General features: G+C 37.2%; 17 protein-coding genes, 1 long non-coding RNA gene and 1 pseudogene across 19 annotated transcripts; 10 read left to right on the forward strand and 9 right to left on the reverse strand.

Moving 5' to 3' along the window:
* Positions 1–2,880: 2,880 nt before the first annotated feature.
* LOC120635089 (zinc finger protein 888-like) lies at positions 2,881–9,565 on the forward strand. Its single transcript, XM_039906002.1, has 4 exons — positions 2,881–3,903; positions 4,804–4,937; positions 6,377–6,488; positions 8,698–9,565. The coding sequence occupies exons 1-4, from the start codon at positions 3,031–3,033 to the stop codon at positions 8,869–8,871; spliced, it is 1,293 nt and encodes a 430-aa protein (XP_039761936.1). The 5' UTR covers positions 2,881–3,030; the 3' UTR covers positions 8,872–9,565.
* A 1,484-nt stretch (positions 9,566–11,049) lies between these two features.
* On the reverse strand, positions 11,050–12,600 carry LOC120635015. Its single transcript, XM_039905923.1, has one exon. The coding sequence runs from the start codon at positions 12,598–12,600 to the stop codon at positions 11,050–11,052; it is 1,551 nt and encodes a 516-aa protein (XP_039761857.1).
* Positions 12,601–35,037: 22,437 nt separating this feature from the next.
* LOC120635017 lies at positions 35,038–35,567 on the forward strand. Its single transcript, XM_039905924.1, has one exon. It carries the CDS (start codon positions 35,040–35,042, stop codon positions 35,565–35,567), a length of 528 nt encoding a protein of 175 aa, XP_039761858.1. The 5' UTR covers positions 35,038–35,039.
* Positions 35,564–37,781, forward strand: LOC120635105 (protein ALP1-like). Its single transcript, XM_039906025.1, has 2 exons — positions 35,564–35,955; positions 36,830–37,781. The coding sequence occupies exons 1-2, from the start codon at positions 35,672–35,674 to the stop codon at positions 37,734–37,736; spliced, it is 1,191 nt and encodes a 396-aa protein (XP_039761959.1). The 5' UTR covers positions 35,564–35,671; the 3' UTR covers positions 37,737–37,781.
* Positions 36,013–38,239, reverse strand: LOC120635106. Its single transcript, XM_039906026.1, has 2 exons — positions 37,783–38,239; positions 36,013–36,742 (listed from the first exon to the last, which is right to left on the reverse strand). The coding sequence occupies exons 1-2, from the start codon at positions 37,958–37,960 to the stop codon at positions 36,045–36,047; spliced, it is 876 nt and encodes a 291-aa protein (XP_039761960.1). The 5' UTR covers positions 37,961–38,239; the 3' UTR covers positions 36,013–36,044.
* A 480-nt stretch (positions 38,240–38,719) lies between these two features.
* LOC120635104 (protein ANTAGONIST OF LIKE HETEROCHROMATIN PROTEIN 1-like) lies at positions 38,720–41,272 on the forward strand. Of its 2 annotated transcripts, XM_039906024.1 has the most exons (3): positions 38,720–39,057; positions 40,050–40,206; positions 40,335–41,272. In XM_039906024.1, the coding sequence occupies exons 1-3, from the start codon at positions 38,747–38,749 to the stop codon at positions 40,383–40,385; spliced, it is 519 nt and encodes a 172-aa protein (XP_039761958.1). In that variant the 5' UTR covers positions 38,720–38,746; the 3' UTR covers positions 40,386–41,272. The 2 variants fall into 2 exon arrangements, with proteins under 2 accessions (XP_039761958.1, XP_039761956.1); XM_039906022.1 differs by having other exon boundaries at positions 40,050–41,272.
* LOC120635107 lies at positions 39,056–41,337 on the reverse strand. The gene is made up of 2 exons (XM_039906027.1): positions 41,170–41,337; positions 39,056–39,968 (listed from the first exon to the last, which is right to left on the reverse strand). The coding sequence occupies exons 1-2, from the start codon at positions 41,300–41,302 to the stop codon at positions 39,322–39,324; spliced, it is 780 nt and encodes a 259-aa protein (XP_039761961.1). The 5' UTR covers positions 41,303–41,337; the 3' UTR covers positions 39,056–39,321.
* Positions 41,338–42,368: 1,031 nt separating this feature from the next.
* LOC120635099 (protein ALP1-like) lies at positions 42,369–45,015 on the forward strand. The gene is made up of 2 exons (XM_039906016.1): positions 42,369–42,919; positions 43,829–45,015. The coding sequence occupies exons 1-2, from the start codon at positions 42,615–42,617 to the stop codon at positions 44,700–44,702; spliced, it is 1,179 nt and encodes a 392-aa protein (XP_039761950.1). The 5' UTR covers positions 42,369–42,614; the 3' UTR covers positions 44,703–45,015.
* LOC120635100 lies at positions 42,919–45,465 on the reverse strand. The gene is made up of 2 exons (XM_039906017.1): positions 45,065–45,465; positions 42,919–43,652 (listed from the first exon to the last, which is right to left on the reverse strand). Exons 1-2 carry the CDS (start codon positions 45,231–45,233, stop codon positions 42,982–42,984), a joined length of 840 nt encoding a protein of 279 aa, XP_039761951.1. The 5' UTR covers positions 45,234–45,465; the 3' UTR covers positions 42,919–42,981.
* LOC120635098 lies at positions 45,466–49,077 on the forward strand. Its single transcript, XM_039906015.1, has 2 exons — positions 45,466–45,928; positions 47,622–49,077. Exons 1-2 carry the CDS (start codon positions 45,636–45,638, stop codon positions 48,538–48,540), a joined length of 1,212 nt encoding a protein of 403 aa, XP_039761949.1. The 5' UTR covers positions 45,466–45,635; the 3' UTR covers positions 48,541–49,077.
* LOC120635101 lies at positions 45,800–50,068 on the reverse strand. Its single transcript, XM_039906018.1, has 2 exons — positions 49,643–50,068; positions 45,800–47,585 (listed from the first exon to the last, which is right to left on the reverse strand). Exons 1-2 carry the CDS (start codon positions 49,818–49,820, stop codon positions 46,990–46,992), a joined length of 774 nt encoding a protein of 257 aa, XP_039761952.1. The 5' UTR covers positions 49,821–50,068; the 3' UTR covers positions 45,800–46,989.
* A 6,159-nt stretch (positions 50,069–56,227) lies between these two features.
* LOC120635018 lies at positions 56,228–58,077 on the forward strand. Its single transcript, XM_039905925.1, has 2 exons — positions 56,228–56,719; positions 57,253–58,077. Exons 1-2 carry the CDS (start codon positions 56,228–56,230, stop codon positions 58,075–58,077), a joined length of 1,317 nt encoding a protein of 438 aa, XP_039761859.1.
* Positions 58,078–63,009: 4,932 nt separating this feature from the next.
* On the reverse strand, positions 63,010–64,672 carry LOC120635425. The gene is made up of 2 exons (XM_039906449.1): positions 64,488–64,672; positions 63,010–64,381 (listed from the first exon to the last, which is right to left on the reverse strand). The coding sequence occupies exons 1-2, from the start codon at positions 64,524–64,526 to the stop codon at positions 63,044–63,046; spliced, it is 1,377 nt and encodes a 458-aa protein (XP_039762383.1). The 5' UTR covers positions 64,527–64,672; the 3' UTR covers positions 63,010–63,043.
* Positions 64,673–66,514: 1,842 nt separating this feature from the next.
* Positions 66,515–70,147, reverse strand: LOC120635019. The gene is made up of 3 exons (XM_039905928.1): positions 69,792–70,147; positions 67,551–68,140; positions 66,515–66,733 (listed from the first exon to the last, which is right to left on the reverse strand). Exons 1-3 carry the CDS (start codon positions 70,057–70,059, stop codon positions 66,515–66,517), a joined length of 1,077 nt encoding a protein of 358 aa, XP_039761862.1. The 5' UTR covers positions 70,060–70,147.
* LOC120635401 lies at positions 68,558–69,516 on the forward strand. The gene is made up of 2 exons (XR_005659280.1): positions 68,558–68,738; positions 69,003–69,516. It is a non-coding gene; the product is annotated as an uncharacterized LOC120635401 (long non-coding RNA).
* Positions 70,148–86,697: 16,550 nt separating the features above from the next.
* Positions 86,698–88,818, forward strand: LOC120635020. Its single transcript, XM_039905929.1, has one exon. It carries the CDS (start codon positions 86,698–86,700, stop codon positions 88,816–88,818), a length of 2,121 nt encoding a protein of 706 aa, XP_039761863.1.
* An 11,897-nt stretch (positions 88,819–100,715) lies between these two features.
* LOC120635021 lies at positions 100,716–103,424 on the reverse strand (annotated as a pseudogene).
* A 988-nt stretch (positions 103,425–104,412) lies between these two features.
* On the forward strand, positions 104,413–106,472 carry LOC120635434 (osteocalcin 2-like). The gene is made up of 5 exons (XM_039906460.1): positions 104,413–104,479; positions 104,742–104,842; positions 104,924–105,039; positions 105,144–105,290; positions 105,384–106,472. The coding sequence occupies exons 2-5, from the start codon at positions 104,755–104,757 to the stop codon at positions 105,885–105,887; spliced, it is 855 nt and encodes a 284-aa protein (XP_039762394.1). The 5' UTR covers positions 104,413–104,479; positions 104,742–104,754; the 3' UTR covers positions 105,888–106,472.
* Positions 106,473–110,009: 3,537 nt separating this feature from the next.
* On the reverse strand, positions 110,010–112,188 carry LOC120635435. Its single transcript, XM_039906461.1, has 3 exons — positions 111,832–112,188; positions 111,319–111,631; positions 110,010–110,473 (listed from the first exon to the last, which is right to left on the reverse strand). Exons 1-3 carry the CDS (start codon positions 111,975–111,977, stop codon positions 110,129–110,131), a joined length of 804 nt encoding a protein of 267 aa, XP_039762395.1. The 5' UTR covers positions 111,978–112,188; the 3' UTR covers positions 110,010–110,128.
* Positions 112,189–121,896: the final 9,708 nt, after the last annotated feature.

Below are 121,896 nucleotides of genomic sequence, written 5' to 3' on the forward strand. Positions count from 1 at the left end.
CGTGGCTTGTTACATCACTACCAATAAAAATATACCGCCAAGCGTTTTAGCGTTCCGGTACGTTGTGGAAACCGATTACCGTACCATAGAGTTTCATTATACCCCTCTACAGGTTAGCCCGCTACAGTCTTGGACTGCATCATCACTTGCTACCAGGTGAGACTGCAGTCAAGGGCTGATTGGCAAGTGTCGCGCATGCGCGATTTTTTAAGAAGTTTTACATCCGTCATACGTATTTTTTAATTAAAGCAAAATTTTAATATCGTATTAAAATTTCGTTTGTCATTGTTTGTTATAATTTTTAGCTTAATTTAAAACAAGTAGAATCGCTTTTTGTCGAAATTGGAACAATTGTGTCGTAAAGGTAACTATTATTTTTACTTTGATTGCGGTTTAGTAAGCATTCGAATAAATTGTTATAAGTTGTTAATTTCATTTTATTTTTAGTGCTATGGCACAGTAACTATGGGATTATTTCGCTTTTAGGCAAAAAAATGAAGATTATCGGTGATCACAATAATTCATGGTTCAAACTGAATGTGGATTTTCTCCATGGCTCACATTTTCCATACTATAGCAAATAGATAGTTACACTGTACTGTACCTATAGTTTTTTTTTATTATTATATACAAACTTCTTGCTTTAGTAAGACGGTATCATAAGTAAATTGTGTTTTATATTAAGACAAGGTCAAACCTCTGAATAAAAATTAAAAAAAAAAGTTTTAGTTTTAAGTTTTAAGTGTTAGTTTTACGTTATAAAAAAAAGAAAACTCTATTCTTAAAATAAACTTGCGTTTTAATAAATTACGGGTATGTCTGCCTGCATTTATGTACCTACCTAATATAATTTGTATTTTTTTTTTATCTCTTCTAAGTAGCGCTGTTGGAGCTTCCCGAAAGGAGGGGGTAACCGAGGTCGATCCTCGGCACCCACCTCAGGCGGCCGATTGGCGCAGTGGGTATTGGCTCTGCTCTCTGAGTCAAAGGCCGTGGGTTCGATTCCCACAACTGGAAAATGTTTGTGTGATAAACATGAATGCTTTTTACTGTCGAAAAATCCTGATAATAATAATCGTTAAGATAAACCATTTCTTATACATTTTAAATCAACATCGCCTGAGGTTGCTCTGAGGTAGAAGCAAAACGTGCGAGAGAGTACATTGCCGAAGATCTGTTTGGTGTGGAAGATTGAAGATATTATAAATTACACCATACAGATTCTCCTCCTTTTTGCAGAGTATAGCACATTAAGCTTAATTTTCCTAATAAATTAAGATGAAAAAATATCATTTCGTTTTTTTGTTACTCATAAATTATTAATATTCAAAGAATTTTTAAAGGGGCGAAATTTCCAGTCTCGGTATTTAAGTAACATTAAATCAATCGTCATATCTGCCTACAATGAGAAGGTGTTAAAACCGTCCACCACGCTGGCCCATTGCGGATAGGTGGACTCCACCAACCTTTGTGAACATTATGGAGAACTCTCGGGACAGCAGGTTTCCTCACGATGTTTTCCATCACAATAAAGCAAGTGATATTTTAATTACTTAAAAAGCACGCAACGTAAGCACCCCTAAAGTGCAGTCGAGCTCCTACTCACTATATTATCACCGCCTCATCAAGTTGGAGGGAAGCTAGTTGCCAATGTCCAAGCTGGTTTGATTGGGGGCCTCAATAAGATGAGACTCTTAAGAGTTAACTTCTCAATGCTCAGTCCACTCGCAGTGACGCGTTCCATTATTAAATTTTAACATTTGAAAATATTACAGTATCATCAGAATACTTGGAACAATAAAGTCCCGAGAAAAAAATTACTATTTTTTAATAAGATAAAAGATGGTTAAATATAAAAAAAAATTCAAAGTACTATTTTTAAGAAAGTCGACATAAAAGTTGAAACAATTGATTTAAAAATATTTTGCTTTGGTAGCTCTTCCTATACATCCCAACTTAACAAGATTATTTGATAAAAATTACTTTATAATTATAAAGTAAAATAAGTTATAATTTTTTTTAATGCACCAAACATGAATAGTTTTTGATTTTTTGATAAGCTTTAGCACTAGCATATACATACATATACTCTTTGACTAGCATAAATCAATCGTTCCTAATTTGTTGTTTGTTAACCCAGTCAATAAACATATTATAAATCTGACATCATTCAGTTTTTATTCGAAATTAATTTAATTAAGCAGATTAGTTTTAATTAGGCAGATTGTACCCAATTGCATTGCTTACAGTTTGCTACTGTACAATAGATGGCGCTCTGTATAATGTTTTTATTGTATTAGTATGAGGCGCGATTTGTTGTTGATTGATGCCTGGTGGGAGGCTTTGGCCGTGGCTAGTTACCAACCTACCGATAAAGACGTGCCGCTAAGCGATTTAGTTTTCCTGTGCGATGTCGCGTAGAAACCGATAAGGGAATAGTATGACTACCATACTCCCTAACAGGTTAGCCCGCTACCATCTTAGCCTGCATTATCACTTACCACCAGGTGAGATTGCAGTCAAGGGCTAACTTGTAGTGGAATAAAAAAAATTAAGTGTCTAGGGCTCGTCTGGGGTTTTAGCGTCTTTGGTTGCCAGTGCTTAAAAGCAAGAACCTAGTGTAAAGCACACTTATTACATAAGAAAATAGTTGCCAGTTAATGCTCTGTGGTTGTCAGTGCCGTAGATAGTGAATTACAAATGTAGACAGTGTCGCCTACAAAGTAATTACTTGATACTTCATAGGTGCTCTTGGCTGTACGGTAATATACCATTGCCTTTTCTATACGGAAGTCGGGAATAATAAAGAAAAAAAAAATGAGGCTGTATGGTCAATGATCTTTGCCTGTCCTGAAGAGGACGAATTAAAAAACAACAACAAAAGAATAAAAATAATAGGTTCCCTGCCCGCGGATTACGTTGAAAAATCATTTAAAGAACTACCGTGTACCGAATTCATTTCCAAGAAAAGACAAGATCTAAAGTGGTGATTTATCTACTACTGAACATTTTTTATACTTGTAAGTAGCCATGTCTTTAGATTTACTGCTATTAAATTTGGAGTCTGATTTGTACACTTACGATTATTTTCAACAAAATGATGTATGCCGGTTTTGTTGGAGAAGGCAAGCTCTTTCTCAATTAATTGAAATATCAACGGACAGAACAACTGAAAATTATATAATGGACAAAATAACTGAATGTTTAGATATCGATATTTCGAGATGTGCATGTCCGAAAATGATTTGCACAGAATGCTTCGGGCAAATTAACAGTTTTCACAATTTCAAGAAGTTTTGTCAAGAATCGGATAGGAGATTGCGTAAACTAGTCAGCAATCACGAATTATTGATCGCGAACGGCGCCGATACGGTCAAAATCGAAAACCATGCCGTTAAGAAGGACGGTCATTTTGATGATTTTCTCGACCGCCTGAAGGCTTCCGACAGTGAATCCGAGCTCGCAATAATTCTGAATGAAAAGAAAGTGTGGAAACGCAAACCTAAACGTACAGCGACTTATTGCAATATATGTAGGATAGATTTTGAAAAGGCTGAAAAATTCAACACTCACAACTCCAAATACCATGGTATTGAAAAAGGTGGTGGATTTAAATGCTTCGGCTGCGAGAGACTGTTCAAAAACCGCAAGTCACGGCTAGGCCACGAGATCAAGTTCTGCAAAAGTCTTAAAGACGGTTACAAATGCAGTGTGTGCGATAGATACTTGCCGAGGCGGGGAATGTATGAATCACATATGAGAGATCACAAGAGAAATGTGAAAGTGCACCTTCCGGAAGAGTTATTTAAGTGTCTGAAGTGTGATTTGTCATATAGAACAAAGCAATTATTAGATGAGCACATGTTTCAACATAAGAGCGATATGAAGAAGTATGTCTGCGAGGTAAGACAACTGTATGGCTTAAGTATATGATATTTTTTATTTAATTATTTTTCAACGTACAACTAGTATTACAGGAATTTTACATATATTGAAAATTAAGCTTAATTTGCCATACTCCGCGAACAGCAGTAGAATCTGTATGGTGTTATTTATAATTTCTTCAATCCTTATACTCAACGCCAATAGCATAACAATTATTCATTGTAGCACTGTGGAGTAATTATAGGAGCACTAACATCTGCTAGAAAAAATTGTATTATAATAAATTTGGAAAAAGAAAAGAGAGGTATAGCCCTTGTTTAAAATATGCCCTCCCTGTCGCACTGGTTTTATCCTAGGTCCCAAGTTCACTCCTCAACAGGAGCAATTTAGGTAATTACAATGTCACTTTACTCTGCACTGGTCACTGACGAAGATGTGATTTAGTATTAGAAACCCATTAAGGAAATGGATTTAATATAAGAGCAATTTTAAAAGCCGGCAACGCGTCAGTGGCTCCTCTGGTGCTGCAGATGTTTATGGGCGGCGGTGATCACTTACCATCAGGTGACCCACTTGGTCGTTTGACCGCTAATAATATAAAAAAATAAAAGCACCAATGATGTGCAAAGCAATGTGTCATCTCTTGTTTGAAACGTGTCTCATGGATCTTTGAAAAAGTAGATCGAAACTGCAACTTTTCCTACTAGATGACGCTACAGTCGCTATAAGACTGATGTGAAAGGCATATACTAATTTCGGCATCGACGGTAGGAGAGCCGTAGCTTAATTGGTGAAAGCGCTCAGGTCGCGATTGCCAGAGAGTCGCAGGTTCAAATCCTGTCGGGTTCCGAAAATTTTTATATGCATTTTAAATTTATAAAATTCATTGATAATGATATATATATATATACTTGACAGAGTTGCGGCCGCGTTTTCACCAGGAATGACTATCTACTCAAACACAAGCTCACGCACACTGGAGAGAAACTGCATCAATGTCCGCACTGTAGCTTCCGAGCCACGCAACGCTCTTCTCTCACTGTGCATATTAGGTAAAGTATATGTTTTTGTTTGATTTTGACGTGACAACGTCTTATAATTCGATGGAGCCGGCTGCACGCACGAAAAAACATGACGTATGCGGCGTTACCTCGCTCTGAGGCGTTCCATTCAGGCTTGAAGTGCAAGCGAGAGCGCGGGACGAGCGACAAAGAGGCACAGTCGGCCTCCGCGTTCGACCGCGTTCCGCTGTCTCGTCTCGTCTCTGTCTGTTCGTGAGCGATGCGTCCGCGTGGACAGCTTCTATACAGTAATACATTTAAATGTTTTCGGCAAGGATGAAGTGCAGTGAAAAGTGAATGTGGTGTCAATTGTTTATAGCAACGATAATATCTATCAAACAAATAAAATTAAAATTTTCTTTTTAAAAATGCAACCATTCCATCAGTATTTACTTACGACGTTGTCACGTTCAACTATCGTCAGTAAGCCGACTTTACAGACAACCAATTTTTTTTTTAATTTTTATTAGTGTTTTTAGTTTTTTTTTTTTTAATAATTTTTTATTAGTGTTTTTACCTACACTCGGAGGAATTATCAATTTTATAAATATAAAATGCATATAAGAAATTTCGGAACAGACAGGATTTGTACCTGCGACTCTCTGGCAATCGCGACCTGAGCGCTTTCTCCAATTAAGCTACGGCTCTCCTACCGTCGATGCCGAAATTAGTATATGCCTTTCGCATCAGTCTATAAGAATGAATAAAAAAAAAAAAAAAAAATACGTTTATGTTATTTACAATCTAGATGGTAAAAGAGGTATTTTTTTTGCAATCTCACCTGATGATAAGTGATTATGGAGGGTAGAGGTAAGGAGAGTCATCTTATATGGGCGAAAAGTTGAAAAACTGTCCAGTTGTTGCGCTAAATAACAGTTCAAAAATCCTCCACAATGGTGCTGGTGGATGCACAGGGTATGGTATGAATGTAGCAATCGTAGATGAATTGAATTATGCCGAGTTAAAAAATTTAATGTCATTATCGACTAAATTAGTTAATTATTGAGAATTTCAACAACTTACGTTGTACAAAATATTGTGGTAAATATAACCTTACAGATTTATTATAACCAAACGTGCGTTTAGAGTGATTCAAGCCTACTCTAACAATATTTATATTTGGCGCTTCTTTTAAGAGTTACCCTGATGCAAATGTGGCGCCATCCTAATTTAATACATTTTGACGACACTTTTTCATATACACAGATGACTCTCCTTTCCTCTACCCTCCATATAAGTGATGCAGTCTAAGATGGCGGCGGGCTAACCTGTTGGGGAGTAGGGCTGTCATATCCCAAATCGGTTTCTACGCGACATCGCACCGGAACACTAAATCGCTTAGCGGTCAAGCATCAAAAGTGCTATGTATGTGCCTATTTGAATAAAGAAATAAATTTGACTTTGACTTTGACTCTAATTGTTGTTCGCAGAAGACATACCGGTGAGCGTCCGTACCAATGCTGCATTTGCCCGCAGAGATGCATATCCAGCTCAAACCTGCGAGCTCACCAGCAGAGACACTTGGGAATTAAAACGCATGAGGTGAGCTTTAAACTAACTCAACACCGCATTTAGAATCCTTCATAATCACAATAATTTATTGAAAAATACACATCAATAAGGTTTTACATGTTGGTTTAAGGTGATACAATTATACAATTAATCGGTGTATAAAGATGGTCTAATCTTTATAAATTACACTCACGAAAATCACTTTATAACATGTATTAAAACGTAACGGACAAGTTATATATACTTAGCGAGCACACTTATGTCTCTTAAAAAGTTCAAAGTTTGTATTAAACGTAAGCTTAGAAAAGTCCTATTATAGTATAAAGGACTACGTAATCGATAAAAAAGCTTGGGTGTAAATTATTGCTCTAACCAGGTTGCTCTTCTAATAATTTAAAATGACATTGTGAGATGGTGATAACAAAAAAAAAAAAAAAACACCCGGCTAAGTTTGTTGTGGGCTTCTTCTTAGACCGGGACGCGTTTGGAACCCTCGTAGCTTTAGTTTTAAGTTTACGAATGTGGTTATCGCCATCATCTCACTACCGTGTAATTCTTATGTACGTACGCATCAAAAGTGCCACCTATGGGCCTACTTGAATAAAGATATTTTTGACTTTGACTTAATAGTCAACCTATCGAATCAATCTAATTGTCAATATCAGATTGATTTTCCGAGCGCGTTTTATAAATGAGTAAGAATCTCCTATTTACGTTATCCATTTAAAAAAATTGTTTTATTTGGCTTCAAATTACCTATAGATGACGGTGTATTTCCAGAGATACTCAAAAAGACTATTATTATTCCCATACACAAATCTGGAGACAAAAATGCGGTTTCGAACTGTAGACCAATTTCCCTTCTATCTGTTCTTGCAAAAATATTAGAAAATTAATGTCAGGCTAAAGAAATTCTTAAGAGTCAAATGCCAGTAATTTGGCATGCAATGTTACAAAATAGATATAACCGCCCAACTAATTGATGTCAAAAGAATATAATAATAGCACTTAGATTAATAAATTGTCACATTAATTATATGATTAAAATCTTATTTTAAAATATAACATTTGAACTATTAGGCACATTGGTTGTGGCGTCCAAAATTCAGTGATAACAAAAAATAACTCGAAGACCTACTAATATCCTATGATAATAATAATAATAATTGTTTTTCTAAATCTTCTATCTAAATTTTTAATAGTGTTTTTTTTAAGCATTGTTTAGTTTAGAATTAAAAAAAAAATTAAAGGCTAGGCTTAAAAATAATAATAAATACTTCTACAATACACACATCGCCATCTAGCCCCAAAGTAAGCGAAGCTTGTGTTATGGGTACTAAGATAGCTGATAAATATTTTTATGAACATAATACCCATAAATACTTGTAGTATACAGATAAACATCCAGACGTTCCAGTTGTGAGAATCGAACCCACGGCCTTGCAGAAAGCAGGGTCGCTGTCCACTGCGCCAACCGGCTGTCAAATATAATATTATAAATGTGAAAGTGAATGTTTTTTACTCAATAACGCAAAAACGGCTGAACAGATTTGAATGAAATTCAGCGTGCATTTAGCCTTTGACATAGAAAAGAACACAGGCTAACTTTTATCCCGATTCCTTAAGTAGTTCCCACATGTACTTTCTATACCGATCTCTGAAATAGTTTCCGTGGTGGGATTAAAAATGGTTAACGAGCGAAGGTTTAGACCCAATTCTTAAGTCCACGCAGAGGAAGTCGCGGGCAGAAGCTAGTACTTCATATTTTACAACTTTTTGTGAGAGAACTTTTGGAGCCTTTTGTCACAGAATTCGTCCAGGGAAGTACTAATGCCATGCACATGTGTCTTCCGATCTGAAGGGTGTGGTTGCCAGTGTAAATACAGGCACATTATGCCTAAACCCGCTCAGGTTTGGACACAGTGTGGCACTCTGCAGGTCATGTTATTTGATTTCTAACTTAACATCAAGTGCCATCTGCTTGATCCGTCAACTAATATTACGTCGTGTACACGGTTTCTTTATGTTCTTAATTCTGTGGATCTGGGGATTGCGAATAGTAGAAGCATACGAGACATCCAGATGGTTACCATGAAATTTGTTGGTAACCATCGCGAGGTGCGGTTAAAGAACTGGGAAGGAGGTATTTGAACAACTCTTCAGAACACTCTCCATTATAAAGTCTTATGATTTTATTTTTCTTTAATATACATGTATTAGTATTTATTTTGTCTTACAGTGTAAAATCTGCAACAAGAAGTTCGGTTATAAGGTAAGTCTGCAAGAACACATGGCGACACATGCGCCGGCGCAAGCGCACGCCTGCGAACAATGCGCTGCCTCTTACTCACGCCTGCGGGCACTGAAAAGGCATATGGCTGCTAAACACACCGAGAAGATGCCACCAGAATGAAATATGTTGAAGGAATACACATCTCCAATACTCATGTACTTTGTTTTGTGCTTAAGACGCTTATATAGCTTCATATCACACTCAATTAGATGTGACCAGAATGAAAGATGCAGAAGGAATACAAAATTCAACTTACGCCTTAGAGCAATGAGTTGTCGCATAAATTCATCAACAAGAACTGCAGAGTGATATAACTGCAAAACAGAAGATCAACTCGTACCTACTCATTTGTCACCTCTTGCTCACGAGTGGCATTATCTGCCAAAGTCCTTTCAAATGTTCTTATAAGCTATATCATTTCTTGTTTATTATATTAATTTTGGAGTGAAAAAAAAGCGGTAAAATCTACATAACATATTTAGTTATCAATCACTATAATAAACCATATATGAGACCAGTTGAACTTTGGCATTTTTCGGTATCCTATTATTATTTTATTATAGGTTTATTGCTTCTTTTACTTTTCTTTAGTTCTTTGTGTGAAATTTAACATACAGCAGGGCTAGGCATGGGCAGGAGACATTTCCTCCACGGGGAATGGATAAAATGTGTATTCCCTCCCGAAATTATATCCACCCTCCGAGCATGGGCACACGCGTGAACATACGAGGGGAGGTCCAAAAGTTCGTGGAATGGAAGGGTTTGAAATAAAATGAAGCAACAAAACTATTTTTCCTTTTCAATATAATCACCCTGAAGTTGAATACATTTATTAGATCTATGAATTAATTTTTCTAAACAGTCGTAAAAATATTTTTTATCTTTTGCCGCAAAATGAGCCAAAATTGCCTCCTTTACTTCATTGTCGTCGGAAAATTTCCTTCCCCTCAGGTCTTTTTTTAAATTAGGGAACAAATAAAAATCACTTGGGGCCAGATCTGGACTGTAGGGTGGGTGGACTAGCGATTCGAAGCCATGTTTGTGCAGAGCAGCCATTGCAACTCTGCTCTTGTGAACCGGTGCGTTGTCTTGCAAAAGCAACACACCTTTGGTCAGTTTTCCTTGACGTTTTTCCTTGATGGACTCCCTTAATTTTTCTAGAATCGTTGCGTAGTATTCTCCTGCTATGGTACTTCCCTTTTCTTTATAATCAATCAGTATTATCCCTTCACAATCCCAAAAAACAGTTGCCATAAACTTTCCAGCCGACTCCGACACTTTGAACTTCTTTGGCGGTGGTGTCCCCTTTTTGTGTCATTACATGGACTCTTGTTTTGACTCAGGCTCCAAGTGACGAACCCATGTTTCATCTCCGGTAACAATTCGCTCCAAAATCTGTGCAGGCTCGTCTCCACATAACTCCAAAAATTGTTTTGAAGCATCGATGCGTTGCTGTTTCTGATTGCTCGCAAAATGGTGTTATCTGATACCAACTAATGCAGATATCTGTTTTTTCTTGAAACGGGTATCTTCCAGTACAATTTTTTCCAGTTTTCCGATAATGTTTGATGTGGTGGCCTCAACTGGCCTTCCTGAGCGAGGGTCGTCTTCAATCGACTCCCGACCATGTTTAAAAAGACCATGCCACTTGTAAATCATTGATTTACTAGGGCACTGGTCCCCATAAACGGTTCCCATTTCATTCAAAATGGTTTGAGCGGTCTTTCATTGCTTGGTAAGGATTTTTATTACAGCACGGTGTTCAATTTTCTCCATAGTTTTAGTGTTCTTCCGGATCGACTTGTTTATCAGGCGAGTATTCGTAAACGAATGACGCAATTCTCTGTAATCTTCCTCGGAGTCTCGGGGGTAACCGCTCAGGGCAATGGGCCTTTTCGGTGGTACAGTACGCGCGGCGAGAGTTTGGCTTTGACCTTCGGGTGGAGGGGATTACTGCGCATGGGTACTGTCACGCACACAATACTTTTCCTTTTTTATGTACCAGGTTGGATATTTGAGTGGGTCAAAATTCATGTACAGTGGTAATAATGCTAGAAAATAATACGAAATAGATAAACTTCTTCATTTATTAAAACTATTGATAGTTATTTTACTTATATAAAATGTTTATTTCCTTTTAAAGTTTACAGAGACAGCGATGAAAATTCAAAATAATTGTTTTTTAATAAAATTACTTATTCCAAGATACATGTAAAATTGGTACATACAAACAAAAGAAAACTTAAAATAATTATTAAATACAAAAGTTAACATTAAAAAAAAGTCTTAGCAGCAGTGCTATTCAGATTCTGAATCAGTTAAAGGTTTAACGCCTTCTATGAAATCACCGCATGGTCCAGTGGTGCTGCCGCGACACGAAATTGTGCAACGTCTTTTGCTTGTTGAGGGTCCGGGTTCAGGGCTTCCTCGGTTGCAGTTGTCATCATCTTCATAACCATCATCAGAATCATCGTCTTCGGAACTATCATCGACGCGAATTATAAATTGCTCGGTAAGTAAATCAACTACATGGTCACTCTTGACGTACTCTTCTTCTATATCTTTTACCTTTTTACATATTTTTCCCCATTCCTGGGCACCCATTAAGGATACTTTTTCTTTGATAAGTTTGGTACATTCTTGTAAATTCCATTTAACATTTTTGCTAGCTACATATTGTTTAATAGTAGCCCATGCCATTTCTATGGGGTTGAGGTCTGGATGGTAAGGCGGTAATCTCAATATGCTAAGGTTTGCTTCTGCTAAAATTTGATCTATTGAAAAAGTTTTAAATCTTTCTTTATTAGCTTTTATCAAGTTGTACAATTGTGGCTTGAGCATTGTTGAATCATATTGTATGCCTTTATCAGTTAGCCAATTCTGCATATCGGCTTTTTTGGTATTGGAGGACGGTGCTAAATCCCATTGTTTATTGTGGTATGAAGGGTTGTCGACCACCACTACAGAATTGGGTGGTAGGTTGGGAATTAATTGTGTCCTAAGCCATTTTTCATAATTCTCGTAATTCATGTTGTCGTGATAGTCCCCTGTTTTGGTGCCGGCTTTAAAAGTTAATAAAGCATTTGGTATAAACCCAGCTTCAGATCCTGCGTGGACTATCACGACTCGTTGTCCTTTAGAAATGGGTTTTTTTAGTCCTTCCGTAGGGCCATCGCTCCAGGCTTTGGTTGTTGAGTGCGATGAATCTACGTAGGATTCATCTGTGTAAACAATGGGTCTTCCTTCTTGTCGATATTTTCTTATTTTACTTAAATATTCAATGCGTTGTAATCGGATATTCGATGTTTCTATTAGTAATTTACGGTTGTTTTCTGTTTTTTTCCAGCGAAATCCTAACTCCTTTACAATTACACGAAGACTTGTTTCTGACCCTTTAAAGTTTATATCTTCCTCAAGTTTCTTTTTTAGTTTCCCAATGGTGGGAAGTTCATTATTCGTCTTGTGAAAATTGTGTATACATCTTTTTATAATACCTTGGTCAAAATTATCAATATTCGTAATTGGTTTAGCTCTGGGACGTTTTTTTCCAGGTGTTCTGAAAGTAATTAGCAAATCGGAACTCTTGGCTTGATTTGCGATATTTTCTACAGTTCCAGTTCCAATTGAAGTCTTAGTGGCCTCCGATGTCCGTTTTTGAATTTTAGCTAATTTACTGACTACACAATTTAATTTAGAAACAGTTTCCGTTTTCATTACCTGTATAGTTTGGTTATTCTCCGACTGACTGAGTAAAGAAGCAACTTCCTCAATCTGACTTCGAATTTGCTTCAATGAATCGACACATTCGTCAGCTTCTTTCTTTAAAAAGCAATTCACGTCATATATCATTTTCCGTGCTTGCCTTTTTAAAACAATGTTTTTTTTACGCATTTTCAAATCACTTTTTAATATTTAACAAAAAAAACTTAACTGACAAACTTAAACAAACAAACTCAACAAATAATAACAATCGACAACAATAAACAATTAACGAAAATAGCAATTCACTTGTGAACGTGATTGTACAACAGGTATATATACCGCGTACACATTGTGTGCGCGGTACGTCGTATCGATGCGAGAGGCAGGGAACGACTGGAGCGCCAATCAGAGCACCGCGTGCGCCTACACACCCGCCCCACACCCCGCTAATTGCCCGTTGATACCCAATTTCTGATGTCTGCGCAATAACGGTCAAAGCCAAACTCTCGCCGCGCGTACTGTATGCACCGCCGTCTGCAACTACAACCGTGGGACCGTCGGGTCCGTGTAGTCAAGTCCGGGGAAAAGTCACGGCAGCGCGATCAAGCCTGCGTTATGACGCGGCGATCAGCGGTGCTGCGGCGACTTGGTATGTCCTTGGTGGGGCTTACGCCCGCCGCTCAGCGAGGTCGAGCTTGCCAATGTGAGTTGGCAAGCGCCCGTCAGCCAGCGGCGAGGAAGCGTTTGGAATTCCAGGTGGTCACGTGGCTCTGATGGGGCGCTCCGTAGACAGCGCGTCTTCATCCGCCACTCGAAGACGCCTGTCTTGCAAAGAGGTGCCCACAGTCTTGACTATTCGACAGGGAATAGTCGACGTGGGCAGCTCATACATGGGGCCGGTATACCAGACGCGATCGGGAAACTCGGCACGGGAACCGAACTGTTCGTCGCGTGGCTGAACGTGGAGCGTGGTGTCCACTCGACGCTGGAAGAGCAGATTCTGTATGGGACGGGCTTTTTGTTTAGAAAGCCCGTCGGCGTTCCAGTAGGCGATGAGGAGCTCAGCCATTGCAGAGCTCCATGATGCATCCCAGGATGAGCGGGACTGGGTCGCGCTGCTCCTGGATTGCCATCAGCACCTCGTTTTGGGGTCCCGATGATTCTGGTTAGTCTGGGGTCCAAATTTTCTTCGTCCCCCTTTCGGGGGCAGCGACCACGGTGGGCTTGGGCGGTTCGTTACACGGCAGCACGGAAGGCGGTGCCGTCTTAGAGGAAGACGTAGGCGGCACTGTCGCAGACGACGTGGGCGGCATGTTCTTCTTACGGGCTTGGGCACGCTTGCCCCGTTTACGTCGGCGCTTGCTGCCCAGAGGACGGCCCGGCTGGTTGGCGGCGGCCGTCAGCGAGCCGGGTGCGTCGGCTTCGCCATGAAGTGTGGCGGCGGTGGTGGCGCGCATCGCTTTGGCGGTACGCGCTATTTTGCCTGCTCGGCGATTTCGGTTCCTAAATAAATTTTTCGATTCCTGTTTTGTTTTAGTTGTCTAAGTTTTTAATGGTATTTGTATATATTATTGGGTTGTTCGGAAAGTCATTTCGTTTTTTTTGGGGAACATGAAAGACAGTTTTCGTATAATGAATAAATATTTTATTAAATTATATTATATTGGCCATTCTGGTCCAACACCTTTTGCCATCTTTCTGGCAGTAACATAATTCCCCTCTCATAAAAGTTTTTGTCCTTGCTGGCAAAAAACTCGTCCAGGTGGTTTTTGACATCTTCATTTGAGGTAAAGGTTTTGCCATCCAAAAAATTTTGCAGGGACCGGAACAAATAGTAGTCGGAAGGCGCCAGATCTGCAGAATATGGTGGATGTTGCAGTACGTCCCATTCAAGCTGTAAAAGTTTTTGGCGAGTGACCAAACTTGTGTGAGGTCTCGCATTATCCTGGTGGAACACTACACCCTTCCTGTTGATTAATTCGGGCCTCTTCTCTTTAAGTGAATCATTCAATTTGTCCAGCTGATGACAATAGACTTCTGAATTAATCGTTGTATTGTCCGGCAAAAGCTCAAAAAAAACGATTCCTTTGACATCCCACCAAACGGAGAGCATCACCTTTTTTTTGTGAATGTTGGCTTTTGACACGCTTTGAGCCGGTTCATCTTTTCTGCTCCATGACCTCTTGCGTTTAACATTGTTGTATACAACCCATTTTTCGTCCCCAGTAATAATCCGCTTCAAAAATGGATCATTTTCTAGACGTTTGAGGAGCGAATCACACGCGTCAACACGACGACACAAATTTCGCTCGGTAAGGACATGGGGCACCCACACATCGAGCTTCGAGGTTAAGTCCATGCCTTTCAAATGGCCATAAACAGTTGAATTCGACAAATTTAACCTCTCACCGATCTCTCGTGTGGTGATTCGCCGATCAACTAATGCCTTTATCGCATCTTTGTCAGCTTCGACCGGCCTTCCAGACCGTGGTGCATCTTCGACATCAAAATTGCCGGATCGAAATTTTGCAAACCAGTTCTGGCACTGGCGTACTGTTAACACGCCTTCTCCATACACATCCGTCAATTTTTTTCTCGCTTGGACAGCATTTTTACCTTTTCTGAAGTTAAAAAGTAAAATATGACAAAATGCTGCTTATTGCTCTCCATATTTAAAAGGGCACCAACCAACTTCTTCACACACAAGCCTTGCAATATCAGCTCTCAAGACATATAATGGTTATGGGGCTTAAGTGTGAAGTTAGTTTCGAAAAAACGTAATTAAGTCCTCTGGCGGGAAAAAACGAAATGACTTTCCGAACAACCTAATATTTATCATGGATTTTTCAAAGTGGTATAAAACGTACCTATCTTTCGAGAAAATAAAATGAGTGCTAAAAGGTAAGTCTTCTACTATAAAATGTTTGGAAGCGTACCTAATGAATGTTTTACAGTGAAAGTAAACATAGTCGATAACCACCTAGTTCTAATCTTTTTGTTTACATATCAAATTATTGATCTTGTACTATTTTATTCTGATCAAGAAGTAATAAGATACAATTGGAAATGTTGGTCGATTTCATGTCATCTCATTGTCTTGACCTGTCCCCTGCTGACAACTACTGACCGCTAATAGCCTAAAAGATGTGAGAACCTAGACAAAAAGAGATTAGCCATGCTTTTTTTAAACCTACGTTCATAACAAGGTGATTTTAGGTACTTAATAACAAGTTACTTTTATGTACACTGGTAGTCCATCGACAGCATAAAGTGGTTTAAGTGCCCCATTAAGCACCTCGCACAAGTACAGCACACAATTTTTTTTCCATACGAAAAAAGTGTTTTAACTCTGCATCGGTAAATTCGAACGGTTTGGTAGCGTCACGTATAGATCGCCGATGTAATTTTCGTTTAGATTTCTCCATTTCAGCTGAATAATAGGAGCCCCAGAAAGCACGAGACATGTTTTTGTTCGACTTTCGACGACGTCTAAAGACTGGGATAAAATTGTCTCTTTAAAATGTCAAAAAAGGATAGTTTTTCAACTTTCCTTTCTCCCCATGGTATGGCCGGGGGAAATATGTCCACAAGTAATGACAAACGAGGATAAACTTCTCCTCTCCCCTGTGGCAGGTGGAAAGTTAATTATATCCAGTGACAGTGGATATAATCGGGGGAATTAATAGCCGTGCAGGAACACTTAACAAATCGTGCATAAAAACTTGAGTTGTTTTTCTTTGTAATACACAAGCAGCATTTGTGTGGAGTGTCTGTCATCTATCAAGTGTATGGGTAAAGGTAGGATCACCCGGTATGGCGGCGTAGTCCGTGTAGGGTAATAAACATGCAACTTACTGATCGAATCCTTATAATCAGGGAACAATCCTTATTTACAATGTTTAGAAGGTGCAATGAAGTGTGAAGGCATAAGTACAGGCACAGAATGAGTGTGTGTGTCAGAGTCTTAGAGTGTATCGGAAAACCAGAAATAAGTAAAGCAGTAAAACTTAAGAATAGCGGTTCGCCATGCATTTAGTTCGTCACTGGTTTGACCTTGTGGACGGCAGAAGGCGCTGCGCGGGCGCATCGCTACTAGCTTCAAGCTAATGCGCTAGTGCGGGGACGAGGACGTCATTTTTTTTGAACAGCTTTATCACTACCCTTGTGAACATACTTACAAATGTATTTGATAGACTTCACCGAACTGCATAGTTCAACGTTTATGTGCGCTTTGTAGGTTTTGCACAGCAGTGGCGAATATGGAACTACCCAGCGATTATCAATATCTACTCTCACACCATTTGGCGGACGCAATTCATATGATTGGCCACCATTGTCTACGTCTCTACGTCGATAAGATGGATAACCGTCCATATTGGTGATAGTACCTATCAGTTTCACATGGTTTTGGAAAACGTTTTGTACATTTTCCATTATACTTACATGGCGACATCATGTTTAGAGTGCCACATGGACCATGGATCATATTTGTAGTAACAATGTTAAACAATTCTGGATCAACATTCGGATCTGGAATTTCCGCTGAAATAATTTTGTCAATTTCTTCTGCGCGTATTTTATCCACCAGGCACCAACCAAATTAAAATATGCGCATTAGGTAAACCTCGTTTTTGCCATTAGCCGCGTCCAGACCGGCTGAGCGCGGCTCGCGAGTCGCGCTCAGACTTCCTGCTCGCGAGCCGTGGCACCCGAGCTAATTTGTGAAAAGTTCCGAGCCGGGCTCGCAAGCGAAGGTGAGCCGGTTTGAGCATTCAGTTTCTCTCCGTATAACGATGGAAAACCACGTATTATTAGCTGCTACGGCGCTTATGTTGTCTGGATATATCATAAAAAAAAGAAAACAGAAACGAAAACTCTGGATTAAAAAATTGTACCAAAACCGAAACCAATACGGTAACAGTTTGTTAAAGGAACTAACAATCGACCATTCAGTCTCAAATTTTACACGCATGTCTGCGGGAGACATTGAATATTTGTGCTCCTTAGTGGCTGTGAAAATACAAAAATGTGACTCTAACTACAGAGAAGCAATAACTGTATCCGAAAGAGTGCTGCTAACATTGAGATATTTGTCAACAGGAGACTCCTATAGCAGTCTTCAATATCTTTTTAGAGTATCGAAACAATCTATATCAACTATAGTTCCAGAAACTTGTGATGCAATTATAGACGCCCTCAGTGATTACGTTAAGGTAAATAAAAATCATGGTAATTAAGCAATCAAATTATTTATTTATCTGCCTCATATTTAAATAACGGAGCTGTCACCAAAATTAAAGTCTGATGTTTCTGTAGTAGTAGCAGGAGTATTTGGTGGGTGGCGAATACTGTCTTCTTTATCCATTTTTGATTCACTGGCTCGCGAGTGTCGTTACGTCCGTCCACACCGGGCGAGCAGCTCAGACTGAGCCGCCTTTGAGCATCGGCAAAAACCGACAACGCATGGCTCGGGGCCGAGTGGCGCTCGGCCGAGCCAACGTGGACCCGAGGAAGCCCGAGCGCCGTCCACACCGGCCGAACTATTGGCTCGCGAGCGGGACTCGCGAGCCGCGCTCAGCCGGTCTGGACGCGGCTATTGAGATTGTGCTAGGAGAGCATTGTGCTTCTAAACTATCGGCCAAGCACTCGGCCTTATTGATATCGTCAAAGGCGGGCGGTTGGTCGGGTCTGAGTAACGGTGGGGTTGCTGCGACTCTATTACTCTTTGAGAGAGAACGGGCCAGCTTGTAGTACTCTACATGCGATGGCCTGAGCTCTCCCAAAAAGCGGTCCCATTTATCGCGTAGTAACTTGAGGTTCTTCAAAAGTTCCCTTTGGGCATTCCAGAGAAGTCTCCGGTTACGTCTGTTTGGACATTTGTTATGGGCTCTTTGAAGGCGGTTCTTATTGGTGATCAACTGTCTAGCTTCGTCCGGGAGAGGCCTACGGATGGGTCCGATCGGCATTACCCGGGAGGAGATGCTGACAGAGTGACCGATGTGGTTAACCAGGTGCTGTGAGGCAGCACGGGCGTCTTCTAATGAATCTTCAGTGATTCGAGAGAGATGCTCCGATTCTTTCGACTTTAGATGCTCTGCGAGCGTCTTGTAGTCGATGATCGTTCGGGACGGAGGCGCCTCTGTAGGCAGGGGACCTAGCTGGAGCTGAACGGGACGGTGGTCTGAACATAGTTCGGATAACACTTCCAAAGAGTATACTTCCAGAGCGATATTCTTGAGAAGTGCTATGTCTAGTATGTCCGGTCGGTCGTTTGGTCTGTCGCTGTTAGGGAAGCGGGTCGGACTGTCTGGGGCGACTATAACGAAATTGAATTCGGGTCGCATGAACAGTCTGTCGAGTTTGATACCTCGATTGTTGTTTACACTACTGTTCCAGTTAGTGTGTTTGGCATTGAAGTCTCCGGCCAAGATGACAGAGAGTCCTAGGGAGAGGAGTGCGCTAAGATCGCTCTCTAAGAGTAACTTTGTCGGGGGGAGATACACTGATGCTAGTATGATCGGCGGATGGCCGGTCATACCCACCTGACATACTGAGACTTCCATGTTGGTAAGTCTGGGAGGATCGAGGGGAGAGCAGTGAAGAACCCTTCTGTAGTAAATGGCAGTACCACCGAGCCTATTGGTGGTTCTGTCATTTCGGACTAGGTTATAATTAGCGATTCGCGGATCGTTATTGCACGGTTTTAAAAAGGTCTCTTGCACTAAGAGGATATCGGGTTGGTGTCTAACTATAAAATCGCGGACTAGCGCCATTTGATCGATAAGGCCGTTTGCGTTAAAGAAAGTAACGGCCAGGGACCGTTAGTTGTACTAGGCATTGTTGATAATTTCTTGGACTCGTCTTATGGTGCTAAGTAAGCCTTGATATTTTTCATAGGCTCCTAATAGGTTTATCTTAGCCTCCGCATAGAAGGCTTTGATTAGTTCACCGTCGATTGAGTTGACGATGAACTGGGTTCCCTGCATTGCCGAGGCTCCGACAGGGAGAGAGTTCTGGGGACCGGCGGCGGACTTGACCGCCGACGTCTGGGAGAGCAGTGAGGCTGCAGACGGGGGGGCTGACGAGGCCCCGGATGCCTGGGTGGCGGTGGTGAGGGGAGCGTTGTTCGCTCCATAAAGTGGCCTGTTTCATGCACTGGTAGCTGGTACCGGTGCCGGAACGAAGACCTGTTCGGACTGACACGTGGTGCCGAGGCCGAGGTGCCTTCGGGCAGCCGCGATAATTCGCGGGGTGCCCTTGGGTCCTGCAGAGTACGCAGCTAGGGGGCTCTTCGACGGTCCTATCCCGCCGGGAGCAGTCGGAGGTGCCGTGGTCGTCCAGGCACTTTACACAGCGGGGGCGGGCGAAGCAGTTCCTTGCGGAATGCGCGTAGAGCTGGCAACGATGGCATTGGCCGATCTTGCCGCGGTTGTTTGGCCGTTCGACATTAATGCCGGATAGCCTGCAGAGGGTAGACAAGTTGTAAACTTGTTTACCTTCCGGTGACAGTTCTATTATGGCTAGAACCATGTCGTATGGAGCCCTGTTGCGGGCGTTGTACAGCCTGTGTACTACTAAGACGGGGATTTTCTGGGACAGAAGGTCCTCTTTGGTATGTTCCGTGTTAATCTCCTTGGGACTCCCGCGGATGATTACACGAAGAAGTCTCTCCTCTTGGAGAGGGTAGGTGTGATTGCTCTCTGAGGAGAGTGGTTAACTTCCGATGGTCGTCGGAGGACGGGCATTGCACCTTGATGCCAATGGCCGTGGAGCGGGCGGAGGAGAAACTAATTTCTCGCTCAGCGAGTTTTGGGAGGAGGTTAATCCACGCGAGTTTCTCTCTTATAAAAAGAGGTGGGACTTTTTCCCTAGCGGGTTCCTCCATGGGGGAGTCTTCGGACTCCTCCTCGGGGGTTGCCTGGAAGTTCGCATCCGGGTTGCGCGCGCGTTTAATCGGGACGGGATCGAAGGTGACCTTCTTCGCGGGGTTTCCTTTAGATTTGGAAGGTTTTAGTTTCCTCTTCTTATGGGAGACGGTGGTGAAGCCATCGTCTACCTCAGAAGAGGCTGGGGAGGTCGAATCAAAGGTTAGTTGTTGTGTTGGAGTTTCCTTTACATGCATTGATTGCCCTGAAGGGGCTGGGGCCGCGGTTATTACGGGTCGGGCTAGTCGGGGGTCCCGGGGGGACGCCTGCGAGCTAATCAGACTGGACGTCTGATCGAGGGGGTTAGGGGCGTTCTGGAAACCACGCATATAGTCTGCGTGGTTCCTCTCGAGGTCGGCTAGTAGGGCTGCCAGGTTCAAGTTGAGGATCTTTGCGGGATCCACAACTGCCCCGGGCAGTAAATAAGGTGGCCTCCCCGCCATTGCAGGGAGGTGAGTGCCTATGGTGTGGCCCTAGGGGCCCTCACCCTTCGGAGGTGAGGGTTGAGTACCTAAAGACTTACTACCTGCACTGCACTGCACTGACACAAACACAACCGTAAATGGACCAACAAAACGCCACCAAAAACACTGCACTGAAGTGAGAGTCTCAAGCCGCATGTGTGTTGAACAAGTTGATTGGAACATCGACTGCGTACTCAAAAGTACGCGAGTTCAGGCAACCGTCTGCAACGGATGCCAGAAGCGAAGTACGCAACACTTGGACACGCCTTTAGACTTGCATGCCGCTTGTTTTTCCGCTTGCACCCCTCCCCGCGATCCGTATAGTTTCGCTGTTATGCCGACTGTCACTACCGTACCCTGGCACAACCGTACCCAGGTTACCCTAAATTAAATTTTCATATATGCACTGACTATGCACCGTCATTATTTTAACTTCTTTAAATTTATCCCTTAATGACTCTCTTGAGCCCATTTTATATATCGCACGAACAGGCCTTTTCTGCTGATATAGATTCTATTTTCAAGACGAAAATAGAATCTATATCAGCAGCATGGCCCCATAATAAAATGCCATAGGACATAATGCTGTGAAAATAACTAAAATACCTTGGGTATTTTAGTTATTTCCTATCAGTTTCTATGTTTGTCATATGACGAATCTTTTTTACCGCGTATGCTGCAGAACTAAGTCTGTTCGCTAAATTTTTTATATGTGGGCCCCATTGAAGCTTAGCATCTAAAGTTATTCCTAAAAAGATTGTCGTATCCACCAAATCCAACTCCTCATTATTAATTTGTACAATGGTTTTTACTTGTTAACATTCGGTAGTGTGAATTTAATACTCTTCGTTTTTTTTCCGTTAAGAGCTAAGTTATTAGCCTCAAACCATTGTACTACTTTAGTGAGACATATGTTTACATCGTCAAGATTTTTTTCACGACGTTTAATTTTAAACATCAATGATGTATCATCAGCAAACAATACTATCCCGTGATTTTTTTAAGCTAGGTAAGGAAGGTAAATGAGGAATAGAAAAGGTCCTAATATAGATCCCTGGGGGACACCAATTTTCACAAATGACCCGTTAGACCGCTTTCCGTTCATGTCAACTTTTTGAATTCTATCATTAAGATAGGAAATCATTAAATCTAGAGCTATGCCCCGAATTCCATAGTGGTGTAGTTTTCTGATTAATGTTTCATGTTGTACACAATCGAAAGCCTTGGACAAGTCACAGAAGACGCCAAGTGCGTCCCGTGACTTCTCCCAGGCTTCAAATATATTTTTTACTAACTCAACACCAGCATCGGTTGTTGAGCGACCCCGTGTAAAACCAAATTGCTGCCCGTGCAATAAATCGTTCTTATTAAAATAGTGAAGTAATTGATTTAATATAAGTTTTTCAAAGATTTTACTGAGAGTAGGTAGTACAGATATTTGTCTAAAGTTAGAGGGGTCGGTTGTACTACCCGATTTGAACAACGGAACTAGTTTACTATGTTTCAGGAAACACACCACAGTCTATACAATTATTAAATATGAATGATAGGTCAGGTGCAATTATATCAATCATAGACTTTACAACGTTAACGGAAATGCCCCACAAGTCATTTGTTTTCTAATTATTTAATAATTTAAATGCCTTAATAACGTCTGAGCTGCTAACGTGTCTGAACTTAAAAGTATCGTTACATTCAGGCACATTCAACAAAGAGAGAGCGGTGTCCGGTGATGATTTCAATGAATTTGTTGTGGAGACAGGAATGTTGGTGAAGAACGTTTCAAAATCAGTTGCAACCTCGAAAGCTGACGTTATTGATTTGTTATCTACATCAAGTTTGATGTCATTGGTTCGAGGTGTTACTCTTCCTGTCTCCTGATTAATTATATTCCAAGTTGTTAACATAACATTACTGCTATCTTTTATTTTATTCTATATATATTGATTTAGCCAAAATGCATTCACGTTTAAATTTTTTGGAAAATAATAGCTAAGTTTTTTTGAACTCATCACTGGTATTATATTCTCGTATCGCGTACAGATTATATAACCTTTGTCTACTTTTATGCAATTCAGTCGTAGCCCACTCACTGAAGACTAGTGTATCAGCAATCATGACAGACTTACTAGTGAAAATGGAATTAAATATTGTAATAAATTTACTGAAGAAAGTAGTAAACATTGCGTTAGGGCCAATTGTAGATGATAAAAAAGGAAGGTCCTTAAGGGCCGGCGCTCATATGGCGGAGCGCAGCGCAGCGCATGCCCGCGAATTTTTCTAAACGAGTGACACATTACGCGAATTTCTACCAGAGAATGCGCGCGGATGCGCGAGTATCCGCGCGGATGCACGAGTATGCGCATACTCGACTCACCGTCGTCATACGTATTGCAATTTTTCGAGAGTGTAAACGTGTACATCCGTGAATAAAATGATGGATTGGGACGTGCTTTTGATTAAATTACTTGCAGAAGAAGAAGAAGAGGAATTTATAAAGAGAAGAATAATTGTAGAGAGAAGAAAAAGAAGATTTTGGGTAAATAAAATTTGGCAGTCAAGATGTGTAGATGGTGAATTTCATAAATTGTGTATTCATTTGAAACGCGTAAAATTTTATGACTATTACAAAATGGATTATCAAAAATTTAAAAAATTAGTCGATGTTTTACGCCCGCATGTCGGAAAAAGAAAATCTAAATTTCGTTCTACCATTTCGATTGAAGAGAGACTTAAGTGCCCTGTAAACGATCAAATTTGCTTGACAAATTTGTTTGTCAAACGTCACGTTTTCATCAAACAATAGCTTAAACGATCAAACCAAATATCAAACAAATTTGTTAACTTTCTAGTAGATTCGGGTTTCTCCTTTCGTGACGTGACGTCGCCGTGCCGAGCGCTTACAATGAGTAATTCAGATGACGCATTTTTGGCACTGACTCTAGCACTGTGTATCAAGACAAAAAAAAGAAGACGATGGAGTCGAGAATGGTTGAAATTAAGAGATAAATATACCCACGAGAATTTGCTACGGGAAATATTGCGCACAGAACCTGAAGACTACGCAAACTTCCTGCGCATGGACCATAAAACTTTTGATGATTTACTGACTATACTCCGTCCTCGTATTGAAAAAAAAGACACAGTTATGCGCAAATTCTATACCAGCTTCTCAAAGGTTATCAATAACTTTGAGGTACCTGGCTAGCGGCGCCGATTTCGAAGACTTAAAATTTCAAGCCTGCGTTGCACCTCGAACATTGAGCAACATTATCATTGAAACTTGTGAAGCAATAAATGAAACACTATGCAACAATATTCAGGTAAGGTTTTATTTAAATCATACTAATTAAAATGAATAAAAATGTGTCAAGTATTTTGCTGCTGTCTCAGCTTCAGTTTCGTTTGTTTGCGAGTCTGGAATATGAATTAACACAGGCTGCTCCGTATTCGACAAGGTTTGAGCTTGATTTTGAGTATGAGAGATTGGAGATTGAATGTACGAAACGGGAGATGGAGATTGCGGAACAGTAGATTGAGTGCGAGAGATAGAAGATTGAATGTATGGAACGGGAGATGGAGATTGCGGAACAGTAGATTGAGTGTGAGAGATAGAAGATTGAATGTATGGAACGGGAGATGGAGATTGCGGAACAGTAGATTGAGTGTGAGAGATAGAAGATTGAATGTATGGAACGGGAGATGGAGATTGCGGAACAGTAGATTGAGTGTGAGAGATAGAAGATTGAATGTATGGAACGGGAGATGGAGATTGCGGAACAGTAGATTGAGTGTGAGAGGTAGGAGATTGAATGTACAGAACAGAAGATGGAGATGAGGGAATGGAATATTGATTGCTCGGATTAATTATTACTGAATGTCTACGAAGATTTCCTTCTTCACCTTCAAAGAGTATTTCGTTGATGAACTTTTCTGCCAGTCGTCTTTGTTCTGCAGACATCCTCTCCAGTTTAAAGGCCCAGTTTCTGGCCATTGCTTGATATTCATTTTCAGGTTTTTTGAAATGATCCCTGGCTAATGTCAATAAGTCACGCTGCAAGTCCTCACTTTTCTTCCTTTTTGATTGTCCTGGATTTGTAGATGCCAAAGGTTGCGAAGGTGTTGAGTTTAAAGATTGTGATGATGATGATTCCTGGAAATAAAAACAACATTATAATAAACATTTTTCTATTTCAGGTACCCAGAACAAAAGAAAATTGGAAGATATTGGCGCGACGATTTGGAAATGCATGGAATTTTGATAATTGCATTGGAGCTGTAGATGGAAAACATATCACTTTGCAAAAACCTGAGCATTCTGGTTCCTACTATTATAACTATAAAGGAACATACAGCATAGTACTTATGGGTATAGCCAATGCAAATTATGAATTCATTATGGTTGATGTCGGTACAAATGGCAGAGTGTCAGATGGAGGGGTAATTAAAAATACAAAATTTTGGCATTGCTTTGAGAATAATCAATTACAGATTCCAGAGCCAGAAGAATTGCCAAACACTAATAAAAAAATGCCTTTTGTGTTTGTAGGCGATGAAGCTTTCCAACTACTTCCAAACTTTATGAAACCTTACAATAAACAAGTGTTAAATGATAACAGAAGGATCTTCAATTATAGATTATCTCGTGCTCGACGAATAATTGAAAATGTATTTGGCATTCTTGCAAGTCGTTTTAAGATTTTCCAAAAACCTATTAAATTATCTCCAAGAAAAGCAAAAATAGTAGTAATGGCGTGTTGCCATCTACACAATTTACTTATAAAACAAAAAAATTACGTTCGACATGGAGAAATAGATGTGGAAGATTTTGTTACGGGGGCTGTTATTCCAGGTACTTGGAGAAATGAGTCAATGTTGTTAGGTGTTGAGCATACTCGAGCTGGAAATAGTGCTACTCTAGCAAAACAAGTAAGAGATGACTTTTGTGAATATTTTAATACAACGGGCGCTGTTCCATGGCAAAACAAATGTTTAGAGTAATTTTTTATGTTATACACACGGCTACACATCAAGCTATACTAAACCAGTTTTACCTGACCTCGCATTGTATATGCTTTTCGTACAATAAGAAGTCAGCTTATACTGGTTAAGTATAGCTTGATGTGTAACCGTGTGTACGTGTAAAAAATACAATACAATAAACAGTATTTACCAGTATTTACCTCTTGTTCTATTATTGTGCTAATTCCTGATTCTCCCTCCATTTGATCTTGCAGAAATTCTAAATCTTTGTAGTACCATAATGATGGTACATACAGATCATCTGTACCAGAACCAGAAAGCATAGACTTTTTGACTTTGTTGTTTTCGCGCTTGAAACTCGTACGTAGAATATTAATTTTATTTCTTCACGTCTTCCTCCGTAATGTTCCGGCGACACTGCTTCAGTACATTTGTCATTTTTTTTATTGCTGTGCTTCTCTTGTTCTTGTCCATATAATCTTTTGATTTTATTTTCCATAAAATCGGCATATCACGATAAACAGATATGAAATGCAACGTAAATTCTTTGTTCGTAATATTGCCACTCAAATCGTCATTGAGCGTAGCGTCCTCCATGATGTCAATACAACGAGTGGGACTGGGATCTTGTTTGACAAACACCGCCGTTCACGTTCAAACCTGTTTGTCAAACTCGACATCAATCCAGATTTTCATCAAACACGACAAACACGTAGATTGTTTGACAAACGCCTCAAACACAGCAGTACACTATCAAATAATTTGACAAACAATTTGATCGTTAACAGGGCACTTAACTGTATGTCTAAGGTAAGTGAAATAAAATATAATCAATTAATTAATCACTCATTTTAATTTTTATTTGGTTTAGTTGGTAACAAAAGAATGGACAGTATCTAATTCTGCGGCTCTAATCATAATTTTCAGAAGTATTCTGTGTCTGGATTTGATTGACATCATTTACTTGTGTTACATTGGATGGATTGTATGTAGGTGTAGATGTTGTAATTCTCGATGGTACATAAGTTGCAGAAGTTGCTGTTGTATTATAATTTTGGATGGATGGATATGTGTTCTGAGTTGGAGTCGATATTTTAATCCTCGATGGTACATAAGTTGCTGTTGTATTATAATTTTGGATGGATGGATATGTGTTCTGGGTTAGTTGTGTATAAGTTTCAGGCGAATCGAAGTGACTGTTGCTAACATAGGAATTATCTTCCAACAATGCTTTTTGGTATTGCTCTTCTGCATCATTTATAATTTTAAAAACATCCCGCTTTATTTTCGTTTGCAAGTATGGGGGCAAGGTTTTAACAGTAGTAGCCATTGACATAAAGAAACTTTGTACATGATCTTTTTGTTCCTGTTCCTTATTGTTTAGAATAGAAACCTTTCTATTAATTCCGCTGATTTTGAAACTGGCTCAAGAGGTGGTCTTGAATGGTTTGATAATTCTGATAGTGGCCGAGGTGACAAAATATCTGCAGTTTGATGTGATTGCGTTGTTTCATCTGTAGATGAATCTAAATTAGAAACTTGTTGTCTCTCTTCAATAAAAGATCGTAAGAATTGTAATTCTTTCTCATATCTTATAGGGCGGCGCTTACCACCAGCAGAACCACTAGAATCTGTTCGGGCTTTTACTGCTTTTCTATAATTATCCCGTATTTTTTTCCATTTTTTCTGACACTCTTCAACTGAAAAAATTAAATAAGTTTGTAGAATATTAATTCATTATTTATTTTATTTATAATACCTATGTACTTTCCAGATTCTTAACAACAGGTACCAGTTTCAAAGCTCTGTCTTTCAATTACCGCATGGGATATAGTACTATACGATCAATCGTTCATGAAACGTGTGCAGCTATCTGGAAAATACTCAGACCTGCCTAAACCTACGGAGGTGTTATGGAAAGCTGTTGAGGAAGATTTTAAAAATATTTGGAACTTCCCAAATTGCATTGGCGCTATCGACGGCAAGCTCATTCGAATAAGGGCACCTATAAAAAGCGGAAGTCAGTATTTTAATTATAAAAAATTTTTCAGTACAGTGCTTCTAGCCGTTGTAGATGCAAAGTATAGATTTGTAATTGTTGATATTGGTGCGTATGGGCGCAACAGTGATGGTGGTATAATGTCTCATTCTAAATTGGGTCAAAAAATGCAAGGAAACAGGCTAAATATACCACGAAATAAAACTTTGCCTGGAACAAACCAAGTTTTACCGCACGTATTTGTAGCAGACGAAGCCTTTGCCTTGACGGAGAACATAATGTGCCCATATCCCGGAAACCAAATTGAAGGAGACCGGAAGAAAAAAATATTTAACTATAGATTAAGTCGAGCTCGACGTATGGTAGAAAGTGCTTTTGGAATTTTAAGGCAGAAATTTGAAATTTTCGATAGAAGTCTAAGAATACAGCCTAAATATTTAGATAACATAATACTAGCTTGTACATGTTTGCACAATTATATAATAGACGGCGAAAATTTAAGATACGAGGATGTGATAATTAACTCATCAAACAGCACAATTTTTGAAAATATCAACGATATATCTCATGACGAAGATAGTGCTTTCTCATGTTGTGAGACTACACGAGAAAAATTTAAGGATTATTTTTCAGAGGAAGGGTGTGTTAACTGGCAAAATGATATCATAGATCGATGTTAATACTCGTTTAAATGTAATAGTAGTTTAAAAATAGTAAAACATGCAATTTTAAATTTTTTTAATGATGTTTTTACCTACCTGTTTTCCCTGTTTCGGCAGAAATTTTTTCCCACGCATTTCTTTTCATAAGCTTATCACTGTAATTGTGTGACTCGACATTATACAAACAACCATAAGCTTGAATTAGTAAAATCAATTTTTCGTCGTCCATATTTTTTATCACTGCAACGCATTCACTAAAAAAAGTACTGTACGACACGAGTGTTGACAACAAAATGGCGGCTTTCGCCCGTCACCGTGCGTCGGCGTCATCGGTCGCTTCGGCGAGCTGGGCGACCGGAAGAGGATGCGCGCGTAGTAGCGCGCATACTCGGGCAGTCGCGTTCCTGCGCGCTTCCTTTCGCATGTAGTCGCTTCGATGCTCTTCAGGAATAATTTTTTGTGTTAATTGATTTTAGATATTATTTCAATGAGGACAATGTCGATAATATTTTGACAGTGAAAAATGCTCTGCGCTTCGCTCCGCCATATGAGCGCCGACCCTAACAAGGCCTATTCTCATTTTCTCCAGTCGGTCCGATGTCACAGGCACAAAAGTTATTTTATGTTTAGACAATGTTTTTTCCCCAATTTTTGAACTGGATTAATTGACCACAGTGATCAGAATCTAATTGACTAATTATATTTTTAGTGATTGGTTTTATATTTGTGAAGATATTGTCTAAACATGTGGCGCTAGTGGCAGTTATTCTTGTAGGCTCCATAAACATATGTGATAAGTTGTAGGTCTTAAATAGATTTAATAACCTACTACTTTGATAGCTACTTTCTAAAATATTCACATTAAAATCACCGCACACAATAATTTTTTTATTCTATTTAGATATTTTATATAATACTTCATCTATAACCTGATCAAAAAGTTCAAAGTTTGATAAGGATGGTCTATATACAGTAACAACAATGAATTGCTCTAATTCAACTGAGGCAAGTTCAATTGTTCGTTCAACAGACAGGCTCACAATGTCTGTTCTATTTTTAAATTTCAAATTTTTATTTAATATAATTAATGAGCCACCATGAATTGCAGTAATTCTGGTGAACGAACTACCAACATGATGGTTACCAAAATTAAACATGTATTCATGAGTTTTTAACCAATGTTCAGTCATACATAAAATATTAGTAATAAACTGATTTAAAAACAAATCAATCTCTAATTCTTTTCCTGTAATACATTGAATATTTTGGTGCACCAAGTTGATATGAGAATAATTTATGCATGCAATTCTTTTAAATTCTTTTTCAAATTATTGTATGCAATTCCTTACTATAATTTGTTTTATTTAAGCAAGAGGATATCTCCATTGTCTTTTTGTCTAAGCAAGAGAAAACCTCTGTTGTCTCCTTAACTAGTTTAAAGTATATTTACTTGGAATAATTTCCAAGATGTTAATGTCAGAATAATTGGGAAACTTCTCAATAAAAGCAGTGTTTAGCCAAGTTCTTGGCTTATATTGTACAAAAATATGATAGCGAAACAGCTATCTGTCGTTTAAAATAATTTGATAGGTAATACCTATCTTTGTACAAATTATAATAAGCATTAGCACACTTGCTAAAGTCAATAACCTTAATTTTATTATTATATGTTCATAAATTGTACAGTCATATTTAAATTATATCTGCAGGTATTTTCTTGGTGTGGCAAATTTTCACAATATGGGAATGTATACATAACAATACTATTGACATTTATGGAATCAAAAAAATTATAAAGTTTTATCAATTCTATTTTGTTAATATTCCTTCTATTTCCAATTCTTCTTCTTGCGGTGCCTCTCCGACTAGCGAAGGTTGGCAGTCAGCTTCGTAAATTCTTGTCTATCTTTCGCGAGGCGAAATAATTCTGCTGCACTCGCGATTCCAGTCCACTCTCTGATATTACGAAGCCAGGACTTTTTTCTGCGACCAACGCCTCTTCTTCCTGCAACCTTTCCCATCATAATAAGTTGAAGGAGCTCATATCTCTCGTGCCTTAGCACGTGCCCCAGATATGCAACTTTTCTGATCTTGATGGTGTGCAAAAGTTCACGCCGTTGGTTGACGCGTCGCAGAACTTCCTCATTGGATACTTTGAGAGTCCAACTAATGGCTAACATACGTCTGAATGTCCACATCTCAAATGCTTCTATGCGTTTCCTGAGGTCTTCTTTAATAGTCCAAGCCTCGCATCCATATAGCAGTATGGGCCAGATGTAACAATGCAGGAGTCGAATGCGCAAAGGGATCTTAAGTCTGCGGTTGCAGAGTACTTTTTTCATCTTGGTAAAGGTACTTCTAGCTATTTCAATCCGAGACCTAATTTCCTGATCACTGCTCCAGGTATCATTAAGCCACGTACCTAAATTTTATAATTTCGCACTCTCTCAACTTTTTCGCCTGCTACCGTGATGTAAATATTATCAACTTTATTTTTAGATATGACCATGAACTTTGTCTTCGAGATGTTCATCCTAAGACCAGCGTTCTCACTACACATATTAACTCGGGTGACAATTCTCTGAATATCTTCCAAAGACGATGCTATTAGGACTGTATCGTCGGCGTATCTTATATTATTTATGTTCCGCCCATTTATTTTGACTCCGCAGTCTAGGCCTTCGATAGCTTCTGCAATTATTGTTTCAGAGTACAAATTAAATAGCGTAGGTGACAAAATACATCCCTGCCGAACTCCTCTCTTAATTTCGACATCCTCAGTCTCTTCATTACCAACCCGAACTTTAGCTCGTTGATTCCAATACAGATTCTGGATGATACGTATGTCCTTCCCATCTAGGCCTATATTATGTAGTATGGCAATAAGTCGATCATGCAAAGCTCTATCGAAAGCTTTATTTATAGCTATATTTCCAATTAATAATATTAAATTAGTTCTACAATCATACCTATCTCTATTTTTATACATACATGAAACAATAGACTTTAAATCAGAGTTAGGTAAACAGGTGTTCAAAACTGTGTGTCCTTGTAAGTTTGAATTGAAAGCCTCTTCCAACTCGGTGATATGATGGTGTGCATCACGTAGCTCGCGCTGCAGAGTGGTGATCTGGCTCAGAGCCTCCTCGTACTCAGCACGACACTCATCGAACCTATCTTCCATTAACTGTAGTCCCGCTCTTCAACAATGTCCATATAGCTAATGTGTAACTTCGCTAATTCCGATTTTAACTTATCGTTCTTTTTAAGCACACCTAACAGTTCCTTTTCATTGTCATCTCCCTCACTGTTCAGTTGGCTACATAGCTCCTTGTTTGACTTTAGTTCTTTTAAGGCCAGTTGAAGTTTAGATTGTTCCTGACGTGCTAGTAAGGCTCTACGGGTCATCATTTTGTACTTGAGTTGCTTTTAAGAAGGAGCTATCAGCCAAAAGAACACAAAATGACATTTGTGTTGTGCTAGCAAATGTTACGTTACTCAAGAATAACGTGCAATTGAAAACACTTCTAATGATATTTAGCGTGACAAATAGTTGTCTTTAATTTAATACAACTCTTAGAACACCGAAATATCTACAAAACAATTGTTATAAATTCAATTTGTACTGACCTAACTGTCACTTGTTAAATTGACGAGAAAACTAATGTTACAGCACTTTGCACTAAACTATAGATGTATTACACTGTTAGACGTTTAATTAAAACGATTAAATTGGATTTGGGCAATCAAAACACACAAAATAATAATTAAAACATAAAATAAATTATGGAAAAAATTTGAATAGCTGTTATTCGTATCTTCAGACTGAGGAGTCTCGTTTGATTGCTGTGCAGAGGACTCAATATACAGGGTGGGTCACGGGAATAGGGCCAATAACAAAAAGGCATAAATATGGATATTTTACAGTACAGTAATTACAATATATAAGGAGTACAATAATAAGGAGTACAATAATTTTATTTACATTTTTTGGTTGAGAAATAACTGCAATTTCAAGTTTTAAAAATTATATCGCGCATATTGTGTCCATCTTGTTCATAGCATGAAGCAAGTCGATCCATGAAGTTATCGTGAACGCGCTGCAACAATGGTTTATCAATTGATGCGATGTTTTCTCTTATTGCATTCTTAAGTTCGTCCAAAGTTCGTGGTTTTGATTCATAAACTCGTGACTTGAGGTACCCCCAGAGGAAAAAGTCACACACCGTCAAGTCAGGTGACTTTGGAGGCCACAGCACATCCCCAAAACGTGATACGAGGCGGCCAGGAAACATTTCGCGTAAGACGTTCATTGTAACAGTGGCAGTGTGAGGTGGTGCCCCATCTTGTTGAAACCAAATATCCAAATTATTGACAAGTGCCCTTCTTCTGCGCAGCTCGGGTCCCAAGAAGTTGTTAATCATGTCAATGTAACTGTAACGGCACTAGTGACTGTCACAGTGTTTCCTTGTTCTTCAAAGAAGCCTTCTTCAAAGAAGAAGGGACCAATGATAAATGATTTTGAAACTGCACACCAAACGGTCACTTTGGGGCTATGCAATGGTCGTTCGTGCAGACCTTGAGGGTTCTCTGCAGCATAATAACGGCAGTTCTGCCTATTCACATAACCGTTGAGGTGAAAGTGTGCTTCATCACTCATCAAAAGCACCATGTCGTCATTCACCTCGAATAAAGACAATATGTCTAATGCAAATTCCGAACGCTGACGGTAATCAGTAGGTTTCAGTTGCTGAACAATAGCCAACTTGTAAGGATGGAATTTCAACTCACGTTTGATGATACGACGAATAGAGGAACGATCAATCCGTAGGGCCTGAGCTTGTTTGCGCACCGAACGTCCTGGACTCTGAACAACAGCTGCTCTCACCCTTCTCTGGAGTTGTAGCAGTACGAGTGGGGCCCGGTGGTTTCATAATGTTTCTTTTTCATAATGTTTCCAGTTGTTCTAAAAGCATTGACCCACCTCATAACGGTTTTCCGATTAGGAATAGCACCATGACGTTCAATGTTGAAGCGTTGTCTGAATGCACGCTGCGCCGCCACGACTGATTCATTGCTCCTCACAAATTCGTCGTATGCAAACACGCGGTGAACAACACCCCACTGCTCCATAGTGGTAACTAAATGGCATGACCTGACGGTTCGAATGAGCTCTCCCCGACCTCCCTACTCCTTTCCTGTTCGGAGAAAACCCCGCCTACTTCTGGCCCTATTCCCGTGACCCACCCTGTATTCATTTTCTGATGAAGAATTGTATATGGAGCTTGCGAAGGCCTCACATACTGGTTTTCTGATTGAGCAATCTCGGTTGCCCTTTGCAACGGACGGCCATCATTTAGAACTTGAGAAAAAATTGTATAAAATGTTGAAAAATTTGAAATTGACGAACTCGTATCCAATGATCGGCGTGGGAGCTGCCTGTACTTAATGTTTTCAATTAAGTCCAGTACCCCTATTTGAAAGCTTAATTGCTGTTGCTGGGACATGGATGTTTCTCAGATCGTTGATTATTTTCCAGTCTTTGTTTTTTTAGTGTAAAATATTCTTAAATACTTAAATACATAATATACTTAACACGTTCGCGGACAATCAGTCCCTCATTGGGCAGTATTTTTTTGTATGGAATGCTTTAGCAGGTGTGTCCTATTTTAATATATACCCATTACTAGATAGGACGTAACTGCTATTGCATTCGTCTGCTATAGCAGGTGTGTCCTATTTTAATACATACTCATTACTAGATTTTTTTCCAAACATTGTCTTTGGATTTCCTTTCCTGTCCTTTCGTAAGGTACCTATCGTGTGAGTTTTGTGGAATAAAAGTTTTTTGGACAAATCTACGCTGTTGTAGAAATTATCCATATATAACCAACGTCGAGATAGCCAACGTATTTGCCAAGCATTTCTCTGTTGAGCCCTTAGACGTAGCGCATGAGCTTAACCCGCAGCTTTCGATATCATCGTGCAAAACTTTAAAGTTCAGTCCAGCGGATGTCTTCATGACAATAATAAATATGCAGCGGGGTAAGTCTACCGGGCATGATGGCCTTAGTGTTGAGCACATGCTTTACGCTGGAGACAAGCTGTACGAGGCCCTATCAGTGCTGTATAATCTGTGCATTAAACATGGTTACCTTCCGGCAGATATGCTCAAGACGGTAGTGGTTCCTGTACCGAAAAACAAAACGGGGGACATGTCAAGTCTCTCTAACTATAGGCCAATTTCGTTGGGCACAATTGCAGGTAAGGTGTTTGAACGGCTCCTGTAGCCTGAACTGGTGAGTAATTTTAGGTTAAATGACGCTCAGTTTGGTTTTCGTCCAGGTCTTTCTACAGACTCTGCTATCTTGACTCTTAAACATGCTGTGAATTATTACAAGAAGCGCGATACTTCCGTATACGCATGTTTCTTAGATCTTAGTCGTGCGTTTGATCTCGTTAATTATAATATACTGTGGAAGAAATGTGCGACTCGAACGTACATAGCAGTATTGTTCAGCTAATGAGATACTGGCACGAGAACCAAAAGAACATGGTACTTTGGGGTGACTCAGTATCTTGTGAGTTTAGATTGGCGTGCGGTGTGCGTCAAGGTGGGCTGACCTCTCCGGATCTATTTAATCTCTACGTCAATAACCTGATCGAGGAGCTAAGTGGCACTGGCATCGGATGCCATATTGGTGGAGTCTGTTTTAACAACTTAAGTTACGCTGATGATATGGTGTTACTTAGTCCCTCAATAAATGGTATTCGAAAATTGTTGCACATCTGTGAGGAGTATGCGAGGAACCACGGTTTAAAATATAATGTTCGAAAATCGGAAATGGTAGTTTTTCGAGCTGGTAAGGGTCCGGAGAGGATTCCACCCGTACTTTTGGATGGAACACCAGTTCAGGTTGTAGAGCAGTTTAAGTATCTAGGTCATATGCTGTCGGGATCCTTGAGCGACGATCTGGATATAGAACGGGAGCGGAGGTCGCTGGCCATTCGGTGTAACATGCTCGCTCGTAGATTCGCTCGGTGCTCTGAGGATGTTAAAATAACTCTGTTTAAAGCTTAGGCCGGGTTCCCACTATGCCGGACCGGCAGATCTGCCGGAAACCGGACACCGGACAGAGTGTTCACATTTAAAGCACCTCAGTTGAATTTGGACCTGTGCCCACAATGGACGACGAAATTGTTGTGTTGTGGTGGTGGTGGTACAGAAGGCAAAATAAAAGAAGAAAGTATTGGGTACATCCTATTTTACGGGAAAGATTTACACTAGGGACATTTGAAACATTGATGGGTGAACTTAGAAGTGACGGATCAAAGTTCTTCAATTATTTTCGAATGACAACAACCACTTTTGACGATTTACTGGGACGACTTTCACCAGGCATAAGAGTACGAAATACAAGTTTTAGAGAATGTATTTGCCCAGAACAAAGATTGGCCATTTGTTTAAGGTAAAGTGTGTGTGTGTGTTCTTTTGACAATAAATAATTATTAATTAAAAATGCAAATTAGTCACTTAAGTATTTATTTGTACTCAAATTTAAAACCCTTCAAAATCTAAATATTCTGACTCTTGGGAGTATATGGAATGAGTAGATGCTGTTGGCGAAACTGGATTCACTGGAATTTGGGAAGAAGTTGATGGTATAGGTGTTGTAGAGTATCCAGAGTGTTGATCTTGCGTAGGTGTCGCCTGTTGATTAGGATGTGTGTAGTATCCAGAGCGAGTATACTGATCTGGTCCGGTCATCTGATTATAATGACGCCAATGTCCGTAATTCTCTCTCTCATAATTCCTACTTTTAATTTTTTGCAACATTGTCAGGACGCTGGCTTGAAATTCTAAAGTCTCTTCGATAGTTAAAGTGTTCAAGACTGGTATAATGCCTTTGAAAAAAGAAAGATGATGGTTTTCTTTTTCTGGGTTCATTCTGGAATCCAAAAACTTTGACATCTTCTCATTTACTTCTTTATTATCAATTGTTCTTTTATCTTTAATTAAAGATGAACGAAAATCTGATTCCATGCCTACTTCAGTCTCGGTTCTTGCTTTTTTTGAACCCGACTCATGAGGCGGTCGAGGTTCGGAGACCTTTTTCAAAAACATTAATTGCTCGTGATATAAATAATTTCGTGTCTTTTTGGCCGAAGATCCAGATTTAGACTCATCTTTTTGTTTTTTCACCGTCTTAAGCCATGAATCTCGTATATTATTCCATTTAGTTGAAACCAGTTTTCCTGAAATAAATAAAAAAATATCAGAATTGAATTTATTTATTGGTGACATATAATGTAATATGTAGTAACAAAATATACTTTTTTCAGATATTTAGCTTCAGGATGTTCATTCAAAGAAATACATTACTCATACAGAGTAGGCGTTTCGACAATAAGTAAAATAATAAAAGAAATGAGCAACGTCATTTGGGAAAGCCTACAGACAGATTTTCTTAAGCTGCCTGATACTGAGAGAGAATGGGAGGACATCGCTTTAAGATTCGAAAGAAAAGCCAACTTTCCTCACTGTATTGGAGCAGTAGATGGCAAACATATTAGAATTTTGAAGCCAGCCAAGAGTGGTTCTATGTTCTTTAATTACAAGGAATATTATTCTTTTGTATTAATGGCAATTGTCGATTCAGAGTACCGATTTATTTTTATCAGTGTGGGCTCGTATGGCAAGGAATGCGATTCCACTATATTAAAGGATAGTATATTTTGGAAAAAAATCAATGATGGTACTTTAAATGTACCAAAGCCTCGACCACTTCATACAAACATGCACGAGGAATTACCGTTTATACTAGTTGGCGATGAAGGCTTTGCTTTAACACCTAATCTCCTACGTCCATATGGAGGTACACATTTGAATAATGATAAAAAGATTTTTAACTATAGATTAAGTCGAGCACGAAGGTACGTTGAGTGCGCTTTTGGTATTCTAGCAAATAAGTGGCGAATACTCCATCGGCCTATAGATCTGAACGTAGACACAGCAATTAAAGTAATTAAAGCTTGTACAGTCTTACATAATTTTGTTAGAGAAAAAGACGGTATAAATTTTGAAAGTTACCAAAATATAGAAAATGGACAAGAACAAGAAACGAGACCCGTGGATCGAAATGGGTCGACTCGAGGTGGCCCTAATGCCAATGCTATACGAACAGCATTTACTAATTATTTTGTTTCGGATATTGGTTCCGTTCCGTGGCAGGCAGCAGCTATAAATTAAAATTTGTGAATGCATTTTTATCAATAAAAATATTTAAAAAACTCACCGTACTGTTTTCTTTCTTTTTCTTCCAGTTCATCGAAGTTTGGTTTCAGTATTAAACATACTTCACGCCATGCTGCTAACTTTAAGTTTTTGTCTTTATAGACATCTTCGGTCTTGTCCCACAGAACAGGTCTCTCTTGGACAAGCGTAATTAAAGTTTCTATTTGTATGTCGCTCATGCTACACGTCTACTTTACTCAGAAAATGCGAGCCGAATGAAGTGCGGGGAGAACGGGCGGGGCGGGGCGGGGAACGCGGGTCGAACTGGTTCACATTATTCCGGTCCGGTGATTTTGCCGGCATTTTGTAGTGACAAAACGCTCGGTAAAAATGCCGGGCTCGGCGAAAAAGCCAGACTCGGGATCATGTGAATAGCTTCATACAATTTGTACCGCCACTAGGCCTTCCGGCAATTTTACCGGACCGGGAGATCTGCCGGTCCGGCATAGTGGGAACCCGGCCTTATTGTTTAAGTTTTTATACTTCGCAGTTATGGATCAGCTACACCAAAAGATCCTTTAACACCCTCAGAGTCCAGTACAACGACGCGCTCCGCGTTTTGTTAAAAAAGGCGAGGTACTGCAGTGCGTCGGGCATGTTTGCCGATGCCGGAGTCCCCGACTTCTACGCTGTGCTCCGTAAGAGAATTGCGAGTTTCTGGGAAGTCGTTGTAAATTCCAACAATAAGCTCCTAAGGGTCCGTTCACACAGACCGGCTCGGAGAGCATCGGCCTGCTTTTTTCTTTTCACACAGACCGGGTCGTATACGCTTGGAATTGGCCGGAGCGGAGCCGCCAACTATTTCACATCGACCGGCTGGAAGAGATCTGAAAGCGGGTGCGGTTGGATGTGCTCGGAGCCGGTCGGATGCGCTCGGAGTCGGGTGGATACACTACAAAGGCAGTGCCAGTATTCCGCGCAGTCTAAGTTTTGTTTTCGGTGTGTTAACGTGTGCTTTTCGAAACATGGATTTAGATAGCTCCGACGAAGAAATATATTTGTTAGCAAGATTACTTGAAATAGAACATAGGAAACGTAAGCGCAAGCGGAAACAAATATGGGTAAAACATATTTGGAAAAACAGACTAATCCATGGGGAGTTTCACACCATTTTCGAGGAATTGAAGAGAGATAGCCTAAAATTTTATGAGTATTATCGTATGGAATATTGGCAATTTTTGAAATTGACAGATTTGTTAAGAGTACATATAACAAAAAAGACTACAAATTATCGTTGCACCATTACAGCCGAAGAAAGGTTAACGGTAACTTTAAGGTAAATAAAAAACAATTATTTATACTAATCATGTTATTTAGATCACAAAATCACAGCCCTCCATTTATTAAGCATTGTTTACGTTAATGAAATGTAAATTACTTATACTAATCATGTTAAATAACACAAACATCTAAATAGATCACAAAATCACAGCCCTCCATTTATTAAGCATTATTTACGTTAATGAAATGTAATTAAATAGTACAGATTTGTGTGTGTTTAATTATTATTATTATAATTATTATTGTTTTTGATTGTTTATTATTTTGTATTTTGTGTGCTGGTATTGTACCCGTAAGTAGTCTGATCTGGATAGTTTTGAGGAATATAGGTTTCGTTTGACACTAGGTAAGTAGATTGATTAGTCGATGGCGGTGAATTTATAGACAAAGAATAATTCAAATCTGTACTATTTTCATACAGACTTAATTCAGCTTCATTAACAATGTTAAACACGCGCCTTTTAATTCGTGCTTGGACTTCTTTTGGGAATGTTTCCACTGTATCTGACATAGACAAAAAAAAATTACGTAATGCCTTGTCACGGGGTGTAGTATTTCTTTTTTCTTCAAGATACTCTTCGAAAACCGTAGCAACATCTTTGCTTAAGCGTGGTCTCTTTTTCGAGCCAGAAGTACTTGCAAGCGATTCAACTTCAGAATGGTCAGAACGTTTAGATGATGTCGATGGTGGTGGTATTGGTGTGCCAGGCTCTGAATCATCCGATGATAATGTTACATTAGATATTTGGTTTCGATTGCGAAAAAATGGTATTATAAAAGAAAGTTCTTTTTCAAATTTTATCAATTTGGACGTAGTTGCACCATCGCCACTCTTGCCTTTTCGGTTATAATAGGCTTTTCTGAAGTTATCTCGCAGTTTCTTCCAACGATCCTGGCACTGCGTCACTGGAAAGAACAGAAATGAAAAATTAATAACAGTCAGGCAGTCTTATATTTCTATTTTGTGTGTTTGTTTTATTTTTACAGATTCCTCATCACTGGTTGCAGTTTCAAAAACTTGTCATTTAATTTTCGAATGGGAATTTCTACAGTTCATTCAATTATTCATGAGACAATCAGAGTAATTTGTGATGTTTTGATGCCCATAGTTATGCAGATGCCAGATGAAGAAATGTGGGAAAAGGTTTCACGTGATTTCTTTAATATTTGGAATTTTCCTAACTGTTTGGGCGCTATAGACGGAAAGCATGTCAATATACAGGCACCAGATAATAGTGGAAGCTTATACTATAATTATAAAAACTTTTTCAGTACAGTGTTACTAGCTGTGGTCGACGCGAAATACAGTTTTTTAATTGTTGATGTCGGATCATATGGTAAAAATAGCGACGGCGGAATTTTACAGAATTCAAAATTTTGGAAAAAACTCAACACCAATAAGTTAAAGCTGCCCCCAAATAAACCTCTACCTAGTACCACTGAAAGCTTACCACATGTTTTTATAGGAGACGAGGCATTTCCTTTGAGCAATAATATATTGCGGCCGTATCCAAGAGAACAAGCAAGAACAGAATTATCAAAAAAAGTATTTAATCTGCGTTTAAGCAGGGCAAGAAAAGTCGTAGAATGTGCATTTGGAATGCTAACTCAAAGATTTGAAATTTATCAAAAACGAATGAAAATTCAGCCGAAGTACTGTGATTTAATTATATTAGCAACTACATGTTTACATAATTTTTTAATAGAAAATCGGACGCCAGGACAAGAGAATGAATTTCACAGCAATATAAATTTATTAACAGCAATAACAGACAATAATAATGAAAACAGTTCTAATAGCGACGCAGTTCTAACCACAAGGAATAAATTTAAGGATTATTTTTCATCAAGTGGTGCTTTAGATTGGCAAGATCAAGTGGCTACGCGAGTTTCTTAAGTTATATTTAATAAAAATTGTCTACTACATAAGTATATTCTAACGATCAGATACTCAAACGAGTTTTTAAAGTAAGGGCGCATTTAAACTCATGTTATTCCTATTTTGACTTTGAATCTAACACGTCGCAGCACGAGTTTAAGAAGCCCTTGCTTTAAAATTCGTTTGAGTATCTGGGGGTAGGTGTAAAACAATGAAAACCTTACTTACCACTTATTCCGAGACATTTGCTAATTTCCTCCCATGCATTGTCTTTCATTATCCGATCGCTATATGATGGCTTGGTTATGTCAAATAAACACTCATATTTTGACACGAGTATTATTAATTTTTCATCATTCATCTTTTCGTACAAGTACGCACAACTATTACGTTCAAATGTTGCTATCAAAATGGCGGTCGGCGCGGCCGCAGCGGGCACGCAATCGGAGCCGATCGGCTACGCGATAGAGAAAGAGCACGCAATCGGAGCCCATCGGCTGCGCGAGCGAGAAAGAGCACGCAATCGGAGCCGACAGGCTGCGCAAGCGAGAAAGAGCACGCAATCAGAGCCGATCGGCTGCGCGAGCGAGAAAGAGCACGCAAGCGGAGCCGGTCGGCTCCTTTTATTACTTCACACGAAGCGCGTTCAGGCATTTTTAATGACAAAAAAGGTGCAAATGCAAAAATAAACTTTACTACAATCACTCAAAACACTGTTTCCAACGTGATAAAAATCTGCTCTCCTCTCCGAGCCGGTCTGTGTGAACGGACCCTTAGAGTCGTCGCTCAGGCATCCCCTGACAGCGTATTTATTAAACATTGGCGAAAAGTGCACCAGATTCCAAACACGAAATGATATAAAATAGTTGGATATTAATTTGAATTGAAATTTAATTTATTTTTTAATTGAAATTTAATTTATTGTAATTTTTAATTGTAGATTTTAATTAATTATTGTTTTTTTTTTCTCTTTATTTACTTATTTTTAAAATCGGTCTTATATTTATTTTGTGTTTATTTTTAAAATCTGTCTTATATGTATATTTATTTTGTGTTAAATTTTGTATATGGGTCCCCGACCTGAAATAAAATGATTTTATTTTTATTTTTATTTATTTATAACTCATGTCCTTTATCCAAATAAGGCTCCATTAATTTGAAGACCAATTTTGCAGTTTTTGATCCATCGCCGTCTTCATCCACTGTATTTTTTCCTTCATAAATGATGAAATTCAGGACATAACCATCATGAGTCGTTAATGTATAGAATTTTATGCCATATCTTGCTTTCTTCGACTTGATGTACCGTCGAAAAGATCGTCGAAACGTCCCCGGAACTGTAACAAAGATTCATCCAGTGATAGTTCTTTGTGAGGATGGTTCAAGTTTTGAAAATTATTGATTACTTTATTCGCAAAGTGTTTGGGCATAAACTGCGTTAGGGCGCTTGTACACGCTAAGAAAATTTGCCGTTCCTGCGACAGACAAGACAAATTTTTCGTGTAGACGACAAGAATTTTGTCTGTTCCACACACGAAAACTTTTCGTGTCTTCCGCAGACAAGACCAATGGAAACGTGTACACGACACGATTCTTTTCGTGCAGTCGACAGTCGGGCGTAGGGCGCGCAAGTAATAACAAGTGTAATCAGTGAGTTTCGTTTATTTATATAAATGTTAACTACAAAGCAAAAAAGAATGATAATTGCATATTATTATTATAACAAAATAAAAAAGGAAACAAAAAACAAGAGACTTTACTGGGTTCATCCAATTATACAAGAGAAAAATGGGTTTGGCGGGTTCATTACCCTTTACCGTGTCATGCGACAACATGAGGAAAAATTTGTGGATTATTTTCGCATGAAAATGTCTACGTTTGACAAGCTTTTGACAACAATAGAAAATAATATACGACATGAAAATACCAAAATGCGAGAAAGTATTCCTCCATACATTAGATTGGCCGTAACATTAAGGTAAGTAATTTTTTTAAGCATATTGATTTGAACGTTATACAATAATAAATGTCTTTGAAGTGTTACATGTTTCCAAATTCAACAGACTCCACATGTTCATATTCTTCAGAAAAGTCAAAGTGAAATTCATCTGTATGCGATGTTTCCACACTACTAATAGTTTCGGTGTCAAATTCAATGGATGTAGATTTTTGAGTACTGTAACCTGGTCGAGTCGAGTATGATGGGCCGGGTACGTTAAATGACGACGTAGAAGGCTGCGTTGTTTTGTAATACTCAGTACTCCATTGATGCTGAACATCACTTCCCTTTCGTTGTTGCGTAGAACGCACAAGTTTTAAAACTTCAAACTGGAAATCCACCATTTCCTCATCACTGAACTTATCAACACTCGGAGCTATACTTTTAAAAAATGACATGGCACGGCTCTCTTCTTCTTTGGTAACAGCCTTTATAAATTCTGCCATATTTTTGTCCACCTCGCTAACATCCTGTTTCTTTTTTTTCGCGATCGGTGTATGTTCTACGGGACTTTTTTCCACGTTTGTTGTTTCGGGTATATTTGACTCAGTGTCTCGGCGTGTTACAATTTTTGTCAAAAATAACATTTCGTCGTAAAAATCACATTTACGAATCTTCTTAGCACCCGATCCCGATTTCATTTCTTTAAGTCTTCTGTGACATTTCATCCACCTATCTCGCAAACTTGTCCATTTTTTTGCTGTAGACTTTGCTGAAACAAAAAACGAACTACCGTTAGAAAGTAGGTACCATCTATTGCAAGTAGACATAAACTTCATATAAAAAAGGAAATGACCTCATTGTAAGAGTAAGAACACACTTGCAATTAATCGCACTGCAAGTTGCAAGTGTGTTCTTGCTCTAAGACATTGTTACAATTTTTTACAGATACATGGCAACTGGAGATACCTTCGCACGTCTTCATTTCGATTTTCGAATCGGAATAAAAACAATAGCGAACATTGTACGTGAAGTTACTCATCATATTTGGTCAGAATTATCTACAGTTTATATGCGGATGCCAACACAAGAAGAATGGTTGAATATAGCACAAAGATATGAAATAAATGCCAATTTTCCACACTGTCTTGGAGCACTGGACGGGAAACATATTAGAATAATTAAACCCGAAGAAAGTGGATCAATGTTTTTAAATTATAAACATTTCTTTTCTATTGTTCTCATGGCTATTGTGGATTCCAACTACAATTACATTTTTATTGATGTAGGGTCGTATGGTAAAGAATGTGATTCAAATGTTTTCAAAGAAACACAGTTTTGGAAAAAACTTGTTGACAATACGTTAAACATACCATCCCCATGCTCTATAATAAATACTAACTATATATTACCATATGTTTTTGTAGCTGATGAAGCTTTCGCACTTCATGCTAACGTACTTCGACCCTACGGTGGTAACGAACTCACAAAAGAACAAAAGATATTTAATTATCGCTTGACAAGGGCAAGAAGATACGTCGAGTGTGCATTTGGAATAATGGCCAACAAATGGAGAATTCTGCACCGATCTTTAAACTTAAGTCTCGATTTAACAGTTGCTATTGTAAAAACTACTTGCGTTTTGCAAAATTTTATTCATACAGAAGAAGGTCACGTTGAGCCTTTAATCAATCGAGACCGATTAAATAGTCCATTGCATTTAGAAGGCAATAATCTCACAGCAGACGAAATTCGTCAAAAATATACTGAATATTTTTCCTCTGATGAAGGATCACTGCCATGGCAAGATAAATACACATAAAAAATAAGTTCTAAAACTAAAACCCGACTACTAAATTTTAATCCAAAAAGTGTGAAACAAGGAATTATTCTTACCTGCCATATTGTTTAAATAAACAATTACATGTTATATTTTTTTTCATGTTTATACGTATTTTATTATAAGTATTAGTCATTATCGTTTTTAGCAAAGCCGTGTCCGTATGCTACTTAGCGCTATTGAACTTATGATTGCTTGCAACTTAAATCTTTTATTGTAGATGTATTTAATGTGGGTAACGACAATGATTAATATTTATAATAATATATAGCTATATAGAATATATCTAGTAATCTGTATTTTTGAAAATTGTAAAAAGATAGTAATATGTTGTATGTACTTACCATATTCATTTTTTTTGACATTTGTCATTTCGTCGAAGTCTTTGTTTAAGATAGTAAATATTTCTCTCCATGCTTCGTATGTGAGTCTTTTATCTTTATATATGTCTAAAGTTTTGTCCCACAATACCGGTCGTCCTTCTACTAAAGTTATAAGTAACTCATCAGCCATTTTGTACTCTACGCTGCAATACACGTCCACACCAAACGCACAACGCACAACAAAAACTGGGCTGGCTCAACCCTACTACACCGCCCCCCCGCCGCTCCGCAACAACGTTCGCCGCGTCGTGTCTTGCGCAGACAAGATTTTTTTTCGTGCACCGCTGCGAGCAGTGTACACAGTTATTTTCTAGTTACGACACGAATTCTTAGGTACGCCCGGCGTTTTTTCTTAGCGTGTACAAGCGCCCTTAAGCGTGTGCACGCACGTGAGCACGTCGCGGGCCACGCTTCTGGTGCACGCACGTGAGCACGTTCGCGTGCTTATGCGCGGGCATCGGCGCGTGCATCCGCGTACGCAGTTTTCTCAGTACAATTTTGACGTTGGAGGTGTACAGTCGAATAAGTAATAATGGATAAATTAATGTTGTATTATTTATCAAGACGACGGCGACGACGAATTGCCAAAAAAAGACGCCAGCCAGTAAGCCCGTTCGTTGAATCTAGGTTACTGTGCGGGGAATTCGTGGTGAAGTTTGGTATATTAAGAAAAAATGAAAGGTTTTTTTTCAAATATTTTAAAGTTTCATTACAAGTCTATGATGAATTATATTCAAAACTGGAGCCCTATTTGAAGACTAACAATCTACGATTGAAATCTACGTCAATCGTATCACCAATGGAACGATTTGCAATGACATTGCGGTAAGTAAAGACATTTCGATATTAATAATCATCTTTATTCATGTAAAAAAACAGTCATTATTTAACAAAAGTTTAGAACACTCATATTTTTTGCCAATTTATGTAAGTCACATTACTGTTTAGCCACATCAAGCAAGAAAGAAGAAGAAGTTCTTATTGTTTCGGCAGTGACACCTGAATATGGCTTAAAATGTTTTTCTTGATGTGGTTCACGGACCGAAACACATAACCGCACACTTATTAATCATCATATTAATCACAGTTTCTTATATTTATTAATTATATTTTGTTATTTCTAAATTACACAGTTTTATCTTTTTCGTTTTTTTTTATCTATACCTACTTATTCACTTATTTTTTTATATACTTAATCACAACAGTCATCACAGTGTCTTGCATAAACGCTACGTTACAATTAGTCATTGATTATTCATTTGAAATACACTAATAAAATCACAGGTTCAAGTTTAAAATAAAAAAACACAATAACAGTTAAAACAGTACAATAAGTCTAAATGTCTTAATTATAATAATATACCTACCTTACAAAGTATTAATTATAATGACGCATATTGATTGCAAGTTTTTACATATGAATATTTCCCTTATTAATTATTCCCTTCTATTACTAGATCGGGTACTAATATTATTTTAAATTCTTATTTATCATCACAATCATAATCACAGTTTACTACATAAAAGATTAAATTTAAGAAGAGGACATATGAAGGAGCAATGTTATGAGTAGGTTCAAAAAAAAGGTCCATTAAGTAAAAAAGGGGTCTATTGATACACTTTTTTATTTGACCCCAAAATAGGGTTTAAGATAAAAGTGTCCGAATCGACCCCGTTTCTTTCCTTATGAACATGACACCTCAAGGCTTGTAAACTTTTGGCGAATGCCCTTGTATATCATAATAATTGCACATGAGACCAGAAAAATATAAATATAAAATTGCGCTTTTTACTAACTTAAATAGTTCTTCATGTTCTTCTCTTTCTTTTGTTCTTAATAATTAAACAGTCTTAATCAAATCTTCAAAGTCTTTCTTGTTACCTATTTATTCATTGTTCGTATCTGATCTTACATTTAAGGATTCTAAATCATTCGTTACCGTATTTTGCGTTAATGAAAGGTCATCAATGGTAATAATCATTTCTTTTTCAATATCAATTAAAGCTTGTAATACTTTCGTACGAAATAATAATTTTTTAAAGCAACTCAATTTTTTTACAGTTGGTAATAATGACTTAAAAAAATTCAAGTCTTCGTCCATATTATCTGCAGTGTTATTCTTCACGTAATTTAACAACTCTAATTCGAAATCAGTTGGCGATTCGCACTTACGTTTCTTGGAAGATCGTGTTTCTTTGGTAACGCTGGAGCTGGTGCTAGGTACATTAATCAAATCTTCTTCAATAATCGTATTATTTTGTGAAGTTCTCGGTGACGCGTTTTGCTCTACTGACTGATTAAAATTGTCTGCCGATTCTTCTCCTTGAGTATTCGAGTTTGAATCTAAAAATGACAGCATGTTATAGTAAACGTATGTTTTATTTGCCCTGGAACCGGAGCCTGATTTAAGTTTTTTTTTAGTAGACCTCACTCTTATATAAGTGTCTCTTGCAGTTTTCCATCTTTGCTGCAGCTTTTTCACTGAAACAATAACACAGGTATTTTATTTTATTACAGATATTTAGTTAGTGGACATACCTTCGTCGATATTCATCTGGCGTATCAGACAGGACTAACCACGGTCAGAAAAATAGTAACAGAAGTTTGTCAAATTATAATTGAAAGGTTAAAGGAAGAATGTATACCAAAATTTTCCCGTGCGCTATGGGTAGAGACTGAAAAAGGTTTTTTAACGCAAGCCCAGTTTCCTAACTGCATAGGTGCAATAGACGGAAAACATATACGCATTATAAGACCTCCACATAGTGGTTCCCTCTATTACAACTATAAGCATTACTATTCTATTGTACTGCTTGCAATGTGTAACGCCAACTATGAGTTTACCTATATAAACGTGGGAGTGCAGGGTAAAGAATCTGACTCCGCAATTTTCACACAAAGCCGATTGTACGAACAAATCAACAATGACTTAATAGATATTCCTCCTGCCAAAGCATTGCCCGTAATACACAATGATAAACCAACCAACATTGCTGCAACCGCAGCTTTGCCCTATATTATTGTAGGAGATGAAGCATTTGGGTTATCTAGCCATGTCATGCGGCCATATGCTCGAGCTCTCGATTTAAACTACAAAAAAAAAATATTCAATTATAGGTTAACGAGAGCGCGACGTTATATTGAGTGTACATTTGGTATCATGGCTAATAAATTTCGCATACTCCATCGTCCATTGAACGTTGGAAAAGACAAAGCAATTTGTTTTCTTAAAACAATTTGTATTTTGCATAATTTTATAAGATCAAGAAGTCAAATTAATGACTTTCATGATATTGTCATTATACCAGACCATATACGTTCAGTTCGGGGGTTAATTGGAAATACCCACAGAGATTCGTATACATTACGCGATAGCTTCGCAGATTATTTCGTTGCAGACGGACAGCTGTCATGGCAAGATCGCAGTATTTATTGAAGGCTTTTTTATAATTTATGTACATTCAATAATTGAATTTTCACGGTTTTTTACCACACATTTTTTATTAACATAGCAGGCATATTTTGACAGCAGCATAGCAGACATTTTATACCTAATGATTTTATTTGTTAAATTCATCGGATGTAACCAGTTGCGCCGCCATGACAGTCGAAAATTATAAGAAATTCAGTATTCTTACATTAAATAGGTAAAATGTTATGTAATTACGCATAAAATGAAACTTTTTTTCTTTCATTACACATCCAGTGATGTGTAGTTTGTACAGTGTCTAAAAACACAAGTAGGCATCTTTTTTACTAAAATATTATTGGTACTCAAACACATGTAGACGCGACACCGATTGGAGCGTGACTAACTGCATGGTAGGCAATTACCTTCCATTGCTCTTGCCTTTGAAAGCGGGCGTATAACTAATCTAGTTATATAAAATCATAGGATGTAACCAAATAACTTAGATTGTTGTAAACTAAAGTTGAGAGATGTCAAAGAAAAACCTACAAAACTACAAAACGCACGCTTATTTTGCAAAGTTACTAGCCCAATTCTAAAACCAATATAATAAATATTTTAGTTGATAATTGTTTTATTTATTTACCTACCGATCCACTGTTTCTGCCCTAAAATGATTTTGAACCCTAAATACACCGATAGTGTGAAGTAGTGTGAAGCTCGCAGTCGTGAACATACTGGTTGTCTCGTGACGCGCAAAATGGCGGCGACCGCGTGGCCGAAAGAAAGAACTTTGGAATTTATCGAGCAATAATTATATAAAACCATACCAATATTATGGGACATTGTTCACACGAATTTCACAATGTTCAGAAATACGCAGTATCTCTGCACTAGTTTTGAATATAAGCATGATTTTATATTTACATAGGTAAATTATTGTAAATATTCCGAGTTTTAATTTTATAGTTGGATTAATTGTTGAAAACATTTAATTGACACAAATACAATTGAAATAACTAATTATATATAACTAATTGCATAGATTATTAAAAATAAAAATTAGGCGCAAAGAATAGTTTACCTAACCTACGTTATTATAAAATAAAAAAAGAGTGTAGGTACTTACCTTGTATGTTTTTTTCTGCTTCACTCCAGTCATCAAAATTTTCAAACAGTACTTTACAAATGTCTAGCCATGCTTTTGATTTAGCGTCCCGGTCTTTAAATATTTCGCTTGATTGGTCCCATATGGCAGGACGACACTGAACTTCAACAATTACCCTTTCTGTATCAAAATTTGTCATTTTTTGTTATGGGCCGGGCACGCGCGTGCGGTCGGTTCGAGATAGCGCTGTCAACTGAACAAGCACGCGCGTGCACCCGCTAGCGGGCTTCGCGCGTGGACCCGTCCAACGTGATGCGTGATCACGTCGCGTGCATGCGTGCCCCATTGCACGGAAGTATCACGCGACGGGCTCACGAGCGTGTGCACGCGCATGGGCACGCGCGGGTCGTTTTTGTATGGACACGCGAGAGGCACGCTTAACGCAGTTTATACCCTTTGACTTTGCCCATCCCCTTAGAATCCAAATCAGAAATGCATAAGCACCGCAAAAGTTGCTCAAACCGCCTGCCTGACATGCTGTATGAAAAAATGGGATGATAATATAATGGATCGGTGATGGTGAAAGATTTTCTTATACTTGGAGATTCAAGGTGTCCCTGTAATAAGCACAAACCCAAGAACTTTTTCATTTCTATTTTATCTGTAGGTTTAAATGTTTGTATTCGGGAACCTCTTGTATGTGGTCTGTTGGAGGAACATAAAGCTTCGCCATATGCATTTGTGCAGGATACAATCAAATCAACCAATTCATCGGTTAATAAGTAATCTAGAACCTGTATGGGTTTTGTAGTCCCATCTAGGTTTACTTGTGTTCCTGCATTGGTCACATCAAACTCAAATTCTAAATTAGGTTCGGTGTTCTCTTCCCAATCACTCGTAACATTTGTTGGTGACGAAAGGCTCTGATGACTCTGGTGATGTTCTTGTGGGTCTTGTCTATTATTTGGGCTACAAAAGCTTATATCATCGACAGTTTGATGTAATAACAATGGTTCTACGCTTACTTGGGAAGATGAAGTAGGAAGAGTTTCGTCTGGTACTATATGATTTCTGTTAGGTGAGTGAGGATAAAAACACTTCTAGTAGAATTTGGTGGCATGGGATCGATGTCATCGTTCAAAGTTGGATCTAGAATCATGCATAAGTTTGCTTGCATGTCTGAAAATTCTTGGTTTGGAATATCACTTACTGTACGATCAGAATCACCATGATCTTGCTGATGATCAGAAGAATCAGATAGCACTGTTTGGTCTTCAGCTGGATTGTATTCCCTGTCTGAACCATATTCTCCAGCAGAATCTGAATATGGATCATGTTCCCGAGAACCAGACTCATCGCTACTCATAGCGCATCGTGGATCTTGCTCGTCAGCGGATCTTTCTGATTCTTCGAGAACGTCATTAACGCTGGAACCACTCAGACATTGACGATGAGGCCTCCTCAAATAGCCTTTGTAATTTATCAGCATCCAATGGATTGACTATCTCTCTAATTCTAGGTACCTGTAAATAACAAAACGAATATCACTTTTACTGACTACACGCTAAGGCATTGTACCTAGTAACTGCTTTACAATCGCATTGCATCGATATTATGTTTAGATAACTTAGACTTACGTTAGCCGAAACACCACTACATCCAGGCTTCTCATTGTCAGGATAGTCACGTTTTTTCTTGTATTTTCGAGGCATCTGCAAATCATACCACTGTTTATAATTATTTATATAGGTAGGTTCCTACCTTCATAAGACGTACAAGAAAAGAAACAGTAAACAAACTTGTGTATCTTTGATTACGTATTAATTAACGAATTGTACTTGTAATATACATTCACTATCATCTTAAAAGAACAACATTATTTTTATGCTAGTAAACAACAAAACACATTACTTACGATTACCGAAACACTGAATTGTGTGAGAAGTGCGGGTATAGCGGGGGAGGGTAATTTTGCTCGCGCATTTTTTGTGTGCTATAGGGCACTAAACACCTTTGAATTGCGTAAGATTGGACAGAAAAGTGTAACTGTCACAAAATCATACTAAAAGAACCCTTCTATAGCATTTCCGTTAAAAACTATGGAGCAAATAATGAATGCTATGGCAGGCGCGTCCTTGAATCTGAGTTCAAACTACTGTTATAGCAGGTATGTCCGCCTTAGATACATTATATACTTAAGTACATTATATACTAAAGTACATTATTTTCTTAAGTATATAATTTACTTAAGTACATTATATACTTAAATACATTATATACTTAAGTACATTATATACTTAGGAACATTATATACTTCAGTACATTATATACTCAAGTACATTATTTACTTAAGTACATTATATACTTGAGTACATTATGTACTAAAGTACATTATTTACATATATCGCTGCTTTAATTTGATAACGACAGATCTCAAAAATGTACTTTTTTCAGGAGAGCAGTTTGAATAAAACAAAAAATTGACTTATTTATATCTTTTATTTTAATAATGGGAATCCTTTGAAATTAGCAAAAATCAACGTATAATCTAAGAAATGTTCTTATATTATTGACCTACTTAACTCTTTCAGTACAAAAATAACACATAAACTTGTAAAAAATAGCGTGCTTCAGACATACGTCAAACAGTTTAAAATTGAATTATTATCAACATTGGCATAAACCATAGAATGACCTTTAACTTGACAACATCCTTTCGTGAACAATGACACTATTCCTAATAGAACAAAATATGTAGTAGGCTAAGCAATTTTTATACAATGACTCATGTATTTTTGATGCAAATCTTTTGGAGTGGATTTTTCAAAATAATGTAACATTTACAATTACATTGCTATTCTAAAGAAAGTGAAATACAAAACTAATGTATATTTATTACATAATGGCATACCTTGTTTTGTATGGCTAACTTTCTATCAGTCTTCAACGTTAAAAAGATCACAGAAAATACTCATTAGTAAATTACTTTATTTTACAGAATACACACTACACCCAAAATTGCAAATATTAGCTAGTATCTGTTTAACAGAAACAATGTTTTAATAACAATCTCCTACCACAAATTATGTATGACTAATGCCACAAGCCCACTTTAACAAACCATAAACTTTTTTCTAATAAAACAATCTTTTATTGAACCACTAAAATCAAATAAAATAACACAAACTTCAAAAAAAAAGTAAAACTATGTACAAAAATTGTCTTATAAGTTTCTGAAATGGTAAAAAAACTATGTCTGTACCTCCATAGGTATACGAACTATAACTATTATGAAAAAATACTTTTATAGATTCTCAAAAAATGGGGCGTAAAATCTGGGAATAAGTTTTTTATTTAGCAAAGTAAGTAGGCCTTTTTTCTTTTTCTCACATATCATCATTTTAGTTTTGTAAATTTTCTTTAGTGAAATATTTTTATTACTAGTGCTACTGTTTCTTGTTTTTCCAATATTTTCAACTATCACTTTCTTGAACACATTCACACTTTCGTATGAATTTTTATAATAAAATGAGTAATTTTCTGTATCTTTTGCTTCCACTTTTAAAACGACAACATCTGTAATTTTAACTCTTTCTTTTTCTGTATTTTTAGTATAATTTTTGCCTATGGAAGTAGCTAAACTTTTTATATCAATAAAATCATCATGACTCAGTTCGTGAACTTTATATGGCGTACCTGTTTTCTTAGCATTCCTAATTATGTGGGTATACTGGTCTGGAGTATATATAGGGCCTGATTTCAAAGTTTTCTGTATTTGCCTTTCAAGCACAGAATGAGCACTGTCGCCCTCATTCTGTGTGTGCCCTTTAACTAAAAATTTATGTGTGATTGTGTTGATATAATCAAAATGATGAACTTTATACATATAAAGTGCTATTATGTAATGATTTTTTTGTTGTCCACAACAATTGTCGGAATAGAACACTAAATCTAGCTTGGAATCAAGGTTATCAGCAGTTTGTTTTAAATTTTTAATGTACTCCAGAACGCAAGTCCCAATCTCAACAGCCCCTCTTTTTGCTTGGCCTTCGTGCCAAACAAAACAAGTGAATACTTGCAGTAAATAAAGCACTATGAACCACGAAGATTAAAGTTAGGAAAATAACAAAACTCTTTTAAATTATTAACTTTTTTATTCATATTAAAAATAAGCATTAGACACAATAAATGAAGTTAAGTTTTATAGGAAAATTGAAAAAAAAAAGTAACACAAAATTATTATTTCACACTTAAAATGAATAAACAAAATTAAATTAACAGAAATTCATATGTACCTAGTGTGTTTCCCTATAAAAGGAGCTAAGTCCAACTGATAATGAAATTTGAAAGGCACTTATGTCGCGGAGCGACGTTTTATATAAAAATCAGTAGTGATGGGACACATCGATTAAATTTTAAACAATATTGATTTTTTTATTTCATTCATTAAGAAATAAAAAAATGTTTTTATACAAATTATTATTTATGTGAGCAGATTTGTATAAAAATTTTTGTCCTCTTCTTTTTAGGTACGGCATAGCCAATAAATCTTTTTTTTTTGCTTCATTGATTTTTGACGTACATTTTAACTGTGGAAGGATTATAGAATTTAAATCGTTTATTGTTTTATTCCTTTTTAAAATATTGACTACCCGCCAAGATTCCATCTCATTCAAGGTTGTACGGACTCTTATTTTATTTATTTGCTTATTCGATATTTTTATCCAGTTGGCTTTAGAAATACACATTTTATCCGTAGTAATAATGGAATCTGCAGCTTTTTGGAAATCGAAAAAATTCTCTTTATCCATTGGAATTACCTTAAATGGCTTATATCTCGCTTCTTCGATCATCTTTATCAAATCATTGGGTACCATTGGGCTACATAGCTTTTTGCGCTTTTCAATAAGCGCAAAGTCTCTGTCGCAATTAAGATATGAATGTCCAGTTATTAGAAATTTGTGCTCAATTTCATCAAAAATTCCCAATTTTATCAAATAGATCCACAATAGTATAATCATTCGGTTTTTGTTCTGTCCTGCGCAATTATCGCTCCACATTATTATTTTTTTTTTATTTGTAGCACCACTACTGAAGACTTTTAAAACACAGGATGCGATTTCGTTTCCACCTCGTCCAGTAATACCTTCGTGCCATAAGCACATGTATGCATCATTGGTGTCACCAATATGGATTCCCAAGTTAAAGTTTGAAAGTTGGCGACTGTAATACATCTGACTGTGAGTAAGGGCAGGGGTAGATAATACTTGTTGAAGATCCATAGTTGCAGTGCATATAAGGCTTCCAGGCATCTGAGACCTCACCACATCTCTCTTCAAAGTATCCATAGCTCTATTTGCCTTGCATTGATGAAGACGTAGCTTGGTAGCGTTTGTTTCTCTATCCGGACCATTAGTTTTAGCTAGAGCATTTAACAGATCACAAGTTGCGCAAGTATCTGTTCGCTTCCGACCAAATTTTAAATTTTTGAAATTAGCTTTGAAGATGTCACTGTAAAATTTATATGTAATTGTGATGTCAGGATGCAATACTTTAAATGCATTGTAAAGTCTATTTATGTTTAAATCGGGGCTTAAATATTCTTTTTGGGATCGTGCTCTTCCATAGTGGGATTCTTCTCGAGGAAATGTTGCTACATGCTCCTTAATTAGTTTTACGATGTCCTCAGAGTATTTTCGATGTTTTATCTTATTTCCTCTTTTCTCTTCATATGTAAGCTCTCCATTTTTTATTCTATTAACAAGAACGTGTATTTTTTTCTGCTTGAGGCCAAAAACAGATGAAAATGTTTTCCTACAAACTTGGATTATGTTACCTTTACCATCAGGCAAAGTATAGGAAACCGTACATTGGCGTTTACTATCTTTTGGATCAAGGTATTTTCCATTTCGTCGCCTCTTTATTGGTAAGATATTAATTAAGCCCATTAAGTAACTGCCTTGCTTTTCATGGGAATCTAAATCATAGTATTCCTTAAATATCTTTAATTTTTGTTCATGTGAAACATCTTTGCAGCTCTTAGAACATTTGCATAGTATCTGCAATAAAAATAAAAATAAAGTGAAACCCGACTGTTAAAAAATTAAAAAAAAAATAATGACGCCATATTTTCTAACTGACCTACGAGTATATCACGATCGTTTAAAATCGGTTAGGTAGTTCAAGCGCTATGAGGGAACACACGACATGCACAAATTATACGTTCGCATATTATACGCTGCTAAAGTCATAACCTTCCTTTTATTTTGTCGGGTGTAGAAAAAAAATCATTTCTTCGTTTTCTAAGCTTCTTCGAATTCAGCCTTGAATATTTCAGCTTAATCTATTTATAAATTTTAGATCGAATCGATAACGCGGATAAAACGATAGGATCGTTTTTGTTATAAAATAAAAATCTTAATTTTTTTCTAGGTAGGTACATCTACCTAAATCAATATAATGGTACGATTCCACCAAAATAGTGTGCAGCACATTTGTTTACAAACATTTTGTGCAAAACTCCAGCAGTGCACGTACTAAGCTGGTATCGTGTCTAGCTGCTGTCTCCACCGGCAAGGTTGTGCGTAACTTTTGTAAACGCACAATATGGCACACTTGTGCACGAACATGTTCACTGAGAAGAGTTGTCTGTCTTCAGTTGTTAATATGGACGGGCGGGAAAACGTAGTGCTTTGTGCTGCAGCTTGTGTTTTATTAAGTCTTCTTAAAAAGAAACGAAGAAAGAAACCGCGTTGTTGGGTGAGGCCTTTCCTACAGCGACGAAATGAAGAAACGAATAAATTTGTAGAAGAAATAAAAATAGATCCATTGAGTGGATTTAAAAATTTCACTCGAATATCGTGCGAAGATTTTGAGTTGCTGGTCAATGCAGTTAGTCCTCTTATTGCTAAGCAAGATACAAACTACAGAAAATGTGTCCCTGTTTCAATAAGGCTTGCAATTACTTTAAGATATCTTGCTACTGGAGATTCTTTTGCAAGTTTAATGTATTTATTTAAAGTTTCAAAAGAACTTATTGCTCGGATTGTACCTGAAACCTGTAAGGCGTTGATAAGCGTGTTGAATGAAAATATTAAGGTAAGAAAATAAAATGACATTTAATTTTAGTTACTTTTATTGCATTACATATCATGCCAAGTTAATATTTCGCTGTCATTCTGGCGTAAAAGATCTGAGTCATCATTATCACGGATCTGAAAACTTGAAACTCGGATCTGAGAATTCGACGAATCTGAATACGGTGAAGGCATTGGAGTCGCAGTATATTTTCCAGTACCAATAATAGCATCATACAATAAATTATCAATATCTCTTTGCACTAAAATCTTCGTCCGCTCATCTTTAATTTTCCTTAACTTCGTTGCGACGGCTGCAGCAAAAATGTCGTCATCATCATGTTTTTTTGCTTCCATCTGCTTGTTTACGTTATCCATAATGGACAAAGCATGAGCAATTCTCGGGTCTTCATCGACAGCACGACGTTTCTGCGAGTTCTTCGGAGCTTTAAACTTTTCGACTGGCCTTTCATGATGAGATTCTTGATCTTCATTCACTGTGTGTTCCTGGATATCTTGTGTTAGCTGAAATAATAATAAGATTTCTTTTTTCAGATGCCTAACACTTCAGAAGAATGGATGATGATAGAACGTCAATTTGACCATCTATGGAATTTCCCTCATTGCATTGGGGCTATGGATGGCAAACATGTTGTTGTTCAAGCTCCAAAGAATACTGGAAGTGACTTTTTTAATTACAAAGGTGATTTCAGCATTGTACTTTTAGCACTGGTTGATGCAAATTATAAATTTACGTACGTAGATGTCGGTTGTAAAGGAAGAATATCGGATGGTGGTGTCTTCAAAAATACTGGATTCTATGCTAATCTTCAGCAAGGAAAATTAAATTTGCCTCCACCTTATGCGCTACCCGGAAGGAACAAACCAATTCCACATGTCATTGTGGCAGATGATGCTTTTGCATTAGATATAAATTTAATGAAACCATATCCCGGTCAACATGACAAAAGATCAAAAGAAAGAACATTTAACTATCGGTTGAGCAGAGCGAGACGTGTTGTGGAAAATGTATTTGGCATTTTGTCCGCTGTATTTCGCGTACTCAGAAAACCTATACTGTTAGCTCCAGAAAAGGCACAATTAATAACATTGACATGTTGTTACTTGCATAATTTTTTGATGACACAAAAGTCGTCTGCGCAACTTTATACTTCTTTTGGCAGTTTTGATACTGAGAACCAAATTACTCATAGCACTATCGATGGAAGTTGGCGGCGCGATGCACCCATGGCAAACTTACTACCCTTAAGACATATCGGAAGAAGACCATCTGGTGATGCGAAAGACATACGAGAAGAATTTGCACATTATTTCCAAACTGACATCGGAATGGTGGCATGGCAAGAAACACTAGCGTAAAAAGCATAACTAAAAATAAAAGCAGAGGTTTGAAAATAAAAAATTTAAACGTACCTGTTCATTTATTTCGTCCAGTGAGTTCACACTGGCATTCGGTTCGTCCCTTCCATGAAAGAAATTCAAATATGCATAACCAAACCATTTTGGCTTGTATATGTTTGATATACCAGAACCTGAAGATTTTGATTCCGCGATTTTCTTCTTTTCTCTTCGATATTGAGCCAAAATAATTTTCCATTTTCTCATTATCTCAATCGAGTCACAATTGAAACTTTGAGCCAACTCTAGAGTGGCATCGTGTTTTTTGTTTCTATTTTTATAATCATTGTGACTGGAATCCCATAGTAGAGGATAAGTTTCAATTGCTTGAATAAATTTTATAATATTATCATTCGTCCAATCCATACTTAACTTAATCAAACAATGTGCGCGTACACATAAATGTTTTCGCTCCGGTAGCGGAAGCAAGACTGAGTTCGCGAACAACAAGCGTGTACGCGTCGACAGGAGTCCATTGCATGCATGTGTGCGCGCACAAAAGTATACAGATGTGCGCGAACATTTCTAAAATGTTCGCGCACATTTTGTTATTGTTTGTCGGAGTGAGTCGACCAGCGTGAACATTTGTGTCATACACTGTGCGTTACAGTGCCGCACAGTTCGGCACATTGGTGGAATCGCATCTTTATATTTTACGTAGTCTTAAAAATGATAATTACAAAAAAGTTGAAAGATACACTATTAAAATTCAAAATACGATGAGTCGTCGGAACACATTCAGCACGTCACTATCAATAATCCTTTGAATTCGACTAAACAAGCATAACAAAACAGTTGTTTGTTTTACCTCGGCACCGGGAGCAGAAACCGCAGGAATGACTTTTTCTGATGTCGAAACATACTCTTTGCCATGAGTTTTAAGTAGTTTTCTTCGAAAACTAGCACTGGAACACTGTTTTTTTCTTTTATTTGCATCACTTGAACACCCAGGCGCGGCGTCACAGTCCGCCATTTTGATACAAAATGAATCAGACGACAATGGTCCTTAGTGCCTTCTGAGAACAGCGAACCCGTGGCTCTTAGTACCCGCGCGAACTTCATACCATTATTTTGTTAGAAAAATATTAAGCTGGGTCCTTAGTGCTTTATTTGTGTTGTTGGGCATGGCATTTAGAACCGAACTGCATACTTAGTTTGAATTTTAACTTTTTGGTACTTAGTGCCTTATTTACTGCAAGTATTCAAGTGACATCCTTATTTTTTAAATTGCACACAGTAAAATTATAGCAGTTTAACTTAGAGACATAATAAAAATTAGATACCTCGCCCTTCGGACAACTCATTGCAGCTTGGAGATCATAAACACAGACGATAGTATTATCTGCTGTGTGATTCTTATCATCATCTTTTGCCTGTCTCGATAAGTTCTTTTCTTTTAAATGTTTCTCATACTTTTCCTTAAGTATATTTCTTTCTTCTTCAGTGGAATTAGAATATGCTGTGCAATCTTCGCATTGATCCTTTTTTGGTTGAAAAAATGAAATATTATTTTCATACGTAAATATATTATAATACATAATGTAAGTTGCGCTCGGTAGACCCTTCGATTGGCATTCAGCCACATAATCTCGATGCAAATCTGCTACAGTCTTACCACCATCTATGTATACACGTTTAGTATCCGCTCGACAATAGTGGCTCTCTATTTTCGGTATTGAATCAAGGTGCTTTCTAATACCTTCTTTAATGGCTGGATCTATAGCATGATGGTTGCCGTGTTTCCCACGTTTATCTTGCTCCAAAGATCCCGATGGCTGACTTTTTTTCGAAAACTGTTCTAATAGGGCGATCAGATATAGCTAAGGTGGCCTTAAAATATTGTTTACATACTCTAATACGTTCGCCATCTACTGTCAAATAAAAAGCATTATTATTCCCGCGGTTACTGTTATGAACTTTGTAAGAATATCTTGGTTTAATAGTTGAAGTATGTCTCAATATGTACTCTCTTTGTCTTTGCAGGTCGCCTAGGCTCCAATAAGTATCAAAAATCTCTTTTCGCTGGGTTTCTGATATTTTATTCGTACATTTTTGTTTGCACTTCTCACCACATGGAGTCTTCATTGATTTTTCTGGCACAATTTTACCACATTTTGATGTGTATTCCTGTCCTCTATTTCTCAATGTCTTTGCTTGTACGCATAACCATTTTTCTGGATTTAGCTTACGTTTTCGGGTTAATTTTATTGTATTTGATGATGGTGAAAGGACTGCAGAATTATCAGGATCAGTAGTGTCTAATATAGTTCTGGAATTTGCCTCTGAATTGAAGCTTGTTTCAGGATTCTGGTTAGAAGGTGCAATCTCATTTGAGAGACAGACTGATATGTTATTTTCTACCACTGGATCTGATATGATAACGCCTGCTACGTCACGACTTTCTGATTCGGAATCCGATGAGCTGCTTGAATCAGAAGAAGAAGAACTGCTGGAATCTTGGAATTTATTATCCGCTGTTTGAAGAGTGGTTTCGGAAACATAGTCTCTTTTGTTCTGTAACGGCAGCAAAGGCTTACGAATATCAAAAGTAAACTTTTTATTTGGTACCTTTTTGGTTTTAGAATATCTTTTCTGTCGTTGTGTTGAAAAAGTTTTATTAATGTTAGTTTCATAACTATCCGAATCACTTAATATTATATTATTTTCGTAGTCAGGATCCTTGACACTATCGTCTGAACAAAAATCTTGTTCTTCTATAGGAAATTTGTTAAATACCTTCTTGTTTTCAACCAGCAAAGGTGATAATGCATTCCTTTCTTCGTATTTTTCAGGACCATAATCAGATACCGAAATTGGCAATAATTCTTCTGAACTGATATTATTTGTGTTTTTCTCCATGTTCATGTTTTTAAACATCTGAAGAGTACGTCTATTATTCACTGCGAAAGAATAAAATAATAAGATTAGATCATAATATTGTAAGGTATTATTTTCAATCCATAATTTTTTGCTCCCACACCATGCTTCATCATCATCATCATCATATTATCAGTCGCAGGACATCCACTGCTGAACATAGGAACACATCCCCTAACACCATACTTATAATTAATGTCACATTAAAAAATATTATTTTATTGCAATTATCTTGAATAATGGCGCATGTTCAAAAATCATTCAACAATAGCACAATAAAGTGACATATTTGGCAAAGAATAATCGTAAAACTTATGACCTTAAAAACGAAACAGACATATTTCGCATTAGGTCCCTAAATTAATAAAAATAATAATTGAATATAAACTTATTTTGAAATACGCAATTAAGTTTATGTACTTACTTGTTTTGATATTGTCACAACACCAAATACCACGTTCTTTAAGTGAAACAAAACACAACTATCACATCAAAACTTTTTGAATATGGTCACAACACGTAAAATGACTTTATCTAAGAAAATATTCTAAAAATAACAACGAACTATTTCGTTTTGTGCCTATATCGTAGAGAAAATGCGAGCGTCACCTTGCGAGAATTCTAAGCAACTGGCGTTGTGTCGATGTACCAACAAAATGGCGGTCAATTTCGACCAATCAGATAACGTCATTCAGTCACGCCACCTAGCCAAATATATACATAGGAATATGAGTTTTATTCACAAGATGCTTAAGGTTAGTTTGGGTAGAATGGTAACATTACAAAAATAATGACACATTTAGTAATGTGCCACTGTCAAATTAAAGCAGCGATATATATATAAAAATACATTATATACTTACTAACATTATATACTTAAGTACATTATTTAATTAAATACATTATTTACTAATGTACATTATTTAATTAAATACATTATTTAAACCAACATTTTCCGCTGCTTCCTCACTAGTTTGCGATAAAGTGTGATGTCCTGCATGAGACGGGGATCTTGCATCATCGTGTGGAATGCTTTCGCCTTAAGATTAGTCTTCTCTTTAATAGTTTGAGGACTCACCATCTCGAGTGAACGGAATTTAGTCTCCAGGAATGTTTTTAGCTCAGCCCAGGTAGGTAATTTATAGGATTCATCGCTGAAGGGGGTTTCTAAATCTAACTTTTGAACCACTAAATATATGATGATTTGATCCCAGGAGTCCGTAGGTATGTCCTGATTTTTAAGATTGTTCAAACACTGGGTGTTACTATCTAATAAGTTCTTCAACTGGCTGGCAGACGAAGAAGTTATTTTTCTTTGAGTAAATAAACGTTGTAACAATGAATTAACAATTAGTCTTTTATTTCCGTATCTGTGGGTGAGTATATTCCAGGCGTGTTCATAATTGGATTCTATAACATTATTATGTTTAAGGAGTGCTTCTGATTCGCCGACAACACTAGCTTTAAGGTAATGCAATTTTTCTACCTTACTCAATGATATATTGTTGTGGACGAGCGATGTAAACAGATCTCGAAAAGTAGGCCAATCCTTATAATCCCCGGTGAACTTCGGTAGTTCGATTCGCGGCAATTTCACTGTCGGCTCATGCACTTGTTTACTTGTCGGTGTAGCGTGTGAAGGTGGTAGCATATCCCTTAAATCTCCCACTATACAGGTATACAAATCTTCTACTACAAAATAATCTTAGTTGAGGAAATACGGTATTTCATTTTTCTTGCACTTTGGAGTACATTTAACCAGTTCTATATAAGTGCTTTTAAAAGTCTGCCAATAGCTTTCAACATTTTGTAAACGTGCCTCTATATATCCACGCGTTAATCTCTGTTAATAAGATATATGTATAGATACATCAACTCAGTTGTGCGCGCGGCCCTATGTGTGGGTAAACCTTGTACATATACAGTGACTTTGTGTGCGTGACAAGAGGTACAGTCGGGTACAAATACAAATACAGTTATTTACGGGTTATATACGGGTTTTTTTTTAAAAAAACAGTTATTTGGTAATTTAATGTTTATTTATTGAACATTATTCTGAATCGCTACTTGAAAAATCAAATGATGAATTTTCGGATTCGCTGCTCTCATCAAGGTTAATTATGAATTCTGACTCCATGTCAAAATGTCTATAGTATTCTTCTTCTTTCTTTTGTACATGTCGACAAGTATTACCCCACATCCCTTCATCAATTTGACTTAAACATTCATTTATGAGTTTCATTATTTCCGTCACATTTTGGTCGACATTACGCGAAGCAATATAATTTTTTAAAATTCCCCACACATTTTCTATGGGGTTTAGTTCAGGATGATATGGTGGCAATCGAAGAACTTTTATGCCATATCGCTGAAGTATGTCATCAATCTTGTAACAGATATAGTTTTCTTTATTTTTTTTAATCAAATCATACAGTTCAATTTTTTTCATATCTTGATTAAAAGCTATATTTTTTTCTGTCAGCCATCTCTGCATTTCTATTTTTTTGGAATTCGAATTTGGGGCTCTGTCATTTTGAACGTTATGGTATGAGGCATTATCAAGCACAACCACAGAGTTAGGTGGAAGATTCGGTACTAGACGTTCTTTTAGCCACTTTTCATAGTTTTCCGCGTTCATGTTAGAATGGTAATCACCAGAAACACTATTTGCTTTGTATGTCAATAGTGCGTTAGGTACGAAACCTTGTTCTGAACCAGCATGCACAATGATAATTCTTTGTCCTTTCGACAGGTTTCTCTTTAAAGGTGGTCCATCTTTATTACCCCATCCTTTGTTTTGAACATGATTAGTTAAGATATAGCTCTCATCTGTATATACGATACACCGATTTTCTTGACGGTATCTGAGTAAATTTTTTAGGTAGGAAAATCGTAGTTTTAGGATGTCATGCCGCTCTATAATAACACGTCTGTTATCCACAGTTTTTCGCCATTTGTATCCCAACTTTAACAAAGCTGTACGCAGAGTCGAAATACTTCCATCATAGTTAAGTTTATCTTGAAATATTCTTTTCAACTTTAGCAAGGTAGGTAACTCACGATGTTCTAAATGGTAATTTTGAATAGTGGAACGTATAACATCAACGTTAAAGTTGTCTAATTCTAACTTCTTTAAACGTTTTTTACGGTCTTTATGCGGAGATTTAAACTTAGAGTCAGATTCTTTTCCTTCAGCCAATATATTAGTAACTGTTCTCTCTGATACCCCCACTGCCATTGCTGTTCTTTTCCGTACGCTATTTAAATGTTCACTTAGTTTCGATATTAAAATTGGACTTGCACTGCAAACTGGATCACTTACTAGTTCCAATATATCTCTCGCATCTATTTTCAGAAATTCGTATACCTTAGCAATGGTTTCTCGAGTCTAAAACAATAATACGTAAACGTCAACAAGGATATATTTTTTCGTATATAGAATCATAATAAATACCTATTCATTACATCTAAATTTAAAAATAAAAAATATTTACCTGACTCCTTAAACATTTTTTCCGTGAAGAACTAGACATTTTCGTAAACGACTGTACCCGTAAGAAAAAGCGATAGGAACACGTCTTGCTCGAACGACGACTGCCGCGTCACTGCCACACGAATGAAAGTTGTATATTTACAAGCGCACGCACACATAGGGCCGCGCGCACAACTGAGTTGAAGTATCTATATCTTCTAATGTGCTGACCAGTAGTTGTTCATTAGTTAATGTTACACTCATTGTATATAAAAACAACCAAAACACGTTCACTAGGTTATTATAAATTGTTTCTTTAGGTATCTTCGTAACTTATTGTTAAAATAACATGTGCACCGAGCTCGCTTATCAGTTCTTTTGTTCTCCGTGGACGTTCAGTCATCAATTTGTAGGTACGAATCCGGCATCGATGTCGACCAAAATATTAACGAAATAAGGTTCAATTTTGCTTGCAGGTTGTCGATCGGTTTGATTAAAACACATATGCTCTTCGACAAGGTTTATTAGCTACTGCCTAATGTTCTTACATGAAAGATAATCATTTCTTAACCAAACAGTATGAAAACCTATGTAATGCTCTCTGAGCATGGAAGTGGGACGACAGGCATTGCAAGCGAATGCCGATGGCGGCGGATCGGGCACCGATGAAGCCGATGCTGTTTACTTGAATGGGCGGGATTTTTTTCATTTTTGCGAGCTTGTCGCGGATAAATAAGGTAGGAATTCTATTCCTGGGCTGGGGTTGCTCCTCCATGGGGGAGTCTTCGGGCTCGCTTTCGTCCGCCTTAGGCCTGGAACGCTGCGCGAGCGCTGCGCGGGGCTTGGACTGGGTCCTAGCGGGGCGGTCGATGACAACTTTTTTGGGCGGGTTCGACAGTGAAGCCGTCGCCGGCCTCGGAGGATGCCGGGGGTCGATGACTAGATCACTATCGTAGGGATAGCGACCGGGTCTTCGTCGACGGTAATAGGCTCTGAGGGAGCCGAGGATTGCGGGCTGTCGGTGAACACTCTAGGCCTAACAACGGTCCTAAAGTGGTTTAATAAGTTCGCATTGTTTTCTTGGAGGTCCTTCAGGAGCGTCTCTAGATTTAAGGTCTTTTTCAGCGAGGGCCATGGTGGCCCCCGGGGCAGCGGTTGACCTCTACATGGTGACCTCTGCGGGTTTCACCGTGAAGCAGCTTATCGGAAAGGGACCAGTCGGTGTACTTAAGACTTGAAGTTGCCAGCCAATATGACAGAGTCGCCTAGGGAGAGGAGATCGATTAAGTCGCTTTCTAAAAAGGTTTTAGTCGGGGAGGGATATACCTTTGTGCTACCTATTATTGGATTGTTTTTTGGATACTCCTCGGGGCTCTTGGGACTGGGTCCTAGCAGGGCAGTCGATGACAACTTTTTTTGGGGGGTACGCCTTAGATTTGCAAGCCTAAAGCTTCCGCTTCTTTGTACCGACGACAGTGAAGCCGTCGTCGGCCTCGGAGGATGTCGGGGGTCGATGACTCGATCACTATCGTAGGGATAGCGACCGGGTCTTCGTCGACGGTAATAGGCTCTGCGGGAGCCGAGGATTGCGAGCTGCCGGTGAACACTCTAGGCCTAACAACGGTCCTAAAGCGGTTTAATAAGTTCGCATTGTTTTGTTGGAGGTCCTTCAGGAGGGCCTCCAGATTAAGGTCTTTTTCAGCGAGGGCCATGGCGGCCCCCGGGGCAGCGGTTGACCTCTACATGGTGACCTCTGCGGGTTTAACCGTGAAGCGGCTTATCAGAAAGGGACCAGTCGGTGTACTTAAGACTTGAAGTTGCCAGCCAATATGACAGAGTCGCCTAGGGAGAGGAGATCGATTAAGTCGCTTTCTAAAAAGGTTTTAGTCGGGGAGAGATATACCTTTGTGCTACCTATTATTGGATTGTTTTTTGGATACTCCTCGGGGCTCTTGGGACTGGGTCCTAGCGGGGCAGTCGATGACAAATTTTTTTGGGGGGTTCGCCTTAGATTTGCAAGCCTTAAGCTTCCGCTTCTTTGTACCGACGTCAAAGGGCTGCAGGCTGCGGTACTCCCACTCGCTTCGCCTTCGTCTCCCTTTCGGGGGCAGCAACCACGGTGGGCTTGGACGGTCCTTTGGGCTGCGCTGGAGGCTGCACCGTCTTGGAAGTTGTTGTTGTTGTTTTGTTAGTTGGGGGCTCAGAGGGCGGCGCCGTAGGCCCTATGCGGTACTCTGCTTGCACGCCTTTAAGCTCGGTCTGGACTCTCTAAGGGCCGAAACACATAACGCAAACTGCTTATTTTTGCGGCGCCGCAACGCCAAAATCGGCAGTTGCGTTGCCGCGTTGCGGCGTCGCGAAACAGGGCATTATGGTAGGGTAACCATTTTCTCGTGATTTTTGAGTGTGGATAGACGTCTCTCTGCGATGGATCGTAATAAACTTATTGCTTATTTGTTATTAAGAAGACATTATTCTATCTTAAAAATACGGCAAAGAAGATACTGGATACATCCATTAAGTAAGGGTATGAATCCAAATAGCGAGTTCTTTTCTAAAAAATACGAAGCATTAAAGATAGACGAAAAAAAATTTGTTGCCTACTTTAGAATGAGTATATCATCATTTGAAGAGCTATTAAGCGAGTTATCAAAATATATACAGAAGAAAAAAAATAAAGGAAGGAAACCAGTTACTGCTTTGGAAATGCTGGGCTTAACTTTAAGATAAAACAAATAGGTTTCTTATTTTTTTTTTATTGATGTTTATGGCACTCGGAATCAAATGTTTAGTTTTATTTGTACCCCTGGCTTTATACACCTGTGGTACTAGCGGGGTGTCGATAAAAATTTTGCATCACTAGTGTTCATGGTTTGGGGGTACCTAGTGGTACAAAGCCAGGTTCAAATGAAACAAGACAGAATCAAATTAAGCTTTTTGCATTATACAATTTTCTTACTTTAAGAATACTTTAATAGGCCTTAAAAAATGTAATGATCAATTTAAGAAAAATCAAACTCCTCATCTTGTGAAACATAGGAAGTAGCTGACGTTTCGTCCAGTAAAAATGGTGAATTTATTGGACGTTGTTGGTTTGATGAGTCCTCTGTTCAGTAATCGAACTTCCAGGAGTAGAAGTGTGGTAGCCACTCTGAACCGTATTATCGTATCTCATAGTTGAATATCCTTGATTATAACCCTGATGCTGATATTCTTGATTATAGCCGTGATGTGTATTTTGATGAATTGAAGGTTGAAGAATGTCCGTTAATATTTGAAGCACCCGACTTTGAAATATCAATGTTTGATTCTCATTTAACGATTGTAGAGATGGTAAAATCCCCTTGAAAAAATGCAAATGTCTATTCTCCGGTGTTTTTAATATTGCCAATAAATCTTCTTCAATATCATCCTTATCATCTGCCTTTCGTTTTCGTGGTTGACTTTTATAACGAGGCAATGCCGTTATTTCATTCTCAATATCTCCTTCCGCTACACATAAACTGGAATCAGTTGCATTTTGTGAAACCTTTTTCAAAAACTGTAATTGTTTATTCAAGTGATATTCTTTAATTTTTGCAGCTCCAGCTCCTGATCGATTGGCATCTTTTAGTTTTTTTTGATATTTAGCAAAATTATCTTTTATGGCCTTCCACTTCTTGACTAAATCATTACCTGCAACAAATAACTTCACAAGTGAAAAATAGTAATAAAGACTAAAATTCCCTAGATTCCATTTATACTACATATAAAATTACATATAAAATTTGATATAACTTTCATAAGTACTTTCGGTCCATCCAATTTCATATAAATGGCTGGCCGCCGAAAAAGAACAATTTTCTGCTTTTTCTTGACTTAGGCAAGTTAAAAACTGATTGACTTTGCCTAGAACAACCATAATGTAAAATATTTCTTGAGTACTTCTTTGAAAAACTACCTGTCTATCTTTGAAAATCTATTCCTTTAGCAACACTATTACCTGCGCAGTTTGAGTTTGATTATACCTACATTTGTATTATTTTATTATTTGCCTACTAATTATTATTTCATTTTAGATTTCTAGCAACCGGCAGTGACTTTCAAACCATGCATACGAATTACTTCCGAGGAGCAAGTACAATAGCAAAAATTGTAAGGACAGTTTGTCGCGCCATATGGAAACATCTATCAAGTCAAAATATACCTCCTATAACAAAACAGGTTCTAGAAGATGTCGCTATTGAGTTTGACAAGAAAGCAAATTTTCCTAACTGCATAGGAGCTCTTGATGGTAAACATGTCCGTATTACATGTCCTGCGCACAGTGGATCACTGTTTTACAATTATAAGGGCTATAATTCAATAGTTTTATTAGCTCTTGTAGATTCTAGATATAGATTCATTTTTGTCGATATAGGAGCGTATGGCAAGGAAAGTGACTCCACCGTTTTCCAGAACTCTAAACTTTATGATTTGATTATGACACGCAAATTACCTATTCCTGTACCAAAGCCTTTACCAGGTTCTCAAAATGAAACTCCATTTGTTTTTGTAGGAGATGAAGCATTCTCAATTTCGAATAACGTCATGCGCCCTTACTCAGGGAAACATTTGTCGGTACAACAAAGAGTTTACAATTATCGACTGAGTCGTGCCCGAAGATATGTCGAGTGCGCTTTTGGCATCCTAGCCAATAAATGGCGCATATTTCATCGATCTATGAATGTGCAATACGAATTTGCGACAGACATTATCAAGGCATGTTGTGTAATGCACAACTTTGTTTTGAATCGAGATGGAGTACAAGCGACCGATGACATTATCTTTGATGATTCTGATCTGCAAATGTTGCATTTGCCCACAGCAAATGAAAATAATTTAAGCCCACATCTAATACGGAATGATTTTTGTAATTACTTTTCCAGTGATGTTGGCGCCCTAAGTTGGCAATTAAACAAAATATGAATGTTCGTATACCTACTCAGTTCAAAATACAAATAATACCTTAATACATTTGATTCAAACTATTTAACATGTTGTGAACTGCGAATAAACAATTTAAATGGCAATTTGGTTTTATTTATAGTATTTGTTTACCTTTTTGAATAAGAGCGCGAGAAAAAATATAATTTTAACTTAGAGAAAATCTTTTGCATAGGGCATTAAAATAAATGGTGTATTTCATATGATTAAAAAAAAAAAGATACATGCTACTTACATTAAACTACAATTTTTACAATTTAAACCGCGGATCAGATTTTTACGTTTTTACTACAGTAAAAATTGTAGTTTTATTGTGAATAGTGATCGCGTAAACCTAAGACAATACTATGTTACTACTTACCCAGTTTTGATTTTTCGGTTGAGTTTTTTTCCTTGTAATCAACATAAACGATCTCACAAATGCTTTTCCATGCTTCTTGTTTTATAAATTTGTCTTTATAGGTTTCGTCACTAGTATCCCACAAACAACGGTGTTCCTGAACCGAAGATATAAACAGATCGACGTCAACGTCAGACATTTTAATTTTAAAACTGCTTCTCGGTTGACACGTGTTGTTTGCAAGAGTGTTAGAAACAAACTGCATCCTTGTCAACAAGTATGACGTCATAACGCTGGAATTCGCGTCGTGCGTTGCGGCGCCGCACCGCTATAGCGCACTGCCGATTTCAGCGGCGCGGCGCCGCAACGCGCTTATGTGTTTCGGCCCTAAGCGCGGTGGACATTGTCGCGCTGAGGTCTGTGGCGAGACGTTCAACTTTGGCAGGGCTCTTCACTCTAACGGACGGCGAGTTTGCTGACATGTATGTGGCAAAAACCCGCCAGTCCTGGCGATGTTTCGGATAAGGTAGGAAAATAGTTGGTGCCATTCTGAGCGTGTGTGCTACACAGTACGGATAGTGCGTCGGGACCTCTGGTCCGAGCACTTCGTAGCCGTGGCGGTCTGCATTGCCGAGGAGGTGTCTGCCGTCCGGACTCACTAAAGTGGAGTTCCACGCTGCGTGCTTCCGTCGACTTCAAGGCGAGGTCAACAGAGATCAGGGGTATATAAACTGCAATGTTCTGAATGCCACGCAACATATGTAGGTCCCCTTAGTAACACAAAAACGTATTTCGATTTTGTTCAATTTGAGAAAACAAATAAAAACTGTGCGACATGATACAATAATGAGAATATAATTACATATTTTGAAAATATTTCGTTTAATTTTAAAAATACGTTTCAGATCTTATTTAGGGTCGCAAAGCAAGTAACTTATTATTTTTAAATGCTATATTTATATGTTTAAAATTAAATAGTTTGGAATAAGGTATTAGATACGTTTTTGTGTTACTAACTTTTTTGTAAAATATTATATTATTATTAAATTAGATACGTCTGGTTTCATTCTTCAAAGATTTATTTTGGGTACACAATATAACAAAAACAAGACAATAATGCAAAACACAGTATTAATCCGAAGATTCTGAATCAGACTTTGTATCTTCGCTACAACCAGTGTTCAACTCCTCGTAAAAACGGTGTTATTGTGATGGTATTATACCTTGTTCACAAAGGCTTTTTAAATCTTGTAATTTTTCTGACGATATTTTCATAGGCGAGTTATATGCTCTGATCCGTTCGATGGAATCATAGTTTGTAGCACCCCTTGTTACTCGCCGTATTACTTTAAATGTTTTAAAATCTGTGTCACTTTTATTATATTTAAAATAAATATGATCACAATCGCCTTTAATGTATTTTAATAATGTGATCTTGAGCCAATTAATGTTGTTACCATCAGTGTCTATTTTCTTATTTTTAATAATTTGTTCTCTTAACTTCAAAGCGTTAAAAAACATCTCTTGGCCCATTTCAATGACATCGTATTTCGATGATTTTGATGCCATTCTGACTGCAGTGTACCATCCTGAAGGATGGTAAATATTTACATTCTTTGATGAAGTCTCAATGTGAGCGTGCACAGAATCTACCTCCATCATAGAATGGCCAGGTTCAAAGTAGCCCTGTTCTATTTCAGGAATATCTAATATTTGTACAGCATAAAGGAGAACCGCAGCTAAATTAACATTCCTATTCTGGCCTCCACAAGTATCACTCATGATAATGAATTTTTTGCCATTGGCGTGGTCTGCTAAATATTTAAAAAGACAAGAAGACAACTCGTTTGAACCTCTGGACGCAATACCTTCATGCCACATAAAATTTGACGCCCGCCTCGACTCAACATCATAGACTGTCACGTTATATGTCGCAAGTCGGCGTTTGTAAAAAATGGCTTTGGCTGATACTTTAGGTCAATATCGCACGGCTTCTAAGTCAATCTCAATAAAATTTAAAACTTTATTTAGTGCTAGGTTCTTGTTATCATCATGGTACTGACGTGCTTCAGTCTTCCGGCGAATATGTTGCATGTGTAATGGAAATAGACCTGGTTTTTCTTCCTCACTACAATTCTTGTATTTTACGCATGAATCACACATATCCTTACGGGGCTTACGAAATTTCAAGTGTTGATTATTGAAAATTTGTCTGTAAAGCCAAAACGTTTCAGAGACAATATTTTGCTCAGTGCATTGCTTCATGTATAGATTAAACATATCTCTCAGTGATAAATCTTCCGGCAAGTATTTATAATTTGTTTTTTTCCGGCAATAATGAGACGGCACAGTAGGGAATGATAGGATGTGCTTCTCTATTATTTCTTTGTTTTCGATTGGTCTGGTAACACCTGGTTGGTGCTTACCTCGGTTGCTTGGAGCAACAACACGTGCTGCATCCCTTTTCTTTAAAACATTTCTTAAGAATCCTTCTGATATATCTAGCGTCTTGAGAAAAAACTCTTGACACACTTGGACTTTTCCACCGTCTTTGTAAAAGAAAAACTCTCGCGTCATTTTTCGCCTGGAATTTTCACCAGCAGTTTTAACTTTTGTTTGAACTTCATCCACCAACGTGGAGACGTACTGTTTTTGTTTATCTGAATCTTTTAAGTTCCAGTAGGCGTTATGAATCATTTCTCTTGCACACTCGTCAAATGATTGATTACACTTTCTGCGGCAACTACTGCAATCCTTTGGTCTTACTTTACGAGCACCCACTTTTTTACCTCTTAAAGAAACATATTCTTTTCCAGATTGCCTTAATCACTTTCGCACATTTTGCTTCCAGAGCAGATCTTTTATTGCGAGTTTTTTTATGATTTTCCACTTCCAGTTGGTTTTCAGTTGGTGTAGAGATTGTTTCCGGCTGTTCAAATGAGATGACTTCAGGCATATTCGGTAACGATTGGTCAAGGATGCTAGGAGAATTATTGTGAGCTGTTCTTTGGCTGAACTGACTGCATGGAATTTCTCCAGAATCGTCATGCGCCGGTAAATCAATAATAGGAGGAGAAATCTCTGAACAATTTGCTGGTGCAACTATTGAGCTATTAGAGGAATCAAGGCTTCCGGAGTATAAATGGTCAAATTTGACAGTTGTGTCCCGTAAATTATGTGCTGATCTATTGCCTGGTGCAGGTGTCCCAGGAATAAAGTGAGAATTATTGTGAGCTCTTTCTTGGCTGAACTGACTGCATGGAATTTCTCCAGAATCGTCATGCGCCGGTAAATTAATAATAGAAGGAGAAATCTCTGAACAATTAGCTGGCGCAACCATTGAGCTATTAGAGGAATCAGGGCCTCCAGTGTATACATGGTCAAATTTGACAGATGTGTCCTGCAAATTATGTGCTGATCTATTGCCTGGTGCAGGTGTCCCAGGAATAAAGTGAGAATTATTATGAGCTGTTCTTTGGCTGAGCTGACTGAATGGAATTTCTCCAGAATCGTCATGCGCCGGTAAATCAATAATTGGAAGAGAAATTTCTGAACAATCAGTTGGCGGTATAACCATTGGGCTATTTGGGAAATCAGGGCCTCCAGAGAATAAACGGTCAAAACTAACAGATGTGTCATGTAAATTTTATGCTAATCTATTGGCTGGTGTCATAGAAATATTAAAGTTTTCTTTGTCATAATCTGGATCTAGTGAAGCGCTTTTCAAATTACCACTAGTTACAAGACGCGATACGTGACGTGTGCTCAAAAGGGATAAAGACTTTTCTTTTTTTGGTCGACTCCGTTCTTCAGAGCTGTCATCCGAATCTGTATTGCAAATATATGATTCTGATGAATCATCATCCATTTCTTGAAAAGGATCTGGAAGTAAAACATTTCGATTATTTATTACAACGACAAACAATAAAAATTGGCCAAGCGTAGTTCGGCCCTCATTATGGACCCCGAACCAAATGAAAGAGAACAAAATATTTGGTAACTAATACGGCACCCTTGGTGCGTAAATAAGATTCACTTGGCCGGTTTTAATAACTTGTATGACCCTAAAAGAAAGGTTCATGTTATGAGCAAATGTGTTGAAATATATTTTATTAGGGTATTGGGTGGGTTCTAACGTGTATAAATTATCTTCACGATTATTTAGTGTATTACGGGACTTAAAAAGCATTTTTTTTATATTAACATAACATAAAGTGAAGAATTGAATGATACAACACCCACTGATTTAGGTCATAATTTAGCTATTTTTCAATACTAACACAAATAATAAAACAAATGGAAATGAAAGATTACTTTATTCAGATTATTTATGGTTCGAAAGGTTATATAGAAGAAAAATGTGATTTAGGTACTTACCAAAAGGTTCATCTCGGTTGGCTTCGTTTAACATTCTACTTGCTATAATAGCTTTTATTTTTGCTACCCTTGGGTTTCTTGACATTTCTAAACACTACTTAACTAATTTGAGTTCAACAAAAGCGCCCGACGTGCGACGTAACAAGATGGCAGCACGCTACTGACGCCCCAAAGTGAAACAACAAACACGTGTATCTATTCATACGATTTGTATGTGTGCAGTCATCGCATAACATTAAGTAACACACAGACGTATCTTTAGATAAGTTTATGTTTAATGGATATTGTTAGTAACACACAATCGTATCTTAAGATAAGTTTCTGTGTTTGTTTCTAATTTGGGCATTTAATAGATACGTCAACCTTCATTTTAGAAATAAAGTATCACAGAGATACGTGATTTTGTGACTAAATAGAATGCGTTATTTCGAGATAGGTGGTATACTTAACTCAAAATTAATAAAAGTCGAGATACGTTTTTGTGTTACTAAAGGGACATTATGGCAGCCTTCAATCAAAACCATCCCGAAAAATCGAATTTATTACTACACATAAGAATGTGAAGTTCTACTTGCTAAACCAACAAATAAACATATCAACTTCACCTCTATTGAATATATTCAGAGGCACTAATGAGGTGGGAGGGGCTTAGATAGATAAGGTAGGGTAAGGGGGTAGGGGTAAGAATGGTATTCTTATACATTTGACGACACATTTTGCTATTTTTTCACTTTAACAGTTATTCATTGTAAAGTCAACATCACTTGAGGATGCTTCGGTTTCGGAGTGAAACGTGCGTAGAGAGTACATTGCCGTAGATCTGTTTGTTGTGGAGTATAAGGTTTGAAGAAATTATAAATTTCACCATACCGATTCTCAGTATATGCCAGGACTCAGAAATTTGTTGGATGAGTTTGCACGTAAACACTGAAAATATACGTATTCTAATTAAATCCTATTACTTCTATTTTATAATATAATAAAAATAAGTTGATAATAATTAAAATGAAAAGAAACAAAAAATAACCTAAATAAAAATTATATATTTCCGACTGTTTCGGCTAACTTTACTCGTAATGATGCGTGACATGACGCCTGTTTATCAATAAAGATAATGTGTTATTTCCAAGTATTTTTACCACTTTGTATGGCCCTTTCCATACAGCTTTGCGCAGTTGCTACTTCGCTTGTCGTAGTGATTCTTTGAGACATTTTTGGATTGTCGCATATTAGCAGTTGCTTTTTCTCGAGACAATTTAAGCCGATTTTGTAACATTTTAACGTATTCGGGGTAAGTTGCGCCTGGTGTTTCTTCGAAAATTGCGTTAGGGATAAATGGTTTTATGACCATACATCAATTCATATGGTGTATAAGGTTGTGCAATGGACAGAGGTATTGTAAGCTAACATCGTGGTATAAACATACCGTGGCCAGTTAGTTTGACCTTCATTAACGTAATACTTTAGGTATTATTTTAACGTAGTGTGACTCCTTTCAAGTGCATCCTGTCTTTGTAGATGGTATGGCGATGACCATAGTTGTTTAATTTTAAGGAATTATCATGCTTTCTGAAATAGATCAGCTGTAAATTTATACCCTGATCTTTCAGAATGATTTTTGGATTTTCGAACATAGATATAAAGTGAAGGAGACATTCGCTGGTCTCTTCAGCGGTTGTGCTGCGAATAGGATATGCTACAGAGAATTTCGTTTATCATCTTGTAGGGTGAGTATTAATTTTAATTTGGCTATTCCGGATTCTGGGAGTGGTCCTACTATATCTAAACTGAGACGTTGCCAAGGTGCAGCGGAGGTGGTTATATGCATTACCTGCTCTGTTAGTTCTCCTAAGAGCTTTGTTTTCCAGACATGATTTACAAATTTTCACATACGTTTCTATGCCCTTGCGCATTCCTTTCCAATTCTTTTATTCTATTGTACATTCGTACTGACCCAAGGTGTCCAGCAATTAGGATATCGTGAGTATCACGTAGAATTGTTTTACTTAAACCTGTGATGGGTAAGAGATATTGTTGTGGTATATGTTTATTTTAATGCTTTACTTTTTGTGGAAAACATTGCAAATTTTAAATTATTTATTAGTATAAAAGAGAAACAAGGCAAATCAAAAAACTAAAATCTGAAAAAGCAAAATAAGTAGAAATTAATTATTAGGGACTCGGGCTATAAATAAAAATAAATAAAATCATTTTATTTCAGGTCGGTTATTTCACCCATATGCAAAATTGAGAGGTTAACATAAAATAAATATAAAAGACACTCAGATTTAAAAAATAAGTAAATAAAATCTAGAATTTAAATTACAATTAAAATTTAACTATTTTATATTATTTCATGTTTGGAATCTGGTGCACTTTTTGCCAATGTTTAAAAAATACGAGCTTATTATTAGAATTTTCGACGGTTTCCCAGAAACATGCAATTCTTTTACGAAGCGCAGCGTAGAAGTCGGGCATCGACTCCGGCATCGGCAAAAATGCGAGACGCACTGCAATACCTTGCCTTTTTTAACAAAATGCGGCTTTTTTAACGAGAGACTCCGGATTTGGAAGCTGCACCAAATAGTTCAGCATATAAGTACACGAACTGGCACTGCCAAGTAAGAAACTGTCATAGGGAAAGATCCCAATGGGTACCTCAAAGGCACATTTCGCAGCTTGGGGATTGACCGGGTGCTTCATTACAGTCCCGAAAAAGCATCTCAACTTATATATGCATTATTATAGGCGTGTATTGTAAATATATACTTTAAATAATATTTAAGTTCCCATTGATGTTTGCTAATATTATATAATAATGGTTCCTTATTAATCATTGATCCTGCAATGTGCATTTTTACATACAATTTGCCCTACAAATTTGGGTATTTAAGAGAATAATATAATTTGTATAATTTCAGAACTCCAATGGAGCAAATGACAGTAAATTTTGTTAATATGAGCGAAGAACGACGTCATCTAACATGTTAAATGTATGAACGCATCATTAGTGCCTGTAATAAGGTCTACACGAATAAAACATTTTTGAATTTGAATAAAATATCTAAATTAACCTTTTCATCCCTTTTTAGTTTATTTTTGTGTGATAAATGAGTATTCTGCTGAAGGAGCAACTGGTTATGATCACGGAAAAGATCATTTCGCTCCTTGAGCCTTCCATCTATACTCTGAAAAATAAATAAATTCTTCACTTGGTTGACGTTACAGCAACATGTATACTAAGCGGAAGAGGAATTAGTACAAAAACTAGGTAGTAGGTTAGGTAGGTACACATAGACATGCAATTAGTAATGAAATAAATTATTATTTAAAAGAATTACTATAACTTATAATAGTGCATTATTTTCATGCTGCAAGCGGTTAAAAGCTTCATGCGGACGTTCTCTTTTCTTTTGAGCTGTATGAGTGGTGGAAGTTGGATGGCTGGTGGAATAGACTGGATTGCCAATGGTAGGGGCTGGATTGCTGATGGTACAGGCTGGATTGAAGGTGGATGAGGCTGGTGGAATGTTTTCCAGCTCATCCGTATGTGTATAAAATGACAGGAGCCACTTCAAGGATTTCCTGCCATAAGATTAGAAACATTAACTTAGCATGCTTATAAGAAAGTTAATTTGATACTGAAAACTAATTATTATCAGCATAATAATTGTGTGATGTTGTGAGATGGTGATCACTAAAAAAGAACTTTGTGTTCATTGTTACGACTCACTGAGTTGATACTCTTGTAGTTTTAGTTTAAAGTAGATATTTATCTCTTAGTGCATTTTAGTACCCTTATTACAGTTTTCAAGTTGACAATAATTATTACCACTATCATCACAAAAAAAATAGGTACAAATATTCTAGGTGTTTGGTGTGTAAACTAGTTAAGTACCTATTTGGATAAAATTTATTTGATTTTGAAATGCAAGGCACACAATTAATAAAAATACACACATCTGTGTGCCATGCCATGGCCTATTAAGGACTCCTCAGGCCCAACTCCCGTAGAGCATTCGTGCCCAATAATATTGAGCAATTTTGTGTACTTGCTTACTTTACCGCAAAATTGGCTAACCTGTTTCCACTGATCGACCGTCATGTCTGGCCCATGCTCCTTCAGTAATGACTTTAAGATTTGCCACTGGGAGTCTGCCATTTTGGCTCCTAAGGGTCCTGTGAATTCCCCAGTGGCGTTGAGGTTGTGGGTCGACATGAAATCGACCAACATTTGCAATTGTATTTTATTACTTCTTGATCTGAATAAAACACGTATTAGTGGGGTACGTAACACAAATAATGGGCAATAGAAAAAGCAAGCATTACTTACTACTTCCAAATCAATAAGTAGTCACTTTTTTAACATTTTATAATGTAAGACTTACTTTTTAGACTTATTTTCTCGAAAGGTACCTATTTTTTTTCCAGGAAAATTAGAGATTTTTCTGAAGCAGAAAAAAATTATAAAAATAGCTATAAATAATGGTGTAAAAAAATATTTTTTTTATTTATTATATTACTAGCTGTTACCCGCGACTTCGTCTGCGTAGAACTACTACTTCGTGTAAATTTGTTAGGACTGAATAGGCTCTGAAACTATAATGAATCGATTCTAATGAAGCCGGCACATTGAATTATTGAGATTAACATAGGTAGACTTTTCCTGACCCTGATCCCTGACTTAACTTAGTTTAATACGTTTTTGTATACGACATTTTTTGTTTTTCCTTCTTTGGTCAAAACATGTAGGTTTTGTGGACTCGATACTCGTGAGCACGCCACATACAGTTGCCCATGGGAGAAACAGTTTTTTTCTAAATGAACACCAGCTACTTTGAGTGTCTGTCCTTGAGCTTTGTTTATCGTCATAGCGAATGCTGCTTTCAGGGGAAATTGTACTCTTTTGAATTGGAATGGCAAATCGGTAGGGATTATTGGAATACGGGGAATTAACACTTCTTCTCCCTTTGCTGTTCCTGTCATAATTATTGCTCTCACAATATTGCGTCCCAGGTGTGTAATTTGTAGACGTGTGCCATTACACATTCTTGGTGCGTCAAGATTTCGCATCAACAGGACCGGGACACCTACTTTTAGCCTCAACTTATGGGAAGGCACCCCCGATAATTCTAAGGAGTTAAGAAATTCTACAGGGAACGATGTCACTTGCTCAGTGTCCATGACATTGTCTACGGACAGATACTCAACAAAATCACCTTCCACATCTGACATGATTTGTTCGTTGATCTGCCCCACTACTTCGTTTGTCGGTGCTAAAATTGCCCTTTCGCACAGCCATTGTCTGTTCTTCATATTGGTTGCAAGATCGGGATAGACGTTGTTCTTTAAGTCATCCATGTTACAGACAACATTACAAAATTCACGATTCAATGTAATCATTCCGTCACTATTTGTTTCCATACGGTCTTCTCCGATTTTCAGAAGAGCATCCGCATATTGCACCAATTGTGTATCACTGTGCAGTTGTACTCGCATATTTGTAGTCAGACAAAAATTTTTTACATGCACCCATAATGGAGACGCTTTTAAACATGCATTTATTTCATCTGCCGGCGTGCCTCTAGTAATTACCGGCAGAGTCTGTCTAAAATCGCCAGCTAAAAGTACCACCATACCACCCATGATACTTTGGTTACTCTTAATATCTTTTATGGTCCGATCTAGTGCTTCTATCGCTCTTTTGTGGGACATGGTACATTCATCCCAAACCAACAGCTTACATTGCTGTAACATTCGTCCACGGTCACTATTTTTAGTAATGTTACAAACTGGCATTTCCTCATGAGCTAAGTTCAATGGCAGTTTAAGTACTGAATGTGCCGTTCGGCCACCATTAAGTAACGTAGCTGCTATTCCAGAAGAAGCTACAGCAACAGCAACTCCTTTATCTTTACGAATTTGGGCTAAAAGTAAATTTAAAAGAAATGTTTTACCCGTGCCTCCTGGCGCATCCAAAAAGAATAAACCACCTTCGCCACTTTCGATTTTTTGCACAACATTCTCAAAAACTAATCTTTGTTCTGGGTTTAGACGCGGAACAGACTCAGTTATTTGTTGTTGTAAAGAAGCAGCATCGTAACTCAATTCTCTTATTATATCACTGCAAACTTCCCCAGTTCTTTGCGGCCTGCTCAACCCAAAATCTGACAAATCTTTCCCAGTTATAGTTATGACTTGGTCTTCTATCTTTGTTAGGGCTTCATTAAAAATGAAATCATTGTATGTAACGTTTGGATTATGATGTTGTACTCTGTGTAAAATATCGTCGGCCATTTGAATTTTGTACCTTTCCCACAGTTGTTGAGGGTTTGAAAGCCCACATGTCGCTATTAGTATAGCAAAAAGCATTCTCACCTTGGCCGCTGATCTACATTGTGCAGCCTCTTCCAGTGTTATATTCCAATGATTGTCATCCTCCAATAATCCTCTTGCCTCACATGCCTCTCGAAATGTTGAAAATTCTTGATTGTTGTATTTTTTGAGATCATTGAAAGAGGTTGGCCCACGCACATGGTGTAGAAGTATCCTTAAACAAAAACATTCCATGTTAGTAACATGGACTGTGTAAACCCGTCCTTAGGCATCTCCAGATTTGACACCAGGCCAGTTCTGAACCGAAGTTCCTTGAATTCGGCGTTTCCAAGTTTTTCTGGTTGCGTCCCATGTGTAATATCTCGGTACCTCAGCATACATAAGAGTTCTTGCAAACTCATCTCTTATGCAAAGTTCAAAAAAAGCTGTAAGGGTGGTTTTTGGTCGAGTAGATAGTCGCTCGTGGAAATTATCTTCTGTAAAATAAACTCGTTCACCGTTCTCTAAGTGTACACTTAGATGTGTAACGGTGGGGTGCCTTTCGTGCAACGGGAACCCTAATAACCGCCACACGGCTTCGTTGCTGCTAACATAACGACCAGATTGATATGTATGTACTTCATTTACGCGATTTGCAAGCTCTGTGCTCCTAAAATTGAAAATAGCTTGGTCACTGCCTTTGTTAATATATTTGCAGATATATTTGATAGCGCGCACTGAACTGCAAGCCTCAACATTTATATGGGCGTTAAATATTTTTAATAGAATAGCGGAATAAGGGACCACCCAACTATTATCAATAGTGACGTAACTCCCATTTCGTAGTTTCACAGATGCCGTTCGACCTCCGTCTGCTGGTGCTCTTCTACGATAGAGTGGGTATCCGTTTTCACTGTGGACAGTGTCTTTGTGTAATTTGCGAGGAAATTTCTTTGTGCATTTTCCATCTTTCATGCAAGGGCACTGAGGATTTTCAGGTCCACATGGACCATGAATCATGTTTTTAACTATAATATCATGAAGTGTCTTGTCAGTGCTTGGATCGGGTATTTCTGCGCTGATAATATTATCAATTTGATCGGGTCTCAACTTGTCTTTTAACCACAATAATATGTGGACATGTGGTAGGCCACGCTTCTGCCACTCTATGGAATACATAAAGCAGATCACTTCTCCAAATATTCTGCCTTTGAATAACAGACATAAGTTTTTTAACTTTCAACCTAAAAACTCTTGCGACTACATCATGCCTATCAATCGCGCTTTGACCCGGCATTAATTCATTTACTATTTCCGGCCATGCTGGGTTGCAAGTAAACGTAACGAATAAGTCAGGGCGACCATAATATGTACGTACATAAGCAAACGCATCCTGAGTATATTCGTGTAAGTACCTCGGACTATTTACAAATGAAGACGGTAAAATTATCATTCTACCAATATCATTTGGATTTAGATTAGCGTCATTCGCTACTGCGTCTTGAAGGTGGATATAATTTTCTGCTCTTAATTTAGTTTGATTTAATGTTATGTATCGTAATCGTTCACTTTCTACCTTAACGTACATATCAACATAAAACTGATTGGCCAGTTGCCTGCATCGTGATATAATATTAAAATCATTTTCTCTAATCATGATATGAAAGGCATAAAAGTCCATACATGATACCTTTTTGTTAGGCAAGGGCAGGCCAGTTACAGGATCGACTTGTGGAATTTGAAAGTGATACCCTTCTTGCCCTTTGCTAAATATTAGCGGATATTGTAACGCATCGTAAAATTTATGTGTATCCGGCACCCTAGTTAGTGTGTTATCACGGGCATGTAAAACTATATCACGGGAAGCAAACTGTTCACCACAAACCATGGCTGCGACTTCATTTATTAAAGGTGCATTATATCGTCTTTCGTGTTCCCCACTTGGTGTACGATCTGGGTGAATCACCAACTTATAATCATCTCCCGGCATTCTTTCTAAGGCTGTTGTGAAAGTGTTTATTAGGCGGTTATGTTCATGCAACATTCTCTGAATCTTTAAGACAATATCCTTTTCTACTAATTGAATGTTTTGACACCTGCGGTCAACCTCGTCGTTTTCATTTCCCATAAAATAAATCTGTAAAAATTTTGGTTGCTCATTATTTGTAGGAAGCAAAGAACCAATCCTATGATAGATTTGACCTTGGATTGTAAAAGTAGATGAAAACCCAGGCATAACCACCTCATTTTCTACACCAAATGACGTCATTTGAAAGCATGAATTATATTTCCTTATTTTGATTAAAAAACCGTGTTATCACCTAAAAGTAAAGACTTCAATGGTTCCTCTGGTTCTCCAAGTATTGGAATTGAAACCTTGCCACCAGAACAACACATACCCGGAGTTTCTTCTTTCCACTTGAGTGCTTCACAATGTATACATTTTTTATCCATTCCACCTATGAGAAGTAATCGATGGTTATTATACTCAATCGATGGGTCATAATCAAAAGCAGCATTGTGGAATGCTCCCCATGTATACATTGTAAACGCATTTCTCCTTTCTGACTGCCGTTCAGCATTTAACACACGTCGTCTTTGGGATTCTTCTGGCATCTCTGCAGCTATCAATGATGCGTGTCGCTCAGCATCTAAAATCTGCCGGGCCTGAGTCTGTTCATAGGTCTCGGCAGCTCTTTGCGTTGCGTGTCGCTCAGCATCTATAATCTGCCGGGCCTGAGTCTGTTCATAGGTTTCGGCAGCTCTTTGCGTTGCGTGTCGCTCAGCATCTAAAATCTGCCGAGCCTGAGTCTGTTCATAGGTCTCGGCAGCTCTTTGCGTTGCGTGTCGCTCAGCATCTAAAATCTGCCGGGCCTGAGTTTGTTCATAGGTCTCGGCACCTCTTTGCGTTGCGTGTCGCTCAGCATCTAAAATCTGCCGGGCCTGAGTTTGTTCATAGGTCTCGGCAGCTCTTTGCGTTGCGTGTCGCTCAGCATCTAAAATCTGCCGGGCCTGAGTCTGCTCCTCAGATTCTTGGGATCTAGCTACTTGCGCAGTTCGAGCTCTTTTAGAGCTACGCGCTAAATTAGATTTACGCTTGCGAGGCATATTACTTAACCAGTTACCTACCTAAAGTAATAAAAACAGGTAAGTACTTATGCAAAAAAAAATTCTTTAGCTGACAAAAAAATTTAGTTAAAGGTACTGAGTACGAAACTATACTTAAGGTAGGTACTTATACACATGAAATAAAACAAAAACAAAACGAATTGCTAAACTAAAACTAAATGTTAAAAAAAATATACTATCCACATGGAATAAAAACAAAATGAATCGATAAAATTATATGCGAAACTACTGGAACTATTTTATTCACAAAACAACATTACTTACCTATTAATACTCAATAAAAACTATGCTGACCTTCTTAGGTACCGTAACTACTTACTAAATGTGAAAAAACTTAAAAAAACCTGCCTACTAATCTACTACAATTTTATACCTATCCTAAAAAATGAATTAAAGTATTTATTTTACCTATTAACTATAATTCTACCTACTACTAACTTATGCTAAACTAATAATAACAACCAAAACAACTAAGTAAATAACACAAAATGCTTATCCAAGAAACCCTAAACACCAATGAAAACGTAAAGAAAGCGAATACGTTGCAGCTCAAAATTGTAGATATCGCATGCGTCCGACGACGTCTGCCCTCACGTGTCTGCCCGTTCGGGTAAGCATACTTTGTGATCTACACTCCTCCCACCGAGCCATCCGCGTCCCCCGCACGTCTTTGCCGCCGCGCCGCGCAGCGCGCCTGCGCCCGCCAGCCCCGCCACACCACACCATGCATCGTCACACTCACACATTCATAGTGTATAGGCCGATGGGCCTGATGGACATGTCAGGCAGAAAGTATTCTAAAAGCTGGCTAGGAGTATTTGAATTATGCGATACATAACTGCACCCCGCGTTTTCACCCGCATAATTCCGGGATCGGGATCGGGATAAAAAGTAAAGATGTCCTTTCCCAAGGTTCCATCTATCTCTATACCAAAATTCATCAAAATCGGTTCAGCGGTTTAGGCGTGAAAACGAAACAGACAGACTGTCTATGTCTTTCCCCAAGGTTCCATCTATCTCTATACCAAAATTCATTTAGTAGGCATATACGATACATAACTGCACCCTGCGTTATCTATCACTCGCATAATTACGGGATCGGGATCGGGATCGGGATAAAAGGTTGCCTTTGTCCTTTTCCAAGGTTCCATCTATCTCTATACCAAAATTCATTTAGTAGGGATATACGATACACAACTGCACTCTGCGTTTCCACCCGTATAATTCCGGGATCGGGATCGGGATCTGGATAAAAAGTACCCTATGTCCTTTCCCAAGGTTCCATTTATCTCTATACCAAAATTCATCAAAATCGGTTCAGCGGTTTAGGCGTGAAAAGGTAACAGACAGACAGACAGAGTTACTTTCGCATTCATAATATTAGTAGGGATTTTTAATATCATACGATACGGTAATTAAAGCGCCTACTTGATTTGTCAATTAAAAAATTGATATATCTTTTAAACTATTAGAGATACGATAAAGGACATTCAGGTCTTTTTTATAAAGAATGTATTTATCTTTCAGGTAAAGTTCGGATCTGTTGTTTATTAGCTATGAATGCATTTGTTTATAAAAATTCTGTATTTTTTTTCTACTTTTTCGTATCTTTTGTTATCTTTAACTTGTTAAATTATGCAGATACCGCAAAAAACCTTAAAACAATTTTGATAAGGGATAAATTGCCTAACAAATTATTAATGAATCATATTTTTATTGCTAATTGTTTATTTATAATGTAAAAAATTAAAATTCTTTTTGTTTATATTATTTTAAATTGTTTCCGTTATATACTAAACAGTTTCATAGACTTTTCGTCACGATTCTACTTATATTTTTCTAGTTTTCTTTCCAAATTTCTTGTTTAAATTTTATACTATTTTATTAATCTATTCGAAAAATAAATAACTATTTTTCGGTCAAAGCATATATAGATTTTTTATAATAATGAATTAAGGTGCTTGAATAATAATAAAATTTATTCGATTACATTTATTTTCTTCATTTTTATCCTTTACAGCAGGGATCACCAATTAGTTTCACTAGGGGTCCGTTTTAAGAAATGAAATGGCCATCGCGGTCCGCACAACATTTTTTTTATAGAAAAAATATTGATTAAACAAACGTAATTACAGAAATAACAAAGGTAGTTTATTACACATCAATGAGAAAAATGTCATTTTTTGTGGCGTACTATCTGTCTGAATTTAGGAGTAAAATTGGTGCAAGCTATTGACATTAAATCCTGGAGATGTTCATCAGTAAGTCGAGATCGAAATTTATTCTTAATGAAGTTCATCTTCGAAAATGCTGCTTCACAAATATATGTTGACCCAAACGAAGTGAGAAGTTTCAAAGCTAATTTTTGTAGTTCTGGATATTTATTACCACTCACAAATTTTATCCAGAACTCTTCACTGGAAACTTCCGCATGTTTGTGTTTTCTTGGAAATCGATCATTTCCATCTGCAGAGTAGCTTTATCACTCCCGAAAACAATTGCAGCTTTGTTGCTCCATTCACCATCAGGATGCAGAGAGTAGGGGAGAGTGGTCACCATTCGTACGCGGGGCACATTCGTACAGTTAGTATAACAGAAAAACTAAACAGCACACAAACACGCCATTGCTTGCGTGCATAGACATACCGGCCGCCATGTTGCTAGCAGAGTGTCGCGCCAGTCGCACCACGGTGTCTCGGCTGACAAGACGTAAAGTTTATTCGCGCGCGGTGAGTAAATTTTTTACATAAGTTTAATTCGCAATTGTAAGTAGAATTGTTTTGTTTTTGACAAAATGGTGATGGTTAATTAATGTTAAAATTGTTTATTTTGAGCTTTAATTGTTATATTTCTCAAACTAAATTAGAATTTGTATAAAGTTGTGTTTTAATTTTGTGTTAAGCATGGGGTGCATTCGGACAGCCAAACAGGGGGCACATTCGTATGCTCCCCTTTAGATTTTTATGAAATGAAATATAGTAATCTTTTAAAATTATCGTGCAGACAGCACAATAACATATTTTTCCTTTTATGAATCATTCTACTTCTAACAAAATGAATTTTTTTATTAAATAACCCTTATAATTAATATTTTTTTTGCAGAATCATGGTGCGAAAATATAAAAAAAAGGGTACGCGTACTCAAGAGGTGGATGAAGAGTCCATGAAATTAGCAACTGATGACGTAATTCAAGGACGGTTGTCATATAGGAAAGCCGCGTTGAAATATAACATCAAGACATCGACGTTAGAAAGCAGAGTCAAGAAATTCAAAGATGGCTCTAACACCGATAGACCCCCACGAACATTTCATTCTAAGTTCACAAGTCTACAAGTCTTCTCCTTGGAAGAAGAGACACGCTTAAATGATTACATTATTAATTGCTGCAAAATGCATTATGGGCTAACAACAGTACAAATTCGCAAACTTGCCTACGAATACGCGAAAGCGTTAAATTTAAAATATCCCACGAAATGGGATGAAAACCAAATGGCCGGCTTAGAGTGGATGCGTAAGTATAGAGAAAGAAACGCCAACCTCAGTCTGCGAAAGCCGGAAAATACAAGCGCAGCTAGATCGTTCGCCTTCAATAAGACTGCAGTTCATGAGTTCTATAGTAATTTGGCTGATGTGTTACAGCGACATAATTTTGCTGCCGACAGGATATTTAACTTTGACGAGTCTGGTGTGTCTACAGTTTTAGAAACTCCTAAAATTTTGGCTCCTAAATCACAGAAACAAGTGGGACAAATCGTGTCGGCGGAAAGAGGCGAATTGATGACATTTGGCGCAATTATTTCTGCAAGCGGAAATACTATCCCTCCGCTATTTGTATTTCCACGTGTACACTACAAGGACCATTTCCTTGAAGGTGCGCCTGAAGGAAGCCTCGGAGCTGCTAATAGAAGCGGGTGGATAAATGCTGACATATTTGTTTCTGTATTGAAACACATACAGAAACACACACTGAGCTCTAAAGAGCACCCAATTTTGCTTTTATGTGATAATCACGAAAGCCATATTAGCTTACAGGCTATCACATACGCTAGAGATAATGGCATCATTTTTGTGTCTTTTCCCCCGCACACAAGTCATCGATTGCAACCTTTAGACGTTGGAGTGTTCGGCCCATTCAAGGCGAAGTTGAAAATAGCGTTCAATAATTGGCATATGTCAAATCCTGGCAAAACAATCAACATTTATAATATACCTAAACTAGTTAAACTTGCATATTTTGAATCTTTTACCGCCAAAAATATTACAAGTGCACTTGAAAAGCCAGGTATATGGCCGTTCAATGAAATGGCCTTCAGTGATGAAGATTTCGCTCCCATTGAAGTGTACGCATCAAATAATTCAGTAAATAGGACATCTAATCCGGATACAAGTACTGTCGCTCTAGAACTACAGCCTTCCACCAGCGTGCCATCGACTGAGGCAGATATTCGTGAGCAGTCGCCTTCTCTGCTTCAAAATTCTCTTTTTACCGGAATTGGCGAACCTTCCACCTCTGCGGCTGAGACACAACCTGAACCGAGTGCTTATATTCCCATCACACCAGAAGTCATAAGACCTTACCCTACAGCGGCAAGAACCAGAAAAACCGATAAAGGACGAAAACCGGGTAAATCCCGCATATATACAGATACACCGGAAAAAAATGAACTAGAAGAGAGACATAGACTGAAAGAATTGAAAAAAATAGAACAGGAAAGGAAAGCCAGAGCCAAAGCAGTGAAACGTAGTTTGAAGGAACTTAATTCAAGACAAAAGAAAAAGAAACCTAAGCAAATAGAAAGTGATGAAGATTCAGAGGAAACTGAAGGATCACAATTTAGCTTGCGGGAGAGTTCAACATCTCCAATCGATTTCGAAACGGACGAAGAAACTGATGATCGGAGTATCAATGATAATTTAAATGTGACACCAGAGAAAATCAAAGATAATTGTTTTCTTTTGGTAAAGTTTGCAAAAAAGACTTCTGTTGTTTATTACATCGGAAAAGTTCTCAGTCATTATTCGCCTACAGAGCTGAAAATATCTTACCTTCGGAAGAAACCGGGATCATGGTCATTCTTTTTCCCTGATATAGAAGATATACACACTCTGTATATCAGCGATGTCGCCATGATCCTCCCTGATCCACAACCACGAGCGGGTTGTACAGCTAGAATGGCTAGACTTTTTACTTTTGCAGTTAATTTAAATAATTATAACGTGCAATAACTTCCAAAGAAAGAATCAAATGTAGATATGATTACCTTTAAGTTTAAATTGTCAAAGACTGTACAACAATCTCATAGAAAATGATTGTAAAGATCTCATTTAGACTGATTGTAAAGCTTAGAATTTATCAATAAGTAAACTAAGGATGAACGATTTAATTTTTTGTTACTTTTCTAAAGAAAGATTTATCGACTATGAGTCAAGTTACTAGGTTAGTTCAACATTATTAGGTTAGTTCTTTAATAAATAAATATTTTTATAATAATTAATAAAAATTTAACGACTTTAATAGGCTTTTTAATTACCCTGTATGAATGTACCCCATAGCGTATGAAAGTACCCCACCTACTGTACGAACGTACCCCATACGTGGGGTACCTTCGTACAAATATCTTATCGCAGAAAAATTACTATGATTCTTCAACCTTTTGACATAATAGTTTCGGACTTTTTTGTAACAAACTACAATGTATTTGTTACACTTAGGTACATAAACTAGATAAATTCAACAATTAATCATAAATAAAATAAATAAAATCTAAAAAGTGTACGAAGGGTAACCACTTTCCCCTAAATGCTGCTGAGGATTTCTACAACATTCTCAATTTCCTTAAAATCTGCGAATCTGTTTTTAAATTCCGATTTAAGATCCGTTATGAAGGTTTTGTATTGGTCAAAGGTGGAAAGTGTAAGCATTCATTACCAAGACCGAAGAAGAAGAATTATTAATAAAGAGATCGAGTTTTCGCGAAAAACTTTTCTTCTGACATGAGCTCCCATACAAGCTTTCCCGTGCCTTGAAGTTTAAGGTTCAGGTCATTGATATGTTTAAAAATATCCGTCAAGAAAGCAATGGCAGCTACATTTTCTTTATCTGTTGAAAAAAAATGTCTTCAAGTGTTCTAAAATACTGAAGAATCTTTCTAAAACGCAGCCTTTGCTTAACTTAAGCCTATTATTATGCAACAGTAGATCGTCATATTGTGCATCAACTTCTTCAAGAAATGATTTCAATACACGATGTTTTAGTGATGATTTTCACGAAGAAAATTTACTATTTTCATCACTTAGTCCATAATACGCTCAAAATGGTGATTAAGTTTGCAGCAAAGCACAGTTTGGTGAATAATACAGTGATATGAAATCAGATTTTCATTACATCTGGCATTGCTACTCAACAGCTGAACTAGTCCTTTTTTACTCCCAACCATTGCTGGCGCACCGTCAGTAGTTACCGATAAAAGCTTTTTCAAGTCTAACTCATCTTTATCAAAATAATCCATCACTGCTTTGATCATGTCTTCTCCTCGGGTTCTTCCTAATAGCGGCAAAAGAGCCAATATCTCCTCAACAAAAGTTTCTCTCGTTTGGTCCAGGTAGCGTACAAAAATAATTAACTTTGCCGTATCAGTGACATCGCATGATTCATCCATAGCAAAGGCGTAATAGTTTGCATTATTTAACTGCTGCTTAACATCACAATGATTTTCTTCTGCCAAAACGTGTGTATTTCTGGTGCAGATAACGGAATCCGTCGTATCGTCTCAACAACATCCTTTTTGTTCTCAAATACAGCATTACCCGCTTCGAGAAAGCATTCTTTAACTACTTCAGCATTAGTAAATGGTTTCATATGCTTAGCAAGAGTCCAAGAAATACGTAAAGAAGCCTCACCAAATTTTTCCTGCTCAGTCATTGAGCGACTTATGATCTGCGTCGAAGATGAGTAACTTGATAGTAAACTTGCAATTTTAGACTTACGCAGATCACTAGCAAGTGGAATGTTTTCAGTAAATGATTTGTGTTTGGTATCATAATGTCGTTTTATATTCGAGCTTTTGGTGGCAAATCAAGCACATTGGTACTGATCCAGCACAATTTGGCAGCGTAAAACAATATAAATCGCCCCATTCTGGCAAAAATGTCTATTTTCATGTTCAACTTTTCTTTTTTTCGGTTCCATAGTAATAAAACTCGCTAATGTAAACAAGTAGGTACTTAAACTCGTAAAGTAAGCAAGCAAACGTAATATTTTAAGCACGTGGGTCGTCGCAGCGTCCGTCGCTCAAACTTAAAACAAAACCCTGACTCCCCGGCGCGCAATAATTAAAAAATAATTAAAACAAAAATTTTCACGAGTAGAATTTTTTTTTAAAATTATAGCTGGAATTTTGAAAAATAGTTTTGTAATTCTAATTTTTAATTAATAAAAAAAATCTAAAATTATTGAATGTCGGCTTAACTAACTTAGCTTAACCTTATTTTCATAAATAAAATACATTAAGTTTACGATGATTTTGCAGATTAAATAAATTACGAAAAAAAAATAAAAAATTATTTTATAAAATATCGTCATTCTTAAAAATAATGATATTCTTCTTCTCCTTCTTCTTCTTCTTCTGAATCAGTATCCTCTAATCCAAAGATTGATCGTCTCAATCTTTCATAAGCTAATCGTTTTGTATTTCGCTTTTCTAACTCTATTTCCGAAATATAATTTCCTAAAAACTTTTCAGTAAGCGTTTTCAGTAAGTTGAACCAGGTCAGTAGCATTTGAACAGCTCTCCCCATTACATTCCTTACATGCTCTAGTTCATCCCAGATTTTTTGCAACTACAATTTTTGCTGCAATTTGAAGTTGAGCAACTGCAGTGTACTAGTTTCAATAAATCTATTGGTGCCATAGGTTCTGTAGTTCTAATCGGTAAAAAGAGAGTTTCCGTTTACTGCCATCCCCAGTCTTCAAGATTTTTAGAATTACCAAACCATGTCTGTACTTGATAATAAAGAATGTTGATGAGTAGCAGAAGCTGTTGGTGGTAAAGTTGCCAAAGTATCATGGGCAATTTTGTATGGACCCCGTCCCCACCCTCCAGCAGTCACCGGATTTATGTTAATATATTCATTTGGCTCCAAATAGATTTAAATAGTTGGTTTCAGCTTCATAATAAGAAAAAAAAAAATTGTTTGAAATTGATTTATTTTATCGTACAAAAAATCATATAACAGTAAAAATAACTACTTCTACACTGTTACAAAGTATCACTACAATAACAGTAACTATTAATTACTTTTACTCATCAATTATAATGTTGTTTAACAGATGCGCTGGCAGATTAAAATCTGTGTGACGACCTATTCCCATGTACCATATAATAGATATGATGTGAGCACAACTTCCTACAGTACGATTGCCCGTCAAGCAAGTACAGTAGTAGTGTGCAATAGCATGTCTATCAGTAGTATTCCCATCAATCAGCACATACGAATAATATATACGCGATCTAACATGTCTCGATTGTATTCGCGCTCTTACCAGCCACGCACTATTTATCATTATATTGCATCTAAATAAGTCATTCAAAGCGTTTTCGCGATATAATTGGATAATGTATAATCCATTTCGAAGATGTTCCGCACAGTACGACTTAGCTAGATTTAAATGATAAGTGCCTAGTGATATTAAAATTTATTTATTTATTTATTACCATCTTACATTTTTGTCATTACAAACACAATTGGCTCCTAACCAATGCATTATACAAGGCGATTACAGCACTTATATTCGTGAAACCACGAACCGTGCGTAGCAAAAAGCCTAAATTCCTGTAGGATTTCTTACAACATTTTATAATGTGACTACGAAACGTTAGCTCAGTATTAAAACTAACCCCCAAATCCTTAACTTCTACTACTCTCGTCATTGGTACCACGTCGATTATATAGTTACCGACAACAGGGGCACATGCCCGAGAAAATGTCATCACTGCACATTTGCGAGTATTAAATTGTAACCTATTGTATTCACTCCATTTTACCACTCTATCTATGTCTTCCTGTAGCCTCGCACAGTCACTGATGTCGTTAATTCTTAGAGACAGCTTCTTCTTCTTCTTCTTTTTCTGGGCAGTTTCCGCACGTAAGCGCTTCGCTTGTTGTACGTGAAATTTCCCAATGTTGCTCGCTACTCCAGCCATCCAAGCTCGTTCCAGAATCCCAGCATGCCGCCCAGGTTGCTAAGGATTTTTGGGATAGTGGCTGGTGATCCCAGGTGGATCTCGCGTTGCTCTGTCACGCCCGTGCACTCCAGCATCACGTGCGTAGGTGTTTCATTCTTCTCCATGCATGCTCTGCAAAGAGGGCTGTCGGTGACACCTATAATGGAAAGATGTCTGTTTAAGGAGCTATGTCCTGTTATGAGTCCCACCACCTTCCTAAGTTTGCTTCTATCCAGTAGTTTGTTAGTTAGATGTTGGTTTAGGTTAGGGAAAGCTATTTTGGTTTGTTTACAATCTTTTGCATTGGCCCAAAATTGGGATTGCTCCTTTTGTGTTTGTTCATGTAGCCATGTTGTTGTTGGCCCTACTACCTTCAGTGTTGTGGCTTGGCGAGCTAGTGAGTCCGCCGCTTCGTTGCCTGGGTTCCCGTCATGCCCTTTGACCCACCTTATAGGCGTACATACCTTCAGTTTTAACTGTGGGATTTAACTGTACAGTCCAACTGTACAAATAAATCGTAAGTCCATACAGCCTACACACCTTCAAGCAAAAACGCGCGACCTTTCAGTTTTTATCAATATGGCCTCCAGAGACGACGCTTTAGCGATCGTAGGGCTAATGTGTGTGTTAAAAGAAAATAGAAGAAAACGAAAAAAACGCGAATTGTGGTGTAAACACTGGCTTCTGTTGAGAAAATCATATTCACACACCTCCTTGATAAATTAATTTTTTGAAGATACAATAATTATTTGAGAATGAATGAGAATACCTATTTGCACCTTCTGTCTTTAGTGACACCATTAATAAAAAAGCAAGACACCATATTGACTAATGCCTCATGAAAGATTAACGGCAACTTTAAGATTTTTAGCTACAGGGAGATCTTATGAATGTTTAAAATTTTCTACAATAATATCGCCACAAGCACTTTCCGCCATCATACCAGAAACCTGTGAAGCAATTTATAAGGTTTTACACAAGGACTACTTAAAGGTAAGTAATAAAATTACTCATATTATTATTATTATAAATTTATTTAATGAAATAAATCATCTTCTCATCACATCACATCGGTGTTGGTTACAAATCGCGATACATATGATCCAGCTGTATCCTCTGTCCAGTCCGGAATTGACAGTTGTACCGTAGTAGCACTCATAGTATCTATTATTGGCGTCTGAGGAGCTAGTGTGACAGCATAATACTGAGGCTGAGTTATGGGTGACTGATTTGGAGTACTTATATATTGCGACGGTGATGGAATAGAGTTATGAGATGGTGATGGCATATAAATTGAAGTACTTGATTGTGATTGAATATCATTTAATATCATTGTTCTTGGAGCCATTACCCTATGTGACATTGTCAGATTTCCCATCTCAGCTTCGAATAACGTTTCGTTTATTATTTTTTCCGCTAACAACTGTTGTTGTTTATTTTTAAATTCTCGAAGTTTCAATGCTACCATTTTTCCAATAATATCGTAGCGATCCTCTTTATATGTCGGCTGTTTAAAGTGGTCCTGAACAGATTGCAAAACTTCTTTTGTTAAATCTTCATTATTCTTTCTTTTCGGTAGCCGTTTAGGTGCCAAACCATGACCAGTCGAAGTTGAAGCAATGGTTGAGATGGAAGCCGTAGGACTCGGAGCAGAAAAATTTTCAGAAACATCTAACTCCGAATGCGCTGCCTCATTTTCAGACACTGATGTTGCACCCGATGATTCCATCACGTTAATCTGTAACATTTTCTTTGTTTCAGTTTCCACGAACATGCAATTAATGGAAAGCAATAAGTGCGTTATTTGAAGAAAGGTGGAACTTTCCACATCTACTTGGAGCAATAGATGGAAAACATATTGCTATTATTCCACCTAAAGGATGTGGATCGGAATTTTACAACTATAAAAAACACCACAGCATGGTACTTATGGCTGTTGTTGACGCTCAATATCAGTTTTTACTATGTGATTTCGGTACGAACGGGCGAGTTTCAGATGGAGGCGTATTACAAAATACATAATTTTTTGAAACGCTCCAGAATAACCAGTTGGAAATTCCAAGCGAAGAAGCTGTAAGAAATAGTCAGAGACGTTTGCCATACGTTTTTGTTTCTGATGACGCCTTTCCGTTGAGATCTGATATAATGAAACCGTTCAGACAAGCAGAATTGACTTCAATAGATAAAACAATATACAATTATTGTGTTTTACGAGCACGTCGGATTGTGGAAAATGCCTTTGGCATTCTGGCCTCACGTTTCAGAATCTTTCATACAGCTATAAATTTACAGCCAAATAAAATTGAATCCGTCGTTATGGCATGTTGTGCATTGCATAACTATCTAATTAAAAAAATGCCTAATTCTTATACTAATCCGGATTGTTTTGATCGAGAACAAATTGATACTGGAACCATAATCTCAGGATGTACAACAGACATTTCGACTATGGAACCTATAGAGAGAAGAAATACGGGAAACATAAGTCGGGCACCCAAAATAATTAGAGAAGAATTTATGAACTATTTTAACAATGAAGGTCAGGTTCCTTGGCAAAATAATTTTATTTGATTAAATAAAGTTATAGTTCGTTCACAATAAATTGCTCAAAAATGGACTTAGCAGGTTAACAAATTAGGCCGACGATATATAAAGTAGGTAAATCCACTTGTAAACTTCCTCGTATATAAACTTGTCTACATAACATTCTAGAATTATCGGGTTTGTTTGATATACCTACCTATAATCATCGATCTCTAATAAATATCGATGCCTACAACCTTTAATGAAATAACTTTTGTATAAAAATTAGTAAAATAAATTAGATTATTATTAAATTAATAGAGCTACAACTAAATTTTATTTACCTACCTCATCTTCTCTATCCTCCAAATTAGACCGACTAGGCCTTGGTATATTTTGATCGTCTAAGGAACGTAATAATGAGTAATACCATAACTTCGGCTCATATATGTCTTCGGCGCCTGATCCAGATTTTGAGGCCATGACTTTTTTGTGCTCCTTGTTATATGTACAGCGTAGGTTATTAATTTTCTTTATAACAGCCTCTTTATTACTATTAGGATCTATTTCCCGTAGTTTTAAAATGAGCTTCTCATAAGCTGAATCTTTTTTTACTCTATTATGGTATTCCTTGCTTTTGATTTTCCACAATGAAGGCTCCGATTGGTATAGTTGGATAAACTCTTCGAGCCATTCGCGTTGTGCCATGGTCGAGCGTTGACTTTTCGTAGAAGCGATGAGTAAAGACAAAATACGTGTTCACTTCACGCTCGCTGCGACAAAACTAACGAAACTGCAGTTTTCGACTACACACTCTCAGTTATCACTGTACAGTTCTATCTGTACAGATTTATCTATTGATATTTTGATTAGATCTCAGTTAAACTGTACAGTTCAACTGTACAGTTCAACTGTACGTTCCACACACCTAACGATTTATCTGTACAGTTAAATCGCACAGTTAAAACTGAAGGTATGTAGCGCCCTTAACAAAATCTTGGGTTAAACGTTCTCTGGCCATTTTAAATTTACTTTCGAGCTCTCTCTCCCTGATATTTTAAAGAGCGTCGCCAGTCCAAAATTGTAATTCCTGTGCATCAAGTCCAGATTCAAAATCCAAATTAGGGGCATTATTAATGGCATTCACCAACATGTTTATCAAGTCCGAAAAAAAGAAGAATTGAAATCCACAACAGAATCATTAAACTCTTCACCAGATATGGCTCTCTCTCTACTAAAGGAAAATGTGCCTGAGTGTAAACATTCTTTTAAATTCACGCATGTTAGTGGCTCTGACGTTATTAAAGCCTTTAAATTATTAATTAATAAAAAAACAAATGATCTGTGGGGCATTTCCGTAAACGTTGTCAAATCATTAATTGATATTGTTGCACCCGATTTAGCCTTAATATTTAATAATTGTATAGATTGTGGTGTGTTTCCTGACTTAATGAAACTTAGTAAAATAGTTCCATTGTTTAAATCGGGTAGTACTTCTGACCCCACTAACTTTAGACCAGTATCTGTACTACCCACTTTCAGTAAAATCTTTGAAAAACTCATTTTAAATCAATTACTTTACCATTTTCATAAGTATAATTTACTTCATATAAAGCAATTTGGTTTCACACGGGGTCGCTCAACAATCGACGCAGGTGTTGAGCTAATACAAAACATATTTGAAGCCTAGGAGGAGTCACGTGATGCACTTGGTGTGTTCTGTGACTTATCTAAGGCGTTTGATTGTGTTCAACACGAAACGTTAGTTAGGAAACTACACCACTATGGAATTCAGGGTGTAGCTCTAGAGTAACTATCTACGCGATAGAATTCAGAAAGTCGACGTGAATGGAAAACGGTCTAATGGATCAGATTTATGAAAATAGGTGTCCCACAGGGGTCTATATTAGGACCATTTCTGTTCCTTATTTACATTAATGACCTTCCTTATCTTGCCAAGGACAAACAAGGGATAGTTCTGTTTGCCGATGATACATCACTGACTTTTAAAATAAATCGACGTGAACTAGCTTTTGACGACGTAAACAACTCTCTCGCTAAAGTGGTACAGTGGTTTGAAGCTAATAATTTGGTTCTTAACGGAAAAAAAACCAAGTGTATAAAATTCACTTTACCTAATGTTAAACACGTGAAAACCACTGTACTACTTAATAATGAGGAACTGAAACTGGAGGATACGACAGTTTTTCTAGGAATAACGTTAGATTCTAAACTTCAATGGGGCCCTCATGTAAATAATTTATCGAACAGGCTTAGTTCTGCTGCCTATGCGGTAAAGAAGATACGCCATATGACCGACGTAGAAACTGCGAGACTGGTATATTTTAGTTACTTTCACAGCATTATGTCATATGGAATTTTACTTTGGGGTAATGCTGCTGATATTAGCACTATTTTCGTGCTGCAGAAGAGGGCTGTTCGTTCTATCTATAAAATGGGTCCGAGAGAGTCATTGAGAGATAAATTTAAAGATTTTAAAATAATGACATTGTATAGTCAGGACATATTTGAAAATTTAATGTACGTTCATAAAAACATTTCTAAATTTAAGAAAAAATGTGACTGCAATAATTTAAACATTACAAGTAAGAATAAACTTACAGTGCAATATACTAGGTTACATAAAATTCATAATTCGTTTAAAGGAAATTGCATACAATTCTACAATAAACTACCAATTGTCATCTTGGAGATGTCTCTTAAAAAGTTCAAAGTTTGTATTAAACGTAAGCTTATAGAAAAGTCCTATTATAGTATAAAGGACTACGTAAACGATAAAAAAGCTTGGGTGTAAATTATTGCTCTAACCAGGTTGCTGTTCTAATAATTTAAAATGACATTGTGAGATGGTGATAACAAAAAACAAAAAACACCCGGCTAAGTTTGTTGTGGGCTTCTTCTTAGACCAGGACGCGTTTGGAACCCTCGTAGCTTTAGTTTTAAGTTTACGAATGTGGTTATCGCCATCATCTCACTACCGTGTGGTTCTTATGTACGCATCAAAAGTGCCACCTGTGGGCCTACTTGAATAAAGATATTTTTGACTTTGACTTTGACTTTGACTTTGAATAATACGTAACGTTGATGTTATGTAATATTTCGGCGATGTTCATGTTTGTTAAATGATCATGGCATATTCGCGCACTTGGTGGAATATACAGGCGATAGTTACATACCAACATGAATAAAGTGTGTAGTAGACATAATAGGGGATAGTCTTCCTATATTTAAAAAAAAAACTAAAGGACCTTCCTATCGCAATACTGTGGTACTGTTTAAACTTAGTTATTATTTTTTATATTTTTTTTCCTGTACTCTTTTTTGTGTTAGTTTAGCTAGTTTTGTTCTATAGTATATATTGTCAACATTTTTAATATTATGTTATATATATTTTAAGTATTTGTTTTTTTAATTTATTCTAAATGTATGTTTTTGTTCGCGGTGCTAGATTCGTCAAGCGTATGTTAGCCTGATGGATCTTACAGCTTATAAGTACTCTCATGTCTCTCTTAATCGTTTTTTCTTCTTCTAACTGACAATATAGTTTGGTATTTGCAAGTTGTGGCAGTCTTTAAGTGGGTTTAGAATATTACATTTATATGTTTTTTCATTAGTTTTTAAGAGTTGTTGTTGTAACCTGACGATTTTCTAGGCATTCCTGGAGACGTCTCATCCACGAAACGAATTTGCGTTACTTTCGTCATATTTGCTTACCGGTCTCGTACCTCAGTGCTGATGTCCATTTGTGTTGTCCAATGGTCGTATGCGTGCTGCTAAGAGAAATGCGCGCTCTAAGAAGATCAAGGTTGCACTGAGAAGAGCACCTTCTTCTATCGGAAGTTATATCGCGTCAGGCGTAAGAACATTGACTTCCTTCCTTCCTGGTCAAAAAGTCGTCCGTCCTACCGTCGACTTTATTCTGAAAACTATTGGGTTAGTCTCAGCTATAGCCTTACACAATGATGATATTATTGCTAGCACCCAAATTATTGGTTTGACTACCCGCAAGATCTTATACTACGGGGATCTCCTCGCCAATTGTAGAAACATCGGGCTTCAAGATCTTGATTCGTATGGAAATCCTACACTAAAATTGAACTTTCTAACCGGAAGAGTTTTATCAATGACTATCCGTGTTGAGCCGACCGCCAAGACTTCTGAAAGATCTGGCGAATGGGCGATGTGTCTTGTTCCGCTCAAAGATGCAGCAGTCAAACAAAGATATTCTGCTTTATTATAACAAATAAAGCAGCATATCTGCTGCCCACAATTTAAAGAAATTAAGAACATGTTCTTAATTTCTTTAAATAATTTGGCATGTTAAATGCTAGAAGTGGGCTAGCTACAAAGTCTTTAATATTAAACTGGGTTCCACAATTTCCTAGAGATGGTTATTGCCTCTATGGAGAGAAATCTAACATCAAAAAATCCTATTGGTTACTTATATCTCGCATATATATTCTCAAGAATGCAGAGATGTTTATGGAAAATTTGCTCCTGATTCATTTAATTGTAGAGTAACTGTTAAAACTACTAGGCGAACGTATAATAAATTCAGCTTTCACATCAGGTGGTAACTCGATTGTCCCTTAAATAAATAAATAAATTAATAAACAAAAAAAAATACCAAAAACACTTTCGTTGAAATTGGGATTCGTCTAAGGTTTCCGTTTGTGCATTGTATGTAACAGCAGCTGCGAGAAGAATTTGGTGCCCTCACATAATCTCGAACGTAAAACTCATGATCTTGATTTGCTCCATCATTGTTCAACACCTGATTTTGATCCTCAACACTATTTCGTACATTGACATCATCCGCGTTTCTTTGAATGTCTGGACCTGGGACGTCATAGTCTGCGTTTCCGATGCGACCTTGTAGCTAGCTCTTTGCCAGCATCTATGGCACACTGCCATCGTGTTATTGAATACAAACTGAAACAAGAAGAAAACTCGAGGAGTTTTAGAATCTGCCTTCTGAAACAAGGGTCGCGGGGTCAAATCTCGTAGGGCACAAGCATTTGTGTAATGAATATGACGCGATATGTATTAACTTATGGGGGTTCCTGGTGATAAATTAAACCCACATACATGAAGTATCGTTTATATTAGTTCTTAGGTAGGTTACAAAGTTAAATGACTAAACAAATCAACAATTTAAACTTAACCACGCGGCGTGGTGTGCGAGTTACAGCAGGCAGTCCCGAACGCACTGGCGGATCCCGACAGCCGAACGAACTCGAGCTACTACGAAAACTCCCGAATACCTACAACGCGGGGTTCCGCCACATCAGCCCCATCAGCGGTCTACTGCAGTCAGGCAATAGCGGTAGCCATGCGATACTGCCAGGGGTCCGTGTGCTGAGTGCGAGTTTTTTCATCTATTCGATCGCGTAAAACTATGATTTGTATGGTGTCGAAAGAGCGCCATCTAGAGGCCAGTATAGTTCTTGCAATTCACGAAGGCGAGCGGGATTTACTTGTGGTAAACACGTATCTGTAAAGGTGTAACAGTGTGCGTGAGATCGAAAGCGGGTATGGTTAGCATAAAAAAAATGAAAAGAAAAAAAACCTATAATTTACTGTACAATATTTTTAATGCAAATAATAAAAATAATAAAATCCCAAAATTACTAGGTTAATTTAGGTCGATAATAAATCATCTTCGTTTAAACTATCACTGCTACTTTCAAACTCATCTGTACCGCTGTCACTTGATTCACCTACATTAATAACAAACTCAAAGTCAGAATCAAAGTACTTCATGTATTCTTTTTCAATTTTTTCTACATGATTGCAGGTATTAAGCCAAGTGTTGCTGTCAAAAATTAAATTTTGTACTTCAGTCATGTTTTGTGCTATGTTTTTAGAGGCAATGCGATTTTTTAAAATACCCCAGATATTTTCAATCGCGTTTAGCTCGGGATGATAGGGAGGCAATCGCAATATTTCGCAACCCTTGCTTTTTATTATCTCGTCAATTTTATACGTTATAAAACGCTCTCTATTTTTTTTAATTAAATCATACAGTTCTTATATTTCGCGATTTTTCATCAAACGGAATATTGTTTTCTGTCAGCCACTTTTTCATATCACTCTTACAAGAATTTGATGTAGGTATTTTACTGCTTCGGGTGTTGTGATAAGATGCGTTATCCATCACAACAACTGACTTTTCTGGAATATTTGGCAGAAGCTTTTCATGAAGCCACTTGACATAATTGTCGAAATTCATGTTGGAGTGATTATCTCCAGCTGTGGATGCTGCTTTGTATACTAAAGAAGCATCTTTAATAAAACCACTACTGTTGCCTGCATGTATTATAATGAAACGGCTGCCCGTACTCAACTTCTTTGAAAAAGAAGTGTCTTTTGTCTTTTGTCTTTTTTTGTCTTGGATCTTTGTTATTTAGACACCAGGTGTTTTGTCGTACATGAGAAGTAAGTACATATGTTTCATCTGTATATACAATATGACGGCCTTCTGAACGATATTGATTAATTTTTTTCAAAAAATTAAAACGCCATAATTGTATTTCGTGTCTTTCTTGTAATGATTTGCGGTTGTCATCATTTTTTTTCCATTTGTAACCCATTTCTATGAGCAAAGAGCGTAAAGTGTTCAAACATCCGTCAAAACCAATTTTTTCTCTCAAAACTGACTTAAGTTTCGCTAAAGTTGGTATTTGTTTGTGTTCCATGTGAAAATTTTGTACTGTAGTTCGAATAATTTCTCTGTTCATATTGTCCAACGTGAATTTGCTGTCTCTTTTACGTCGTTTAAACACTTATAAAATTGTTGCATGTCAAAAAACCTTTTCCTACAAAATGATATCTACGGTCTATTCTTTCTGGCAAAATATAAATTAACTATTTCAAAATTCATCAAAAAACGTTTCAAAATAAAAAATGCCTTACCTCGCTATGAACAACTTTGCGTTTTGACATGGTGACAGTACTTCGTGGCAATGAGCGTCGTGGAAACAACAAGCACAAGTGACCGTTGCGACGGCTCGGTCGTAACTGATCGCTCCGTCAGACACACACGCTACAGCAATGTACATATACACGTTCAACCACAAGCAAAGCTCACTCGCCTTCGTGAATTGCAAAAAGTATAGAGGAAACGTCATTGGTGAGTGGCAAGTGAGTGCGAGTTTTTTACGTCCTCGGTACCGACTATAAATCACCGAGTAGTATTCGGGAGTGAGAACGTTAGCGTACGTGATTGGTTGATTAAAATATGAAGCGAGTACGAGTTACAAATTTTGACATTTGAGAAGTAAATTGAGTCAACATTACGTTAACGCGATTGAGAAGGTTGTCACTTAGATTTTTATAGTGAAACTTGAAAGTAGAAAGAGAACAATTAAAAAGGAACTTATTATAATTCCAATTTAGTGTTATAATTGTATAATAATTAATAATTAAGTATGGCTGGGCGGTATTTCTTTGCTTGGAGGATGTTTGCGGCCGCTAAAGCACAAGATGACCGCAATTACAATACCAGTGTGGAAGCAAGTGCTCGCGCGTCGTTCAATGCATTCAACGACCTTACGGGGAGGCAGTTTAGAGAGAGATACCGCTACTCCAAAAAACTATTTAAGTTTTTATGCCTAGAGCTAAGGCGATTGACAAATTTAAGGTCATCCCAACGCGTTTCCTTAGAACATAAAGTATGTATCAATACTATTCAATTTTTGACATATATTGTAACACGTCAAGACGGCACAACATTACAGTTCTTCCTCTTATTTGTAGGTCCTCACTGCACTATTCTTCTTTGCAACTGGAACCTATCAAAGGCCAGTTGGAGTTGCAAAGCATATTTCCCAAAAAATGTGCAGTGTTTATATTGAACAACTAACTTCAGGTGAAGAAAAAAAACAAATCGGTAAGTAATGTTTATTGAAACATCTGTAGTATTTAATAAATATAACTATTTTGCCAAGGTACAGATCCTTCATTTGAGATAAAGTAATTTGCAAAATTATCTCTTATTGTATTGCCCGATCGTGTACTGTCATTAATGCGAGCATTGTGATCTGTAAATCCAGCTGCAATCATAGCGTCTTCTTCCGTATAACCATCGCGTACTCTAATGAAATTGTGTAAAATGCAGCACGCTTTGATTAAAATTTGTGCAAATGATGTTGATACATTGATAGACCTTTGGAATATTGCAATTATGTTTGTCAATATACCAAAACTCGATTATCGTATCGTAGTATCGGCGTGCACGACTTAACCTGTAATTCAAAATTTTTTTTTAGTGTGTCAAATTTGTACGCGCGTATGGGCGAAGTATAGTATTGGAAATTCCAAAAGCTGCGTCTGCTACAATGACATGTGGCTGTGGGTTGATAGATGTGCCTGGTAATAATTTTGGAGGTGGCAAATTTAGATCATCTCGTTCAAGTCTATGAAATAACGAACTTTTCTTGAACACATTAGCGTCTACTTCGCTGCCCCAAGCCCCTACATTTACATAGGTAAAACAGTAATTGGCATCACACATTGCAAGTAAAATAATAGAATAAAATTGCTTATGGTTGATTAATACGGATCCACTTTCTTTTGGGCACGTGATTCTAGTATGCTTTCCGTCAAGGGCACCTACGCAATTGGGAAAATTGGCATCCCTTTCAAAGCCAAGTGCTATTTTATTCCAAAAATTTGGATCAGGTTCAGGCAGACATTCGTTTTTCAAAATTTCCCATATTAATGAGCATACTTCTTCAATAATGTATTTAATTGTGTATAGCCCCCATCGATAACTTAAATGCAAATCAGACATTCTTGACCCAGTAGTCAGGTACCTGCAACAAAAAAAATTTACGTATTAAGTAAAGTTATTAACATATCGCACACCGGGTGCAATAACGTCATAATTGCTAAAATTGCTAAAATTAGATATTGATCACAAATTATGTCAAACATGCGTCTACATCCGGTGCAGCAATATCATAAATGTAACTCCTAAAATGACCCACTGAGGGTGTAAATGGCGTTGTGGTTTTGGCGGGTTTTTGTGCACTCTAGTGCGAGAACGTTTTAATTGGTCAGTTGCGCGCGGCCCCCCGCAGGAAGTGTTTGTGAGTAGGAGCAACAGCGTCACAAAGGTAATTATGACAAATATTTTCATACAATTTTGGGGCAAGAATGTCACAAGTGAACACTTCTGACTTTGTGGTTCTATTTTCTATTACAAGCAGCAAGTAATACTATCATTTTGTACAATTATGTCAATATTGTCCCAGAAAATGTACTAAATATAACCTAGAAATCGTTCAGATTTAATTTTATTCCATTTTAATTATAAATTAAGGAATATTTATGTACAGTACTTACAAAATGTAACCTACGTTTTATTCTCATTCTTAGCTAAAATAAAATTATGGAAGGACGAGGTAAAAAATTAGTGCAGTTGGTTCTATTAGACAAAGAAAGCCATGACGAATGTGAAGTCAGGGATATAGAGCCAAGTAAGTTTTTATGTATTTTATAAATTAAAAGTTTATCAGTCCTACCTAATTATTTACATAATGTTTTCATTTTTCATTAAGCTTTATCGATAGCACCGAGATCTCCTTCCATTTTAAAATCTCATGATGGTGATTTAATAAAACATTCCATTACGAATGCTGTTGAATCTTCAAACATCCGTGATGATAAAACTCAGGTATGGTATAAGATTTTCTAATACAGAATTATTAATTTAATTAATTTTTTTGTTTGTTTTAATATTTTTACGCAGTTAACTTAATTTCTTTAAACCTTTTCTAGCCTATTAGAGTTTCCGACGATGGAAACTCATCTGGACATGCCTTTTCTGGAACCGAAGAAGAGCAATATGTACCTAAACCATCGTCTAGCTCAAATATTAGTATAAATGCTGTTGAATCTTCAAGCATCCATAATGATCAAACTCTGGTATGGTATATTGTTTCATTCAAAATTATATTTTTTGGGTCTATTTTAATATTTTTACGCAGTTTACTTTTAATTTCCTAAAACTTATTTTAGTCCATAAGAGTTTCCTACAGTGAAAACTCATCTGAACAAGACTTTTCTGGAACTGATGATGATGAGCAATATGTGCCTAATCCGTCAACTAACTCGCATAGTAGTAGTAGCTCTAGCAACAGCTCAGAAAGTTCTTCGTCATCGGAATCTGACCATGAAACGCTTACCACTGGAAATATCAACCAAGAGTCCGGACCATCGACCATGAAACGTAGTAGAAAACGTACTCGCAATCCAAGCAAATGGAAAAAAAATGTTGCCAAAATGCTGAAAAATTCTGGTCAGCAATATACTTCATTAAAAACTGGTATGGTTAAAGCAGCTAAAATAATGGGTCCGACTTGTTCAGATAAATGCCGGCTGTCTTGCTCATCAAAATTTTCGACAGAAAAGAGAACTAAGCTATTTGATGCGTATTGGCAGTTAGGCCAATTACAAAGGCAGCGTGATTATTTGGCATCTTGTGTGAGACTTTTAGAGTTATCGTATCGGAGAATAAAATAATCTCGTAAAAATAATCCCAGGAAACCAAACACAACTTTTTATTTATACAATGATGAAAGAGAAGTTAGAGTATGCAAGACATTATTTATGAATACTTTGGGTGCCACTGAACGAATTTTACGTACAGTTATAGAATGCAAGTATAAAGATGAAGGCCATAACATTATGAAAGAAGATGGAAGAGGAAGACATGGCAAACAAATCAGATTGGACGAAGAAATAAAGCAATCTGTGAGAGATCATATTAACTCGATCCCAAAGATAGAGAGCCATTATTTAAGAGCGAATACTAGAAGGCTCTTCGTAGAGGGAGATTTAACCATAGCAGAAATGCATAGACATTACAAGAAAAAGCGTGAGGACGAAAATAAACCACAAGCTTGTTACGATGCTTATGCTCGAATTTTCAACACAGAATTCAATATAGGATTTTTTATTCCAAAAAAAGATACCTGTGACGACTGTGAAGCCTATAAAAACGCATCTATCGAAGAGAAAGCAAAATTGGAAAATTCTTATAAATTACACCTCGAAGAAAAGAGTTTATCTAGGATAGAAAAAGACGTGGACATGAGGAAGTGTAAATCGGAGGGAAATACTTTTGTAATAATATACGATTTACAAGCTGTAATGTCATGTCCGATCGGAAAGTCGTCTGCTTTCTTCTACAAATCTAAACTTAATTGTTACAATTTTACGGTAAGTTCTTGCAGTCACTAATAATAATTTAACGGATAATCTATTATTTGATTATTACATTCATATATTTTTCATCAAGTGCGTCTATTTAAAATGTATTTATATTTCAGATGTCAGATGTCAAAAATCAAGAAACAACATGCTTCTTTTGGCACGAAGAAATAGGTAATCGAGGTGCCATAGAAATTGGATCGTGCATATACAACTTTTTAAGAGATCTAGCTGAGAAAAGCCCAGGTAGCGATGTCATATTCTATTCAGATAACTGCTGCGGACAGCAAAAGAATAAGTTAGTAAACTCCCTCATTGTGTAATGTTAGTAATTATTTTTACTGTTTATATATTAAAAATAATAACATTGTTTCAGGTTCATATTTTGTATGTACTACTTTGCTGTTAACAAGTTACAGATAAATTCCGTGACCCATAAATTTTTAATAAAGGGCCACACACAGAATGAGGGAGATGCGGCTCACTCAGTAATTGAAAAATCCGTTACTAGGGCAAAAAAATCTGGTGCTATTTACGTACCAGACCAGTACATTTCTTTAATCAGAAACGCTAAGAAGACAGGAAAACCTTTTATAGTAAAAGAATTAAACTATACCGATTTCATAGATTTGAAGAAACTAGCAGATGACTTAAATATAAATACAACAAGAAATGTTTCTGGAGAAGCTATTAAAACGACAGATATTAAAGTTATAAGTTTTATGAAGGGCTGTGATATTTATAAGTATAAGGCAGTTGTCCCACCAACGACGAGAAAACGACTAACTATCGGCTATTTTCTCGCTCAAGAAACGTACAATAGATACACTTTCTGTGTGAACAAAAGAGATGCATATACAAACAGTTGATCGCTGACTGTTCACACTGCCGGCGAGCACTCGCTTCACTAGTTTGTCGCTGAGCGACAAGAGCTATGAAAGATAGCACTCGCTCAGCGATACTCGCCAAGCGATTAGAACTCACGCCGAACCACCGCCAACCAGTGGTCATTTCTCTACAGTGCGTATCTGAAAGTACACGTTTTTTTTTAATTTAATATGAATATCGAAAAATCATTTGAATTATCATTGTTATCTAGTTCAGACGACGATGATGATGAATTCTATGATAGGATTTGTGTAGTGGCTGCGGCAATTCTGAATAAACGTAAGGAAAAAATGAAGAAAAAAAGAAGAATATGGATGGAAAATATTAATTATTTCAGAAAAGAATGCAGTGAATTCAAACTATTCTATCAATTAACAAATCATGGCTTTCGCACATATTTTAGAATGACAAGAGACGAGTTTGAATATTTGCATAGTTTAATAGAAGATGACATTAAAAAAGAAAATACAAATTATAGAGAAGCTATTGGTACAAGAGAGCGTCTCGTCATTACATTAAGGTAAGGCTCCATCGCTTGGAGTGATTTCAGCGGCAGACATTGAATCTTGGATCTCTTCGTTTTGGCTACGAGTAGTATGTTCTCCAATTCCAATTTGCTGCACACCAGAACCGCTGGGTTCAGGTGAGGAGAACCGTGTCCAGAAGAAAAATTTGTCTGACTCGTAGAAGGGCGAGAGTTGTAAGAATAATCGTTTGAGTAGTAACCGGTATATGAATAGTTTGTATTAGCAATATTGTCTTCAGCATCCATTACCAATTGAAACAACTTTCTTTTTATTGTTCTTTGATAATACTCCGGCATCTGCTTTGTTCTATGATACATTGAATCAAAAAAAGCTTTTAAAGGATCACTTGATGTTAGTACTTCTTTACGTAACTCATCCCTCTGCGCAGTTCGTTTTGCTCGATTATCATCTATATCTTTTAAAAAATTTAACAAATCTTCGTCATTATGAATTATTTCATCCGTCTTCCTTTTTTTTGGAGCTGTTATCGTATCTGCTGAATCTCTACTAACATCTGTATTAGATGTTTCCTCGAAACTTGTCGAAATATCAGGATGTGGTGTAACATGTGTATCTCGTTCCGCATTTGTCATATATGGAAGCAAAAATTCCATGTGACTCATGTACTTCCAGGGTTTTATCACAGTACTTTAACTACAAAAAAACATTTTCGATTGTACTGTTAGCAATTGCTGATGCTCATGGAAGATTTATAATGATCGATGTTGGATCAATGGGCAGATACAGTGACAGCGGAATATTCACAGATAGTAATTTCTACAATGTGTTGCAAAAACAATGGATTGAGATTACCCGCAGATGAACCCCTATATGAAAGAGGTTTGCCTCAGCCTTATGTTTTTATTGGTGACTGTGCATTTCCGTTGATGACACATTTATTAAAACCATATCCTGATCATGAAAGGTTGGATAAAGACCAGTTAATATTTAATTATAGACTGAGCAGAGCGCCGAATGGTAGAAAGTGCGTTTGGTATGATGGTGCACAAATGGCGTATCTTTTTTAGGCCATTAAGCCGTCTACTCACTCGCGCGCGATCCGCGCGCGAAGGCGCGAAGCACCCGCGAACACGAGTGTAGATCCGATTCACATATTCTTCGCGGCTTCGCGACTCGTTCGCGCTGTGTTCCCCGAAAATTGTCAGTTTTTTGTCCCGCGACAAAGGGCTCGCAGGCGCGATACGCGACGCGAACACGACAAGACTACATTCGCGGGCAGCTCAGTCGCTCAGTAGCAATTGACACGGACGGTTGTGTTTTAATTTTTTAATAAAGACTACGATTTTGCGTGCAAAATGAGTATCGTCTGGAGCAATGAATTAGAACTATCGTTTATAGAATGTCTTCGTGCTGAGCCGGTATTGTGGGACATTAATTTGAAAGACTATAAAAACAAATTGAAAAGCCACGATGCTTGGATGCGGATGTACGGTGATGGAAATACCAATTGCTGATTTAAAAAAGAAAAAAGATTCTCATATGTCAAGCTATAGGAGCTACAAGGGAAAAGTTAAGAAGTCCGTTCAATCGGGAGCTGGTGCCGATGAGATATATCAGCCTATTTGGTTCGCTTACGAAGCAATGGATGCTTTTTTGGGAGATAATCTAAAATGTAAAAAAAGTATGAATACGGTAAGTAGGTAACTTTATTTTTTATTAGTTAGGTACTTAAATATTACTTAAATATTTTGTGAATTCGTTTCTTATTTCTGTGGCGTTATTTGCTGATCGCCGAGGTACTCTTCTCAAGTTACGAAAAGCGGATGTATTTTCTTGATCTGTCCTCCATGATCCAGGTTGTATAAGTACTCCATCATCATCAAACATATCAATATATCCGGGTGGTGTATAGATATGTGAAGAAGTAGAACTTCGTCTCAAGAAGTTATGTAGTAGTATACAAGTATATGTTATAAGGCTAGCCTTTTGTGGTTGCAATGGGATTGGTTTTCTAAATACTCTAAATCTGGCCGCCAATATACCAATTTTTGTATTTTCTACCACTACCCGAGCTGAAGATAATCTTTTGTTGAATTCACGTTTTGCAGATCCCATGTTGTGCTGATCAGGATAGGGCTTCATTAAATGTTCTGACAGTGCAAAGGCTCCATCCCCCTAAAAAACGTAGGGCACATCAATATTCAAACCTGGTAAAGGATGCGGTGGTGGTAAATTTAAGCTGTTTGTGCACATCTTGTTCCATAAAAGACTATTTGTAAAAACTCCACCGTCACTTATTCTGCCTTGGCAACCAATATCAGCAAAAATGAAATTATATTGACTATCAACTAATGCCAGTAATACTATACTGTAGGTTCTTTTATAATTATAGTATACAGAACCAGAATTGAATGGACAGTCGAGAACAATATGTTTGCCGTCAATAGATCCAATCGCTCGAGGAAACTTCCTTGCAAATCCTCTTTCAATACGCAGCCATTCTTCTGGACAAGATGGTATCTGCAAAAAAGATAACAATAAAACCTTCATGTAAAAAACAGTATGTAGGTGCCTAAATGTATGTGTTTTTTTAGGAACGTGGGGTGCAGGAGCCTAAAGAAGTAAATCTCGAAGCTATTGAAGAGAATGTTGAAGAAATGAATGAAAATCGAAGTCAGTCTATTAACACCCAAAAAGACAGCGACCAGACAATCCGCCGACGCAAAATCTCTTCAGAACTGGTTGACGCAGGAAATGTCGTTAAAGACGCTCTTGCCACCTTCAAATCCTCGCTAAAAAGGAACCCATTACAGCCTATCCAGCAAGACGATGATTGCGATTTATACGGAAAACTATTAGCAAATAAGTTGCGAAAATTATCTGAAAAGAATAGATTGAAGTTGATGCACGACATTGACGGCATGTATTTACGATACCAATTTGATGACCCTTTAGTGATGACTCCATCGCCACCTAATTTTAATGAACCAAGACCGGGAACATCATCATCTACGCATTCAGAGCCTCCATTTCATTATGGGCAGGCGAATCAAAATACTTATTACCAAAATAAACAAGTATTATCAGCCCCACCTTCTTATCCGATCCAACCGGCTACCGGCCAGATAACGAGTATCCTGTCCTTCATATACCAGGGAACCAAGATGCAAACACATTTGATCATAAGAATGATTTAGTTCAGACAGCTTTTGACTTAAGTTAAATACCTACTGAAATTACCGAATTTTGTTTTGATTGCCTATTGAATTTTGTAATTACATTTGGTTGATTTTACAAAATTATATTCTAGATTTTAAGTTTAGTTCCAAATAAGCATATTAAATTTATAAAATTTATGTCCTTACTTTTATTTCATCCTCTAACACTTCACATAGGGCATGGCAAACTTCTGGTATAAATTTTGATATTATTTGTGGTGAAACTTTGAACAAAAAATGAAGGCTTTCATAGTCGTCTCCTGTTGCTAAGTATCTCAGTGTTATAGCAAGACGTATCTGGGCAGGAATAGCTTTTCGTAATTGGGTGTCTTGTTTTGAAATTCGTGTTGAAATTTGACTAAGCAAATATTCAAAATCATTTAATGACATCCGGGAAAACTTTTTGAATTCCTCTGAAGGTTCTGCAAGTAGTTCATTCAACTGCTTCTCCATAGTTGCACTGTAACAAAATACAAAGTTATCAAGTATCAGTTCCCACACCATAGATATGTGACAGCGGCATATAACATTATAACTGTTATTAAAACTGTAATTTTATATAGTTATAAGTGAATATATATTATTATTATATTTATTTCGCCCATCTTGTACTACGTCTATATTCTAAACTACGAGAAAGCATAATAAGTTGGTACTTACCTGGTTCTGTTTCGGTGAATGGTGGTAATCCACCATCTCCGTTTTCTTTGCTTCTTTTGAATTGTTCGTTTTTTCTTTAAGGCGTAACTATAAATTGCCAAAGCGCAAAGTAGCCCCGCAGCTGCTGTAGTGGTTTCACTATCCATACCGACAACACAAGTATGTTGATTGATTGAGAAAAATTGGAAGATTAAAATATATTAAATACTTGGCGTGCATACGCGTCAAGAGCGCAAACTATACTGTGAGCCCGGCGCGAACCTCTGCGAGTGTGGACTGTTGGCAGTTCTTGCTCCAAATCGCGCCGCGCTTCGCGTCGCGATTCTCGCCGTGATTCGCGCGCGAGTGAGTAGACGGCTTTACTATTGCATGACATGTTTTTTTGTTTTAAAAATAAAATGTAGTCAGTGTCACTCGTCAATGCATTTGGTTGTTTTATTATAGGTTATGGGCCGTACGCTCATAAAAATCGCGGTATTGAATAGTTTTAACAAGGATTTTGCAGTAAAGCAAATGTTAAAAGATTGTATTCAGTGCGATTTAGCTGTGAACTAACTCATCGTATTAATTATCGCAGTGTATAAGTGTAGAAACTGTTCATCAAAATGGCTATCAATTACCTTATTAATGTGCCGAAACTAAAGGGGCGCGATAACTATTCGGAGTGGGGTTTCGCTGCAGAAAATTTCTTAGTTCTCGAAGGCATGAAGCATTGTATCAAGCCAGAACCGGGAAAAGAAATAGCAAGCGCGGATGACGAAAAAACTAAAGCCAAATTGATTATGACCATCGACCCGTCGTTGTATGTCCACGTCAAAACCGTTAAATCGTCGAAAGAATTGTGGAATAAATTACAGCAATTATTTGATGATAGTGGCTTTTCACGGAGAATAAGTCTTTTGAGAAATTTGATTTCAATCCGGCGAGAAAATTGCAGTTCGATGACGTCATATGTGACGCAGATTATCGATACAGCGCAGAAATTAAGTGGAACGGAATTGAAATAAATGATCAATGGACAGGGTCATTGTTGTTGGCTGGATTGCCTGATCGTTTTGCTCCAATGATCATGGCAATCGAACATTCGGGAATTTCCATTACAGCAGATAATATCAAGACAAAATTATTAGACATGGAGTCGGTAGATTACAACGAGAGTGAAATGAACGGTGCTTTCGCCAGTCATTCAAATCATGCAAAGCAAAATAAGAATAATTTGTTAACGGCCAAGAAAAATTATGAGGTTGGAAGTATTCCGTCAAAGTCAAATACTAAGGCGGTGAAATGCTACCGGTGTAAACAAGTCGGCCATTACAAAAATCAGTGCATGAATAACGAAAATAATAAAGCAAATAATAAAAATAAAGAAAGAATGCAATCAAACGCATTTAGTGCAGTATTTTTAAGTGCGAATTTTAACAAAAATGATTGGTATATCGATTCTGGGGCAAGTGTACACCTAACAGCAAACGAAAGTTGGGTTATGAATGCCAGATATGAAAAAAATAAAGGAGTTGTCGTTGCTAATAGTAAGAAGATGACAGTAATATGTTCTGGCAATGTTAAAATAACGACTTCAACTGATGATTGTGAGTACGACATCGTGATAGAAGACGTATGCTGTATACAATCTCTGACTACTAACGTACTATCAGTCAGTAAACTAATTAAAAAAGGAAACAGTGTGTCTTTCACAGATAACGGCTGTCGTGTTTACAATAAAAAGCAACAGTTAGTCGCTACAGCATTATTGGTCAATGGGGTATACAAAGTAAACCTGGTATCCCAGGAGTATTTGGCTGCACCAGCTGTGTCAGGAGTAACATGGCATCGTAGATTAGGACATGTCAACAAGGAATACTTAAATAAAATGAAAAACGCTGTTTTGGGAATGGCATTTGATGGAAAAGTAGAAATAAGCAAGGCTTCTTGTACAACATGTTGTGAAGGTAAACAGTGTCGCTTACCATTCAGAGGCAGTGGTCAGAGAAGCAGTAATTTGCTAGAATTAGTGCACACAGACATTTGTGGCCCTATGGAGACTACATCGATAGGAGGAGCAAGGTATTTCTTGTTATTTGTCGATGATTACAGTCGTATAACATTTGTTTATTTTCTGAGGCACAAAAATGAGGCTTTGAAGTATTTCAAGATATTCAAAGCACAGGTGGAAAATCAAACAAAAAGAACAATAAAAGTGATAAGAAGCGATAACGGGTTAGAGTATTGCAATAAGGAATTTAAAGATTACCTAAACAGTGCTGGTATTATCCACCAGAAAAGCAACCCGTACACCCCAGAACAAAATGGTTTATGTGAAAGATTCAATCGCACAATTGTAGAAAAAGCGAGATGTCTACTGTTTGATGCGAATATGGAAAAAGAGTTTTGGGGTGAGGCCATCAATACGGCAGTGTACCTGCAGAATCGAACTGTGGCTGCTGCGTTGGATAATAGAACGCCATATGAACTATGGACTGGCACAAAACCAGATATCAGTGACATTAGGATATTTGGTAGCACTGTCATGGTACATGTTGCTAAACAAAAGCGTAAGAAATGGGATAAGAAATCAGTGAAATGTATTCTTACAGGATACCCAGATAACATAAAGGGATACAGAGTCTACAATCCAGAAACAAGGACTGTGTTTACAAGTAGAGATGTGGTCATTATTGAGCCAGAAGTCAATTCTGAATGTATGATTCAAGTTCAAAACCAGAATGTTGCTTCAGTGGGGGATGAGGTTAAACCAGAACAACAAGGCCAGAAGGTAACAAGTTTTGAATCAACATCTAGTCTTGAAGATAGCTCTAACAGCGAAAATTATTATTCCTATTATGATGTCAATGATAAAACATATGTTCCAAGTGATTATGAAGACTCAGAGAGTATACTTCAGTGTAAAAATGAAGATTTCATGGACAGACCCAGACGAACACGGAAACCACCAGAGAGATATGGTATGTCAAATCTTTGTGCAAGCGCTGAAAACTATGATGATGGGGCAGGTTTGACACTGAAGGAAGCTTTAAAAGGACCAGAAAAGAATCAGTGGATGTTGGCCATGCAAGAAGAACTACAGTGTTTCAAAGAAAATGATGCGTGGGAATTATGTGATAGTCCGCACGATGGTAGGGTTGTCAAATCAAAAAAATCAAATCAAAAAATTGTTTATTACATTTCAAGATACTTGATACAACAGTTGTCGGAGCCCCCTTTTAAGCTTGTAATTGCCTGTACCAGGGGATTCCGCTCTTCCTTAAATATAATACATAGGTATATATTTTATTAACATTTTACTTTTTTATTTAATTAAAAACAATTTTAGGTAGGTAGTTAATTATAATAATTTTAGTTATAAGTAATATATTACCAACTAGTTTTATAATCATTTAAGTTTGACTTCGATTTATAGTTATAAACAATGTTTTAAGAAAATAAATTTTACAATTATTTGAGTTATACTACGAGTTTTAGTTATAAACAATATTATCTAACTTTAAATTTTACTTAGCCAAATTTATTAGTTCACCGTGTTATTCCATAAAATGTATGTATATAAAATGTATGTATATAATGTATATAAGTATGCATGTGTGTGTGTGTGTGTGTGTGTGTGTGTGTGTGTGTGTGTGTGTGTGTGTGTATTTATGTGTGAATTTGTATATGAACATGAATATAATATAGTATGCGTCTTCGTTAGAATATTTATTATTATTTATTATATATTATTGTGCATGTGTATTTATATCTGTATATTTAATTATGTATAAAATTTTCAATATCGTCGTAGCTTAAGTTTTTTACCCAATTACTAATTATAGATTTACACTCATGAAAGGATTTATTGTATATTAGTGTTGCTTTGTTTATTTTGTTATATAGAACAGCTGCGCGTGATTCAAATTGTACCTTAGCAAATTTAGTTTTTCTATGGGGAACATTGACTATATTATTCTTTCTTCTCCTTAACGTTATACATGGTTCATAAATTAGATTTTTGTGTTTTTTTAAAATTGTCTGTATAATGTACAATTTGCGTACCGATGGTAGATTACTAATTTGGTATAAATTATGTGTTGAGAATGTCCTTTTTTTGAAATACATTATTTTTAGTAAAGTACGTTGTGCTCTCTCTACTTCTAGGAAACGTGTCTTGAGTGCTCCACCCCAGATAGGGATACAATAGGTTATTATTGATTGGACTAGCGAGGTGTAGATTTCGTTTAGTAAGTTTCTAGATTTATTCGAACTACTTGTCGTATCTTTTGGGGCTATATATCTTAGTGATTTAAATATCCAGTTAAATTTACGTATTCTTGATGTAATTTGTTCAATTTGTGGACACCATGATAACCTTTGGTCCAACATCACCCCTAAATATTTTACATATTGTACTTTATTAATTTGAGGACATCCACACCCATCATTGAAGCCATCCAATGCCCCACAAGTATGTATTTTTATGTTGAAGTCTTGGCAAGGCTGAGAGCTATTATAAATACTAAAGCAAATGTAGTTAGTCTTTTCAGTATTGAGGGTGAGTAGATTATTTCTCATCCATAAGGCCACCTGGGCTGTACCCTTCTCCGCATTCATTTTTAAATCAGGCCAGCTGCTACCAGTGAAGACGATTGCTGTGTCATCAGCGTAAGAGTATATTTTCGCATTAGGAATAGACATGTTGCAGAGATCATTTATGTAAATGAGGAACAAGGTAGGGCCCAGGACACTTCCTTGTGGGACGCCACATGACACGTCAATATCATCACTTATGCAGTTATCAAGTTTAACTTTCTGTTTTCTGTTAGTCAGGTAATCTTTGAATAAAAGTAACTGGGTATCTGTAATGCCTATTTTTTCAAATTTTTGTAAAAGAATTTCATTTGAAACCGTGTCGAAGGCTTTTTTTAGATCTATGAATACCGAGAGACATTTTGTGCCTTTATCGACTTGTTCGGTTATTAGTGTACTAATGGCCGTAACTGCGTCTTCTGTTGAGATTCCGTGTCTAAATCCAAATTGATTTGGTGATAGAATATTGTACTTGTCAAGGTAATTTAGCAAACGCGTATTTATTAGCTTTTCTAGAATTTTAGCCAAGACTGGAAGCACCGAGATAGGCCTATAATTACTAACATTTTCTTTGTTACCACCTTTATGAATAGGCGTTATAATAGATCTTTTTAGTGAATTGGGAAATACACCTGTCGCGAAACACAGGTTTGCCAAATGTGTGAGAATAGGTATAATTTCATTTTTAACGTGTTTGATATAAGGGGTGGAAATATTGTCCCAACCAGGGGCACTGTCTAATTTTAAGTTATTTATTATTATATTTATTTCGTCATGGTCTGTATCCAAGAAAACAAGTGATTGGGGATGGGTTTGTAATCGATGTAAAAATTGGTTTAAATCACCTTCATTTAATGTTGTACTAATATTTTTAGCTAGTTCGTTGCCAATATTAGCAAAGTAACTGTTTATATAATTTGCCGAATCGAGTGTGGTTAGTTTTACGTTTGTGAGTTCTGAATTTACGCTAGTAGGTTTATTTGTATATGTTAGTGTTTTAATATTTTTCCATAATAACTTATTATTGTTAATAGATTTTGTAAGTAAGTGTCTGTCATATAATCTTTTTAATTTTTTAATCAGTTTGTTACAGTAATTTCTATAACGCAAAAAAGTATTTTTTTGATGTCGTTGTCAGGGTCATTACGATATATTTTTTGTAGCTTATTGCGATTTTTAATACATCTGAGGATGCCCTTTGTTATCCAGGGTTTTATTATACGTTTACTTTTAGGTATTTTTATTATAGTTGTATATTCTTTTATGGATTCTTTAAGAATTTGGATCAAACTGTCAGTAATAAAGTTAGGGTCAGTGTAAAAAAGTAGTTCAGACATTTTCTTATTATTTTTTAAGTGTTTTAAAGCATTTTCTAAATCAATTTTTGACGCAGTTTTGATTGGGGTTAGTTTCTGTTTAGATTTAGTTATAGAAAGGAAAGTTGTAAGATGGTCTGTGATAGTAGTATTTAATATGGCAATAAAAGCTGAATGATTTTTTTTATTTATTCTTAGCATATAATGATCCAAACATGTTCTTTCTCTTGTGGCCTTAGTGTGACCCGGAAGAATACCGTAAGCTGACAACATATCAAGGTAAGAGGTACGGTTTTTTTATCGGTGGATTTCTCATTATCTAAGGGTATAATATTTATATTAATATCACCTGCAATAATTATATCTCTTTGGGTATTAATACTTGTTATATGACGGGAAAGCGAATCTATAAAGGGATCTGCATTATGATTTGCGGGTGAGCGATAGATACCCAATATAGTATGCGTTGATATTTCTATTTGCATTGCCGAAGCGTGAGTTATTTGGATTTCTGAGGCTTTTGGTTTTAGTGTTTCCTTTACATATACGACCACGCCGTCATTTTGGTTCTGATGACGTGTGGTAGTAAATGATGTGTAGCTATTTAAAGTTGGGATAGGTTTATCTGAATGTAAACGGCACTCGGACAGAATAATAACATCAACTTCAAATGTAAAGGTAGATAAGTTGGTCAAAAAGTCATCAAAATTACAATAAATGCTCCTGATATTTTGCGAAATAATTGTGAGATTAGTTTTATCTATATGGCGGTGCTTAGACAGATCATCACAGTCACAATTGATAGATGTAGCTATGTCCAGACAGTCTATATTATTAATAGCTTGTATTCTGTCACACATTATGTGTGGTAAGAAAGTACGTAAGGGTTGTTGTTAATGGGTCTGTTTTGTAAATATTATAATTAACATTTAATTGGGTAGTAATTAGTTGTTTTAAGTCGGTAAAGTTAGTTTGATACAGATATTTGGTATGCAAGATAATTTGTGGGTGTAATTTTAATAATATATTAGTTATATTATCACTTAAATAGTGATGCCAGAACGAAGTTGGGTATAGGTTATATTGTATGTATGTGTTTTGTTGTGTAAATGTATTATGTTGTATGTAAGTATTAGATAGAATGAAACTCGGTGAAAAATGTGTTGTGTTTACTTTGAACTCATATAATAGAATAACATAGTGGCTGGGCTTACCTGTTTTACTAATAAGTTTACTCACTATTAGAGATAATATAGATAAGACGAATAGGATCGCTAAGAAACGTAGGTGTCTATTTATATATAGGTTATAATCGTAGCACAGTCATGCACTTTGTACCAGGTTGTGAATTTGAGATTCGTTTGTGATGTGAATCACTTTTGAGGTGTCATCTTTTCGAACCAGTATCTTGCCATAGGAGGTCCAGCAGTATTTATATTTTCCAGTCTTTACTAGGTCCCGGGCCAGAAAAAACAGGCGAGCTCCTTGGGGGGTGAGATGTTCCGCTAAAAATACGGGAGTATCTTCCTTGGTTGTATGTCCCAAATGTTTGGCTTGTATTTTAATTTTATTTTTAATATTGAAAAACTTGGCTTGTTTGAGTAGTTCACTCTTCAATATGGTTGACCCAAGTTCCACAACAATGGGGGAGTTCGAGTTGGTCTCCTGTTTCCTGGATGGTAAGCGAAAGATATATTTTATGTCACGAGATTCCAACTTCACGTTAATCGTTTCAGATAGACACAGCACCATTTTAATGAGATCTTCACTGGATTCTTGTGATTTTTTCGGCACATTCTTCAACTCAACACAGGTTTTACGCGACACTCGTTGAAGGTCCTCTATTTTATTCTCTAGAATCACTATGTTATCTCGGTCAATTTTAGCCTGGGTTTCCAACATTTCAATTTTTTTACGGAACTCCTCATCGTGACTCATCAACAAACTAATTGACTGGTCAATGTTGTAATTAGTCTGTTGAATTTCCTTCAAGTCAGCCCGAATCTCTTGCAGTTGCATTTGTTGGGTTGATATAAAAGATGTCATTAGTTGCCTGAGCTCTTCCTTAAAACTATTAAATTCCGCAGGCAAGTCCTCTTCTCTAATCCTTTTGTTGCGACGCGTAATACAGCGCACGGGACTGTTATCTGAGCCCACCTCACTTATGTTTGATTCCGAGAGCGATCTGTTTACGTTACTCATTTCTGTAGGAGTTATTGAAATGATAGACTTCGTACTTAGTAGATGCAGATAATGTAGCAATACGTAATACTCGTAGTAATTCGCAACAGTAGCTTATGTCGTAGTCTATAGACCCGCGTACAGGTGCGAGCGAGTCAAAAAATGGCCGTTGTCCTTTTTCCCCGAGGTGGAGTGCGGGGCTGACTGCGCGTACACTACCGGTGTGGGTAAGGAGCCAGTTAATTTATGGAAATTTACTGTGATTGACGAAGTAAGATAGACCTTAACACATTAGCACTGACGGCTTAAAGTTGAATGCACTGGTTTCACTATTTACGGAATAAAAGTGCCACACGTCTGCTTACTAATGTGTCTCGGACGAAAGAGAGAGGTTGTACAGTGTAAGTGGGTGCTTCGTAAAAAATATGATTGTGATAATAATGTTCGGTTTCGTGCACGTTTAGTTTGCGCGTAACGACGTAAATTACGACTATACAGAAACATTTTCTTCTGTTGTGAGGCATACTACCATATCAGCAAGTTATTGGTTGTCTAATGTACTTAGCAGTTCTAACCAGGCCTGATATTACAGTTGTTTTTTTTGAGTCAATTTAACAATTGCTATTCTACTGATCATTGTGCATAAGTAAACTGTCTATTGAGATACGAAAAATTACGGTTTGATGTAAAGTACACTGCTGATGGAAATTCAATATTAGAAGGATTTTTTTTTTTTTTTTTTTTAATCTTTATTTATTTGGGACTTTTATCCAACACGGATATGCCAGCCCCATCATCCCTTAAGTAACTAGTAAATAAAAAAACCTAATAACTATATTAATATAAGGGAAATGTAACAGATAAAATCTGTTATTGCTGCCTATGCACAAATATCTCAACAACAGACCTGAAACCTTCTGTGGTCGGTTGAGAGAGAAGGCTCGTTAGAGCACCCACGTCAAATCTGTTGATTTTGTACCGCCGCATAACATCTAGTCGCTCCAAATTGTATCTGCTACATTCCACCAGTACATGCTGGACATCATCCATCGTACCGCAAATATCGCAGTTGGCAGAACTAGCTTTCTTCATTAGAAATGCGAACTTATTAGATGGATAATGTCCAGAACGCAACCTATGAGCTAATACTATACATTTTCTACTTAATAATAATAATAATAATTTATTAACCAAAATTCACAAGTAGACTTAAAACTATTATGGTGTAATCATAAATTCTTACGAATTTTACCGTACACCACCGTGCCGTCGACAAAAGGTAACATCTAAAGAAATTAATTAACACCCACCTACTTACTACAGCAATCAAGATATTCCATAGAAATAAAGTTCCCTCAATATAATTAGGTAGATACATCGGAAGTTTAAAATTGGTAGTAGGTAGGCAGGTAGGTACTATAAACTTATACTTAATCTTATATTAGCAAACCAAGGAAAACGAGGAGGCTGGCATTGAATAGTTTTATACCAAATACCCTTTTCTCTACTTCTAATGTCAAAATACTCTTTAAATTTATCATAACATATAATTTTGTAATTATTTAATATTTCCGTATAGAATGGTAAAATAGGTAGGTCTGTGCCTTTTGATATTGCTAACTTTGCGAGTCTATCAGCCTCCTCGTTTCCTCTTATGCCTATATGAGCAGGAACCCATTGCAATCTCAGATTTATATGACTGAAGTCACATATCTGTTTTAAAATTTCGTAAGCTACCGGCATACCTCTGCTATATCCAGAGGAGCATCGAGCTAAGTGTTGCAAGGCGCTTTTGCTGTCTGAAAAGATAACAAAATTTCGCCCGCTTATAGTACCTATATATTTAAGAGCTTCTGAGATTGCAACGAGCTCCATGGTCATAATACAAATTTGTTGATTCGTTTTAAACATAGCAGATTTTCTACGACTCAGGTGCCAAAAGGCTGCACCTGATCCTACACAATCTTTGGATGCGTCTGTATAAATATGT

Source organism: Pararge aegeria, chromosome 26, assembly GCF_905163445.1.
Source record: "Pararge aegeria chromosome 26, ilParAegt1.1, whole genome shotgun sequence".
Lineage (NCBI taxonomy): Eukaryota > Metazoa > Arthropoda > Insecta > Lepidoptera > Nymphalidae > Pararge > Pararge aegeria.

Bases quoted from the DNA above. Each gene is read 5' to 3' on its own strand.
- LOC120635089 (XM_039906002.1), top strand. From the start codon at position 3,031: ATGTCTTTAGATTTACTGCTATTAAATTTGGAGTCTGATTTGTACACT. The intron at 3,904-4,803 runs GTAAGACAACTG...TATACTTGACAG, and splicing joins TGAAGAAGTATGTCTGCGAG to AGTTGCGGCCGCGTTTTCAC. The intron at 4,938-6,376 runs GTAAAGTATATG...TGTTGTTCGCAG, and splicing joins TCTCTCACTGTGCATATTAG to AAGACATACCGGTGAGCGTC.
- LOC120635015 (XM_039905923.1), bottom strand. From the start codon at position 12,600: ATGATATATGACGTGAATTGCTTTTTAAAGAAAGAAGCTGACGAATGT.
- LOC120635017 (XM_039905924.1), top strand. From the start codon at position 35,040: ATGGTACTTTGGGGTGACTCAGTATCTTGTGAGTTTAGATTGGCGTGC.
- LOC120635105 (XM_039906025.1), top strand. From the start codon at position 35,672: ATGGACGACGAAATTGTTGTGTTGTGGTGGTGGTGGTACAGAAGGCAA. The intron at 35,956-36,829 runs GTAAAGTGTGTG...TACTTTTTTCAG, and splicing joins AGATTGGCCATTTGTTTAAG to ATATTTAGCTTCAGGATGTT.
- LOC120635106 (XM_039906026.1), bottom strand. From the start codon at position 37,960: ATGAGCGACATACAAATAGAAACTTTAATTACGCTTGTCCAAGAGAGA. The intron at 36,743-37,782 runs GTGAGTTTTTTA...TATTTATTTCAG, and splicing joins AAAAGAAAGAAAACAGTACG to GAAAACTGGTTTCAACTAAA.
- LOC120635104 (XM_039906022.1), top strand. From the start codon at position 38,747: ATGGATTTAGATAGCTCCGACGAAGAAATATATTTGTTAGCAAGATTA. The intron at 39,058-40,049 runs GTAAATAAAAAA...TTATTTTTACAG, and splicing joins AGGTTAACGGTAACTTTAAG to ATTCCTCATCACTGGTTGCA.
- LOC120635107 (XM_039906027.1), bottom strand. From the start codon at position 41,302: ATGAATGATGAAAAATTAATAATACTCGTGTCAAAATATGAGTGTTTA. The intron at 39,969-41,169 runs GTAAGTAAGGTT...TGTTCTTTCCAG, and splicing joins CAAATGTCTCGGAATAAGTG to TGACGCAGTGCCAGGATCGT.
- LOC120635099 (XM_039906016.1), top strand. From the start codon at position 42,615: ATGTTAACTACAAAGCAAAAAAGAATGATAATTGCATATTATTATTAT. The intron at 42,920-43,828 runs GTAAGTAATTTT...AATTTTTTACAG, and splicing joins AGATTGGCCGTAACATTAAG to ATACATGGCAACTGGAGATA.
- LOC120635100 (XM_039906017.1), bottom strand. From the start codon at position 45,233: ATGGCTGATGAGTTACTTATAACTTTAGTAGAAGGACGACCGGTATTG. The intron at 43,653-45,064 runs GTAAGTACATAC...TTTTTGTTTCAG, and splicing joins TGTCAAAAAAAATGAATATG to CAAAGTCTACAGCAAAAAAA.
- LOC120635098 (XM_039906015.1), top strand. From the start codon at position 45,636: ATGGATAAATTAATGTTGTATTATTTATCAAGACGACGGCGACGACGA. The intron at 45,929-47,621 runs GTAAGTAAAGAC...ATTTTATTACAG, and splicing joins CGATTTGCAATGACATTGCG to ATATTTAGTTAGTGGACATA.
- LOC120635101 (XM_039906018.1), bottom strand. From the start codon at position 49,820: ATGACAAATTTTGATACAGAAAGGGTAATTGTTGAAGTTCAGTGTCGT. The intron at 47,586-49,642 runs GTAAGTACCTAC...TTATTGTTTCAG, and splicing joins AGCAGAAAAAAACATACAAG to TGAAAAAGCTGCAGCAAAGA.
- LOC120635018 (XM_039905925.1), top strand. From the start codon at position 56,228: ATGGCACACTTGTGCACGAACATGTTCACTGAGAAGAGTTGTCTGTCT. The intron at 56,720-57,252 runs GTAAGAAAATAA...TTCTTTTTTCAG, and splicing joins TGTTGAATGAAAATATTAAG to ATGCCTAACACTTCAGAAGA.
- LOC120635425 (XM_039906449.1), bottom strand. From the start codon at position 64,526: ATGTCTAGTTCTTCACGGAAAAAATGTTTAAGGAGTCAG. The intron at 64,382-64,487 runs GTAAATATTTTT...TTATTGTTTTAG, and splicing joins AAAAATGTTTAAGGAGTCAG to ACTCGAGAAACCATTGCTAA.
- LOC120635019 (XM_039905928.1), bottom strand. From the start codon at position 70,059: ATGACGTCATACTTGTTGACAAGGATGCAGTTTGTTTCTAACACTCTT. The intron at 68,141-69,791 runs GTAAGTAGTAAC...TATTTGTTGCAG, and splicing joins AACCGAAAAATCAAAACTGG to GTAATGATTTAGTCAAGAAG. The intron at 66,734-67,550 runs GTCCAATAAATT...TTCGGCCCTTAG, and splicing joins GGACTCATCAAACCAACAAC to AGAGTCCAGACCGAGCTTAA.
- LOC120635020 (XM_039905929.1), top strand. From the start codon at position 86,698: ATGGTGCGAAAATATAAAAAAAAGGGTACGCGTACTCAAGAGGTGGAT.
- LOC120635434 (XM_039906460.1), top strand. From the start codon at position 104,755: ATGGAAGGACGAGGTAAAAAATTAGTGCAGTTGGTTCTATTAGACAAA. The intron at 104,843-104,923 runs GTAAGTTTTTAT...TTTTTCATTAAG, and splicing joins AGTCAGGGATATAGAGCCAA to CTTTATCGATAGCACCGAGA. The intron at 105,291-105,383 runs GTATGGTATATT...AACTTATTTTAG, and splicing joins TCCATAATGATCAAACTCTG to TCCATAAGAGTTTCCTACAG.
- LOC120635435 (XM_039906461.1), bottom strand. From the start codon at position 111,977: ATGGATAGTGAAACCACTACAGCAGCTGCGGGGCTACTTTGCGCTTTG. The intron at 111,632-111,831 runs GTAAGTACCAAC...ATTTTGTTACAG, and splicing joins ATTCACCGAAACAGAACCAG to TGCAACTATGGAGAAGCAGT. The intron at 110,474-111,318 runs GTAAGGACATAA...TCTTTTTTGCAG, and splicing joins TGTTAGAGGATGAAATAAAA to ATACCATCTTGTCCAGAAGA.